A 144,179-nucleotide genomic window follows, 5' to 3' on the forward strand; every position below is an offset into this window, starting at 1 on the left:
CAGGAGTTGCAGGCCTGGGCCTCTCCAGGATTGATACCCCCACCCTTCAGCCTGTACCACCTATGTGGCTTTGCTAATATGTCTAAGGTCGGGCCACGTCCTGCTCTTGGGACGTGACATCACTCATGAGTGTTTCTCCGTCTGGTTGCTGACATTTGGGATTTGGGACAGCACGAGGTGTCCGAGACCTCATCATGCTTGTCATGCAGCCACTGAGCTAACTCCTTCTCTCTCCCCCGGTCCTTAGACCTAGTCCCAGCCAGCAGATGATGCCTCCTCCTTTTGCACAGTTCTGGGTGGGTAACAGACCAGCCATAGAAGGTGGTGGAGGTGACAGCGGCTACACCACCTGACCCACGCCCAGAGCTCGAGGCTTCAGTGACCCCAATGACTATTTCTGGGGGGTTTTAAGTATGGGAAGAGGCTGGCATATGGAGGTCGGAGTTGAGGGTGTCAGAAGGAGCACGCCTGACCCCAACCCCAAAGAGCCCGAGAAGCGTTCATTCATTCGCTAATTATTAAATGTGAGACCTTGGGAAATTGGCTTCAGTTTCTTCATCTGTACAATAGGAAATAATGTTACCTAACTTCTAAACCACTGTGAGAATGAATTGCATGGTAAAATGTTAAATGAGAAAGTGGGTGGCATATTATATTCCTTCCTTCCTTTATTAATTACAGTATTTACTACCTTATTAGTATTTGCACAGTTGGAAAAAAAAAAAAAAAGGCAAGGAATCAGATCCTTAGATGGAGGCTCATGAATTCAGGGCAGTCACTGTGTCCCCGGGGAGGAACCTTTGAAAGAGTAGAGCAGAGTGTTTGGATACAGTGTGTCCACAGAGGTTGTGCTCAGACCCCTCGTCTCTATGGGAAGACCAGTGGCATTTCTTCTTGGTCCTTCAGGCACTGCGCCTGGCATTCTGTGCATACAGCAGGTGCTCAAGACAGTGCTTTTAGGTGTGGTTGGGAGTTTTCCTTGGGAGCTGGAAGGGGAAGGAGCTAGAGTTTTCTGACACTTCAGGTTTGAGGGAAACTTAAGTATCTGGGGTCCAAGGAGGGAAAACTATGTGCCTACTGTTGAGGCCATGTCAGGACAAATGGAATTTGGGGAGTTCTATTAAGTTCTTAACTAATCGCGTAGAGGGAAGTCTTCAAAACGGAAACAGGATATCAACTGTCCCTTTAGCTGGGAAAAGGCACCCTTTGCTTCTTGAGGGCAAGGCTGGGCTCTGCCTTAGGGTCGGAGCAATTCTAGCACCTCGCACAGCGCTAGGTACGGGGAAGGCGCCTCAAGAAGTGTTTACTGAATAAATGAGTAACACATTGTTGTGTTCCTTGTGGTTACTGATAGTCCCAGTGGATCCTCAGGAACAACGTGATCGGTGGTTAGCACTTGGACACAGGAAGAAGTGAGCTAGAAGGCGCGGGAACTACTGAGTGGTGATTCGGGGAGGAGGAGCGGACTTGGAAGTCCCAAGTCATCTGGATGAGGACACACAAGGGTCCCGGACACTAAATCCGTTGCAGAAGAAGAAAATAAGTTCCCAAGCAGCGCTCCATATAGATGAGAAAGCGCTCGTTCGCGCACGTTCATCTGGAGAACGTCGTGCGCAGGTGGGCATCGTTGGCCCCATTTTGTAGGTTGAATGACTCGCCCACAGTCACCTCGCCAGCAGTCAACGCGAGGACCAGGACGGAAGCCGGAGACTGTGTGCTTCCCGGGGTGGCCCGCTCCGGGCGTTAAGATCCGCGCCGGCGTCTCTCGGCACAGTGAGCGAGCGGGCTGCTGTCAATGTGCACCTTGCTTTCTCCTTCTGCTGCGCAAAAGCGTCGGTTAGTTTCGCCGAGTTCCAGAGCTCCCCCCACCCCCAACTGCTCACGCCCCACCCGCCTCTGGCGACTTCAGGGTCAGCAAATTTCAGCCGCGCTTTGATTTGTCAGGGCTGTTTATTTTTGTGTGTGCGAATGGGGTGAAGAGTGCACCCCGCACTTTCCTGCACGTGGTGCGAGCTCAAGAAATGAGCCAGTGAATGAATGAAAGAACGAATGAACTAATGACCGCATAAGATTCCTTATCTCGCAGGCCCCACAGGCGTCTGGTTGAGGATCTGGCCATTTTCTGGATCCTTCTATGGAGACAATCGGAGGCCGCGCACGCCCTCCAAAGGAGTCGCTGCGCGGCCCGGCTCTCTCCGCTCCCGGCGCAGACTGTGCTTGAAGCCTCAAGCCTGTAGGAGGGCGCCCGCCCCCCGCCCCGTTCGCCACTCATTTGGGTCCGATGGAGGGTCCCAGGTCCTCTGTCTCCTTGGATCCCCAGCGCCCAGTCGGAGGTCAGCGACCTCGCTCGGGTGGGTCCCGACATCAGCCCCGCAGCGGGTGGGCTGCGCCGGGCAAATCTCAAAATCTTCCCGGTAAGGCTGCCTTGGATCCCCCGCAGCGATCTAAGCCGCATCCCTTTGTTCTCATCTCCCGCAAGGTTCCTGCCTCCTCCGCGGACTTGTCTCCCTCGGCGAGGGCGCAGTGGGTGAAAAACTAGAAAGGAAAGGAATGAAACTTTTCTATGACACACAACTTAAAAATGAATGTCGACCCACCGTAATGCAAATGTTCCCCTTTCCTTCGGTCTCCACTCTCCCAGTCCTCCTTCTCGCTTTGGGCATCCCCATCCCTTCCCACTTTTTGTTTCCCCCTCTCCACTCCTTGTGCCTGGGTCTTCCTTCATCCAGCGATTGTCCACCTTTCCACTAGGACTTTCAGAGGAGCTGGGCCGCGATGGCGGGGCTCGAGGGCAACCAGGGCAGGCGATGTGGTGCAGGGGCTGCTCCAGAAGTCGTGGCTCCAGTCTCGGCTATGACCCCAAATGAAACGAAAGGCAGTTATGTTGTTTGAAACTATTATTAAAAAACGAACGGCCCGTAAGATTAAAACAACACCGACCCGCGATGATGTCATCCTCGTCAGAAGCATGGTTCAAGAGCCAAGAGAGATTGATGTGTCGGTGCACGTGAACCAGCCATAGCCTCGGTGTCATCCGTTAACACATGCATACACCATCTGCGCCCCTACTACGCGCTGGCGGGTTCGGTTCGGGACCATCAGCGGCTCCAGAGGAGCAACAGGAAAGCGCCCTGAGGTGCGCCGGCTGAACCAACAGTTTTAGCTCTCGGAATCTTTCTTTCTCCCCTCTTTTCCCCTCTTTTGGTTTTCCCATCGCAGAGGAGTGGTCATGAGGACACCCATCCTGCCTTCTGAGTCCTCTCCAGCCGTCCCACTATGCTTCCCCATCTTCTCCCCATCAGTTTGCTCAGCGACCCTGGAGGCAGTTCAGTATCCCTTCTACATAGGTTAGGGGAGCATATCTAATACAGGGGACAGTCACGGCCGCGCGCACGGTCGCGCGCGCCGTTATGCTGGCAAACAGAAGTGGCGCTCAGGAAGCGAGAATTGGCATTAAACTCTCACCACCCTCACCGCCATTACATCGCTAATTTCTTCCGTTTGGAACGCGTCTTTACTTGGAAATCACCCAGGGTGGGGGCGCGCAAGTGAAAACGGAGGAAACAGACGCAATCGTTTCCCACTTTTAAGGCACAAATTCAAAGTCTTGTATCTCATTTAACCTTCCCAGCAACCCTGGGCGAGAAGATGTTTTCTTCCAATCCTACAGATAATCCAGTTTGAGGAGCAGAGAGCCTGGGTAATTTGATCCAGGTACTGGCTGGCAAGGGGCGTGGCCAAGCCTCCGACCCCGAAGCCCACCGGTTCCTAGTTCCAATCCGGAAAGGGTGGGCTTCCCCGACTCCCTCTTCGAAGAAAAAGAAAAGTTCAAAGTTCAAAGAAAAGCTCTGCTCTCCTTTTTAGCGAATTACTCCATTCATTGTTTCAAATATCCACTTTACATTGTGAGAGTAGACCCCGCCACAGAGAAATCCATTAAGCATCGTTCTGTCGCACCCCCAGAGAAAGCGCATGCCCGGTGTACCCTGTCTGGTGTACAAGGTTGATGACTGAAGGAGGGGAGAGTTCAGTACAAAAACATCTGTAAGCGAGTGGTCGCCATGAGCACTTAACTGTTCCTTTCCACCTCAGGCTGGGAAGCTAAAGTTAGTCTACAAGCCACATCTTCCCCTTTCTGTGCTCCTAGTTACTCCTTTTTCTTTCCGTCCTCACCTGGCCTCCCGCTCTGCTGCCTCCCTCCACCTCCTCCTCCCACACTGCGGCCCAGAGCCTCGGCCGGGCTGTGACCCGAGTCCTAACGCTGCAGTGGTTGTCCGTGCAGCGGCGGGACGGGATGCGACCGGCCTGGAGCTGCGGCGGGTCCCAGCAGCGCTTTGCCGCGGGCCGCAGCTCCTAGGACCGGAGCGAGGGGCCCGGCGCCGGGCGGGGCAGGAAATTTATGGTCTGTGTATACTTTCTGGCTCCAGAGCCCCGCGCACCAGAAGGATGGGGCCCCGCGAGCCCCTGAGGCCGCGATCTGGGGCCGCAGGCGCCCCGGCCAAGTATGGTGCCCTCGAGTCTCTCCTTTCTGCTGCGCTAAGGTCATAAACCTCCCCGGGAGGGCGCGGCTGAAAACGAAAGCCCTGCAGGGAGGTGGGTACCAGCCTCGCCGAAGTTAACCCAGCCCGGCCAGCCTAGGAAACCGGCTCCCAGGCCTGCGTTCAGTCGCCCTGCGTGTCTGCACCGCCGGTGCGGCCGTGGCGCAGGGTGGGATTCCGGGCCCAGTGTAGGACTGCGTGGCCCCAAGTGCGGCTAGGTGACGGGCCCCGGGGTTCCCACGGCGCCAAGTCCTCCCGGCGTCCCGTCGAGGCCTGGCCTCGGTCCTCCGCCCGTGGGGCCAGACTTCATTCTATTTCTCGAGTGGGTCCGTGACAGAGAAAAGAGCCCATCCAAAAGTTGGGGGCAAATGCGAGACTTCCTTGGGCCTGGGGGGCTGGAGGAGGCGCGAAAATGGTCCGGGGCAGGCGGCCAACGCCCAGCAACACTAGAAGTTCCAGGGCTCCGGCTTCAATCCTGCCGGGTTAGCACGAAGCGCGTCCACGCTGTCTCTCCCAGGCCGAGCCACACCGGCGCACAGGAGGTGTGAGTTAAGCCAGGCAGCCAGAGAAGGACAGGTCCTTTCATTCACGTTGTCACCAGGAGTGGTGTTCACGGAGTGGCGCCGCCTAACGCACCTCGAAAGATGGTTAGGCCTGAGCGTAACTAATAATATCGGGCACAACTTTTAATTTAAATAACGTAGCAGAGTTTTGCGTGCCTATGTGTCAGGCACTGTCCTGAGAACTTTATATACATAAAGTATATACTTTATACTTTACTTATACTGTATATACTTTGTATACAAAAGCTTATTTGCTTTTTATAAAATTCCAATTGTTGTGATTACTTGGATTATCCCCATTTTACAGATAAAGAAACAGTGGCTAAGAAAGGTTAATTAACTCACTGAAGGGCAGCCAGTTCGCAAGTGGAGTTGGAAACAATTTCCATCTCCTTCTCCAGGGCCTACATTATCTAAATCGTCTACGGTACTAATGAAACCACTACTTATTTCGAATATATTAAGAGTCACGCAGGCGAGAGCGGGCTGAATTCCCACAGAGAGCCCGGGGGGGGGGGGCGGGTGTGTGTGTGCAATTTATGCAACTCTTAGTCCTTCTCCGAAGGGGCTGGACACTCGCCCCCTCGCTGGGAGCTGCAAACCTCGGGGTCAGGCAAGCAGGGTGGCCCAGTCCATAAATACGGACCATTTAGCAATTACCCCGGGGCGTGTTAATTGCGCTGGGAGGTAGTAATTGTGAGTCTCAGACAACGGCTTCTCTCCCTCTGCTTTCTTTTGATTTACTGTTGGGCCGGGTCTCTCGGGCAGGAAGATCTAGGCGAACCCAGGCTTGGCGAAAACGCGCGCTCTGGGATGCGCAAGGCCGCTCGGGCAAGTGGTGCGGGGCCTGCGCAGTTCCACCTTCTCTGCAGGGACAGCTAATGACTGCTGCCGGTGTCTTCACTCAGCAAGGGGGAGGTGGGGAGTCGCGTCTCCGAAGCTTTGGCACCTTTCATCGGGCGCGCCCACTGACGGAGGTAGCGATTTATTTGAAAATAGGAGAAGAGGTAGGAGTAAAAAATTGAGGAGTAAAAAATTGGATTATGAAACAACGGAGTGAAAAGAAGAAGAAGAAGAAGAAGAAGAAGAAGAAGAAGGAGAGAGAAGATGGAGATGATGAAAATAAGTGGAATTTTGCAGCATTTCTCACATTTTTCTAAAGGAGGTGGGCGGGGCTGATACAACCGGTTTGGGGCCGGGCCATAAATTAATAGATTTATTCCTCAATCAGGAAAAAGCCATTAAGATATTCTTGGCTTCGTCTGTGGGAAAATAATTTCTTTGATTGAGTTGCCCCAGAAGACCCTCCGAAGCCCTCTCCTCTCCCCCTCCAACGGCCTCCTCTTTCCTGCCTGCCGGAAGGAGGGGAGAAGCGGGAGACCCCTGGGAGAAGAGGCCTTTCCATCTTTTCCAGCATCTTGAATTTCACTTTGCAAGCTTCTTTCTACTTCTTGATTTGATCCCTGCTGCCTTGGAGACTCGGAACCTCTGAGAGAGAATTCTCCCGCAGCCAGCCTCGCCACCACCTCTGTCCCCCACCTCCCAGTCCTCTGCCCCAGCGGTGACTGGGCGCTTAACCTCCGGCCCGGCCCCAGCGCGCCTGGTGAGCCTGAGAAATCCAGTTATGGGGAGGGGGCGGGGCAAAAGTGCCCTCAAATGAGAAGAAGCAGCCCAGAGCCGGGTGGACGGAGAGTTGTTCCTTTGGAAGGAAGGAGTTGAGCTCCTATCAGGCCCTTAAGAGCAGATGTGTGGTTCCGGGACCCCTCTGGGTCTCTGCGACCCTTTCAGAGGATCCCCGAAGTCAAAGCTATTCTCCCAAAAAAAGATTATTGGCTTCTCCGCCGGGGTGCGATGGAGTTTCCCAGAGGCCACATTAGGTGTGGTGACGTCTTGGCTCTGATGGTTTATGGAATGTGTGCATCTTCTAGTACATTCCAAAAATATGTTTTGGTTTTCCGTGTGTATCTTTGCAGTGTGGCTGTTTATATTTAAATTATTTAAAAAGAAATGAAATATTTATGTCTTCAGTCACACCTGCCACGTTTCATTGTTCAATAGCCACACGTGGCCAGTGACTGTCCCCAGTGGGACAGTGCAAATGTACAGATGTTCCTTCATCATGGAAATTCTACAGGGCAGTGCTCATCTATGAGGTAAATGGGCATGGGCACAAACACACAAACAAATGCCCTTTAGCCACCTCAGGACGTTTTAAGGTTGTAAAGGAGTTCTGAGGCCAATAATGTTTGAGATTCTCTCCTGAGAGCATCTTCAAGGTTACATCTTTGACATAGACGTTGAAACTAGAGAGGGTGAATTTGTCTGGACTTTGCACTTGCTATCTTCACGATGATAGACGATTTTCTGAACTCCGAGGGTCAATTCCTGCTTCTGCAAAACAAAGGTAATGGTTTCTGATAACAAAACATGGAAAGGCAGTGTGGCTGGTGGTGGGGAGCTTACACTCAGGGCAAACTGAATGGACTTGACTTGTATCTCAGCTCAGCTCAGCTCAGATGACTCAGGGTTAGTGCTGGAACTTCTCCAGGGCTCAGTTTCCTTATCAGTAAATTGGAATAATAGTAGTAATGATAACATTGTCTTCTTTATAGGGTTATTGTGAGAATTAAATTAGATAATAAATAAAAAGTACTTAAGAACCTGTAACTGGCAGACTGAAACCTTAGTGGGTGACGATAAAATTTAACTCCCCTCCCCTTTCAGATCTGTATCTCTATCTATCTGTCTATAAAATTCTGGGTAAATACACAAAACATAAAACGTACTATCTGAACCACTTTAAGCATATAGTGCAATAGTGTTACGATATCCAATCTCCAGAGCTTTTTCATCCTATAGCACTGAAATTCTATATCCATTAAATAATAACTCCCCTTCAATAATATTTCTATGTGGATGTGAACTGGACTCCAGGCTTTAGAATTTTAGTCAATACTTTGCACTTACGTTAACCATTCCAGTTAAGAAATCGATTAGTCCTTCAAAATAGCTGAACTGGTTGGAAAAGGACAGCCAGAGTCCCCAAAATGTAATCAGGCTCCATTGAATATGCCACCTCCACTGATTCCTTGGTCTCAGCCCATCGGTGACTAAGCAGTGGAAATACCCTGGGGCTGAAAATGATGTGATGTCCCCTATATCAGTGCTCATCGTGTGTTTGGGGAGTTAATGATGGATCTTTGAAATGTTTTCCAGAAAGTGCTTGAATCATTGTTACAACAGCAGATAAAGAAAGATAAGCTCCAGATTAATCTCTGGTTGCACCTAAAACCCTGGTGATGGTTAGTTATCATGAGGACAAAAAAGTCAAAATAATTAGCAATATTCTTGGTACAGTGTGTCAGGAGAGAAAAAAACTTCTTTTTTTTAAAAAAAAATTTTTTTTAACGTTTATTTATTTTTGAGACAGAGAGAGACAGAGCATGAACGGGGGAGGGTCAGAGAGAGGGAGACACAGAATCTGAAACAGGCTCCAGGCTCTGAGCTGTCAGCACAGAGCCCGACATGGGGCTCGAACTCACGGACCGTGAGATCATGACCTGAGCCGAAGTCTCGGCCACTTAACCGACTTCTTTAAAAACAATAGTAGTCACTAAAAATAATGAAACACTTCTTTTGGGTAAAGTTTATCTTTCTCCAACGATTTAGTTTTCTGTCATTTTTATTTTTATTTTTATTTTTAATTTTTTTAATTTTAATTTTTTTTTCATTTTCTGTCATTTTTAATTAAAAAAATAAGATCTTCACTAGAAAATATTAGATAAATACAATAGACTTACTACATAGGATGCTTTGAGATGTAAGAAAAGAGAACTCAGTGTAAGGTGGTATATCTAATAAAGGAAATTAATTGCTTCACATGATTGAAAAGTGTAGTGATGGAGTGAGTTTCACGCATGGTTTGATCAGGGCTCTGGCTCTGTTTTCTGTGGGTTTCTCACCTTCTCTCTATATCCCTTCATGCTCAACCTGGCCTCCCTCCTGGTACCATGGCGTCCTTCTCTTCTGTGCATGCTAGTATAGAAGATAGTGCTTGACCATAGCTGGAAGGATAATCAATTGGAGATTTTCTGAAGTCTTGAGATGATGGCTTTCTTCCTACATCTTTAACACTTTTGCCTTTGTCTACAATTCCCATATTGTGTTCCTAATTTCCAGATGCTGTGACCTATTTCATCTTGGAAATTTATTAGAATCCAAGTTCTTACGGATTTTCTACTAGGTTTTACTTCAGTAGGTTTTGGATGAGGGGATGATTGGATATCTGGATGTTTAATACGGTATCCAGGAGACTCCTATTATCAGGCTAGTTTAAGAACTAAGAACCTAAAATTGGTTATCTTTGCATTGGATGTGGGGGAGCTCCGCAGGCCAGTTCCTGAAAAGTGGTCAGGATGCTGTATGCATGCATAGATTTTGGATGCAAATTCAGTAAAACCTTGGGTTGTGAGTGACATGTCCTGTGAGTATTCCTTCCACGAGATGAGCAAACACCTCTCATAAATCTTAGCTTGATAAATGAGCGATGTCTTGTAATACAAGTAGTATGTGATGCCAAATCTCACGTGATCCCAACTGAGCCAACGGTTCTTGAAATTCACTTTGATATACGAGTGCTTTGGATTATAAGCATGTTTCTGGAACGAATTATGCTCTCAAACTAAGGTTTTATTATATTAGTCCTGGCACCAAATTCTTTTATCCTTACTTTTTTTTTCTCCTAAATTTTCTCCTTAAATGAAATCTTACTGTACTCTGTGTGTGTGTGTATATATGTATATATACTATATATAGTATACTATATATAGTATATATACTAGTGTGTATTTATATATATATATATACTAGTGTGTATATATATATATATAGTATATATACTATATATAGTATATAGTATATATACATATATACACACACACACAGTACAGTAAGATTTCATTTAAGGAGAAAATATAGTATATTTTCAATGATATAGTAATATTTCATTTAAGGAGAATATATAGTATACTATATATATATATATATATATATATATACTCACCCTGTATATATATAGTATATATATATATATTTGGGCTCAAACTCCCGAACCTTGAGATCACGACCTGAGTTGAAGTCGGACACTTTACCAACTGAGCCACCCAGGCTCCCCCTCTTACGGTTCTAGAGGCCCGAAGTCCAGAATGAGTCTCCTTGGGCTAAAGTCAGAGGGTTTAGCTGGTTCCTTCAGGAGGCTAGGGTGGAAAATCTGCTTTTTGTCTCTTTCAGCTTCTGGTTAATTACGGCATTCCTTGGCTTATGTTTGTGTCACTCCAATCTCTGCTTTTCTGGTCACATAGCCTTTCCTTCTAGGTCAGATATCTTTCTGCCTGCTTCTCACAAGCACATTGTGGTTGCATTGAGCGCCCACTCAGATAATTCAGATAAACTTCCATCTCGAGATCCTTAATCACGTCTGCAAAGCCCCTATCGCCACATAAAGTCACATTCGCAGGCTCTAGGGATCAGGGACTGGTTAGGCTGGGGGCCATTATTCATTCTCCCACACAAGGACCAGTGTTGCTGGAGGGTTGCTGGAGGAGCCTGGAGCCTGGAGCCTGCAGCTGGGGAAGAGCAGAGACCCAGTTGTGGGCAGAGGGTGTAGCTGTTGACACAATGGTGTCACCTGTCCCTGGGGGGAGGGGGCAGGAGGACTTCCTCGTCTCACCCCATGCTCCCTGCCCTGATTTCCTGCCAGTGTGTCCCATCAGCTAAGTGGCCCTCCTGGAGACAAAGCAGAGCACAGGACGGACATGGAGACACCCAGCATCTGGGTGCCAGGAACTACCAGAGCACTGCCAAGCGGTGGGCCCTGGGGCAGTCCTGGGCTCTGAGCTGCGTTTCTCAGAGGAGGGCCTTCTGCCACCTAGGGCTGCTCATACTCTGGTCACACACATTCTCCAACGTTTTCACGGAGTCCTCGGTCTGGGTCCTGCCAGTTAAGAGGAGATAGTCTAAGAGATTTGAGCCTGAGTTTCAGCCCAGGTTTTGGGTTTCTCTTTGTATCCCCGGGACCCTTGTCTAAGGTGAAAAAGGGCTATTTGGTTGACATTAAAGGGACTGAGCAGTAATGGGATCCAGGGCACTCCAGCAGTCCCCTCTCCGTCGGAAGGTTCCAGTCCTTAGGAACTTAGGCTGCATATCTTGTCTTCAGGAACCCCATGCTGTTCTGGAGACCAGCAGTGGAGCTCTGATACTTTGTATACCAGCTGCCATCTCCATATGGAAATTTAAAACCCAGCTTGGATCAGCAAGAGACCGGAGCCAGGCCTGGGATACTGGGTTACGGAGAGCCGCCCCCTGGGGCTGCAGCCCCAGCCGTCTGCCCTGATCCGAAGCCCCAGCCCACACACCTCACCGCTTCTTTCCCCATTGCCACTTCCTAACGGTACCCCCCTTCCCGTCCTCTGCCGGACCCACAAGGGGCCATGCCCACCGCCCTCCTCCTGCACCTCTCCCCTGTCTCCCCTGTTGAGCCTTGAACCGCCCATCCTGGCCGACCTGCTGGGACTGACATCAGGTGTGATGGGAAGCTCCCATGTACAAATTCCTGCTTTCTAATGGTTGCCTGGATTTTTTTTTTTTTTTTTATTATTGATATTTGAAACTAAAGACAAAACCAGCTGGTTCTTGAGGGGAAAAAAACAAAACATGAAAAGAATCTCCCATATAACACACTGCCCACCACCCCCTGCCAAAGCCCAAACCAATAAAATGAGTCTAACTAATAATTCAATCTCCCTGCCTGGTTCACTGTGACCAAAGCCAGGAGAGGCAGCACAGCAGGGAACCCTCATTGACGAGAAAGTTATCATTGGTAATTTTATTAGGTTTAATGTAGCCAACAGGGGTTAGTGATAGTTTCAGTATTCTTTTTCCAGAGGGATTTCTTTCCCTCCAGAGAGACAACTGTTATATAGTACTCATATTTGATTGTCTTTATAATTTAGTGTAGTTTGGTTGAACTTTTCAAAATGCTATCACTGAGAAAGGATTCCGTAGTTTGTAATCTATACCAATTTGCCATTTGTATCTTTCTTTTAAAAATTTCTCAGGGTGAGGCAGCGGGGCGGCTCAGTTGGCTGAGTGCCCGACTCTTGATTTGGGCTCAGGTCGTGATCCCAGGGTCATGGCATCGAGCCTCATGGCAGCCTACTTGGGATTCTCTGTCTCTCTCTCTCTCTCTCTCTCTGCCCTTCTCCTGGACACACGCACTCTCTATCTCTCTCTCTCAAAATCGATTTCTCTGGGCTCACAAGCGTATCTACCATAATTATGATAATAATCCTCTAAAGAAGACATTCCTCTGTCATGGTTGAAAGTCATTTCTTTTTAGTGGCAATGCTTTAAAACGTCTTGTTTGGACAGAAATGGCCATCCGTTCGTTGGTAATTTAAGCAAGTTACTTAAAGTCAGGCAATTAGGTTAATGAGACAGTTGGCCTTTTGAAGTTGAATGGGATCAGGGATGAGCTCACCGCTCCTCCAGAAGACGTTCAATCTACTTGGTGTCAAAGGTGGAGGGACACAGCTCCCCGCTGCAGTTTCGAGGAGAGATCATGCACACCCAGATTTAGTTCCAGGCATGGAAATTGGATGGTGGGCCCCTTCGACTTTCTGGCAACCACCATGCTGCGGAGGAAGAAACAGCAGCTGCTTCTGCTATCACTGGGGAGGATGACAGGCCTGGATTAGGCCTTCCGTGGAGCCTGGAAACTCTTGAGGGAGCGGCCTCGGGCCCTGACACGACAGAACCACGGACACATGGAATGCCCCAAACCGAAGCAGATGGAATTGCTGATAAATGAGTTGAAATGGTAGAGGTCCCTCCAGCGGGAGCCGGTTGGATTTACTGGGAGCTGCTCCACGGAGGGGGCAATTTCAGGGCGGCCAGGCTGCCTTTAGATGTTAATCAGAGGCATTCATATATTCTGTCGTTCACCCTTCAAAGGCAGGTGTCAAATGTCTTGATGAAATACCTCTCCCGCTTACTCGGACACGGGCAATCAGCTACCGTGCTGATAAATGACTCAGGGCGAATCGACAGCGTGAGGGTCAGGCTTGGCTAGACCCATGGTCACAGGGCAAGAGTAATAATGTCATAATCGATCTGTGGGGCAGAGCCCAGGCAAGGCCATGCTCTATGTTTGAAGGCAACATGTGGAACTGGGGGGGGGTTGGGGATTATAAGGGATGGGAGCCGGGAGCTTAAGACAACAGCACTCTGTGATGGCCCCAGTTGTGCCAAATCATCTTTCTGCGACCGTCCCGCGGCCCCCACACGCGGCCGTCCAGATCCGGATGTAGGAAGCAGCAGGATTGCGTAAGGATATTGGTGCTTGCAAAGGGGGCGTGCTCTAATAGTTTGGGAGGTCCCCTGGCAGAAACGGGCCACCAAAGTCACACTTAGCTGAAGGGAAGGGTATGACCTATAGAGAGAAAAATGTGGGTGCTGTTCCGTGGAAACAAGTCCGCTGTGGGAGAAGCCACTATTCTGAGATGGACTTCTCTGTTGCACCACTCCTGCCTCTGCCTCTGCCTGGGACCTTTTTTTTCCTCTTTTTTAAATGTTTATTTATTATTTTTGAGAGAGAGAGAGAGAGCACGCACAAGGGCGGGGGAGGGGCAGAAAGAGAGGGAGACAGCCGAGAGCCCGATGTGGGGCTCGAACTCACAAGTCGTGAACTCATGACCTGAGCCAAAGTTGGACGCTTAACTGACTGAGCCACCCAGGTGCCCCTGCCGGGGACCTTTCATGCATCGTAGACTAGTAGAATAGGGGCACCATCATGCACCCTCAAGATTTGGGGAGATAGAACTCTATTCTTCATGATGGTGATAGGAGGGAACAATGGGTGGAGACAGAAAGACCCTGCATTCTGGATGCTTCTGGGGCACCACCACACAGCACACCGGGCCCTCATGCTGCTGCTAAGGATCAGTGATTATGAGGGCAGCCGCTGTGAGAGAGGAGGAAGTCACTTTGGCAACTGGTGCTAGAGAAAGGCCTGGGGTCATGTGCGTGTGGTTGGCTGACATTGTCTGCCCTCCTCTCTCCCTGCTTTCAGTGCTTCTTCCAAAGCTGCCCACATGTGTCTTCTTCCCCACTCGAGGACTGTCCAGATGTTCAGATGTTTCTTTTGACCCCATGTCACCTGGAGCATCTAGAAGTATCCGTTGTGATCGTCTAAGTCTCTGGGCTCTGGCTTGTGCTAGGGTTAGTCCTGATCCCTTCATAATTGTGTCTTCTTTTCGCTAGAGTTAGAGAATCAGGGTGAGCTCTCCGAATTAAAAAAAAAAAAATTGAGTCACTGAGACAATCGTGCATGGCTTTGGTCTGTCTTGACCCGCCTGTGATTGAACCACACCCAATGCAGTTGCCAAGGCTGTTCGACACATGGCACCAGACTCAGAATACGGTGTAGGATGTGGGGCCGGGTAACGTGGATTCCCCAAAGCCTGAGTGAGATGTCCGTGTAGGGCAGGTGGGATGATACCGGCCAAAGTCAGCCTGCTAAGGTGGTGTTATCCTGATCAGCAACACTGGCCAGGATCAAAGCAGTATCAGAGGCAAGCTCCAGGGCAGCAAGATGGATACTTCTAGGCCTTTCCTGCCCTAGGTTCCTCCATTTCTGGGCTACTCAGAACTACCTGAGTGGGGTTTTTTTTTGGACATTCTTAAATCTTTATCAAGAACCTTAATGTGCCAGGCACCGTTCTAGGTCCTGGGGGGAAATAGCAAGGAATAAGAAAAATATTCCTCCGTGGAATTCAGAGTCAAATGTAGATGCAGACAAGAGGACAAGACATTATGATAAGATGTAACAATACATGCTAAGATAAGGGGATTCTTGGGGGCTGGAGTCGGGTCAGAGAAGGCTTTTGGGAAAACACCATCTCTCAGCTGGGCCCCTCCAAGTTTTTTTTCAGGCAGAAGGAGGATTGTCTTCAAAGATCTAGAAGGAAGAGAAGGCACAGCACATTCTATCATGGGTGTGGCCAGAATGTAGAGTCAGGGGTGCAGGGTGGAGATCTAGTTAGGAACCTGCTGCCCAAGACCATCTCGGCTCCCTACTCGAGGGCAGCTGACTTAGCAGTGATGTATGGAGCTCCTTCAAGGCACTGGGCTCTGAGCTAGGAATTGTGATGGCAACAAGAAGGACAAGGCAGGACTGTTGTCTTCAAGATGCTCCTCTCGCCCATGACCTCTGTGTCTAGAGCAGAGAAGCACATCTCCACCTTCTTCTGAGTCTCCCTGTCACAAGGGCCAAGGCCTTAGATGGCTCCTTCCAACACCTCCTGCCCCTGGAGGCAGGTCCTGACCAAAGGGAGGACATCCACGGGTTAGAGATGCTGTGCTTGGATTCTGTCAGCTGGCTGTCCCAGGAAGGTGCCTTGAGGTGGGGTGATTTACATCCAACCATTCAAATTCTCTCTTATTTTCTTCTGTGATCAAAGGGTGTAAAGGCTTAACAGGCTGGGTTGGACGAAAGGCTCCATTTGACAATTTGCCAACACGAGGCCTTCAAGACCTTTCTCTTTGACTTCCAAGATCCCCCCTCCCCCAACTTTGCATAAGAAATTATTCTTCCTTCTTATCAGTCAGTCCACATCCTTTCTCCTTTATCTCTTACATTTCAAAATAAGGTGTACCTCTTCCAGGAAGTTGGCCTCGATTAATTCTACCCACCGCCCTAGCATCTCCAGTGGCCTCTATCCCGCGTATATAATTGGCGTGTCTTACGTACAGGGCTTTCACTCATTTCTGAACCCTGGTTTTGCTCTTTCCTGAGTGGAGGTTGTATTTTCACCTTTGCTGCTGCTTATGCAGTTTTGAGACCCGTACAGCAGGTGGTGTTAGTATCCTCGTGCTCAGATTACACATTCTGAATAATTTGCAGACGAGGAAAATGGAAGGGGAGAACTAGTTTTTAATCGAGTACCTACTATGGGCCAGGCCCCTGTGCCGCAGCTAATTTGATCATCAGAAATATTCTGTAGGAGGCAGATATCACTGTTCTCATTTTCCAGTTAAGGAAACTGAATTCGGGGAGAGGTAAAGACACCTCCCCAGACTCACGCCATCCTTTGCGGCAAGGCTGGGATTGGTCCCTGGGTCTGAGCTCTCCAGCTTTGTGTTTGAGATGAAACAGGCAGATTTTCTCTACCTGATTATGAACACAATAATGAAATCGACCACTGTTTCAAAGTAACTGTTCTAACAACACCTCCGGGATAAGTTGGTATCTCTCTCACTAAATCTTATATTGTAATAATCCAGAATATTTGTAGATGGGCAACAAGCTGCCTCGCAGAATTTTTTCTCAACACTGGCCATGTTTTCCTCCCTGCATAGTTGCCCGCTTAGGTGTTTGGATGATTCACCAGGATGTCTAGGAAGGCCCTTGTGTGCTATTGAGACTTGGCGAGGTTGGGAGGGGATCTAGTCTGGATCTTAACTTAGGAATCAAGGTTCTGTGATTCATGGGGTCATAGATAGTGAGAGGCTTGGGGGCCAGGACATGGGTGGGGTGGGGATTCCAAGTCTTATGGGCAAACGTAGTGTGTCTGGATTAGCATTCCAAGCAGAGGAAAGAAATCACTTAGTCTCCAAGGTCAAAGAGGAGACTCTAGGAGGCTGGGCAGAGCAAAGGGCTTCCACCTTGGGGTCCAGGGGACTGTGAACGGTCATTGTAACCTATTTCAGCTTCCAGTGTGCTCAGACCTTTTGGGGCAGAGAAAGGAAGGCTGGGCCCGTGCATGGCAGGGAGAAGGAAAGCAGAAGCAAGACGGCATGCTATTTTTCCTCTCCAGTTGTTTGCTCCTTTCCCCCTTCACTATACAGACCAGATAAAAAGCTACAGTAGCAGGGGGGAAAAAGAGCTTTAAAGCATCTAATGTCCCAAAGTGTCCATTCCCCACAACCAAGTTCTCCGAAACTTCTAAATCATTTTTGCTAATTTGTCATATTGCCTCTACTTTGAGGGAAGACTTCCCTGTCCAGTGACTTGAGAGCTCAGAGTCTTGGCTTCTAGCCCCAGCTCTCCAGGTAACGAGAAATATTTCTTGAAGTCTGTCTCTTCTCCGGTCTGGGCTTCAATTCTGCCACATGCGCAATAAGGGGGTTAGAATAGGGCCACTCCACTCCTCTTCCGCGGTCGGGCTGTCTACTAGGCTGTGCGAATGGCCTCCTTTCAACTCATCCGACAAATCGGGAAATGTGCCACCATGAGGCACGACATTTTCTGGGTTGGTTCATGTAGTAATCAGTAATTACGCATAGTTATTCAATAGTTACGATAATTCAATAATCAGAATAAGCCAGCCTCTTGTGGCGGAACTTGCTTCACAGTTAAGGGTAAGTTTGGGGACCATCCTATGCAGGATGTCCCCACGTTTCCGTGAACACACTGTGTCGTTTCTCTGGTGCACACCTTCCTCACGCCTTTGGTCCCCTCTAGACTAGGGGGATGATGCACGCATGTATGTGTGCGTGCGCGTGCACACGGGTGCATATACGCAGACCCGCACGCACGCAAGTAAATGTGTGCGCGTACGTATGTGTGTGCGTATGCATTCGTTCATTTTTCACAGTTGTGTTCGTCTCACAGAGGAGGGTCTGTAATTCTCACTTCTTGTCATTTGATTGCGAGCTGCAGTTTGTTGGCTGTTTCTTGGGGATTCCTGAGAGTACCAACGAGGACCACCTCTCTCCCTGGAGCACGGTGCTGACCACGTATGGGCCTCTGTGCCAGACCCCGAGGGAGCGAGGCGGATTAGGCGCGGTGCTCCGAGCACCGTGGGGGAGACGGTTGGGCAGACCGCGGGCACAGCACCATCAGTGAGTGCCTTGGAGGTGTGGGCCGTGGATACGTGCCCCGGGAGCGCAGATGAAGGCCTGTGCAATCGCTTGGGCTGTGGGGAAGCAGGCAGGGCGGCCACGTTGGCTCTGGGCCTCGTGGGAGGCCGGGCAGTACCGGGCAGATACCATGGGAAGTGTGCACCCATGGAAGGTTTGGACCAAGGAGGTGGAAGGGTTACCTGGGAAGTGTGGCAGAGGCTTGGGACTTAGAGTTCAGTTGTGTCTGTCGTGACAGGAGATGGGAGAAAAAGAGATCTGTATTGTGGACCTGTTTTAATTTTCTGTCAAAAGGGGTTCCTGAGATTGTCCTGACGAACCTATTATTAGGAAGATCCTTATTACTGAGGTACTAAGATACCAGTGGAGAAGAAATAGTTATCAAATGTGGGCTAGCTGTATTTTCAGGTCTCCTTGCTGATCCCTGGCGGAAGGTTGAAGAGGACTCCCAGGCGGTGAAACACCAGAGACCAGTTTGGCCGTTCTGGCTGAGCTCCCATCTCCCGCTCGACTCTTCTGTAAGCCTTCTTGTCTCACCGGATGCGGCCCTGCCCCATTCCGGGCTCTCCATGGATGCTGCTCAGAGCGTCCACCCTCCCATAAGATGGGGAAGGGGTGGATGAGAGTTTCACTCTTCCCTAGCTGCAGCTCAGAGGCGGACAGAGCTCAGGAGAACGGGGCACGGGCGATGGCAGGAGGTAGGGGCCAGGCAGTGACTGCTACAGCTTCGCAGGCCTCTGGTTCCCGGGGCTCATGGTGCTGGGGAGCCCTGCAGTCAACGGAAGTCATAGGTACACAAGGCCCAGTCTTGTGTGAACGGCCATAAGTGTCCAGTGAAGCCAGGGGCCCAGCAGCTGTCATTTCCTCCCTGGGACAAATCACTTTAACACTCAGCCCTTCCTCAGAGGGTTCTTGTAGGGTCACGCGAGACTGCCTGTGTAAGAGTGGTAGATATCAAAATTTTTGCCATTTTTTGTTGACAGTATTTGCTCAAAAGGGTTTAATAATGGAACGCCCGGGTGGTTCAGTCGGTTGAGCCTCCGACTCTTGATTTTGGCTCAGGTCACAATCCCAGGGGTGTGGGATCGAGTCCCACATCATACTCTGCACCGATCGTGGAGCCTGCTTGGGATTCTCCCTCTCTCACCTCTGCTTTCTCCCTGACTCGTGCTTTCTCTCTCTCTCTAAAAAAAAAAAAAAAAAGAGAGGAAAAATAAAAAAGGATTTATTAATGATGCATATTGTTTTTTCACCCCCCTTGGTGCTGTATCTTTGTTAGGTGTGTATGTACTAATATTGTAAAAAGTCTAAGAACTGGTGTTTTACCGCTTGAAATACTGCTGGGAACGGCATGTTGCTGGGATCGTGATACTGGGACAGGAGAGGCTCTGATGATTATTCCTAGGTAAAAATAACAATACATGTGATTCACAGGAACATTTGGAAACTTCAGAAGAGACAACAAAATTTTCTATGATGCCATTATCTTGCTACCAACTTCCGTTGTATAACCAGATGCCCGGTCTATGTCATGACTCCCTTACTTAGCTTATTTCACTAACACTATGTGGAGAGCATTTCCCAGTAACAATATTTGCTGTGCAAAAACAGGCTATCATTTCATACACATTTAGGTTCGTTCCAATTTTCATTCTTTTTTAAAAATGTTGTTTTAGAGAGAGAGTGAGAGAGAGAGTGTGTGAGCAAGGAAGAGGGGCGGAGAGAGGGAGAGAAGGAATTTGGAGCAGGCTCCATGGTCAGTGCAGAGCCTGTCTCGGGGCTCAATTTCACGACACTGAGAACATGACCTGAACCAAAATCAAGAGTCAGATGCTTAACTGACTGAGCCACTCAAGTGTCTCCCATTTAAAAAAAAATTTTTTTTTTAACGTTTATTTATTATTGAGAGAGAGAGAAAGAGAGAGAGAGAGACAGAGAGACAGAGCATGAGCAGGGGAGGGGCAGAGAGAGGGGGAGACACAGAATCCGAAGCAGGCTCCAGGCTCAGAGCTGTCAGCACAGAGCCCGGCACAGGGTTCGAACTCACAAACTGTGAGATCATGACCTGAGCTGAAGTCAGACGCTCAACCGACTGAGCCACGCAGGCACCCGCACCCACCCCCCCATTTTTAATTCTTATGCATAATGCTGTAGTAAGCATATTTATGGGTAAATCTTTGTATTTCTTTAGGATAAATTTCCTTAGGATAAATATTTCCTTAAGATAACTTTGTAAGATAATATTACATGTCAAAGGTTCCATTTCTTTTTCTTTTCCTGTGAATTTTTGTTTTCTGTTTTCTGGTACCAATAGACACATACGGGCGACACAATTTTCTAACTTCTACCAAACATTTGATATTATAATGAAAGACAACGTTGCCTAGAAGATAGGCAGAAAATGACAAAGGGGGTCTCATTTTAATCTGAATATCTTTTGAAACTGGTAAGGTTCTATATTTTCATATGTTAAAAAGATTATTTTAATGCTTTTTAAACAATTATTTATTTATTTATTTATTTATTTATTTATTGAGAGAGAGAGAGAGAGAGAGAGAGACAGCGCAAGCGGGGGAGGGACAGAGAGAGAGAGGGAGACACAGAATCCGAAGCAGGCTCCAGGCTCGAGCTGTCAGTGCAGAGCCTGACATGGGGCTTGAACCCACGAACCGAACTGTGAGATCACGACCTGAGCCAAAGTCACACTTAACCAACTGAACCACCCAGGCGCCCCTATGTTTTCATATGTTAATTGCTTGTTGGTATTTATTCTTCAGTAGATTTTGAGTTAATGTCTTTGCAAATTTGTTATCAGGGTGTTCTTTTGTTTCTCATGATTACATACATGTAAGATTCCTATGTAGCTTAAGGCATTAACTCTTTGCATGCAAATATTTTTTCCAGTGTTATTTCTCAATTTTGTTTACGGTGGTTTTCTTAGGCTCAGAAAATGTTAATTTTTATATAGTCCAGCATTTAATTGTTTTTCTTTCATGGTTTCTGTCTTACGATGTTCGCCCAAAGGTGACATTATATAAATGTTTATCAGTATGCCTTTAAGTATTGTTTTTTTTTTTAATGTTTATTTATTTTTGAGACAATGCAAGAGACACAGTGCAAGCGGCAAGCGGCGAAGGGGCAGACAGAGGGAGACACAGCATCTGAAGCAGGGTCCAGACTCTCAGCTGTCAGCACAGAGCCTAACCCAGGGCTTGAACCCACGAGCCATGAGATCATGACCTGAGCAGAAGTCGGAGGTTCAACCGACTGAGCCACCCAGTCACCCTTTTCAGTATGCCTTTAGATATTTTTATGGATTCAATTATTATTTACCTTGTAATATAGTGGGTTGTCATTCATCTGAAATTTATTTTGGTGTGTACCAAAATTCTGGTGTACCAGAAATATTTTTATTTTGTTTTTTTCAAATAATTATTAGATTTGCTTCATCATTTGTTTTCCTCATTGACTTGAAATGTCACCTTTAAGTGATTCCATTTTTATTCTTTTTACATTTTAAAAAAATGTAAAAAAAATTTTAAAAATGTTTTTATTTATTTTTGAGAGAGAGAGAGAGAGAGAGAGAGAGAGAGGGAAAGAGATCGTGAGCGGAGGAGGGGCAGAGAGAGGGAGACACAGAATTCAAAGCATGGTCGAGGCTCTGAGCGGTCAGCACAGAGCCCAATGTGGGGCTCGAACCTGTGAACTGTGACATCATGACCTGAGCCGAAGTCAGATGCTTAACTGACTGAGCCACCCGGGAGCCCCATGGGTGATTCTATTTTTAAATAAGAAAAATACCTTCACTGCAGAAATGTATTATTGACTTGTTCAGTCTTATGAAGAAACATGTTTTTAGTTGTCGAAGTGTATGGAGATGGTGAGAAGGATTCTGGGAAAGGAGGCAGAATAATGGCGGTGGCAAGAGCAATTGGAATGTAGGACCACGTGGTTGCCAACAAGTAAAGATTTAAGTTTAACTTCATTGGTTTTGTTATGTTCATCACACCAAGATATATCTGTTAGGAGAACACTCTTTTCTTTCTTCTAGCAAACATTTGTTAAGTGGCTATTTTTGGACTAGACTCCAAAGGGGGCTCAAACATAAATATGGCCTCTGTCCTTGACTTTCTCATCATCTGGTCCGGGAGCATATTAGCAGGGAATGCTTTTAGCTCTGGTAAACAAAATACTCAACTAAAAATGGCTTAAACTAGGAGTGCGATGCTCTGCATTTACCAAGGGTAGTTTAGTAGCTTAATGATATCAAAGCTCTGCGTTGTCATGTCTTTGATGTCCTTGGCCTTCTTCCTCATTGTTGCAAAAAAGCTGCAGCTGCTCTTAAGCATTTTGCCCCCCTCACCCGTCCATGTTCCATAGCAGGGGGAATGGGCAAAGTGGGACAAGAGCGCTTCCCCTCATGGTGCCTCCCTCTTAACCAGGAAGGAAAAGCTTTCCAGAAGCCTCATGGGTCAGAAACCAGAAGCTGAGTCGAATCCATTTCTGGGGACCAATGTTTAGAGAAGAAGCTGGTCCCATGCTTAAATCAGAAGCCGGGTCCGTTCCTGGGGTCTAATGCATCTGTGGCCCGCACTGAACAAAATTCTGGTTCTATAAATAAGAAAAGAGGCAACAGTGACATTTGGGGACGTGAGCGATAGTGTCTGCCATAGAAGGATATTAATTTATACAAATATATATATATATACACAAATATACATTAATTTATACAAATATATACATACACAAAAATATATGTATTATTAAAATACATGCTTATATGTATGCATATAATATATACTAAAGTAAGTGCCAAGAGAAGCTTTCTAACGTGTGTCCTGCTTTTTATGGCTTTGGTAAACCTGACCTGTCTGAATCTCAGTTTTCTCATCTGTAAAGTGGGGAATGAATACTCGCTCTGCCCACATCCAGGGCTGCGTGCCCATCATTTTCGATGAATGCTTTGCAAACCGTAAGGCATTGAATACCTATTGGCTTCTCAGTGCAAACACTGCCCTTGTTTGGGACAACCTGTGTGATTCCGCAGATCTGTACTTTGGCCTGGTCAATCTGGACCTGGAGGTGGGGCGAGGGGCCGGGGCCTCGAGAGCGCTGGGATCCAGGCACAAAGCTGGGACACTGAGAAGCACCCGGAAGCTTGCTGTCACATTTCTGCACACCAAGTCCTGAGCCAGACCAGGAGCTGGGAAAGTGAAGGCTCTCCTCTCTGAAAGGGGTCTGCACTTGGGGACAATGCTTTTACTTGATGTTGATGTGGGGGAGACAGATACCCTAGGAAGTATCCCACGGAGGGAATCCATGGTGGACGCCACAAAGTCGACTTCCTATCTCTCTCCTGGCTGCTATCTCTCCTGGGCGTGGGCTGGTGAGTAGAAAGCTCCCAGGGAGAGCCTGAGGCAGGTGCTCCTTCCAGAGACTCAGGACGCCGGTGGCCGAAAGACTTGCTCCCTGATGGCAAAGAGCTGTCGCTCAGCCTCTAAAAACAACTTGGACAGGAGGAAAAATTGAGTTAGCTGGAATGAGAGGTTGGTCAGGGGAGGGCTTGAAGGGGGACCCTGGTGATTAAGTTCAACCGTTTCCTTTTTGCGGGTGTGGGAGAGAAATATTTCTGAGTGTGCCCTGACCTTTTAAACTTTAGCCTGCTTGCTAATCTGGTTGGAGCCCAAGTTCCTCTTCTAACCACAAAAGTCCTTTGCGTTCTCCCTGGAAATGTGGAGCCTTGCCATTACCCACATCTGCCAGAACCTCCCCTCTGTAAACCTTGCTTGAACCTTGGTCCACGTTAACCAACCCTCTTCCACGTACGGAGGCAGCTTGCTAAACAGACAGCGTTGGGCGCAGTTAATAATCTTGTCATTTTTACCTTGTGGTCTTGTATATCTACCTCACCCATCCAGTTAAATTAAATTACCATCAGTTTCTTCCCTGCCAGGGTGAAGATTAATGGCTCTTCAGCTCTCCCCTTAGAACACATGCAGTCGTCACGTCCTGAAGAGAAATGCAGCGGCTCATAAATTATGGGCTGTCGTCAGAGAAGATGGTGGGTACCTCCAGAGTCCTCCTGGGTTCGTGGGGGTTTGAGCCGAGCATGTGCAGGGTCAGGGATGGGCACCGGGTCGCCGCGTCTGTCAATGCTCAGGTTTCTGACAGGTGCAGAGGAGGGCGGGGTGTTGGGAACAGGGGACGCGCACGGTCACGGAGCAGTTACTGCTATTGAGGCCCTGGAAGTGTGGGAACAGGTGGGTCTTCTCCCAGAGCAGACGGCCTTCTAGCTGGTTTCTAGGGGCAGGCACATTTGTTGTTACCAATGTCACCTCCAGGGCCCGTTTCTGCTGTCCCAAGGACTTGTCTCCTGACTCCTCAGAAAGCTTGTGCCCTCTGCCCATTGAATGGGGCTTTCTAGGTTGTGTCCCGAGCCCTCACTTAGCACCTGTGGGGCTCCCGGGAGCTTTAAAAAAATCACTGTACCCCCAACTTGAACTGGCCTTGCAAAATGTGTAGCAATGTAAATGTCCCCCCCTGCACTCAAGGATCCCCGTCCTCTCCTGCTGGCCACTTGTGGGGAAAGCTTGCAAAGTCATCAGTGGGAATGAACTCAATTTTATTTTAACAGAATGGATTCGTGTTGCAGTGCTCACTCTTCTATTGACGGATTGGGTTCTAAAGAGACATAAAACGTTTTATTTATTTATTTATTTAAAAATTTTTTTTAATGTTTACTTATTTTTGAGACAGAGAGAGACCGAGCATGAATGGGGGAAGGTCAGAGAGAGAGGGAGACACAGAATCCGAAGCAGGCTCCAGGCTCTGAGCTGTCAGCACAGAGCCCGACGCGGGGCTCAAACTCACGGACTGCGAGATCATGACCCGAGCCGAAGTCGGACGCCCAACCGACTGAGCCACCCAGGAGCCCCGACATAAAAAACGTTTTAAAATAGAAATCTTACTGATACCAAACGTCCTTTCTAATGTTCCTTAGAAGTAAAACCAAGAGTCCAGTTGGTAAAGCAGTTCCCCCGATCCGGTCTGTGCCATTGGACGATTTCCCTCATTTCCTCTCTTGATTGTTAAATCTCAGAGAAAGACTGACCTTGCTAATGACGTTCACTCTGTTCTACGCACCGTTTCCACTGCTGGTTGGGTCCCTCTGAAGGCGAAACTGGTCGCTTTGGGGAAGTGGACCCCCCAAACCCGAAGAACCAGTAGCTATTGTTTCATCCCTTACTGGTCAGCGAATACCCCACATTGTAATACTATAGAATTTTAATCAGAATGCACATAGATTGCATGTGCGTTCTATGCACATGCTGTGCGAAGAGCTGTGTGAAGAGCTGTGCGACCTTGAGTAAGTCATTCATTGTTTACCCCTTCTGTCTCTTCGCATGTAAAACGAAGCTACAAAGAGCCTGCCATATTGCTTTGTCGTTTGAGTAAAAGAAAGTTAGGAAAATGTCTGTAGTTGCAGCGCCGCTTCGAGGGACTTACACGATCTTCATGAGTTGTTTTCCGTCCGAGGGGTGAGTGGCATTTGTAGAGCATGTCGCCTTGTACGAGGGGCTTGATATGCACTGTCTATTGTCCGCTCCTAATTGCTGCATGTATTGTTGTAGGGATAATTATTTACCCCCCTTTCCAGAGAGTCATAGTAACTAACACGTATTGTTTTCCATATGCCAGGCGTTAATTGTAAGCAATCTACATGCTTCAATTTATTCTAATTTTCACAGCAACCTTGTGAGGTATAGACACTGTAATTGTTCCATTTTACAGATAACGGCGTCAAGGCGCGGAGAAGTCACGTGTCTTCGCCAACATTATATACTAAGTGATAGAGCTGGGCGTCCCATGCCGGTGGTTCGGCTCCAAAGTTGTCGCTTGCAAGGTGCTAAATTATACGACTAGGGTAACGACCAGCCAGTGAAAGCTCAGGTCCTATCTGGAATCCCAAGGCTTTTCTTTACGCGTGCTACCTCTTGTTTCCCTGATGCCCGGGGCGTTTCTAGCTAGTGTTAAAAATCGTTATGAGAACTGTACGTACGTATGGTACATAAACGCACACTTATCTCCATGTATTTAGACAGCGTTCCTCAAATATGCTTGTACCGAGACCCCAGCAGACGCTTCCCATTCAGATTAGAATGAGAAAAATAGTGATAAAGGACCTCAAACTGGAGACCTTACCATCTTGACTGTCACCGTTTATGCTGAAATGTGCACTGTTTTCAGCAAGAAGTATGATCCCAGTTTTCAAAGGTCAAATAAATCACCTTTAAAGTCGTGAAAAGGTAAACAGACTGATGCCTGGACAGCTTTCCTGAGTTTATGAGGTCTTCTGGCAACAGGGATATACAAAAAGCCCCATCAATCACCCCCTCCCCATCCCCACCTCCCGGAGCATTTATTCCTGGGGGGAATCACTCTACCATGAACGGTAATTTCCCCTGAAACTATTATTAGGAATATTAAATCAAAGGAAAATAGAACCCCCCAGAGTAAACACACTGCTTCAGAAAAGCATTTCTCCTCTAGCCAAATTCTAAAACGTGGCTGTGATTCAGGGAGGCTGGGGTAGGAGAATGGGGGTGGGGAGGAGGAGGTGCGTGAAGGGAGAATGGCAGAGGACGGTCGGGAGACCTCTGGGGCAAGCGGGCGCGATGCGATGTAAACAAAATTGTTGTCACAGAAGAAAACTAATTGTGCAGCGCCCACAGTGCATTTGACTGCCAATCCGTTTCCACTTGGCTGGTGTCATCTTCTAAGTCCTTTAAAAGGGCCCTACACACCTGCTTCCAGCACATTCTCAGGTTATACGTCTATATATAGAGCTCACTGTAAACCTACAAGCCATCCTGGAAATGACTATTCCGTACAAGAAAATAAATGTCTTTTAAAGACCTTTTCATCAGAGCACTTAAATTGTGTGCTATTATTTCGAAGGCATGTAATGAGAGCCTGCCTGGTGTAACAAAAACCCTTTAAAGGAGTGATTATAGTCGCGCCTTGCGAGCCGCCCCAAGGATGGATGGATGGAGCCTTGACCGTAGAGCGATATTGAAGTTCATGCCAAGACCCTTTGGGGATTTATTCTCTTCGCCAGTTTTTCTTCTGGGTGCAGTAACTGCCCCAGATGGGCTCTTTCTTCTGGAGAAGCTTCCCCAAGTTTAGAGGCATAGTGGTGTTTTCTTCCAGTCTAGATATCCTTGGGGCATTTGGGGAGGAGGCATGCAGAGTGCTTTAGAACTTCAGAAGAACCTGATTCCAGAATTTTCCTTCTTTCTTTCTTTCTTCCTCTCTTTCTTTCTCTCTCTCTTCCTTCCTTCCTTCCTTCCTTCCTTCCTTCCTTCCTTCTTTCTTCTTTCTTTCTTTCTTTCTTTCTTTCTTTCTTTCTTTCTTTCTCCCCCCTCCTTCCTCCTTCCTTCTTCCTTCTTTCCTCTCTTTCTTTCTTTCTTTCTTTCTCCCCCCCTCCTTCCTCCCTCCTTCTTCCTTCCTTCCCTTCCTCCCTCCCTCCTTCTTTCTTTCTTTCTTTCTTTCTTTCTTTCTTTCTTTCTTTCTTTCTCCCTCCTTCCTCCCTCCTTCCTCCTTCCTTCCCTTCCTCCCTCCCTCCTTCCTTCTTTCCTCTTTCTTTCTTTCTTTCTTTCTTTCTTTCTTTCTCCCTCCTTCCTCCCTCCTTCCTCCTTCCTTCCCTTCCTCCCTCCCTCCTTCCTTCTTTCCTCTTTCTTTCTTTCTTTCTTTCTTTCTTTCTTTCTTCCCTCCCCCTCCCTCCTTCTTCCCTCCTTCTTCCTTCCTTCCTTCCTTCCTTCCTTCCTTCCTTCTTCTTTCTTTCTTTCTTTCTTTCTTTCTTTCTTCCCTCCTTCCTCCCTCCTCCTCCTTCTTTCTTTCTTTCTTTCTTTCTTTCTTTCTTTCTTTCTTCGCAATAGACAAAGGGGAAGGGAAGGAGGGTCAGGAGGGAGGGAGCAAAGATGAAAACTGGATTTCTTCTAACTCTTGCTCCTTTTGAAATCAAATGGTGTTCCATTAAATCAATCTCATTTACCTTGGATTTTTGATCCCCTTCCCCCACTTTTTTTTTTTTTTTTTTTTTTTGTGGCCTGGGATTTGTCTAAGTCAAGCTGGAGAGACCACCAAGTGTTCTCATCAACCAGAGACCTAATTGTAGTCATTTATTATAGTCACTTATCTGATAGTAGCTTCATTATCTCTGATAGTTTTACAGGGACAAAATCCACCAGGCATCCAATGGAGTGTATAAACATGTTACCTTGTGACAGGGTGTCTGTTACGTACTGTCAACACTAACTGGCCCCAGCCACATATCTGCAGCTTATATGAAGTAACGATGAGTTTAATAAGCTCCAGTGAAAGCTGCAATGTAAACATCGCATCAGGAGTGTTTGCCTTGTCAGGCCTCTTAAACAAATAAAGGTGATGGAGAAGTACAAACAGAACTGGACTGGAGCCTAATGAGATGGCCATCGGGTGGCTGCAGCAAATTCCTCTGCTGCTTCACCGCGGACTCCGTGATCATCACAGGCCACGCGTTTGAAATCAGAATACATTAGAAGGGACGCCTCCTGGAAAATCTCTTCAACGGAAGCGCACCCCAAATTCTGATTTGAGGACTTGGGGGGAGTTTGCCGGCCATTGGGAGCAAATACGTGCTGAAACGGGTACTGATTTCTCAGGATTATCGTCTTCAGAAAATATCTAGCGAACCACTTGGTTTTGAAAGGCACCACGTTCAGCATCATACAGCCAGCATTTCATGGACCCGTCCCTTTTGTCGGCAAAAACTCACGTGTGATGGGCAGTCGATTTGAGTTTGGCCCCCTCAGAATAAGACCACGACCCAAGCTATTAACAGATGGAAGAGTCAGTGGGCTGCACAAATCAGAGTACTCCAAGTTATTCTTAAAAGATTTTTTAATGTTTATTTTTGAGAGGCAGAGCGTGAGCCGGGGAGGGGCAGAGAGAGAGGGAGACACAGAATCCGAAGCAGGTTCCAGACTCTGAGCTGTCAGCACAGAGCCCGACGCGGGGCCCGAACCCAGGAACTGCGAGATCATGACGTGAGCCGAAGTTGGACGCTTAACGGACTGAGCCGTCCAGGCGCTCCCCCGCCCCCCAACTTATTCTTAGCTAGCCCCACTCCTTCGCTGTGCCTCCACGCAAATACATGGCTATTTGCAGAACCTTACAACCTTAGTTTGGAGGAGGGTGGAAGGGTTCCTTGCCCAAGCAGGCAAAACTTTCCTTGCACCCACGGGGAGAGAGGGCTGTGGTCTGAAGGAAGACCAGCCTCCTTGGCTTCCTCAAAGTCTTCCGTGATCCCTGTCAGTCGGGATTCACTTCATTCTTCTGGGATTAAAGTATTTCTTCTCTTTGACTTTAAAATGTAAACAGCTCTGGAAAGTGAGCCTATTAACCCCTGATTGACAAGAGTGGCCAGTTTAAAAGGAATCATCACAGAGGCTTGGATTTAGCTCTCAGCTTGCTACCTCCTGTTTGGGCAAGACTTGAGAAAGTTCCTTCCCTTCTTTAGGGCTCAGTTTCTTCATCTGTAAAATGATTTTTTTTTTTTCCAGAGTATTTTGCGGAGTAGCAACCAGTACCCAATAGTGTGCCTGCTGTTCTTAACTCAATGAGCCATTATTAGCTCACCTATTCGAACCATTCTGACAGAATGAGACAGCAAACAGGGGGGATTTGATGGCACAGGAGGGGTTCAGAGGAGAAAACTCGTCTCCAGCAGAGTTTCTCAAAGGGTATTCTGTGGACTGGTGATTCTTTCTTTGTTAGGTGTTATTAAAAAGGGGCAGTGCGGCCAAATGCATTTGGGAAAGGGAGGTTAGATAAGTTTCTCTAATACAAGACTTCTCAGAGCCTTCGGTAATGTGTCTTACAAATATCAAAGGGGGAATTTAATATGTAAACATATTTAATCGTGAGTTTTCTCTCTTTAATATTTTCTTGACGATAAGTGTTCCTTAGAGTTCCCAGTTGGAAATTCCAGCCTAGAGCATCAGGTTTTGTTTGGAAAGTATAGGTTTTGTTTGGTGTTGCAGGTTTGTTTGGCAGGTACAGGTTTTGTTTGGTGGTCCTCTGTGTCTGAGGGTCGTGAAGAAGATCTGAATCTAAGGTCCCAAGGTGCAGAGAAGGGGTAAAAGGATAGTACCTGCCGAAAGTGAGGGGACGTGCCTAGGAGGTGGGAGAGAACCGAAAGCAAACACTATCATCTTAAGGGTTATAATGAAGGCAGCTCAGTGCGTATTTGAAAACTGGTCGGCAACACTTAGAAGCCACTCATGGGGCTGCGCGCTGCCATGGGAAAGAAATGCATTTGGGAAATACTGGGTTAAATAAGTTTTCTTTTAATTGCAAGACTTCTCACCGATGTGCGTTGTCGATCTCCAAGAAGCGCACGCAAGCCCTTTTGGGCACAGTCAAGTGACAGGCAAATCAGGACAGGGAGAGAAGGAAGCCAGGAGAGGAGGGGAAGGAAATGAGGCGAATGACCTGGGCATGGGGGAACACCTTGGGGCTCTTCTGAGACGTCGCCGCCATCATTTCCTCGGTCTGACTTCTCTGTGGGTGTGGGAGCTGTGCCCTATTCTCACTCCAGACCAAGATGGGTGGAGGGTCCTTTGCATGCACTGGTCCGGTTCCGTGCTTCTGCCCAGGCATGGCCCCAGGACCTACAGACTAGGGGGGAGAGAGGGAAAGACCTTGGGTGTGGCAGGATCACCCTTCCTGACCCTCAGCTTTGTCAGTGTCGAGGATAATCTTTTGCTTCCTAAATTTTGGCTGAATTAAATAGAATGTAGGTGGAATCTGAGAGGAAGACAGAGCCTTAGCCTTTTCCTCTCCATGCCTTGGAGCAGGATCATCTTTAGAGGTGTAAAATTGTGTATGTAATATACCGTATGTTTCTCTTTAAATGAGAAAAATGGAGATTTATGAGACAACACTAAGAATAATATTAATGATGACCAGCATGTCGCCTTGTTTTAGTAACAGAGGCAAGTGTGGTACAACTTAAAGTCCATCTACCGTCGTCCTGTGCCATGAGTTTAGTTCCTCCTTACCTTCATTTCTAACAGCTTTCCAGTGGGCAGAAATCCCAAGCCCTTCCTACCCAGATACTCCTGCCTCTCTTAACAGTTCATGTAGCATATGTCATCTGAGGAATCCTTTGACAAAGCAGCAATGCTTTTCAAATATAAACTTGAGTATTTAAAAAAATTAAAAAAATTTCTTCATGTTTATTCATTTTTGAGAGAGAGAGAGAGAGACAGAGCACGAGCGGGGGAAGAGTAGAGAGAGAGGGAGGGAGACACAGAATCCGAAGCAGGCTCCAGGCTCTGAGCTGTCAGCACAGAGCCCGACGTGGGGCTCGAGCCCACGAACTGTGAGATCATGACCTGAGCTGAAGTTGGCCGCTTAACTGACAGAGCCACCCAGGCGCCCCTAAGTTTTAATACTGATAAAGGACTTTTTACATGCCTATGACCACAAGGGAGGGTAGAACTTGAGTTGGGTTGAGTTGAGAATTTGTAGTGAGTTGGAGGCCCCTGGGTCACTGTGTCTTTTTATTTTTTTTATTTTTTTAACGTTTATTTATTTTTTGAGACAGAGAGAGACAGTATGAATGGGGGAGGGTCAGAGAGAGGGAGACACAGAATCTGAAACAGGCTCCAGGCTCTGAGCTGTCAGCACAGAGCCCGACGCGGGGCTCGAACTCATGGATCGCGAGATCATGACCTGAGCCGAAGTCGGCCGCTTTCACAGACTGAGCCACCCAGGCACCCCCCTGGGTCACTGTGTCTTGAAGCACACGGTACATGCTCAGGATGGCTGCACCCAGGGTACAGCGAGGGGCCTTCAGAAAGGGCAAGGTTTTTAACAGGGCTGTGGACAGAATTGTGTCCTAAAATTCATGTGTCGAAGCCCTCGCTCCATAAATGACTGTATTTGGAGATGGGGTTTATCGGGAGGTGATTAAGGCTCAATAAGGTCATCAGGGCGGGGTCCTGACCCAATAGAATCAGGATCCTCTCTCTCTCTTTCCGGGCCAGGTGAGGACCCAGCTAGAAGGCAGACATCTGTGTGCACAGGAAGAGAGCCCAAATCAGGAACCAAATTGTCTGGCATCTTGATCTTGGACTTTCAGCCTCCTTCTGTTGTTTAAGCCCCCCAGTCTGTGGTATTTCGTTTTGGCAGCCTGAGCTGACCAACTCGAGCAGAAAAGCTGCAGTTGGCTTCTGAATTTTGCCTTGAATTTGGCATTATCACTTCCAAGGGAGCTTTGTCTTATCCATGCTGGTCCTGAATGACAATAGGAAGAACGGGGGGGGGGGGGGGGGGTGTCCTTTTTGCTTGGCCTCTTCTCAAATTCTTTCTCCTGCTTTTCTTATTTAAGAAGACACAGCTCCAGGGGCACCTGGGTGGCTCAGTCCTTTAAGCGTCTGACTTCAGCTCAGGTCATGATCTCATGGTTCCTGAGTTCGAGCCCCGTGTTGGGCTCTGTGCTGACAGCTCAGAGCCTGGAGCTTGCTTCAGATTCTGTCTGTCTGTCTGTCTCTCTGTCTCTCTCTCTCCTGCCCCTCCCCTGCTCGTGCTCTGTCTCTCTCTCTTTCAAAATTAAATAAACATAAAAAAAAAAATTAAAAAAAAAAAGACACAGCTCCATAGACATATGTCCTTTTGGGGTGTAAGAGGGGAGCTCTCTCTCTCCATCTGTTTCCTCTCTGTCCCTGCTCCACTTCTCCACTATTTTCCATTACATTCAGCCACCATATCTCGGGCCTATTGTAGAGGTTCCAGGGACACACCGATGCTTTGATGTTTGGGTAACATGTCATGTTTTTAGAATGGCAACGAGAAAATATGTGCAGGGGCCTTTCCCCCACAAATGTCAAACTACCCATACTTCCTAGCAGGAAGCCCTGGCCCATGCCGTGGTTTAAGACTCAGGAAGGACATCTGTGATGAGACAGCTCAAAAAAAAGCAGATGGTTGTTTGAGTTGCTAGGAAACGGAGTTGATTATGTATTTGGAAAAAAATACAGCGTATATTTATATATGGAGATACACTCAGCTAATTTTGATTCTTCTTAAAAAAAATTCTTTTTAAATGTTTGTTTATTTCTGCGAGAAAGAGAGAGACAGAGCACAAGCCGGGGAGGGGTAGAGCAAGAGAGGGAGACACAGAATCCGAAGCAGGCTCTAGGCTCCGAGCCGTCAGCGCAGAGCCCTAGGTGGGGCTCGAACCCACAGACCATGAGATCATGACCTGAGCCAAAGTCAGACGTTTAAACCTACTGAGCCACCCAGGTGCCCCTGCTCAGCTAATTTTTTAGAAAATTCGTTAACTCATGGTAGTGAGCATACACCCTGCTGTGCCACTTGAATAAATAACTGAGTTTGCTGGTTTCTCGCGGTTGCTTGTCTCTTCTCAGGTCCCTTGTTCACCTCGTGCTTAGTCAAGGAATAGCCCGAGTGACAGCTGAAGAGCTGAGCCATGAGAGAATTGTCAAAATTCCCGTAGATTAAGAACCATTTTTGTGTGGGGGTGGGCGTAAAGAAATCAAAGATGGCACTAAGTGCCTCCTTGGTCCTCATACGTGGCCAGTCAGGGTCCAAACGACTTATTTTTAACAGCACAAACTGCTGACTGTCTCCAGAGAATTAGAGTTTTCGCTGGAATGCTCAGGAGCAGGGCTGAGGGCAGGGGCGGGAGAGAGGAAAACTTGATGTCCCTGGCAGCTGGGCCACCACACCGATTTAGATTTTGGAAGCCTCGCAGCAATTAGCAGATCACCGTGCCATCTGTAGGCACTAATTGACTGGCCTGGCCACCTGCTGCAGAGGGCTGGCTTCATTTGACAAGTGGCAAATGAGATTAGAAGGTCAGATGGCAGCAAAGACTGCTTCGAGCCCCTCCCGGACACGGAGTGCCTGCGACGCGCCAGCCGTTGTACGCCGATTTTGTCTAAGCTTTGTACCGAGGATCCGCGTCATGAAAGCGTTATGTAGCAATACAGGCTATTACCGTTCCCACTTTCAGATGAGAAAACCCGATCCCCAAGTGACTTGCCCACGGCTGTATGGCTTCCGGGTAGCAAAGCTGGGGTAAATGCATCGGTCTGCCCTTTGGGACTCTGCCAATTTGCCAATGTAAGAAAGGTGAAGAACCTTTCCTTTCACGGGGCGCAGAATTAATGGAAGCCCTGTGTTTCTTATTTTGTGAGGTGGGAGGTCCGGAGGGAAGCAAGACACACTTTGACAAGTGCAAAAACATTTACAGACAAAAACCAACAACAACAGCAAACTCCTATAAACCTAGGATGATAATAGAATCTTTGGGTCTTGGGGACTAAAGGCCACGGGGTCACACCCAATAGACTTAAATTCCATGAAGTCAGGGACTTCGACTTATTCGCCGCTATAAAACGGTGCCAGACACACAGCAGATGTTCAAAAATTAATTAAAAAATGAATGAGTATGTGAATATGTATGCATCTCCTGGCTGATTTTCCAGTCTCTTCTCTAGCATTTCATTTCCTTGACTATCATTTACTGCCACGTACTGAACTAGGGCTCAGCCTGTCCGTGTTTGCGGTACCTTTTGAAATACTAGAGTATTTGGCTATGCGCTTGAGAGGATTACGTGTTTTAAAGCCACACTCAACAAGTTAGTAATAATTAGTACACAGTTACTACTATAGCACAAGCACAACAAAAACTCACAACGTCTGAATAAACATCCACGGTTTCTGGATGATTCGCTTACTCGCTCTGCAGGCATTCATGGTGACGCACTTTTCTGGTATAGCTCATCTTCCATTACGGAGGCCAAAGAAGCCAGGCACTTGCGTTCCCAGACTCTTTGGCTGCTAGGGTAGGGCCATGTGATTCAACGTTGGCAATGGGCCTTGAGGAACATGCAACTCTAAGAAAGGAGACCCACTGGAAATTCTTTGCTGAACATCATCATGTCTACCTGTGACGACTGGAACTCTGGTAATCGTTTTGCATCCTAGGGGATAGATACTTAAGGACTAAGTTGATGGGCTTTGGTCTGATGATTGGAGAGATGGATGAGTCTGGGATTTAATGATGTAATTGAGTTGCTGGACCAACTTTGTACCACCTTCCTCGAGGCTTCTTGTCTTGCAACATAATACATGTTCTTCCATGTTACCCACTTTAGTTGGGTATCGTTTATTAGCAGATAAAAGTATGCCCGAGTACTCTCACTGCTCAACTAGAAATACCTGTGACCCAGTGGCACATTCTTACATTTTTTACATTTTCTCGTAAGGTGTGATTTTTCTTTGGTGGAAGATTGGCATTATCCCCTGTTCCAGACAATATTTAGTGATTTAGCTCAACTCAGTGATTTAGCTGAGGAACCCAGCTGTATACTCGGGGTGGCAAACATTCCTTTCAAGCATTGTTTACCGTTTGGCAGTATAGTTGGGAAATGCTTTGGGTATATCCGTGTGCCATGGCTGACTGGTTGGGAAACACCACTGTGTTGAAATGTTCTGCCCCCGTTGGTTCCATTTCCTTTGGTGGCTGGAGAATAATTTACTGATCTTTCCATCCCCAGGGCGTCGCCACTGTGTAAACATAATAACGGTTAATATATATCGAGTGCTTATTTTTGTGTTGGGCATGGTTTTAATCATTTTGAATGTATTAACTCATTTAATTTAAAAATATCCAAAGGGATGCTGACTCAGGATATGAACCGGGCAGGATGGCTCAGAGCTCATTCTTGAATCCATTACGCTCCACTCTTTTTTTTTTTTTTAAGTTTATTTATTTCTTTCGAGAGAGACAGAGACGGCGTGAGCGGGAGAGGAGCAGAGAGAGAGGGAGACAGAGACTCCCAAGCAGGCTTCACATTGTCAGCACGGAGCCCGATGCGGGGCTCAAACTCACAGAACCACGAGATCATGACCTGCGCCGAAACCAAGAGTCGGACGCTTAACGGATTGAGCCACCCAGGCACCCCTGCCCTCCACTCTTCACCAACAAAAGCTTCCAAATAAACGTATGCTGAATTAACAGTACTGCAGTGGCCCCTTGACATCGTGCCCTCCGGTAAATATTTGTTGTGTGCGGTCCAGCCCCTGCTTAATTACTCAGGGTAAACCAGGGAAGAGTCTCTGGAGGGGCTGGGCTTTGAGCAGGGCTCTGAAGGAGACAGCTGCTCCCGGGCACACTACGGCCATTTCCTTTGGGGTCACCTGCTCAGGTTCAGCCCAGGGCCCTGACTCAGCAGGCGACAATATCCGTGTGGCAGACCGTGGGGAATAAGTGGTGACTTTAGCCTAATGCCTGGAAAAGAGTCTCTTTGGCAAATCTAAATTCTCCGCTGGCAGCCTGAGTGGAAGGCAGGAAGAGTTGGATGCTGCTCCCTGTTGCTTAGCATTGGGATTTCCCTGAAGTTGACTCGAGTCTGCTCTCGCCTTTTCTGCACACACCCGAAGGCTGGGAGAGAGCTGTGGGAGAGCTTCTCTCCCAGCGTACCCCACTCATAGCATCACGGGGGACAGTGGCAGGGATTGTGTGTTCAGGGTCCAGCAACACGAGGGTACGGTTCGGGATGGGGAAGCAGTTAGCTCATCACACTATATTTTGTGGCATTTATCAAATGCCATCTAGATTACATATAGAGGTAATATATTATAGATATGAGATATAATATTATATATTATAGATATATAGATATATATCTCATAGATATGAGATATAGATATGAGATATAGATAACGTATCTATATAATTATAATCTATATCTGTAATACATACATATTTATAATCTACAATGCGTATCTGTAATCTAATCTATATCTGTATCGAGAGAATGTAAAAAATGTATTATATATTATATGTTGTTGTATATATATTTAGTCGAGGAGGCTTTGTTAGAAATGGAGATGGGAGGTCTCACAAAGGTAAGTGGCTGACTGAGAAACCCCGGGGCTGCTATAGTAATGAGGTTTGTTCCTGCCTACCCCTCTTGCCCCTGCCGGAGAAGTAGAAGTTGGCTTGCAACCTCTCATTTTTGTCCTTGGAGGGTGGGGGCAGACCAGCTGTCTTTTTTTTTTTTTTTTTTTTTTTAAACTTTTTTTATGGGTCCCAGTGGCCATTCCTTCCCCATCTCTTAGGCTTATGGAGTTTTTTATTTTATTTTATTTTATGGACAGAGAGAGACACAGCATGAACGGGGGAGGGGCAGAGAGAGAGGGAGACACAGAATCGGAAGCAGGCTCCAGGCTCCGAGCCGTCAGCCCAGAGCCAGACGCGGGGCTCGAACCCACGGACCGCGAGATCGCGACCTGGCTGAAGTCGGACGCTTCACCGACTGCGCCACCCAGGCGCCCCCTCTTCTATGGCTTGAACATGGGCCTGCGTCAGCCCCCAAGGGTCCTCTCACTCACCGTCCGTTTATCATGACCTCCTCAGTCCTGAGCAGCTGTGATAGGCTTTCTATTTTATACGTTGCTGGAATGATTTAGCACCTCTGAAATATGTGACAGTGGATTTAGCCATAGGCAATAACCACCCGAGCCGGTAAGTGACTGCACTCAGAGCGCTCGCGTGGAGGGAGCTGTCTTCCCAGCACCCACGGGACATTTCTGTTTCCAACCCCCAGCCCAGTCCACCTGCCCCCGGGGACCGTGTGGGTACAGGTGATGCCAGGTGCTGACCAGCAGCCCTCCTCGTGGCCCTCCCCGCCCGGCTATTGTTTCCCCACCGTGTGACCACAGCCTCTTGCTGTCTAGCCCTGATAACAGGACCATAAATCTCCCTTCTGGCTGCAGCCTGACACGTGAAACCTCAGCCCGGGCCTGATGTGAGAAAACAAGATAAGACATTAGGACGGGGTATTTTCAAGTTCTCCAAGGAGGCAGGGGAATCGTGGTAGGTTATGGGTAGAGATAGCATTCCTCGAGGCGCTGTCTGCCCGGCCAAGTAAATCTCCTCGAGTGAGATGGATGGTGTTACCTGTTGATAGCATCTACCTGCCGGCCCCGCATCAGATTTCTAAACTTGTCGACAGTTCTGTGGGTGCCCCTCCCTGCAATAACATAACGGGCTTTGGCAGAATCAGAGGGGAACAAACGTGGGGTTGTTCTGGCCCGGCGGAGAGCTGGGGATTGATGGTTTGCCACGCAGTCCCCATGTCCTCATGTAGCTTTCGAGGCTCCCTAGCATCTGGTCCCTTCCTACCTCGTCCAGAGGAAAAGCTTCTAGCAGTGAGCACTCTTCTTCCTGGAGTTCGCTGCCTCTGATGGCTGAGCTGTTCGGGCAGAGACTAACTGACTACCTTTCAGGGTATCACTGAGAATTCACGTACGAAAAAGGGGACATTGTTTGGGGCACTTGGGTGGCTCAGTCGGTTAAGTGTCCCGTTCTTGCTTTCTGCTCAGGTCACCGTCTCACAGTTTGTGATTTCGAGCCCGCCGTCAGGCTGTGCGCTGACAGCGTGGAGCCTGCTTGGGATTCTGTCTCCCTGTCTCTCTGCACCTCTCCTTCTCGCTCTCTATCTCTGTCTCTCAAAGATAAATATGCAAATATATATATATATATATATATATATATACACACACATATATATATGTGTGTGTGTGTGTGTGTGTGTATATATATATATACATATATATATAAAAGGGGTTGTTGAACTGGAACCCTTGTATGAAGCCCTTTCCTCATGAGATTCTATGACTTAATCTTATGCTGTATGACTCCGGAGGCCTTCCTAAGCCCTTCTCAACGGGGCTTCAGTAAGAGAATTCTGCCATGATGTGGAAGGCATCCATTTTATGTAACGATCCAACTTCTTTCCAGTGTGGCTGAAATAGAACTAATTATGTACTATCCTTGTGAGAGAGAAAATAGTCATCCCAAACACTTTTTTGTGTCCTATGGTTCATAGGGGAAAGCCTGATTGAGGATATCATGGTCTTTAAGGGAAAAGGCAAAGCCTTACTTAGAAGAAGGGATTTTTACCAAGGACAGAACTGCTTGTAAGGCGTTATGGGGTGAGTGGACAGAGTCAAACTATTTTTAGGCTGTAGATTATCTCATTCCCTGAAACACAAGCGTGTAGTTGTATAGCATGATTTGGTGATCTTGCTCAGTGACAAAGTGTGGCCAATAGGGCCACAGGTCTCACAGTAGTCTTGGTAACTGATGATGTCTGTCAGATAGGGGTATAACCCACAAAGGTTTCCTAAACTCCAGGTCCCGTCGTCTTCTCAGGTTAATGCTTAATACTTCTTGTTCTCGCTGCTGGTCATGACAAATGGTATGATGAGCTTTAGAGAGGGAAGCCCATGGAGTGCCTCCCAGCAGGACGGCACCTTGAAGTAATTTTGATGTCTTCATCTCAGTTAGGTTCAGCCCACGAAAATAGTGTCAAAGGGGAGCACACCCAGAATGCACTGGGAGATCACGATAAACCCTCCTGATGCTTTGCAGCTGGGCCCATCATCTGCGCATTTCACAATAAAATTTTATGGTGCGTCCAGACACCCAGCTGCTTGTGTTCATGGGGACAGCATTTCCTCTGCTACACCATTCAGATCTGTCCCATCTGGGACTCCTTTCCCTTTTCCATCGACCTCTTTCAAATGACAATGAAACTTCATTATCACACAGCTCCTGGGACAGAATTTGAGGAATGCCGTATCCAGAAAAATGTTCTATAGAGGCAACTTCATTTTATTGGACACAGAGAAACTATTCCATGGTCCCCAAGAAGCTATAGGGCTATTCCAAACTTTTGGGAAACATTTTAGAAAGGGCCCCTCCAAAAACCTCTAACCCTCTTCCAGGGGGCAGAGCCCCCGAATTCTCGTGCACTCTGCGGCATCGGGGTTAAAAGAATGGGCTTTGAAATAAAGCACATCTGGCTCCATACCTCAGCTCACTGCTTATTACGAACTTGGTTTCCTCACTTGTAGGGTGGAAATAACTCTACAAACCTCCGGGATTAGAACTGGCTGAGAAACGGCATGTGAGGTGCCCAGGCTGTGCTGGGCAAACGTCGATGTTCAGTACATTGTACCTGTTGTCATCACACACTGGATGATGACACTGCGTTCCAGGCATCTGACACTAAAGGGGATCTAGTCCAACTTTCTGCCTAATACAGAAGAGCCCTTCCTGGTGAAGAATTCTCAAGGCGAAGGGTTTATATTTTTGCATTGGGAGCATTGTCAGTGCATTAATTCAGCCGTGCGAGTCCTGCCCACATTCAGGACATTGCACTAATTCTAAGAGCTGCTACTTCCTGGGATTTCCGTTTAATAGCCTTCCTTCCCCTGCAGAGATGGAGACGTGTAGTCCCCCCAGCCCATTTTTGGATTTGTTACATTTTCAAGGTGCACATGAATATTATCTTCTTGTAAAAGCTAAAATATTACACATCAGACTGTACTCTGTCCTGCTCAGCACCCTCGGCCTCTCTGCTCCTCTCTCTCCTTCTCTGACTTCACCCGTAGGGTAACCATGGTCAGTAGATGGATGTGGACCTTTCTACACATTTCCCGATCGATTTACATTCTAGGGTTGTTGTATTTATAGAAAAGATTTAGGTTGTGTAGTGTGTTTTTGTGTGCGCGCGCACACACACACACACACACACGGATGTACGCTTTAAGCAAATGGGCTCCTACTGTGTTATTTATATTCATTTTTTAAAGACCTAACATGTCTTAGAGACCTCCTCGTGCTAGTACAAACAAGTTAACTGCACTTCAACTGCTGCGTGCAACAAATATTATTTAGTATGGCTCTATCAGCTTATTTTGCCCTTCACCTGTTGTTGGGCATTTTGTTCATTTCCAGGTTTTCAGTTAACATCCTTGTGCACGCTTTATTACTCATTAGCTTATTCACACATGTGTTTTCCAAGGGAGAACTAGAATACTAGGTTATAGGGTAAGATCATTTAAAATTCTAAGGGATGCTGCCCAATTGTTTGCCAAAGTTGCTTCACCAATTTGACTCCCATTTCTGTTTTTCCGTATTTAAAGGGAGCATAGCTTGCAAAAGAGGTCTTGAATCAGGCCACGCAGAAGTTACAGTCAGTGTGTCCTCAGTCACAGGCCACGCCCCTTGACAATTACTCTCCCTCTGCTGACTGGTTGTCAGGGGATTGGCTGACAGTCAAAGGTGTGATTCGCTTACTGCGACAGGAATGGAGAAGATACGAGAAATAAAATCCTTCCTCAGCTCCAGACTGCCTGAACCCACAGCGCCCCCCAGTTTGGCAATTGGGTTTTGGTGACTCGGTGCATGAGCAGGGTGGGTGAGTACATGGCTTGGAAAACCGTGGGACGTTGGGGTCTCCCCCCAGCCTCCCCGGCTCTAGCTCTGCCTTGGAACTCCCAGAAGCTGTGAGGACGGTGTGGAGAGAAGCCAGTCATCGCGACTTTCATTGATCTGTGGTTAAACAAACACAGGCCCAGAAACCAAATGTCAGAGTACCAGAAAGATCTGTCAGTTTTGTCCAGGATGGGAAACGAGTTAGGGTAAACCTCTTTCTTAGAGCACGAATTCTTTTACCAAATGTGCAAACTCATTCTTACCTCCCTTTGCCCGGTTCTTCTGGCAGCAGCTTGGGAATTGTAAAATCCTGACATGCTTGAAACTGCGCTTCTCTTCCTTTCTACTCATGAAGTGCTTATCAAGCGTCTGCTGTGTTCCAGGTACTGTGATCAGTGCTGGGAGATCAGCGGTGATCGATCTGTATTCCAGCTCTCACGGAGCTTGCAGTCTGATGGGGAAGAGGCAGGTACTGGGGTCTGGGTGATGCAGTGCCATGTGACATGGACGGTGGATAAGAGAGGTGCTTCTCCAAGGATGTGGGAGGTCACTGTTTCCTGTCCCTGAGGGCCTGGCTGATTTGGGCATTTCTTTCTTTCTTTCTTTCTTTCTTTCTTTCTTTCTTTTTTTTAATGTTTATTTATTTTTGAGAGAGAGACAGAGTGCGAGGGGCGGGAGGGACAGAGAGAGAGGGAGACACAGAATCCGAAGCAGCAGGCTCTGAGCTGTTGGCCCAGAACCCCACGCGGGGCTCGAACTCACGAACTGCGAGATCATGACCTGAGAAGTCAGACGCTCAACCGACTGAGCCACCCAGGCGCCCCTAATTTGGCTGTTTCTATCCCGTGTTTCTAAGAAGTCAATGGAGCTGAATCTTGTCAGTCCAGACCCAGCAGGGCATTGAGACTTAGTGAGGGAGACGGAAGGGTTAGGAAAAGATTCGCTCCTCCTACCAGCAAACAGTCAGTGACACCATCTCACTTGGAGTCTGGGCAGAAGATACCGCACAGGGGGTCTGGAAGCCATCATGGCACTTCGACACCGAGGAGACCCAAAGGGCATTTCTGGGTAGGGCAACATCGAGGGACCCCAAAGTTGCCATTTAAGGGAAATTTCCTGCACGGTCACATCCTTGTTGGAGATGCAGTCTCCCCTGAAAAAGTTATAACCCCTCCTACGTCAGAGCAGGAGTCCTAGGATTCTCCTGCCAATACTGGGAGTGACCATGCACTGCACAGGGTGGCAAAGGAGAACCCAGGAAGGTCCCTGTGCCCCCACACGGGCAGCATGAGTAGTCACGCCAACTTTGGTAGCTATAAACCTTAGATCGAATGCAGAATGTTGGGTCACCTTCCTCTTAGCGTCGATTTCTTTCCCCAAAGTTCTCATATGTCTAGGTTTGCTTTTGCACATCTTGCTGAAATGATGAAAACCCAGAATTGTGAGTCACTCAAGCTGGGGATAATTAGAAAAAGTTAGGAGACTTGTTTTAGGGACTAGAAAAGAGACATCATGCCAGAGGCAGAGCAGGAGAGAGAGGCTCAGGAAGGGGACTTTGGCATGATGTAGTCTGCAAGGGAGTCTTTACATCCCTGTGTGTGTGTGTGTGTGTGTGTGTGTGTGTGTGTAGGGGGGAGAAGGAGGTGGGGAGTTAAAGGCATCAGAACAGAGAGCTGAGCACATTATTTAGATGAAGTTTAGTGAAAGCTTTTTCTGTCTCAAGCTGCAAGGTTCCCATGTTTCTTCTGGAGCGGGCAGAACAATCTGGAACCATAAAACCAGACAGCACTGGACAGTCAGGGGAAGGACTCGATGTGGGGTATGTGCCTGTTGGTATGGGACTCACTCAGAACAAAGCAAACGCATCTGCAGGCATCTCATTGAAATGCTGAGAAAAGCAGCCCAGGACAAGGATGTGGTGCCCGGGAGCTCAGCCAGGGGCGGTTTCTCCCCTGGGGATGTTTGGGAGACATGTTTGGTTGTCACCACTGAGGTGAGAAGTCCCGGTATTTGGCCAGGTGTGCACAGGACAGCCCCCACCCCCGTAAGAATGATGTGACCTGAAATGCTAATAGGGCGGAGCTGGGGACACCATGGCCTTGAGAAAGGGATGGCAAATATTTAATTTTGTGGTGCTAATGATTACTGCGAAACATTTAAAAATTTAAATTGTGTAGTTACTTTGCTGTGAAAAATATTTAGGAACTTTTTTTTTTTTTTAATTTTTGGGTTCTTTTGGAACCTCTATCTTCCGGCACTATATTCCTAATAGAATCTTCAGTTCTTCAATTCACATCCCATGGGGCTTTCAAGAATTTAATTCTTGCGCTTGATGAAGGACTACTGTGTAACAGCTATCGATTAATGTATGCAAACTGTTCTGTCTGAAACACTGTGGTCAGAGTTCGGGAGAGAGTGTCTACCCATCCACCCAGTGAAAGGTTTTTCCTGGAAATTCAGGGTGCCATTATTGGGGCACTATATAATTACAAAATAATCAGATTTGTCTTGTGCCAGGGCTGTGACTATGTGAACCCAAGGATGTGTAGGTATTAAGGCTCTGAGAAAAGATTTTCTTGTAGGTCGTTTCCCACCTCCTCCCATGTTTTAGATGAAAAATTTCTTTTTTTTTTTTTTTTTTTTTTTAATTTATTTTTGGGACAGAGAGAGACAGAGCATGAATGGGGGAGGGGCAGAGAGAGAGGGAGACACAGAATCGGAAACAGGCTCCAGGCTCCGAGCCATCAGCCCAGAGCCTGACGCGGGGCTCGAACTCACGGACCGCAAGATCGTGACCTGGCTGAAGTCGGACGCTTAACCGACTGCGCCACCCAGGCGCCCCTAGATGAAAAATTTCTAAACATAGGTTGAGAGAATCTTACAGTGAATTGGTGCCACCAAGATTATACAATTCACTTGTGGTGTATTTGTTTACACATAAGGACCCACCACTCCACGTCTCCACCCATCCATAAATCTACCTCCTATTTTGGTACATTTCAAAGTAGTACATTTCATTAGTTCACTCTACTCCTAAATGCTTTACTATATGTTCATTAACTAGAATGCAGTGTTTGTTTAGGGTCTTTTTTTTAAGTGGAGGGTGAATTCTGCACAGAAAGGCACAAATCTCTGGGTGTACCATTCAATCAGTTTTGACACATTTATACACCTGTGTAACCGAACCCCCTATCAAGGTATAGAGTATTACTATCACTCCAGAAAGTTCCCTCATGCTCCTTCTCCACCAGTCTTACTGGTCTGATTTTTTTTTCCACCCTGGGTTAGTTTTTTTTTTCGTCTACTCTTGCAAACCGTTCTTGGCAATATAAAGATGAATTCTGGCTCTCACTCCAAATCAAGTTGGCCAAGCATGTCAGCACCCCCTAAATGGGAGTCCCTCCCCACCTGGCTCCTTCCCTCATCACTGCCCTAGGGGTTCATCAGATGCAATCTCAGAAACCACTGGCTTCACGTCTCCTGTCCAACAGGGTATCTGCCTTGTATCCACTCTTGTTTTCCACCCTGTCCACATGGCAACAGAGCTAATACATGATGAAATAGATGTTCTTATTGAGTCATCCTTGGATGATCCTTCTGTTACTGGTAATCAACTATAGGCTCTCTACTGCCTATAGGAAAAAATGAAAATTATTTGGAATTAAATACAAGATGCATCAAGATCAGAAGCCTGCCTCCTTTTCCAATCTCATCTCTTATCAACTCTTTCTATGCACCTTATATTCAGGCTATACTGAATTACTGGTGGTACTCTGAAATGTTGACCTCTTTACTGGAATACCACCTTTTCCTTATTTGCTTTGGTAATTCCTACATTTCTTACATATTCTTCAAAATTAATCTCATCTAATCCTGAAAGCCTTTGCATATCTCCTCAGACACTTCCCTTAGAGCTTATGCATTTACAAGTAGCCACTGTTATGAGACTGGTATATCCTTATAGAATTTTACCAGTGCCTTTATATGCAAAACAGAAATCACATATTTTTTTTTGAAATGATAACTGATGTAATATTCTACCTATTATTCTGCAATCAAGCATTTGCATACAGCCTCCAACTCACTGACCACATAATCCATCCCAGAGTTGCGTCCCCTACATCGTTGGGATGTGGTTTGGGTATGGCTTGCATGGAAGAACTATAGGGAATAGAGGTTCCTGTAGTTTGCTATTTTCATAGGAAATTCAATTCTTGTTCTTGGCCCCAGGTGCCTTTCTATCCCCGTATTGTCTGACTTCTTGAAGCTGTAGAATGTGCTAACAAATATACCCCAAGGAAATCGGATTCGGTGACGGAATCACCAGGCCCCAGTCAATGACCCCGAGTGGGTCTGCCTTGGGTGGAGATATCCCAGGACCCACGAAGTGGATTGTAAAAGGCTTGCAACAGGGTCCTGCCACATGCTGCTCAGGCTGGCAAAACAGCCTTCTGAGTTACTGTCCCTCCTTTTGGTCTGACCCTTGGACCTTGAGCCCCAGAGCTGTCCCCTCATACCTGCTCTGCCTGACTCATGTTCACACGGTTCCAAAAGCAATCTCACCCTCTTGTCTCCGATAGTTCCTCTCGAGATAAAAACAGATGCTCAGAAATGAACTTTCCCCCCTATTTTATTGTATTCTTATATTTAAAGACAAACTGCTTTGGGCATTAAGATGCTGCTATCTACATCTGTTTGCATCATTTAATTTCCTGCCAAAAATTTATACGCTAACCTGATTTTAATGGGTAAAACTAAAGCTATAGTTTCCTTTCACACAAGGCAAGTCAGGGATGCTCATTTTCCACTGCCCCGACCCCATGCCTCTGTCACATGAACCATGTTTAAGAGTTCTCTCTTATAATCTGGAGGGAAAACTTTATTTAAAAATATTTTTTATAGACAACTGGGTTTTAAGGGCAACTAACTTGCCTAAGAGCTCTGATTTTCTTCTTGAGCTTGCTTTCTTGGAAGATTCCTTGGAAACAGCTTTTAGAAATATGGTGCCATCTCTGGGAACCATAAAGTGCCAAGTCCAACAAGACCCCCATGGTTTGCTTGTGTCTATGGTGAAATGGAATGTATTCATCTAAAGCTCAACCACCCTTGCTAAATATTTCTTTAAACACAAGCCCTTACACTGTTGCTTGCTTTCTGCCATGCTATGAGTGTTAGATGATGAGGACCTCTTCCAGGGAGCTGTCCATAGGAGAACCTCAACCTCAGTTGATTCCAGACATCATGGCTCCAGTGGATACAGACTCAAAGCCTGCTGGGTTCTCAACCCCTGGATTTGAAAAGCCACCAGAGGATGTTGGAACTAGGAAGGAGGTCTTGAGCAGGGATTCCAGCAAGGGCAAGAGAAGGCCAGACTTCCGCACATATCTGGGACACCAGGTGTAGGAATGATTCAAATCAATGTCGGCGTGGTTCTCAGGGCAACTGGCCCAATGGTTCTGTCTGACATCAGATGCTGGAACATTGGGGTGCCGGAATTCAGGACTAAAATACTGGCTTTTAGAGTGAGAATTCTCTTTGTGGCAGGAGCTCAGTAGACCAGAGAGCATGTATATTGCAGGAGGAACAGGAAGTGGGATGTAGCCTCCAGGGGAGGGGATCAGAATGGGATGGTAGTTTGGTGGGTGGGGGGGGGGGGGGATGGTCCAGTCACTTCATGGACCAGAAAATTGATTTCAAAGAAGCACTCAGTGGAGGTGTAGCTCAAGAACAAGATGAAGAAGTGTTTACTAAAACATTTGGTTTGTTTTAAGTAATGTTTGTCCCAATTAAAATAGTAAAGTACAAACACAATCAGTGTATACAACTTGGAAAAAAACTCAGAAAATCACAAAGAGAGCTTCCGGGGTTAGCCTGGGCTGGCGGCGGCAGAATGGAGAACGGGCGTGAGGACAAGGGACTGACCTGCCGCCCCTGCTGGCCTCTTCCTGGGATGCTGCAGGTGGAACTCTGGCCCAGAGCCTTCCTCGCACCCAGGCTCGTCTGCGTGCCACCTTTCCTGGGGCCGAGATCTGGTGAGTTTGAAGAGAAGCCTGAACAGCCAAGATGAACACCCCTGCTCCTTTTACCTGAGATTTGGCCCTAACGGGGTGAGCACAAAATGATTTTCTACAAAAAATATAGAAAATTGGAGTCCCCCAGCCACGCTTGTAAAATAAAGTTGCTCTCCGTTGGTGAAAAGCAATATGTGTTCATCACTAAAGTTATGGTACACGTGAGGCCGGTTTCAGCAAATTCCTCAACCAGCTCTCCTTCAAAAGTTCAAAGCAAGTAAGGGAGGATCATCTTACATACATCAAGTGACCTCAGTGTTCATTGAAAGTGTACCAGTCACTGCAAATCTGGAACTGTAAGGTGATAGGGTCGTAGATTATTTTTGTTTGCAGTATTTTTTGTTTTTTAGGATCGAGGCTAGACCTCCAGAGGGTCCAAACTCTCGTGGAGTTTCCCGGGTCAAGGTTGTCACCTGGAGCTCAGCAATTGATGAATACGATTAGGTTTCAACGGCAGAATTGGATTCCTGTTGGAAAGCGGCATCGGCCGGTTTTGGGAAATAAGGGATCCAAACGTACGATTGACCTACAATCGTCATCGACCTCAGGAGCCTTGCACGAGTCACCCTCCACACCTTTTCCTTTTCCTTTTCCTTTCAGAACTGGATTGACATCTGGAACCGTGACTGGAGACTTAAATGCTTCCATTGAGAAGAGTCCGCAGCAACCTGGCGGAGGAAATATTACAAACCCCAGAGTGTAAAATTGTGCCACAAAACCATCCTCTCCTTGAGGATGACCTTAAAAATGCAATTTCTTCTTTCCTAGCAAAGAAAGCAAGTGACAACTCTGATATTCGCAACTCCGAGTTGCTGTCTTTTCTTCAGAATCTATGTAGTCTGGTCAACCATCTCCGCGTGGGACATTCACGCCAAGTGGCAGGAAAACATCACTGACGTTTGGTCATTGTTGGTGTTGCAATGGAAGAGCAACCTGTGTGCTCCTATTTGGAAAAGATTCTTACTAAAAATATGGAACTGATGGAAGAAAAACTCTTGTGGAATATATTGATCTGCGAATATATAAACTTCAGGAGCACACAGATACAAAGATTGTTTTGTTAATAAACACGCTGCAGAATCCCTACTCCCCACCCACTTATCATGTACAAGGCACTACAGATATTTACTACACATTTATTGCAAAGCCAAAACCCCAAAAGTTCAAAGCAACTAGGGGAGGACCATCTTACATCAAGTGACCTCAGTGCTCATTTTAGCTGTACTTGTTACTGTAAATCTAGAACTGTAATGTGATAGGGTCATAGATTATTTTTGTTTGTAGTATTTTTTGCTTTGATTTTTTACTTTTATTTACTTTTATTTTTGTTTAAGCATTTAAACTTTTTAAGGACTTTAAAAAATTTTTTTAAACATTTATTTACTTTCGAGAGACAGAGAGACAGAGCATGAGTGGGGGAGGGGTAGAGAGAAAGGGAGACCCAGAATCTGGAGCAGGCTCTGTGCTCTGAGCTGTCAGCACAGAGCCCGACGCGGGGCCTGAGAACCGTGAGATCGTGACCTGAGCCAAAGGTGGACGCTCAACTGACTGAGCCACGTAGGTGCCCCTAAACTTTTTAAGGATTTCTAGTGCGATTCATGAGTGTGTTGTATATGTGTTTGACTTAAGTACTGTTTTAATTTATACAAAGACCTTATGTTTTAGAAGAATGAAAAAAATACAGTATTTGATATATTTTTCTTCTAGTTGATCGTTCTCAGAAAGGGTTCTCTGAGCCCTTAAGACTTGCAACCTTTAATTTCAGATCACCAAAATACATTTTATGTTGTTTATTTCAGGTGAAAAATTAGACGTGATGTTTCTGCAACATTAGTTTACATCGGGCCATTAACCTTATGTTCTGTCACATCAGAGCGATACTATGGATAAGAAAGGAAAACCAGAACTGGACTATTTGTTAAGATTATTATTTTAGATTTAGCGTCTGATGCAAAACAAGAGAAGTCATCTTGTTTCATCCCAATAAACCCAGAATGAATAAGGAACTCTTCTTTTCTGAGCTGAGAGTGGTTCCTCTTTCGAGACACCTTTTCTGCCACGTTTAAGCATAAAGCACTGAATCTCTGCGCTGAAGGATTGAGGCATATGAATCAACAAGATTGTGGTTCTCGCTGGCAGATACAACTTTCAGAAATTATAACTATCTTATATGCCTTGAAGGGTGGTATATTTGCATCGAAAAAATAAATTCATCTTCTCTGGGAAAAGAAAAAAAGAAAAAGCAACAAAGAGGAAAACCCTTTTTACGATCCAATTGGTAGTGTCCTTCAAATCTCTCTTTCTCGGGGCGCCTGGGTGGCTTAGTCGGTTGAGCGACCAACTTCGGCTCAGGTCATGATCTCGCGGTCCATGGGTTCGAGCCCCGCTTCGGGCTCTGTGCTGACAGCTCAGAGCCTGGAGCCTGTTTCAGATTCTGTGTCTCCCTCTCTCTGACCCTCCCCCATTCATGCTCTGTCTCCCTCTGTCTCAAAAATAAATAAACATTAAAAAATTAAAAAAAAAAATCTCTCTTTCTCTATAATCGAAAGATTGGTATCATATATATAATTTTGAGATCTTGTCTATAATATGAATTCTATATTATTAATTGCTGAGCTATTTTTGCATACGACTTTATGAACATCTCTATTCTTTAGAACATATATTTTGAAGTGAATTTTTTTCTGGAATCACAGGGGATATTCCTGTCATCTGGAAAGATTATATGGATTTACACCTGTAGAGTGCCCTCTCTGTCACTGACAGGGCTTTCCTGAGTCTGAGCTCCATGGGGGACTCAATACAAGGTAGGGATGCACAGAACTCAGGGGGCACGTTGCCCGGGAATATTCTCCGGACTGGGGAGTGAAGAGATTTTGAGACTTCTGGTCTTGACTATGCCACATACCTGATACACGGCCTGAGGCAAACAATTATCCATCTGGCCTTTGTTTCCTCATCTGTAAAATATCGTGGTTGGACGTGATAATATCTCAGCTCCCTTCAAACTTCGACATTTTCTTATCCTCAATGACAGTGAGCACACTGAGTCAATCACCCAGCCCGAGACTCCCATGGAACACTTGATGAACTTGGTCTTTCAAGAAGACCGTCACTGCACAGATCAAGAAGAGAGACAAACTCTGGGTCCTGGAAAATAAGACGCGATGCCCCACCCCCCGACCTGAGACAACCATCAGCTGTCTCGTTTTCAGGAGTGAATTACAGAATGACCTCTCCCCTTCTTTTGTGCTCCCCTAGGAGGCAGAGACAGTAAATTCTTACTTCATGGAATTAATTTCTAGGGTGTCTTATTTTTTCCTCTCATGTGGTTGCCTCATATAAACAGATGGGGGAAAGGGCAAGAATGAATGGCGGGGAGCAGCTATGCGGACTTACAAATATGAAAATATGAAGTGGAATTTCGTGAAGGAATCCAGGCGACCAGACAGAGGGGAGCGGCTGCCGTATGATCTCAGGGAGACGGACGGCCCAAGTGGACCACAACAAACCACGGGACGGCCTTGGGCTCTGCCCTTCTCGGGGCTGCCTCTTTTGCTCTGACTCAAATGCTAGAATTGTCTCTCATGCTGCAAACAAGGCCCATGGCACAGTCTGGTAATTTAATCGATTCCTCCTGGTTGTTGGGGCCAGCAGATGAACGATTCGTTCTTTTCTCTTGGCGCAACTGAGTTGCTGTTAGAAAGTGCTTCTAAGCACTTAGAATCACGCAGTACATGGAACCCAGTGGGCACCTGGTGGGAAGGTGGCCGTCACGTGGCTAATTTATTTCAAATCTCACCCAGGAAATCCAGTTTATTTCAACAAATCCTGGGCCAGGAGCGAGGGCTGAGGGAGAGCCACCAGGAGCAGCCACAAATATTAAGTATTGCAGAGCTGGATTAAGGCAGGGTCAGAGCTCCGATGACTGTTTCAATTATTATAGAATGTAAACTCATCGGATGACATCTAATCTGGCCATATTTCCCTCAATTATTTGACCCCAGCAGGGTTTACTTTCCCATCAGTACGGGATCACAGAGCTGTCAGCTGGCGGGTTTGAAGGATGATTTGTTGCCCTAATGATGATACTGAAATCTGTTTATGGTTGTTTATCTAGGGGTCATCTTTCTTCCAGGCAGCTTTCTTCCCCTGGGATTCTGTTGGGGCAGCTCTCTTTAATTCCCCAAAGAGAACAACTGTCAGGGCTTCGCACAGGGTAAATATTCCTTCCATGTTCAGTTTATGACCTATGACTGTAGCATAGTTATTGAGCCAACTATGTTAATAATGATGCCTTAGAGGGGTGCCTGGTGGCTCAGTCACTTAAGTATCCGTCTCTTGATTTTGGCTCAGGTCATGATCTCAGGGTTTGTGCGATGGAACCCGAAGTCAGGCTCTGCGCTGACAGCACGGAGCCCGCCTAAGCCTGCTTGGGATTCTCTCTCTCGGTGTCTTTCTGCTCCTCTCTGACTCAAAGGCACGCACGAGCTAGTGTGTGCACACGCTCTGTCTCTCACAATAAACAAATAAACGTTAAAAAAAATAACGATGCCTTGTACATGGAAGATGCTTTGACGTTTACCCAGCACACTCAATATGTATCATTTCACAGGCTAATTATATTCAGCACAGTAATTCTACAAATCAGTTGTACTAATGGCGAAAACAGTGGTAATACATATCGTGCAGTTTGCAGTGTTGCAGGCAACAGTCTGGGGCTGTGAATACCACTATCGTCTCCATTTTGCCGATGAGGAAATCGAGGCACAGGACGGTTGAGCGCCTTGCGAAAAGTCGCACAGCTGGTGATCTGGGCTACTTCTTGGAGGCAGTGGCATGGGAACAGCCCTGTGTGGAGGCGTGTGGGGCAGGCGGAATGAAAATGCACCTCTGGGGGATTTGGCTCTAAAATTAATAGTGACTCTCAGAAAGTTCACCATATTTTTTAAAAATCGTGGGATTTTCGTATAGTTTTGTGCAAAATTTTCACTCTCTAATACACTGGCTCCACTTGAGCAGTGATAGTCCATTTGCTCCCAGTATTTAATAAGAAATTGCCAGATAGATTAATGATATGTGTGTGTGTGTGTGTGTGTGTGTGTGTGTGAGAGAGAGAGAGAGAGAGAGAGAGAGAGAGAATCAGTTAATAGAGAGACTGGGGTATCTAGGTTGGAATGATCATATACAGACATGTAATAGAATTGGGATTAGTATGTTCAAGAAAAAAGAATACATGAGTAAAAGTTTAGAAGTTAAGTGTAATCTATAGAAAAGTAACAAATATCAATCTGAGAATATAACTACAATATCTGAAATTAAGGAACAAACTAATAATGGATTAAATACAGATGAAGAGAGAATTAATGAACTAGAATATAGGTCAGCAGAACACATACAGATTTAAGAATAGAGCAGAGAAAATAATACAGACAATAATGTTGTGAGTAACTTTTGAAAAATTTTTGAAAAAATCCACTGTAATTCAAACCTTAGAAAAAGAAGGGATAGCAAATGATGCAGAACAAATGTTTGAAGAGCTTAAAAGCCACCGATTTTTCCAGACGGTCAAAAGACATCAAGCCACAGATTCAAGAATCACTACAAATCCCAAACTGGCTTAAAGGAATCCACTCCTAGGCATATCATAGCCAGACTTAAAAAAACCTAAGACGACAACGACAACAACAACAACAACAAAACCAACAAAACAAAAGAAAAAGCCCCAAACCCAAACGAACTTGAAAGCAACTACAGAAATCTTGAAAGGAATCTTCAAAAGGAGAAAATAAGACCTAGCTCATTTCTCAAGAGAAACAATCAAAGCCAGAAGACAATGGTGTAGTGTATTTAATTTTGAAAGAAAATAACTGTCAACCTAGAATTCTACGCCCAGAGGAAATGTTTAAAATGAAGGCAAAATAAAGTCACGTTTTATAAAAACAGAAACAACTTAGCTGTATATCTATACTAAAAAAATACCACAGAGAGTTCTTCAGGCAGAAGGAAAAGTATCCCGGATTGGAAAAAAAAAAAAATTGTAGAAAGAAACACAAAACAATATAATGGATAAATACATGGTGAAAATATAAACTACTATTTTCATAAAAGGTAACAATAATGTCTTGTGGGTATGAACTATATGTAGATACAATACTTGACAACGAAGCTCAAAAAGAGAGGAAGATAAATGGAATTTAAAATGTTTTTACGTCATGCTTTATTGTGGGAAAGAAAAGTTCTAATTTATGTCAGACTTTACAAAGTCAGGGATGGATGTTCTGATCTTCAGGGTGACCACTAAAAAGAAATGGTAAAAGAATGTATAATTCACAAGCCAGTAGTGGGGAACAGAAATGTTCAAAAAAGCCTTGAAGCTTTGTCCCAGAGAAGGCGAGAAAGGAGAGTAAAAGGAAAATATAATAAGGGAGACATTATAAAACAGATAGTACAATAATGATAGTTTAAGTACAAACACATTGGTAGGTGTATTAAATGCAAATACATTAAATGACATTATTAAAAGACAGAGATACGAGGCTGGATTAAAGATCACAACCAGCCATATGGTGCTTATAGGAAACAGACCTTAAATGTAAAGATGCAGACATTTTGCAAATAAGATGGTGGGAAGAGATGTGATGTCATCATAATCTAAAGTAAGCTGGAACAGCTGTGCTGATGGACCAAGAAGACGAAGTCCAGAAGTATTACTGTAGCAGAAGAGGGGTGGTTGATAATGATCAGATGTCAATCCAAGGGTCTTGTTCCAGTGTTTCTGCTGAGTACCTTTGGGACCGTGCACAGATCACGTGCCTGTCAGAGTTTCGTGTTTTTCGTGTGTGAAGCGAGGGGTTGGATCAGAGCGGTTGTTCTTACGCTGGATTCTTGAAACTCCTCGGGGCTCTAGACATATGGGGACTCTCCCATGCTTAGAGGATTCAGTTCTCAGTTGCCAGGGGACTTTGCCTCCTGGCTATGGATCTGTGTCCTCGGCTCTCAAGGGGTTTCATAAATTCAAGGAAATTGTTTACGAATTTGACGTGTGTGTAGGAATCTGTATTTTTCTGGGGATAGGCTCCATCATTTCCAGTAGATTTTCAAATGACCCACAACACAAAAAAGCTCACTGAGATTAGTGACTAATTTACATTCTCAGTTAATAATCAAGGGAGGGGGAGCCTGGGCGACTCAGCTGGTTAAGCATATGACTCTTGGTTTCAGCTCAGGTCATGATCTCATGGTTCATGAGATCAAGCCCCACGTTGGACTCTGTGCTGACAGCATGGAGCCTGCTTGGGATTTTCTCTCTCCCTCTCTCTTTGCCCCTCCCCTGCTCACACACTCTCTCTGTAAATAAATAAATAAACATTTAAAAAAATAACCAAGGGTGGGGCACTTGGGTGACTCAGTCCATTAAAAAAGCAGCTGACTTTGACTCACGTCATGATCTCGCGGTTTGTGGGTTTGAGCCCCACATCGGGCTCTGTGCTGACAGCTCAGAGCCTGAAGCCTGCTTCAGAGTGTGTGTGTCTCTCTCTCTGCTCCACCCCCACTCGTGCTCTGTCTCTCTAAAAAATGAATAAACGTTAAAAAATTTTTTTTAAAAAGTAATCAAGGGTCACCTGGGTGGGTCAGTTGGTTAAGCATCTGACTCTTGATTTTGGCTCAGGTCATGATCTCGCAGTTTGTGAGTCTGAGCCCCACATCTGGCTCCACACTGACGGTGCAGAGCCTGCATGGGATTCTCTCTCTCTCCCTCTCTCTCTGTTCCTCCCACTCTCTCTCTCTCTCAAAATAAATAAAGAAGCTTAAAAAAACAGTAAAAAATAAAATGCAGTGGTAGGAGCTTGGGAGTCTTTGAAAGCAACAGTTGATTCTGATACTCATCTGCTGTTTGCTTTTGCTATTCCAAAGATAATCTCAGAAGAAGGTTAAGATTTTTACTGGTGTTAAGAAAATGAAAAGCCAACGTTTACAAAATTTGGCTGTTTTTGTCTTCCTATAAAAGTGCTCTACTTTGTAAAGATGGAATTGACATTAAAGAAAATGGTTTTAAAAATTTCCTATTGAGTCTTCACTATAACATAACCGTTCATCATTTTGGTTTATTTTCTTCTGAAACTTTCCACTTAGTACTTATTTATACAGTAATTGTAATATATATGTATTTAATGTTTTACTTATTTTTGAGAGAGAGAGAGACAGAGTACAAGCTGGCGGCGGGGGGGGGGGGGGGGGGGGTGGTGGTGCAGAGAGAGAGGGAGACACAGAATCCGAAGCAGGCTCCAGGCTCCGAGCTGTCAGCACAAGCCTGACACTGGGCTCAAACTCATGAACTGTGAGATCATGATCTGAGCCAAAGTCGGCCGCTTAACCAACTGAGCCACCTATACAATAATTGTAGTTGTAATGCAGATGCAATTTGTATCTTCTTTTTTATGTACGAGTATGTTATAAACATTTTCCACAGTTTGAAATAAATGTAACTTTTAATAATTAAAATTAGTCCACTGAGTTGATGTTTCATATCTTATATTTAATAGGATTTTGGGATTGTGCACTCAGAAAAGTACAACAATCATAATTGTAAAACTTGATGATATTCACAAAGTCAACACACCCATATAACAAATGTCCAGGTCAAGAAGTAGAACATTACCAGCCCCTTTCCACTTACTATCATCCTTTCATTCTCAAAAGGGGTCACGATCATGAATTTTATTGATTTTTTATCATTTTTAATGTTCTATTTATTTTTGAGAGAGAGTGCAAGCGGGGGAGGGGCAGAGGGAGGGGGAAAGAGGATCTGAAGTGGGCTATGCGCTGACAGGAGGGAGCCCGATGTGGGGTTCGAACTCACGAACTGAGGGATTGTGACCTGAGCTGAAGTCGGGCACTCAGCTGACTGAGCCACCCAGGTGCCCCCACGATCATGACTTTTAACACCATGGGTTAATTGTGCTTCTTTTGAAATATATATATATATATATATATATATATATATATATATATAAATACACACACACACACACACACACACACACACACACACACACACAGTCATCTGGTATGTACTCTTTCTTCTGGCTTTTTTCATTATGTTTGTGTGATTTACCCACGTTGCCACGTGTAACAGTTCATTTTCACAACTGCATAGTATTCTCTTGTAAGATTTACTCCAGTTTGTCTAAATCTTGATAGGCATTTGGGTTACTTCCAGTTTTGAGTTATTGCAGGTAGTGTTGTTATGACCATTTTTGTACCTATCTCTTGGTGTACATCTGTAATAAGTTTCTGTTGGGTATGTATCTAGGAGTGGAATTGCTGAGGCATATTGCATATGCTATGCTTATCTCTCAAAAGAGAGCTGTGGACACTTCTTCAAAAGAAAGGTAGAGGGGCGCCTGGGTGGCTCAGTTGGTTAAGCATCTGACTCTTGATTTCTGCTCAGGTCATGATCTCTGGGTTTGTGGGATCGAGCCCTGTTATTGGGCTCTGAGCTGACAACACTGAGCATGCTTGTGATTCTCTCTTCCTCTCCCTCTCTCTACCCCTCCCCCACTCACATGCGTGCGGTCTCTCTCTGTCAAAATAAATAAATAAACTTAAAAAGAAAGCCAATCCACAAAGGATACAGAACAATTATTAAGTTGCATAAAATTTATAACATAGCCTCAAAATACATAAAACAAAGAAGGGCCAAATTAAATTTTGTTTATTTATTTTGAGAGAGAGAGAGAGAGAGAGAGAGCGAAAAGGAGAAGGACAGAGAGAGAGGGAGAGAGAATCCCAAGCAGACTCCGAGCTGTCAGTGTGGAGCCTGATAGAGGGCTCAAACTCATAAATCGTGAGATCACAACCTGAGCTGAAATCGCCAGGCGGACGCTCAACCGACTGAGCCACCCAGGCGCCCTCCAAAATGACCAAATTAAAGGGAAAAGTAAACAAATCTGCAAATGTGGAATACTCAAAATTCTCAGGATAAGCTTTTGAGAATGTCAACTGTTTTTTTTCATATGTAATACTAAAAAGGATTTTAATGTGCACAATATGTTCTTTTTCTTTTGAGTAATTTCTTCTGAGTAAGGAAGAAGTAAGAAGATACAATTTTTTTACTTTGATGTGAATATACACGTGAAATTCCCAGAGAGCTCCATCTACATGTGGCGAACGAGCTTCCTTATTCCTTTTTCCTCATTTCTCACCCCCACTGGACCTCAGGTGCAGAGTATTCCTTAATTCAGAGCACATTGCCATCATCTGTACAAGACCTCTTTCTTGTTTAAATTTATTTTATTTTATTTTTCGCCTTCTTTTTCAATTTCTACTCCCACTCAGTCTCAAAATCCCACCCTTCTTGTATGTTCTCCCCGAGTATCTTGGGGAACGACAATTCTCGGAATCTCTTGACAGTAAAGTTCTACTTCCTATTTCGCCAATGCAAAATTCTCGTAAAGGATTTGGGAGGCGGAATAGATGTAGAAGTCATTAATTTTCCTCCGTCTGCGGCGTGCAGACATCAGGATTTGGACAGATGAGATTTTACAACATTTTACCGCATCAGCCGCAACAGTGAGTTCCTGCGGGTTTCGACCTGGTTGACAGAAACCTCCTCGTTCTCTGAGAGGCAGAAACATCCTTCCCTGACCTTTACTCCTCCATCAATGGAAGCAATTTTTACGTACTTGATTGCCTGTATTAAATCCTTGCTTGAAATACATTGCGTGCTGGTGTTTCCGGGACTGAACCTCGGCTGATAAAATATTTGGTGCTGGTAGTGACTGCACGTATGTTTATATGTGGGAAGCTGGGGTTTGTTATTTGACCTCGTTATGTTTGAAAGCGGTGGTGACATAATTGCCAGTGACATGGATATTAATAATCCGTGGCATGCAATAACAAAAGCATTATGGAAATTATCACCTGTTTGTGCCTACAAATTTTCTTCTGAAGACGAGACATTGAGTGACCAAGTGCCTGTTGCAGTCAACTCTAAGTACGGAAATAAAGGCTACAGGGACTGTGGGGTGCGACAATGTCTTATGACTGTGAAAGAGAGTTTAAATTATCTGATTAAATCACAGTCGAAGAACCAGAGGGCTTGGATGACTGAACCAAAAGAACCCCTTAGATGTGGTGGCTGCTGGGCCAACGTATAAAAAAGTCAGATCCACAGTGTTGATCCCGCATCTTATAGAATTACATCGCAGGTTGAATTCACAGCTTTGCTGTGTCACATGTGAAAATTATGACATTGCTTTGCAAAGGGAGACACCATAAAAAGTGAATTGGGAACATGTGGGAAAGGGTGGGCGGGTCTGATTACCTTAAAGCTCACATCTAACTGGCACCCTCTTCCCAGCAGCTCTTCCCTTATCTGAGGAGGCTAGGCTTGCTGGAAAAGTCTGCAAGCTTGCTGGAACTGCCTGGAACAATTCTCTTATAAGTGGATCTTAGTGTTCCTCAAAACCTGCTCCCGCCCCTCCTGATTACCTATAGACCTGTAACTCAGGTCAGAGCCCCAGCCTGTCCCAGAGGGATAAGTCCAAGTATAAGTACAAGGGGAAGAGATGGCTGATGCTCCTTGACCCTCCTCCCTTGCCCCCATTACAAGACAGATCGAAACAAACATGAAATCTGCTAAAGTTATTGGTTTGGGGGGATTATCAAAAGATTATGGGTTCAGTGTGTCCATTTCAGCAGCTGGGAACGGCTCTTGAGTTTTCTCTGTTGGTTGATTCTGTAATGATTTGTTTGCAAAATTTACTCAATAGTTCTTCCCACTCCTGTATACCCCTCCCTTTGTAATGGGACTTCACCATCAAAAGAACTTCACTGTTTGTCCGCTTCTTGAATCTGGACTTGAAAAGTAACTTGCTCTGGTTATGGGACATTAGCAAACATCAAAGCAGAGGTTTAAAAAGTGCATGTATGTTGGGATTTGCATTCTCCCGCTGGTGGGAACCATTTTGCCACCGTTTGAACAAGCTTAGGCTAGGCTAGGTTAGTAGCTTCTACTACTGGTGGGTGAGTGATAACTTGGAGACCTGGAGAAAAGTCTCAACCATCTCAGGCAAATCTTTGGATATATGAATGAGGTTATCCTAAATCATTCATCCTTAAACCCAAAGAACTGCCCAATAATCCCAGGGAATCACAGAAATAGTATTTGCAGCTTTTAAAAAGTTTATTTATTGATTTATTTTGAGAGACAGAGAGAGAGAGAGAGAGAGAGAGAGAGAATCCCAAGCCCAGGGTGGAGCCGGACACAGGGCTCAATCTCACGACCCTAAGATCACGACCTGAGCCGAAACTAAGAGTCAGATGCTTAACCCACTAAGCCACCCAGGAGCCCTAGTGTTTGCAGTTTTAATGTGTGGTTTGTGAAATATTGTTTATGCAGCAGAGCTTAATTGATACAGGTTGAAGCCTGGATTTAACTCTGTCCCAAAGAAAATAAATTGAGATGCCAAAATTCACTTACCTCTTTCTTTACTGGGTCATTGGAAAGACTCCAAAGGACACTTCCTTCAGAAAGGCATAACAAAATATATTGGTGAGGGGAGCACTTGCCTTCTTTGAAAGCTCTGTAGTGACTTTGAAAGTTGGGAATGAAGACAGGAAGTGCTGCCATTGAAATGCACTTCTTGGGGCGCCTGGGTGGTGCAGTCGGTTAAGCGTCCGACTTCAGCCAGGTCGCGATCTCGCGGTCCGTGAGTTCGAGCCCCGCGTCGGGCTCTGGGCTGATGGCTCGGAGCCTGTTTCCGATTCTGTGTCTCCCTCTCTCTCTGACCCTCCCCCGTTCATGCTCTGTCTCTCTCTGTCCCAAAAATAAATAAAAAACGTTGAAAAAAAAATTAAAAAAAAAAAAAGAAATGCACTTCTTCCCCAACAGCAGAGACCAAAACCCAACATTCAACCACCAGAAACCAAGTGAGCAGATTATCAGTATGGGATGCAGGGTTAAAGTTAGTAATATTGGTTTGACCCTCAGTAATCTTTCATTGATTGTTTCCCCAAGAACCAATAGGAGGGAAGCTGTACAAATCTTACTTGCTATACATAAATGAAAATATTTTAGGTCTTCATTTTAGTCACCATAGTAGGGAGTTATGGCCCTATCCAATTTCTTTCTTTCTTTTTTGAAGCTTATTTATTTAATGAGAGAGAGAGAGAGAGAGAGAGAGAGAGAGAAAATGCAGGGGAGGGGCAGAGAGCAAGGGAGAGAGAGAATCAAGAATCTCAAGCAGGTTTCTGTGCTGTCAGCAGAGAACCCAACAGAGGGCTCGATCCCATGAACTGTGACACCATGACCTGAGCTTAAATCAAAAGTCAGATGGAACGCTCAGCTGACTGAGCCTCCCAGGTGCCCCCCTTTATCCACTTTCCATTCTTAACCACGTTTATGGACCTAGAATCCTTAGAATGAAGTGTGGGGCAGGTCCCCTGACACCAAGTATGGATTATAAATATTTTTCTCAATATTCCAAAGAGACATTACGATCTACTGGTGTCATCATTCCACCAGTTTGAGTGAAGTATTTTATGTGTCTTTAGATATCCCTTATTCTCACCCATCCAAGAAAGACATTTCTTCAGTAATTTTCCTCCACATATATTTACATACATAGAAACATGTATATTTACAACCACACCAGACAGTGTTATAATCTTTACTTCAATCATCAGACATAATTCAGAAAATACAGGATGAGGAGGAAGAGGAGGAGGAAAGCCTATAGTAATTTACCAATATTTTTCTTATTTATTTATTTTAATTTTTTTTAAATGTGTATTTATTCTTAAGAAAGCGAGGGAGAGAGAGACAGAGAGACAGAGCACAAGTGGGGGAGGGGCAGAGAGAGAGGGAGACACAGAATCCGAAGCAGGAGCTCTCAGCACAGAGCCTGACATAGGGCTCTAACTCATGAACAGTGAGATCATGACCTGAGTTGTTAAGCATTGGATGTTTAACAAACTGAGCCACTCAGCTGCCCCTCTTCTGTTTTAAATATTTATTTATTTATTGAGAGAGGGGAGACAGAGAGAGAGATAGAGAGAGAGAGAGAGAGAGAGTGACCACGAGCAGGGAAGGGGCAGAGAGAGAGAGAATCCCAAGCAGACTCTACACTGTCAGCACAGAGTCCAATGCAGGGCTGGATCCCACGACCCTGAGATCATGACCTGAGCCGAAGTCAAGCGTCAGATGCTTAACTGCCTGAGCCACCAAGTCTCCCCTACCCATATTTTTTCTTACATTGTTCTTCCTTCTTGATCTTCCAAAAGTTCCTTATTTTATCATGTTCCTTATGTTTAGAGAATGTCCTTTAGATATTCTTTTAAGATAGGTCTATTGGGGACACCTTTTAGTTTTTCTTTACCTGCGAATGTCTTGATTTCCCCTAATTCCTGAAGGATATTGTCACTAGTTATAAGATTCTGTGTTGAGAGTTTTTTTTTTTTCCAGCTCTTGAAAAATACTGAGCCACTCATTGCTGACTTACATGGTTTCTGTTATGAAGTTAACTGTCGTTCAAATTATTTTTTCCCAACAGGAAAGCTGTGGCTGCTTTCAATATTTTTTTCTTGTCTTTAGTTTTTATGACAATGAAATGGAAGGTTCTCCACTTTGCTCTCCTCATGTCACCGAACCAAGGGACACAGAAGGGGGGGGGTTCCTGTGTTGTCTAAAGCTACCAATCCTCCAATATAATAGGGTTACTACTTTAAAACAGAGTCAGAAAGCATATATGTGGATTGGGGGAATTAGGGGTGCCTGCTGGTACTTTCTTACCAGTGAAAAATGTAATGGAAGACGATAGTAACCCAACACAGACAGGGCCACCAAGGGTTCCGGCCCTTCAGGAATAGAGTGTTGGCTCACTATACTAGATCGAGAGCTACGGCCAGCGGAAGTGGTTATTGAAGGACAAAGAGATCATGGAATAGGTACTGGAATATGAGTTAAAATACCAACTATAGTCCTGGGATCGGTTTTAGACATGATGACTGTAGCAGCTATTTGTATTTTCTTAGGTGTATGTCTTTGTCTATGTTAAGCAGTATGGAATTTCCACCTTCCCTCTTCCTTTCCCCTACTATTTTATGTAAGGTATGCTGTTGGTGATTAAGTACATGTCTTTAGATTGACTCAACGATAGAAGGATTGTGGTTGAACTAGACAATGGTTGCAATGATGATGGCAGACTTGGAAACCTCTTTGTGGAAAGGGTGAAGGCCTCTTTATTTGTATGAGGGGTAATAGCATCACATGAGGCAGAGAGTGTGAATCTCATACTATTGTTGTTTGGAAGTTAAATACAGAAGGGTGCGAATGGGTCCCGGGCAGCCAGAAGAATGTCTGTTGTTCAGCAACTTTCCTCTGCCCTTCTAAGTGCTCCCTGCATCGCTAAGCTAGAAGCTCACGTGTTCCAGATTCCACGGTCAGAAGGTTCTAGTTTACATTTCACTGGTGAGAGATGCCCTCGTTCGAATTAGGAACACATTATTTTTCCTTCCTTGTTGTAGCAGATGTGTGGGCTTTGGCAGATCTGAGATCTTGCAGCAACCTCAGGGCTTCTCCCATAAATCACCTGCCTCAGTGCTAACGCAGTCGTGACCCTTGGTGGCACTTCTTTAGTCCTTAAGGGTGACTGTATCAACTTTTTGTTTTTTGAAGTCTGGTAGTGGACTAGGGAACCAGTGGTGGTCGTCCCTGCCCCTCACGCCTCCAGCCCTTCCAACGATTTTGAGTGCACCTCAGTCCCTGCTTTAAATCCCTTCTTGCCTGGAGGTTTGTATTTTCTTGCCTGTCTTCTCACCAGGGTACTCTTGGTAGAAGACCATTCTAATGCGTCCCTGAATTTGTGCTCTTGCAAACTATGTAGTGTGGTTCTGTGTACGCATGTGATGTATTCTTCTTTTTATCCATACGTCGATGGAATTGCATTATAACTTTCATTTTGTTTCTTGCTTGCCGTGTATCTTTTGAGATTTATTCTTGCCTTTTCGCTTATTACTGCACATTATGCTGTAGCGTGTATTTCTTGCACGTAACTTATTCATTACCCTGGTGATCAAAAACTAGCTTGTCTCCGACTGCTTGCAACGATAAACAATGTCATGGGAGACATTATTGTCCAGGCACACTTATGGACTTCTTTGGGATTTATACATAAGATTGAATTCATTGGGTCAGAAAAATAAACGTTGAGTTTTGCTAAATGTTGGCAGGTTCTTTCTAGAATGGCAGTTCCAGTTTATACTCTCACCAGCTGTTTTTGCTTTCTGAGAACTACAAAAGTTACCCCTTAGCATCTCATTGTTTCATGTTTTTATTTTTATTAAATATAAAAGAGACAGTGTGCGAGTGGGGGAGGGGCAGAGAGAGAGAGAGGGAGACAGAATCTGAAGCAGGCTCCAGGCTCTGAGCCGTCAGCACAGAGCCTGACGTGGGGCCTGCGAGATCATGACCTGAGCCGAAGTCTGACGCTCAACCGACTGAGCCACCCAGGCGCCCCAGTATCTCATTCTTTTAATCTAACTTCTCTGGTTATTGGCAAGTTCAAGCATTCCTTCAAAGGCTTTTTATTTTTTTATTAAAAAAATTTTTTTTAATGTTTTATTTATTTTTGAGACAGAGAGAGAGCATGAGCGGGGAGGGCGGTGGGGGAGAGCAGAGAGAGAGGGAGACCCAGAATCCCAAGCAGGCTCCAGACTCTGAGCTGTCAGTACAGAGCCTGATGTGGGGCTCGAACTCACGAACCACGAGATCATGACCTGAGCTGAAGTCGGTGTTTAACCGACTGAGCCACCAGGTGCTACCCCTTCAAATGCTTTTTAGACATCTGTGATACTTCTTTTGTGAATTGATTCTTTATAGCTTTCCACATGGGAATTGATTTCTCCCGAACCATCGGCTAAATAATTTGTCTTCCCTTATTGTTTTGTGTTGTTGTCTTTATCACATGCTAAGTATGCGCCCAATCACCTACATACTCACACACCCACAATGTGTGCTAATTCCGAGTTCTCTATTCTGTCCCATTGATCTATTTGTTCCCGATGCAGAAGTGTCTGCTTTGATTAATAGGAGTTTATAATATGTCTTAATATATCAATATTATTTTGACCTGTATTTATTACCTTATTACTTTCTATTATATTTATGTTATATATTGTATTTATTAATTTGTAGATATTAATTTCCAATGTTTTTTTGCTATTTATACCTTCTTTTGTGTGAATTACCTATTCATCTTGTCTTCACGTTTTTATTTATTTTAAACATTTTTATTTTAGAGAAAGAGAGATAGAACACGAGTTGGGTAGAGGGGCAGCGGGAGAGAGAGAGAGAGAGAGAGAGAGAGAGAGAGAGAGAATCCCAAGCAGTTTCCTTGCTGAGCACAAAGCCCGACTCGGGGCTTGATCCCTGGAATCATGACCTGGGATCAAGAGTCAGATGCTCAACTGACTAAGCCACCCCAGCGCCCCCACGTTTTTATGTTTATAGCTTCCCTTTTTTTCTTATATTTTTGAATCAGACTTTGTATCTTACAGAAAGTGACCTTTGTCCACAGTATTAATATAGACATTCTTTTGCTCTTAACATCCAACGGACAGCTGGGTAACTGTTATGAGAGCTAAGAATCATAGAATTCACTGATGAGTGATTGTGTGTGTGCACGTGCACATGCGTGTGTGTGTGTGTGTGTGTGTGTGTGTGTGTGTGCATCTATCAAATATGTGCTGAGGAACAAGGACAGCGGTACAATCACCGAGGGTTAGGGCTGCAGTGTTAGTCTAGTCATTTATAAATGAAGGCTCAGAAAAATTCAATCCTTTGCCAAAGTTCCCACAGCTCATCGTTGGCAGAATCGAACCTGGACCCCAGGGTCCTGACTCCCAGCCAAGGCCCTTTTTTTTGGCACACTTTCTGGCTTCTCCTTCAGGGAATAGTTGACAACTTGTTGGAGGGTAGGAGGAGGCTGAGGGAGCCTAGGGCGGGGGCTGGGAGGGGGAGTGGTATATGGAGGCCCGCTGGGGGGGCTGGAGGACTCTAAATAGAAACACTGCCTCCTTCACAGATTTCAGCCACAGTACATCATTTTTGGCTTCGCGTTTTTTTTCTTTCTGTGTCTGTTTCATGGCAGCTGGGTCCCCTACAGCTTTGACTGCTAATAACGCAGCCCAGAGTTATGCAGTAAGTAATAGCAGACCGAGAGAGAACCTCCGGGGGAGAGCAGACCAGTCCTACGGGTACCCCTGACTCCTATCTGCTGGCGGGGGGTGGGGGGCTGCTGCGGATTGTAGCAGGCACTGTCCGGGTCCTTGAGAAGAAGGACTTTCTGGAGGGATGTAAATTCCACAGAAAGTTCTAGAAAACAGGGAAATCCCGAGAGAAAAGTGATTTTGTGGACGTGTTGTTCTGCAAGAGTCAGGCACAGGAGACTGAAGACAGTAGGGGAGATGAGTAGAGAGCCCCATATTTTCATAAGACGCCTGTAGATTAGCACCGGGGTGAGTGGCCGGGAGCGGTGTTGGGGTGGCCTGAGAGACCCTCTTGGGGGTGTCTGAGAGTACCAGGGTGGAAGGTGATGGTGTTAACCGTGATGTCACCACCACCACCATCTCCAGCATTTATTCAGAATTGGTGAATTCCAGGTACTGCGATAAATGCTTCATGGGGTGATCTCACTGAATGCTTACATGGTTGGACGGGTTGAATGAATTCCTCAAAGTTACCACATAGAGACGGGACTGGGATGTAAACGCGCCTTTGATTGACCCCACAGCCCATGCTTCCAACCACTTGCACAAGCAATTAATGGTTTTCCTTTTTTCCCCACTTAATTGACTTCTGCATCCAAGCAGCAAGCTCTATTGGCCCATCCTTCTCGCGACACCACGTTAGCCCATGATGTGGTGATGTCTCCCTCCCTGGACTCCTGTTCCAATGGCTGCTTGTTTTACTGATTTGTGCACTCAGGTCTGAAAAACAAATACGTTTTCTCTTCGTGTATGATTCTGTGTTTCTTCCTCTCCTCGACTATACGATTCTGAAAGTTTACTCATCTCTGTAACCACCGCCCCTCTCCCCTCACACCAAACGTAAACCACAGTGCCTGACCCCAGAGATGCTCCACAGTATTAATTTATTTCCTGAAATAAAAGCCAGGCCATGTCCGGGAGAGAAGAGAGCCAGAGTCCTAAAGCCCTGAGGTCCAAATTTGACTTCGAAGTCAGTCACCTACTATTTTTGAAAACTCGGGCCTCCATTTCTTAATGTACAAGCCAAGAATAATAATAAGACCTGCCTCACATGACTGTTGGGAAAATCAATGAGGAGGTTGTCTGGACATTCTTTGAAAGAAGTCAGAGAAAGACAGATATCATATGATTTCACTCATATGTGGAGTTTGAGAAACTCAGTAGGTGAACATAGGGGAAGGGAAGGAAAAATAAGATAAAAACAGAGAGGGAGGCAAACCATAAGAGACTTAAATACAGAGAACAAACTGAGGGTGGCTGGAGGGGAGGGGAGATAGGTGGGGGGATGGGTTAAATAGGTGATGGGCATTAAGGAGGGCACTTGTTGGGATGAGCACTGGCATCATCGTAAGAGATGAATCACTGGGTTCTACTCCTGAAGCCAAGACTGCACTGTACATTAACTAACTTGAATTTCAATAAATAAAAAAAACCCCTAAAGAATGACACACAAATGTTGTAACGGTTAGATATTCCTACCGTGTAAGCTGAAATGATGCCAGTCCTGCCACGACTTCATCCTCAATCTGGTTTAGTTTCTCTCTCACCAGTCCCTCTCACCCTCCACGCTCTTAAGGTGTTTTCTGGATATTCTGCGACAGCATCCCGCCCTCTACGCTGACACCGTCATACAAATGACACTCAGGAATCATGTTTGCATCTCCACTGTCCCGCAGAGCATCTCTAGTATGAATAACGAATTAGTAATTAGTAAATGAATAAAAGCAACGAATGAGTACTTGTACGGATGAGCATTTGTACAGAAGAACACCTTTTAGACCCTCCTGATGGTACGACGAGGCCAGCATGGCAGACAGGGGGACTTTCTAGACTAAGTATAAAAGGAAAATGGCTTTTTTGAGGCTGGGTGCTCATTCTTCAACCGAAAAACCAGGAACTGGAGTGAGTCACCTCTGGAGTTCTAGTCCTGCACCAGAATTTTACGATTTCATCAAGTGCGTTGAGTAGCCAAACAACTTACAATGGAAGAGGCGCCACCCAAACAATAAAACACCCCCTTTTTTGACTTTACCAAAAGCTGGAACTATTTCTCTCTAGTTATTCATGTTTTATGTATTTTTAAAAGATAAAACGGGGACAAAACCAAATAGCGGCATCTGTTGTCCACATTTCTCTTCCTCTGACGTCCTCAGGATATTTTCTTCTCTGTTATTTTTTTTTCAGATCACATACATCTGAGAATTCAAGGCGGAATGTTTCACTTACTGTTAAACAGCTTTCTGGGCTGCCGGTGAATCAAGAGACGTGGGGGGCGGGGGGAAAGGCGGGAACAGGGCCCCCAGTCCCAGGTGGGGAAGCAGGGAGTCCCCAGACGGGGATCCCCAAGCTGCCGCCAAGCTGGAGACTTGAGTTACTGTCACGGCCACTGTCCCTGCGTTGCCATTTGGTTTTTGCTGTGGATGGAAGCCTCGTTATTGAAACAATTTGAGGAGAAGACTCAGGACAACAAAGCGCTGGGACAGGCAGGGCCACTGGTCCAAAAGAAACTAGGAATGGAGGGTAAGAAAGCCTAACAGATTTGTAACAGAAACTCCTCTTGACGAAGCGTCTATCCCACTGCCTCGCTCTGGGCGCTGCTGAGGAAATGCTCTTCCAGGCCCTCGAGCACACACGTCCAGGCTATTATCTGTGGTTTTCTGGAATAAAGACTTAGATCACTTCTTCCACCCCTGCCAGGAAGGGGTTATTACTGAGGGTCTACCAGCCTGAGTGAGAGAGCTGACAGCATCCTGCTCCGGGCTTCTGATGGCTGGGACAGCATGGCAGGCTGGCCCTTGAGTGTGTTTTTGTCTGTTATCTCCCCAACCAGCCTCATGCTTTCCACGCTTAAAATCTTTGCATTTGCTGTTCCCTCCTGGGATGCTCTTCAAAATATCTCTGTCTATTAAAATCCTACTCGTTTGTTGCTATGAAGCTCAAATATCATCCCTTCCGGAAGCTTTGCTGGAGTCCCCAAGCAAGAAACACTCTGTCTTCTGAACTTGCCCAGCAACGACTCTAGCTACCGTCCCCTTGGCCTCACGCATCCACAGCTGGGTGCGACGGGCATTTGTTTGCTAGCTTTTCCAGTCCTCTTTGGTTCTAAGCCTTAGAGGGCAGAGCCTTCTTGACTGAGGCCGACCCTCTTTCTCCTCCTTTTCTCAGTTGGGTAACTGGAGTGATGGCCTCCTAGCTGGCTGCTCTGACCTCCCGTCTCCCTGCTCTGTGAATCCATGCTCCACGCTGCCCCAAATCTTCTAAGATGAGATGAGATAAGATAAAGCCTCCCCCTTGTTAAAGCACGTTATGCGTTCCTGTTGCATTTTGACAAAATGCTGCATGTAAATCTCCCCACAATTTGACTTTTTCCGGTGTGTCTGGTCCCACCTCTACCCCTTCCCACAAGGACCCTAGCATCTAATGTTGGTGAACCGCTTGCTTTTTCTGGAACGTCCCATGATTGTTCCTGTCTCTTTGATGCCAATCCCACTGCCTGGAATGTTTTTCCCAGACTTGATTACCGGGAGAACTCCTACACCGTATTTGAAAATTCAGTTTAAATATTACTTCTTTGTCGGGGCGGGGGGGTGGGGTGGGGAACGTCTTCCTTCTCTTGGCAATGATTTGCTTTGTAAAGTCTCCTTTTACAATACATATTATATAATGGTGATTACACAAGATGAGACACATACGGAACTTAAGGTTGTCTATAAATATGTTAGTTTTATAATTCGCTATTATTATTCTTAGGAATGGTATCAGCAGGCCAAGCCCTGGGAAGGGAGAAAAGTTATCACCAGAACGAAGAAAGCCTACTTCAGAGTGCGGATGAGTCTAGAAAAATACTTTCAGCTTTATTAGGTACATATATCAATATCTAGCAGTAGAGAAAGTCACTCCTTCACAGAATCAAAGTGGTCACTTTCCCTTTGCTCTTTTATTCCCTTTAAAAAAGAAATAGTGAGTCCCAGCTGCTGTACTTAAGGGAGTTGTATACTTACGGAGAAACTCATTTTGGGACTCCTGTCATTGCTCAACCAGTTTTGTCTTCCTGGAATGTCTCCAGCTTCTTGGATATCTGGGGTCACCACATCTTCAAGGCTCAGTTTCTTCCCCACCTCTTTTATAAACTGTCCCCCAAGTTTTCTAGTCCATTGGGCTGTTTTTCTGACTCTTGTTTTTGAAGCGTGAGGATGTGGGTAGGGGGAGTGGGAAAGAGGGGAAAAAGGTCATTTTCTAAAGAGGACTATTATGGCAGCCTCTTGTGGGGCAAACCAAACTCATCCACGGTCCTTGTTGGGGAAAGCAGACTTTCCCTTAAACAGGGGCACTCCATGCCGAATGAACGGGAGGGTTCTGCTTGACTGAAACATGAGTGGGCATTGTCTTCTTTAAGGACCAGAGCCTCCAAGCTCTGGTAGTGAGGAACGTGTGGTAATCCTGTCCTGGAGCTCCTGAGGTAATGACTGACCTTCCAGTCTGCTTTTGGTGAGGCCTGCTTCCTCATTTCCAGGTAGATTCCTGCCTTCTATTATTAATAGCCTTATGATAACTTCTCTTCCCCATTTTTAAGGGTAGGAAAGCCATGAAATGATTCAGAGGTCAAATTCCTACAGAGCAGAAATGTCTCTCCTGCTGCGCCTTGGTGGAACTGGGCTTGTAGAATGTTCCAGTAAGTGCTGGTTGATTCATTGATTGAGTTAATTGGATTGAATTTAACGAGATACAAAACTCTTGGTATCTGTAGCTGCTGCTTCTACCAGTGTCTCCCGCAGAGAATCTAGCCTAGACGTGCGCATATAATAGGTGTTGCACATTTATACGATGCTTGTGGCCTGAAAGACTGGCTCTAAATATCTGGGTTCATTTGTTCGCAGGTGCTGCTACAGATTGGCTGAAAGAACGTAAGGAATTTTATGAGCCATATGGTCTTCATTTGTGTCTCTAAACTAATGCTGAAAATGACAATTCCTTGCCAACCTTGACAGGTGACATTAGAATCAAACTTTTAAAGGCTCTCCTCACCCCTACAAGCGCTATTGGTTTAACATTGTACAAAGAAGCTTCATGTCAATTCACTTATTTGAGGTTCACACAAACTCTGAGAAGTAGTTATTATAATTACCTCGATTTTAGAGATGAGGAAATTGAGCCACGAAGAAGTTAAGAAGCATCAGCCAAGGTCTCACTCATACAGTAAATGGCAAAGCTGAGATTTGAATCCAGCCTTAATCCCACGGTCTCTCAACGGACCCAGATTCTGCCTACTCACCAGTCATCAGCGTTCTTTTAGCTTCCAGGGGATCTGAAAAGTTGGAAGGAATGAAATCATGGTTCTTGTCACTGGGGAAGAAAGATGACTGTCTGAGCTCCCGTTGTTCCGTTGAATCAAACACCTGCAGGGCTAAGGAAATACCTGTAGAACAGTATGGTACCTCATCACGTGGGTAGTCTTCATCAGTGTTCATAAATTACTTGAAGGCTGGATGTGGAGGCCCTGATCAAAGGCAAATCATCATAACTTGCGTCTGTTTACCTTATAGCAGATCCATTAGGAATTAGAACTGTTAGAAATGGAGTGGCTGACATCCCCGTTCCAAACTTCTCAGAGTCTTCAACGAATAACAAATGGAAAAACAACAACTAAACAATCCAACTGCTAAACAATCCATCTAGCACTGAGACTCTGAAAGAGCTCTGGGGGCATTGCTGTCTTGGAACATTACAACATGTTTTTCAGGATTACAAGGTAATTCGAAGCAGATCATAGAGGAGCAATGACAAGATCTGCTCCAATTTGGGAGAGGAGGAAACTGTGAGGGAGGCCTCACGTGGTGTATTAGCATCACGAGTCCTTGAAACCAGGTTCCTCGTTGAAGGCGTTGGGGGAAGGGAAGGGAGGGGACCACAAAAGAGCTTCACTTGTCTCCACCCTGCCTGTGTTACTGAAAAGCCAGCAAAGAGTGGGATGCTGTGGGGGCACCCCAAGGGAGGCAGCAGAATTCGTGAGATCTAGAAACGAAATGACCCGTCTGCCTCAGGCTTGGTTTTACTCTTGATAAGCTCCTTCACAGAGACGGGGTCGGGGGGTGGGGGGGGGGCGGGTGGTTGATTGTTTCCCCTTTTGTCCAAAGTTGGGTGAACTTTGACTCAGTTAGCAGTGGTTGACAGGCATGAGCAATGCCTTCACGAAGACGTCTGACTTAGCTAAAATTAGTGCCATATAATCATGACTTCATGTTGCCCAATATAATCCATCTTGTGAACAGAGGGGATGATGTTTTTCAAACGGTTTTTAGCAGCATCATCAAAAAGAACTTGTAATCAACTCTCAATCATTCCTCCTGAGAGAGAGAAACAGAGTGGATGATACAGATGACACACAACCCTGGAATCTTTTACATTTGGTTTTGATTAATGTTTGCATTTCATTGGCATGCAGGTGTTCCTAATGTTCCCAGAATTGAGATCAATTTCAGACTCAGCACTGAAGCCCCAAAGAAGACTAGAAGTATCTCTACAGGCCTGGAAAGGTGGAGCCCATGGATGGACCAGAGAGGGTGGGATAAAATCCTTCCCAGCGATGGCAAGGACAGTGTTTTACTTATCATGACCGTACAAAACACTACGCCATAAATGGCGTGCCCTGTACTCTTCTGTTGACACGGAAGGCTAAATGTCCTGTTTTAGACGCCCCTACACCAGATTACTGGGAAATACAGTATAATGAGGAAAGAGATTGTCTTCTTGGTGATGTTGAGGAAACCAAACAACTTTTGAGCCAGATAACTTTGGTTTTGAATAGCACCACAGGTACTTTCTGGATACACGGATCTTGAGCCAGTTTACATAAAAGCAACAAGGGTATACTACTGTTTACCTTGGTTATTGTGCACAATAAATGAGATTTTGTGGTAAGTATGCCATAAACGTTATTATGCTGTTATTAAGACCTTGACTCAGGTGAGTGATGCTGGTAAGGAAGGAGGCTGTGCACCTGTAGAGACAAGAGGTATATGAGAGATCTCTGTACCTTTCTCTCGATTTTGCTCTGGGCCTAAAATTGCTCTACAAAATTAAACTCCTAGAAAAAATAAAAGGAGTACTTGAACCTAGCTTGATTCATTTTCTGAAGAGGAAGTTGGAGGTGAGTTGGAAGTATGTAAACTAGTCCATAAATAATTGGGCACAAACTTGCATCAACTGGGCAAACAGATAAACTTCCACTAAGGAGGTCTAGAAAGAACAGCATACGTCACACTTTTGAGTTAAGTGGACATTTATATCTGAAATTCTTTAAAACTTTTTTTTTTAGTGTTTAGTTGTTTTTGAGACAGAGAGAGACAGAGTGTGAGCGGGGAAGGGGAGAGAGAGAGAGAAGGAGACACAGAATCCGAAGCAGGCTCCAGGCTCTGAGCTGTCAGCACAGAGCCTGACAGGGGGGCTTGAACGCACAGACCACGAGCTCATGACCTGAGCTGAAGGTGGAAGCTTAACTGACTGAGCCGCCCAGGCGCCCCATATATATGAAATTATTATTCACCAAAGTGCGAGGCACCAAGTGGGAGTTCAATGCACTTAATTATACTTTAACTCATTGAAGATGAATGGATGGGAGACTCATGTGCAGTGAGCAGTCACTCTTACTGTGCAGAGAGTTTTGGGTAGAGAACTCAGGGGGTGAGCTTGGTGGATCTTTGACACTCTTTGGCTTTTTTTTTTTTTTAAATGTTTATTCATTTTTGAGAGACAGAGAGAGACAGAGCATGAGCAGGGAAGGGGCAGAGAGCGAGGGAGACACAGAATGAGAAGCAGGCTCCAGGCTCTGAACCGTCAGCATGGAGCCCGACGTGGGGCTTGAACTCACGAACCGTGAGATCGTGACCTGAGCCGAAGTCAGACGCTTAACCGACTGAGCCACCCAGGTGCCCCTTGGTAACCACCATTCGACTTTCTGTTTCTGCAGGTTTGACTTTTTTAGATTCCACATACGAGTGATACTATACAATATTTGTCTTTCTGTATTTGACTTACTTCACTTAGCATGATGCCCTCAAGGTCTATCCCTTTTGTGACATAACAGGATTTCCTTCTTTCTCTTGGCTGAATACTGTTCCATTGTATACACCACCACATCTTCTTTATCCATTTTTAGTGAATCTTTAAATACTGAACTAGATGTATCATATTTTCTGTTGCCTGTTGGTCACTTGGTGAGGTCTTTTGGAAAGAAGTGAAGATAGCAGCTTGATCTTTGAAACCCAGGGACAACCTAGCATTCCAGGAATTCAACCAGCATGCTTTTAATGAGCTGGCACACATTGATTCCACATCACCTTCCATATTAGGCCAAAATAAAGCCTGGCTTAGGTTTTTAAAAAATGTTTATTTATTTTTGAGGGAGGGAGAGAGAGAGAGAGACAGAGACAGAGACAGAGACAGAGAGAGAATGAGTGGAGGAGGGGCAGAGAGAGGGAGACACAAAATCCAAAGTGGGCTCTAGGCTCTGAGCTGTCAGCACAGAGCCCAACACAGGGCTCGAGCCCACCAACTGTGAGATCATGACCTGAGCCAAAGTCAGATGCTTCACCGACGGAGCCACCCAGGCGCCCTAAGCCCTACTTAGGTTTTATCTGAGGCTTGGATTGAAAGTTATACTCTATCCCATCCCATAACAAAAGTATATATATATTTATACTATATACTATACTGTATACTGTATATTTATACTGTATAGTATATAAATATATATATATACACACACACATATAGACATGTACAAAAGTATATATATATATATACACACAAAAGTATATATATATATATATATATATATATATATATATATATGGTTTGGCTCTTTCCCTGCTCTGGTACTTTTCTAATCAAATCAGCAGTCTTATTATTTACGCTCTACTTTCCTCAGTCTCTTCACTGTCACACTAACAAGGAGACAGGAGACAGCTGTGGAGATGAGCACTGGGGATAAAGATATAAATGGCCTTGCGCTGGCCCTCAAATGGCGGCCTCATGGTTTTTGGTAGGGTCAGCGTGTTGTAATTGTGTGAAAAATGTAACTGCAGAAGTGTGGACATAATACAGAAATAGAAGCGCAAAGAAAGGAAGTTACTTTCCGGTAAGTTCGAGTCAAGAATAACAGACATGAGCAAAGCCTTCAGAGTAGCGATGGCACCTGAGTTGCATGTACTCATTCGACTTTCGATTGTTTATCGAGCAAGAATTTTTATGAATCTGGCCTGTCCTTCATGCTGGAGATACAGCAGTGAATAAAGAAGCAAACGATAAATAATAATAACAGTGGTGAACAAACACTAAATAACAATTAATAAATCTTTATTATATTATATAGTATTAAGGGAAATGGAGAAAAATAAAGCAGAAAAGGGAGCTAGAGAGTCCAGGTGTGGAATAGGTGGAATATTAGAGGGTGAGTTTTGATCTTTGTGAAGATGCTGCTTTTCGAGAAAGCCATTTTGATGGTGGCACCAAATGTCCTGATTAAAATGCATAAACTTTGTATTAGTTACTCAGTAATATGTGTAACAGACACTCTTGATTCTTACTCCGAATCTAACTCCAATCTCTTTTCGGACAACTATCACTTTGTACTTAGTTCATTTTTGTATTGTTTGAGTTTCTTACAATCATATATTATTATATCCAGAAAAACAAAAAAAAAAAAAATATATATATATATATATATTTTTTTTTTATTTGAGAGAGAGAGAGCAAGAGCAGGGGAGAGTGGCAGAGGGAAAGAGAGAGAGAATCCATGCTCAGTATGGAGCCTGATGTGGGGTTCGATCCCACGACCCTGAGATCATGACCCCAGCTGAAACCAAGAGCTGGGTGCTCAACTGACTGAGCCACCCAGGGGCCCCAGAAAAACAAGAAGTGTTTTTAAACTCTGGGACTGGGTTGGATTTTTAGGGACACACTAGTTGTTATTCCCTAAACCATGACTATAAAGGAAGTTAATTATATGAAATATAATATTTCATATTAGAGCAGTACTTACAGAACAGTACTCAACTGAGAATTTCCCGGGCTGTCTGGACTTAAGAATAAGAATAATATTTTGGCTTGGATATCCTCCCACCAATGTTTAATGTGTTACTCTAAATCAGGGCACCTGTGAGAAAGAGGTGTGCACCAAGTGGAAAAGTAAATACCGTATAAAGCAAAGCAAATATATTTGGTAAATGCGAGTACTGACTATGATCATTGTAAATTTGAGGAGAAAATTCGAGGAAACAAATGAGTTCCTCAAGAATTAACAGATACGATGGCGCGCCTGGGTGGCTCAGTCGGTTAAGCGTCCAACTTCCGCTCAGGTCATGACCTCTCGGTCCGTGAGTTCGAGCCCCGCATCGGGCTCTGTGCTGACCGCTCAGAGCCTGCAGCCTGCTTCAGATTCTGTGTCTCCTCTCTCTCTGCCCCCCCCCCCGTTCATGCTCTGTCTCTCTCTGTCTCAAAAATAAATAAACGTTAAAAAAAATTAAAAAAAAAAAAAAGAATTACCAAATACGAGATGGTAGCTACCCTTGTGGGAAGCATAGAAAAGTTAAGTCACTATGTTGTACACCTGAAACTAATGTAACATTGTGCACCGACTCTACTCAAATAAGAAAAATTAAAAAGAAAAAAAAAAAGAATCAGCAGACACCTTACATAGAAGAGTTGGGAAACTTTTGAAAACATAGGACTTTTTGATGACATTTAGTTTGCCAGAACATCCAACTCATTCCTGATAAAAATCCCTGATTCCTTAAAACAATCACATTGAAATGGATCGGACCCCCTTTCCTAGACTGGGGCACTGTCTGGGGGCAGTGCTCGGGCTGAGACGCTACAGACCCGGGCAGAGAGTGGACTCTTGCTGGAGTCTTTGTGGTTCTAAGACTGGGGAAAAGAGCCGTCCACACTTCTTCCCTCTGCGTCTCCAAACTAGTTTGGTTCAGGAGTTTTAAAAAAAAAGGCATGTCCCTGCAGGAGAATTACTTGGGGGTTTCATCAAAAGTGCAGATGCCAGGGGCTTAGCTCATACCTCTAATCAGAATCCCGGTGTCGATGCTTTCTTCTAATAATTACAAGTACGGATGCCGCTGTTACCGGTTCGAACTCAGACTTGCCGTGTTAGACGCTAACAGGAGTGATTCAATTATACATTCGTTGATGTACATATCATATGACAATTTCTCAGCCAGAGAGGAGCGCTGCCCCTAAAAGGAAAAGACTTTTGCTCGGGAATCCCAGGAGAGTGTTGTCCGCAGGCTGAGTGAGATCTGTGGATTCTCAGCGAAGACGTCCGTAGCTATCCAAATTGCCCTATCTCTGGAAGTCCTTCTCCCGCACCTCAGGGAAGGGCCGCGACTCCCAGAGACACTTCGCCCGCCGGGTAAACTTTGGTTTTGGTCAGTTGCTCTCCCCTCAGTCGCCTCTGAGGGTGTCAGATGGCTTATCTCCCTCTGGAGCGGCAGTCCCAACGGCAGGCTGCAGGCCACCCCCGCTTATCACCACTTTACACGGCTTCTCCAAGCAAATGGTGAGCCCTTCTTGACTCTGGGGCGAGAGCCCTATTGATGATTAACTTCAGACAAACATCTGGTTGTCATTACCAGTGGCAGCAGACCAGAGCGGGGCGCTGGACGGGCTGGTGTGGTCACCTCGCGACCATCAGAACTAGCTATAAAGAAAATTTAACATATCCTGTAATTACAGTCTGCCCGGCACAGAGGGACGGAGGCCTCTGCAGATCTGATTTCAGGCCCAGAGAAAATGTTGATTGTATCTGTTCCGCACATTTATTTACTCAGAGGTCGGGAGGCCTGCTGAAATACAGCCACCCCGGCCCTGCTTTTCCTGCGGGCCCAGAGCGCCTTCTTGTTTAGGTCAGGAAGCTCCTGCGTGGCTCCAGGCGGATGGTCCCTTAATGCTTTTACAGGCTTTGGAATTTGGGCGGGTGGACGTGGAAGGGAAGATCTTGTCTGGAATCAACAATCCTCACCCTCACGGCGCAGGGTGCCCTCTTCAGGTGCTCCCCTCAACCTTCCGGCGATGCCTCCAGTGGCTTCCCCAAAGGCGTCTTCTTCCTCCCTGGCCGCAGGGAGAGAGTCTGTGAATTCACACCTACGGCTCGTCAAATACGTGTGAGACACGCGCTTGGCATTTTGATCACATTTTCTCATTTGCTCCTCACAACTCCCTGTGAGTCACGCGTTAGCATACCCATTTAAAAAGGAGGGAAACCGAGGCCAAGCGTTGTTAATTTGAAGGCAGTAATGGTGTCTCCCCTGACATAATGTAGGAGAGAGACCTCCTCACTGCCACCCACAGTGCAAGGACAGTAATGAGCTTACCCTTAGGGTCTTTGTGGATTTTTTGGCAGAGTGACCTCAGTGCTATGGGCTGGAGAATCGGACTGATAAATGCCACGACTGTCCTGGGATAGGAGCCATGGAAAGTCAGTAAACTGGACACGCCAACCTTCCAGGTATGAAACTCTTAACACTGAGACACGTGTGGAGAAATAAGAGTAACCCCCAAGCTCAGAGGTGATATCATCAGAAGGGCGACCACAGGATTCAGGCAGTTTAGTGGGGGTCAATCACCGAAGATGGGCAGTTTGTGAAGCGGGTGGGAAGGGCTGGTTTTAAAGTTACAAAGAGGCGACGGGTTGAGTCTTTGGGTTCCGTTTGTCCCTCTTTCAAACCCTACGTCCCTGAACTGTCTCCTTTCCCCCCTCAAATGCAACCCTCATGAACAGACTGCATGAATTTGTTCAACCAAGGGTTTAAATGGCTCACGTCAAGGAGTAGAGAACAGTTCATGCATTAGCAAGTTAATTAGGGAAGTTTGGGAGTAGACGGTGTCCTAACTCATGGACAGGTTAACCGCTGCAGGGAGGCTGCCCAGGAGGAAGTAAGATCTGGAAGCCCTCCAGTGGACGAGTGGGCAGGCACAGGAGAGATACCATACTGCGGCTTCTGCGGAAACCTAGCCCCGATCCAATTTTCCGTAAATTGGGACATGATGCAGGTTACCAGGTGGGGACTTGGACTCAGTTACCAGCACGACATGTAAAAAAGGGCTGGGGCAGAATTGCTTTTCTTCCACCTGGGGACAGGGGCAGGGCAAGGCAAGTTATAGGAGGACTGGCTTGATGCTCACTTGGGGTATCTTCGATCATTCTTGTCAGAGACCAGACTTGGGGGCAGGGTAAGCCCAACAGCCATAAGTGAAGGAGGAGGAGGGCTGTGTAGGAGCTAGGCTTCCCTGTCACACCTGCCACACCCCAGATCACTCCTGCCTGGCCATTTCAAAGAGGGTAACAGTGAGGAATTGGAAGGTTGGCGTGCATATACCCGGACATACCAAATGGTGTATATGCATGAGAGAGCAGGTGTTCGGGGAAGTATTCTCCCAGCTTGGTGTCTTTCACATTAGTTATCATGAAAATTCCAGAATCCTTGGCAAATTTATACAAGTACACAGAAAATCTAAACAAAAAAAATCCACTGTAAGTGCTAAAATAAAGTAATAATGATATTCTTATGTTTTAAAATCCTTCACATTTAGGAGCTGATGTAATGACAAATAGAGGGAGATTTCTAGTCAATTGATATCTAAGAGATTCTGGTTAAACATGATGCTTTTTTCCCACTGAAATCCCACTAAGGTGATGATAAAGAAAAAAAGGAGTAAACTTATAAGAGATAAGAAAAGAACAAAATCTGGAAACTGGAAAGTGACTAGACCAGTGGTAAAAAGCTGCAGTGTGGAAAGAGTTGAAAATTAAACACCTGTTGGCAGGAAGAACCGGTAAAAAAAGTGAGCTCCGAATCCTGGGGAGAATCCCAAATGGGAGGTACCAGTCTGAATAAAGAGCCCCGGATCTTCTTCACCAACCTTGGAAGCCAGGCTCCTGCCGTCCCCCAATTTCTAGACCACTGACAGTTTATTCTCAGGGTAGGCAGGAAGAGAGAGGCCCTGTTCAAGCATACCAGGCATAGCACTGGAAGGGGGCATCGCACAGAAATCAGGAGGATTAAGTAAAGGTTTACATACCAACCATTGATATCCCCAGCTTCCTTTTCTGAAGCAGCTTTTGGAATGTGTATAATCAGGGTTATACCCTCCTGGCAGGGAACAGAATGCTCTGTCCTTGGGGAAACTTGCTGAAGAGAGAAGAGCTAAAGACACACAACTCTGAGAGGTTCCCCAAGGGACGACCAAGTCTCCACCTATAATGAAACTCAGAAATGAGAAGAAGACTTCAAAACAAAAATGCTTCTAAATAAAATTAATGTTTCACTCATACATAGGAAAGAATAATCAAGGGACACCAGGCATTTGAGAAAAGCCTCTAAGATGAAAATAGAGACTATAATTAGAACAACAACAACAACAACATCAATAACAACATCAGAAAATGGGAACTCAGAGGAAGGAAAGACAATGTAAGCAAGCAACGCACACTTAAAAATAAATCTCTCTAAAATAATACCCGCAGAAATATATAAAAACATATTATCATGGCAGAATAGCATTCTACTTAAAAAGGAACATTCAGAGAACAGGAAGAGCGTTTGCAAATTAAGAAGCAAAATATTAGTGGTCAATATGAGGGTTGGAAAACAAAGTTGAAGAAATCTACAAAATAGAACAAAAAGTAAAGGATAGAAAATATGAAAGAAAAGATCAAATTAAATGACCAGGCCAGGAAGTAATAGTTGTGAAAAGAAAGATCAGAGAAAACAGAAGGGAGGAAATTATCTCCTAACTGGAGTTCCAAAAAGAAAGAACAGAGAAAACAGAAGAGAGGAAATTGTCTAAGAAACAATACAAATGAAGGATATGAGGTTCCAAATTAAAAGGACCCAATGAGTGCACATTAGAAAGGCACACTAAACATCGCTGTTAAATGTCAGAACACTGGGGACACAGAGAAGTTCTTAAAAACTTTGACAGAAAAGAATAAAAAAAGGTGGGGGAAGGGGAGAAGTTGAAGAAAATCAGGTTGTACTCAGAGGATGGCCATCATGGCATCAGTTTTCTTCTCGAAAGCAAATTGGATGCCAAAGCATAGTGAAGAAGCTCGTACACGGAATTCTGTGCCCAGCCAAACTATCAGCCCAGTATGAATGCAATATAAAGACATGAGAAGTCATGGAGCGCCTGGGTGGCTCAGTCGGTTAAGCTTGCGGCTTTGGCTCAGGTCGAATTGTGATCTCACAGTTCGTGGGTTTGAGCCCCGCATGGGGCTCTGTGCTGACAGCTCAGAGCCTGAAGCCTGCTTCGGATTCTGTGTCTCCCTCTCTCTCTGACCCCCTCCTGCCCGTGCTCTGTCTCTCTCTCTCTCTCAAAAATAAATAAACATTAAAGACATGAAGCCTCTCAAAAACTCATCTCCACATTTTCTTTATCTGTCATCCATTGATGGACATTTAGATGGATTCCGCCTCCTGCTTATTATGCATGATGCTCCAATAAACATAGACGTGCAAATAATTCTTCCAAATCCCAATTTCAGTTCTTTTGGATAAGCATCCACAAGTGGGATTGCTGAATCATAAAGTATTTCTATCTGTAATTTTTTGAAGGATCTCTGTACTCTTTTTCAAGGTGACTGCCTCATTCTACTTTCCTACCAACATTTCTCCACAACCTCGCCAACATTTGTTTTTGTTTTTGATAATGGCCACCCTGACAGGTATGAGCTGCTAGCTCATAGAATTGACACTTCTCCAAAGAAGACACACAGATGGCCAACAGGTACGTGAAAAGATGCTCAGTCATAATGGAGGTGCAGATCAAAACCACAATGAGATATCTCATGCCTGTTAGGATGGCCAGTATCACAAAACAAAACAAAATAAAACAAAATGGGCAATAACAAATGTTGGCAAGGATGTGGAGAAGTTGGAACCCTTCTACACTATTGGTAGCAATGTATTTTTTTTTTTAAATAATAACCATCTACTCTGCACGGAATGTTTGTGTCTCCCTCAAATTTGTGTGTTGAAGCCTACACCCCAGTGTGATGGTATTTGGAGGTGGAGTCTTTGGGATATAATTGGATTAAGAGGGTGGGCCTCTTCTGAGTGGCATTAATGACCCTCTAAAAAGAGGAGGACATGTGATATCTGTGTTCTCTGCCACGTGAAGATATAATGAGATAGCCATCTGCAAGGCAGGAAGTGGACTCTCATCAGATACCAGCCTCTAGATCTGTGAGAAATAAAGTTTTATTGTTTAAACTTTGCCCAATCTATGGTACTTTGTTATAGCAGTCCAACTAAGGCATCCTTCTAACAGGTGTGAAATGATATCACATTTTGATGCGGTTTTGGTTTGTATTTTCCTGTGGAATATACATACAAGGGAGTGTTATTTAGCCTTAAAAAATAAAAAAAAAGGAAGGGTTGGAAAGCCCTTGTTGCCAGGTGCAACAATATGGATGGGCTTTCAGAATATTACGTTCAATGAAGTAAGCCAGTCAGGGAAGGACAAATGCTGCATGATTCCACTTGTATGATGTGTCTAAAAGAGTCAAACATGGAAGCAGAGAGTGGTAAGGTAGTTGCCAGGGGTTGGCGGGGGGGGGGGGGGGGTGGAGAAGGGGGAGTTGCCATTCAATGGGCGTAGGGTTTCAGTTGTGCAAGTTTTACAGATCTGCTCTACAACATTGTGCCTATAGCTACCAATAGTGTATCGCACACCTAGAAAATTAAGAGGTAAGATCTCATGTTAACTCATGTTAACTGTTCTCACCACAATTTAAAAAAAAAAGGAAAAAGGAAAAAAATGATCTCCAAGGTTCTTTTCGCAGGAAGGTATTAAAAATGGTGTTTCTCTAAAACAAAAGAGTAATCCAAGAAAGCAAAACAAGGAATCCAAGAAATGTGGGAGAGAGGGCATTCCAGTATAACAGCGAAGGGAGATGAAATTTGTTTAGGTAGAAAGCAATCAGCCCAGATTGAGCAGAAGGTTAGAAGGCTCCAGAAGGGTGATGTTTGACAAAAATATGAAATTAATAGATAGCCTAGTATGCTTCTCTGAACAGTGAACATTTTGAAGGAGAATTGGTGACAAATACAAAGCATAGTAACTAAAGAAAATCTGGGTGATTATTGACTCCAGGGAAACAAACTTGTTCGAGAATGAAATGTAATTGTAGTGTATTCCATGGCTTACCTGTGAATAATATTCATAGATCCATAATAACATAAATGCTAAATATTGATATAATGAGAAAATGTGATACAGCTGCGTAATTAATTTGTTCCTTATTTAAATTTCTCTACATCCTCACCAACACTGCCCCAAGTCAGAGTATCAGCTGGCCTGTGTTCCTTTTTGGAGGGTCTGGGGAAAGAATCCAATGAAGTTTATTCAGATTGCTAGTAGAATTAATTTTCTAGTGGCTGCACGTTTGAAGTCCTTGTTTTTCTGCTAGTCTTTGGCCGAGGACTGTTCTCAGCTCCTAGAGGCCACACCTTCCCACCAACAGTTCACAGCATGGGTGTTTGCTTCCTTCTAGGATAGCTGGAGTATATCTGTCTGTCCCCCTCTTCTGTTCTTGGCTAGAGAAAACTCTACACTTCTAAAAGGCTCACGTGATTAAGTCAGACCCACCTGGATAATCTCTTTATCCTGCAACATGTCCTGCAACATAACCTAATTATGGAAGTAAAATACATCATTTTTCACAGTCCTGGGAATTATGTAAGGTATGCATACCATGGGCAAAAAAGCCTTGGAGCATGTCTTAGAATCTTGCCTACCACAATTATATTGGGAAAGGAAGAGCATATTGGCAAGAGAAGGGGGTGGTGGTGATGGTTAAGAGAGATGAAATGCCTTCTTCCCTTGCAGAGCAAAAACAGATAAAACCTAACGTAGAGAATAAAACAATAGCTATGTTAAGTACGTCATTTACAATATACAGGTAATTATCTATAGGAACTTTTAAAAAGTAAGAAGTGGTTGCCTGTGGGGAATAGACTTCAGGGATAGGGTGGTGTGAAACAGAAGGCTGGCATTTTTCATGATGTGCCTTGAGTGTTACTGTATTTCAATTAATCTAAGATCCTTTGATTGTCTAGTGCATTCTGATTTCACAGTTGTTGCAACGTGAAAAATGCGATTTGCCTTACATTACTGTGTATAAGTTGACATATCTAAACACACACACATACACACATACATACAACACCCACTCTGTTGAAAAGAAAAATCAGAAGCAAACCACAATTAAAGCCAAAGAATAATTTCTGTTTTGGGTAAGTTAGTATGTTCTGGCCTCGCGCAGCATGTGTGGCATGCTTGAAGACAGTCTAAGACCCTCTGCGGACGTCAAATAAGTCCCTTAGAGCATAAATAAGCAACGGGAATGTTGAAGAGTGACGGTAACTGGAAGTATAAATACATAATCATTCCCCATGATTAAAAACTTTTTTTTTTGCCTTACCTCATAAGTCCAAATTTAAGAAAAAGTGTGAATTTTATTTTATTCAGAGATTTTATTTTTAAGTAATCTCTACACCCAGTGTATGGCTCGAACTCATGACCCTACGATCGAGAGTTGCATGCTCTATCGACTGAGCCAACCAGGTGCCATGAAAAAGTGTGAATTTTAAACCATAAGAGAATAAATTTGGCATTAGCTTTGCCTCTCTCTCTCTCCATCATCTTTTTTTTTTTTTTTTTTTTTTTTGCATTTGTAAGCTAAGTTCCAACAAGGAACTAAGAGTCTAGCAGGCTATGAGACACTCTGCCAGAGTAGGGAAAGCATGATATAGCTGGAACAGGGTAAGTGAAGGACAGTTATCGTAGAAAATTGAGTTGGCAAAGTCATGTTTTTCAATCATGTTTTATATAATGATTGATGTCTGCATATTTTCTTTAATTAGCCTGACTTTACCCAATTCAATCATTAAAATATTCACTGCTAAGATACTCAAGTTTTTCTGATCTCATGGCATATTTATGTCATCAGTGTTTAGAAGTTTGGGGCTCAATTTCTAATAGTTACTCTCATCATTTCCTACTATCTTGTAACGGTAGATTTCACATGGTCAATATACTTCAAAGCCTTCTGGGCAGGCACTGATTTTCATTGTATAATGGTGAATGAGGATAAAAATAAAAAGAATAAAAGGCTTGCATATTTTCCATGCAATGCTCATTTCTGGAGCTCTTCCTTTCTTTGTGCAGATCCAGATTTCCATCTGGTTTCATTTGCTTTCTGTGTGAAAAAACAGAAGGAAAATTGGGGTATGAGGCGTTCATTCAGCTTCTGTGTGCCTAAACAAGTTTTTATTTTGCCTTCATTTTTAAAACAATATTTTTGCTGGATATAGAATTCTAGGTTGACAACTTTTTTCTTTGAGTAATTTAAATATGTAGCTCCAGTGTCATCTGGCATGAATGATTTCTAATGAGAAGTCTGATGTCTCTTTTTTGTGTGTATATAATTTCTCTCCCCCCTCCCCTTTCCGGCTGTGTTTAATGTTCTCCTTATCTCCCCTTTTAAGCAATTTTGTTGTAACGTGCTTTGGTGTAGTTTTCATGTCCCTTGTGCCAAAAAGCTCATTGAGCTTTTCAGATTTGTTAGTTTATAGTTTTCATAAGACTTGGACGTTTTGGCCATTATTTTTTCAAATATTAATTTGGTCTCACATCTGTCCTCCATTTTTTTGGGATTCAAACTACACGTCTTTTAGGCTTCTTGAAGTTGATCCACAGCTCACTGATGCTGAGTTCGTTTCTCTTTATTTTTTCCCCTGTGATTCATCTTGAATACTTTCTATTGCTATGTATTCAAGCTCGTTAACTTTTTCTTCTGAAAAGCTAGACTATCATTAATTTCACCAGTGTAATTTTTAAATCTCAGACCTTTTGGTTCTCATCTTTGGAAATTCAAATTTTACTTTCTTCGTATTGCCCGTATTTCTATTTAACATGCTCAATTTTTTATTTAGCTCCAGATTTTTTAACCTCAGCAAAATAAAGATGCCTTGGCCGACTCCGAGCTCCATTTCCTTGACCCAGGGAGACGGCATGACGCTGTGTGTCCATGGGTTTCCCTTCCCCAGGCTGCAGCCTGGAAACTCCGTCCAGGAAGTAAGCCGAGCAGTTGTTGAGCCTGCTTCCTTTCTTGTCTCTCAGGGATCGTCTCCCTTTATCACATGATGCCCAATGTTTTGAAAGTTACCGTTTCACGTCTTTTGTTTCCTTTATTAGTTGTTTCAAGTGGGATGGCAATTCGAGCCCTTGCTACTCCATCTTAGCTGGAAGTGAAAGTCAGTTCGTTGTATGTAAGTCACTGTTGGCTGCATTTTAGTAAAAGAAAGCTCCTACCATTTCCCATAAAGTCAAATATCACTTATAGGTTGCTCAGTTCTCCCTTAAACTTTTGAATTGATTAGCTCCATGAGCTGATATAAATTGAAAAAAAAAATGATTAGAATTCATTTGAGGAAACTTTGGCTTAATTGAAAACAATGATTAGAATTCATTGGCGGAAACTTGGGCTTATGTTCCAATTAGGTGGACTTGTTCTTCCCCTGTGCCCTGTGCTGACTGGTGGGAATTAAGATACTTCTCAGTGTGTACACGGGATTGGTGAATTGATTTTTTTGAATTGATCCAAGTCTGTTAAAAATATTAAATAAATTGATCTGAAATACTGTGCTTTATTTAATTTGAGTTTCCATGTTATGAATCAACCCTACAAAATGCTGTTAGTGGTTTTCTACCAGCCACCTGGTTAACTCAGTTAAAAACTTGACATATATGTATGTATTTTCTTTTTCTTTTTCTTTTCTTTCTTTTCCATGATTGTCTGCTCAAGTCAAGGGACCAACCTGTTTTCTGTGTCTCAGGTAGAGAAGGTAAAGCTCTATTGTACAGCTGTAACTGAAGAAAGAAAATTGAAAGTCCTAAATGAAATATTCATTCTGTAAGTGATGTGATTCAGTAACCCTTAGCAAATATGCCCATCACTACTGTAATAGGTCTGCTAGGAAATATTAGATCTCCTGAGAGTCACCTCATTCTGGTGTCCTTCCTGCTCCTTTTGTCCTTAGACTTTGGTCTTTTTCTCCATTTCCTACATTAATATCATAGGGTTTTCACTCTTCATTACCAGGTTTTGCTGATGAAACCACGGAAGGCTGTTAATTATGTCTTGCTTCTAAGCCTGACAGTGTGGAGGGGTGCTCAACTTTGATCACGCTCTAATGAGTTGAGTGGTAAGTGTCAGACTTGTCTGCGAGTGGACTTGATTTGCCCCAGGCATATTGCCTTCATGAGAGACTGAGGATTGCAGTCACGGATAACCCTGATGGGTTGGCCCTCTCTCTTTCTCCTCATCTTGGAAAAACTTGGTTTTATAATGTCACCCTTTCTTGGTTAAGTTGTAATTTCTGGTAGTTCTTTTCAGTCTCCCTTAATGATTTAACTGTACCTCCTAGCCCTAGGGTTCCTATCATCAGGATACTTCTCTTTCCACTGCTCTTCCTCCTTCCTGTGAAGGCTATCCAGGGCTGCGGCTCCCACAACTCCCTGTGCATGAAGGACTCCCCGGAGTCTATTTCTAGATTAAAACTCTTTCTTGATAGGTTTCCATTGGCCTAAGAAAAATAAATCCACTCGGGGGTCCCACAGACTTCTCTAACTCAACACCACCGAATCCAAACACCTCACCTCGTCCCCCAAACCGGCTTCCCTTCTTGGCCTCTAGCACTTGGAGAATGATGCTACCTTTCCTCAATTGCTCCCAATGGAAACCCGAGAGCTACACTAAATTCCTCCTTCTCCCTGCTCCTACCCAGTCTCCAAGTCCAGTAAACTCTCTTAAAATCTGTCTCCTACCTCTCGTCATCGCCCTCATTATACAGAGACAGGAAGATTGCAATAGACTCCTTCTGACCGGTCATAAAACTTTAATTCACCTTCCTGGAAATTATCTCTCAAAGCCAGAGTCTTCTTCTTAACAAACAAACCTTATCTTGACTTTCCGGCTCAAATTCCTCGATGATTCCTTCTACCGACAAAACAAAATCTAACCTTTTCTTCGTGATCTAGCCTCTTCCTGCCCGTTCAACTTCTGCCATTATCTCCCTTAAATTTATTTTGAGGCATGGTGACTTACACACGATTTGTAAAGAAAGGATGAATGGATGAACAGCAGTCCTCCGAATGAATACACCATACACTCTTATGTGTTTCTACACACATAGGGTTTCTGCTGTCTGAAATGCTTTTCTCCACTCCACTCCTTCCTGGCACCTTCCATGATGCCCCCTCCCCACCCAGGTGGATGCTGGCGCTCTTCCCTTGCTTCCACAGCACTTAGCGCTCATCTCCAGGATGGTAGAGGTACACATATACTTTTTTTTCGTCTTTTTTAAAATGCTTTTATTTATTTTTGAGATAGAGAGAGAGAGAAGCGGAGTGTGAGCAGGGGAGGCGCAGAGAGAGGGAGACACAGAATCTGAAGCAGGCTCCAGGCTCTGAGCTGTCAGCCCAGAGCCCCACACCGGGCTTGAACTCACGAACCGTGAGATCATGACCCGAGCCGAAGTCGGACGGTTGACGGACTGAGCCACCCAGGCGCCCCCGTAGTAGTATATTTGTACTATCTTACCCTGAGTGGCGTTGGTTCTGGGTCGCAGTATTCAAATCGTTTGTTTGCTGTTTTCTCAATCGACTTAAACATTTTCCATCGGGGGGGGGACCCCCGACTTTGCAGCTTTGTGTCCTCTAGGGCCTGACACAGGGCCTGCACATAACCGGGGCTCAGTCCCCCTTTGGTGAGCGAAAGCATGCTTTGTCAATAATCGGACGGGAGAGGTCTTTTGTCCCAACGTGGGAAATTAAGCGCGAACCAAAATTTAAAAAGGGTGTCTGCTGGGGAGGAACAGCGGTAAGTGGAAGCCACTTCCCTCGTTTGCGCCGAGTGGGGAGCAGAAGCAGGTCTGGAACCACTTCCTCTCGCCAGTCCTGAGAGCTGCTGCCTCGCCCTGACCAGCCTTTCCCTCCTCTGCGTCTCGTGTGTCTTTGGTTTTTGAGGAGAGGGTGAGGGGAAGATGAGAGAGGGAAGGTCTGGAGGATGTTTCCACCTAGACAAACTGGAGGAGATTTACCACTTCCAAAGGGAGGGTGGCCGGAAGTTTAAAAAAAATCAAAACTTTAAAAGATATTTTATTTTTGTTTATTTGAGAGCGAGAGCCAGCAAGAGTGAGCAGAGGAGAAGAAGGAGAGGGGGAGAGAGAATCTTTAAGCAGGCTCCATGGTCAGCGTGGAGCCCGACGCAGGACTCGATCCCCTGACCCTGGGATCATGACCTGAGCTGAAATCAGGAGTCGGACACTCAACCGACTGAGCCACCCAGGCGCCCCTGGAAATGTTCTTGTCTTGACCCAGTAAGTGCCACCTGGGACTGGCTATGTGATTTGCGGGGCTCAGTGGAAAATGAAAATGTGGCCCCCTTGTTAAACATTTATGACGAAATTTAAGTGGGTGACAGCAAAGTGTCAGACCCCGCGTGGGGCCCTTCTGAGCTGTGTGCCCTGAAAGGTTCACATTGCCCCGTGAAACGAGTCCTGGTGTTCCTTGAGGGAGGTTTCAAGTACTGGGTTTGGCTGATGTTTCTTTTACTTATTTGTTTATCTAGAAGTTTCTTTGAAATCTTCTGGACACTCAAAAAAGGGATAAACAAGAGTATCGATGTACCTATCACCAGCTTAAGAGACACGTGGTGACAAATACATTCGAAATGATTTGTGTGTCCCTGGCTCCCAAAAGTAACCCTTATTCTGATGAACCACAGGAACGTATCATTCTGGTCCATGTCGGTATTTTTTACTACAGATCCCCAAGAGAGATGAACTTTAAAGTGATGCAGGGGGGATATTTCCTGAAGTAACTGAGCGAGGGATTAAATCCTGTGAGACCCAGGATCAACCAACTCCAAATCCGTGTGAAAAGGGAGTCCTGGTTTGCTCCTTGGCATTTTTATTCATTGTTTATGTTTTCTTTAGCCCACCTCTACCTCCCTTCCTGCCCTTTGTAGAGTCTGTAAACCACACTTCCTCTTCTGCAGAATGTGTCTTCGTCCATTTTGCTTTACTTACGACCTGCTTCTTCTGTAACGCGAAACACCAGTCCAGGCCCCAGGCCCGATCTCCTTTCTCCTTCATGGTTATCCCGGGTCATGGCGCCGGGCATTCAGCGGGTGAGTCGGGTTGTGGCTTTGTGATGTTTTAAGTACGGCTGCATCTGGGAAGTTGGAAAAGCAGGGCTCTAGGAAGGCAGAATCTGTTGGAATTAAAAAAAGATATATATATATATATATGTACATATTTAAAAACTGGAGTGAATTGGATTCAGAGATGAATATTCAGCCAAGGCCACATTTGAGAATTATGAAGTGGGACTGGGGGGTGGGGGCGGGGGGGGCGGAGGGGGGAGAGTCGTGCTCAGCCCCGCAGCTCCGTGCAGGGATCCAGGCAGCAAGAAATGTGGGGAATGTTTTGCCAAAAACGAGGGTGTGGCCTGGGCACTTGGACTCTGGGCTTGTCCCACACGGTCATAATCATTAAAAAATTAATAGTTTGCACACCCTCCGTGCCTGCAAAAGATGAAAGCCTGGCACATCCTCCAGACGAATATTGGAAACCGTGTGGAATTTCACAGTAGTGAGAAAGACCATTGCAAATGGCTGGTTTTTCTGTCTTCAAGGATTTATCTACATGGTAGCAGCCGCAGTTGGGTTAGAGCAAGGGGTTTTGGGATGGATTTTGGCAGGCCTTTGATCTGAACTGACTGAAATAAAAGAAACAATGCATCCCTAATCGCCTGACCAGATACCTTACACAGCACCACTCCAAGCTCATGTGAATAATATGGTCACAAAATGCCAATAATAACCACCAGGATTTCCAGCGCAGGGAGTGATTGGAAATTTGACTCATGTGCTGCCCCCAAAAGTCGCTCTGGCCTAATTACTGTTAAAAACAGATGAAGATAAAAGTTAACATGGCCCCAGTGAGTCATCTCGTCGGGACTCACGTTACAGAAACAGCCATTCTGGGAGGAGAATTCCGAGGACAAAGGCTCTGAGAGTGGCCACAGACGACTGCAGAGAACAAGTCTGTTAGAAAAGCCCATGTCTGGATCCCAGGAACTTAGCGCAAGATAACTGTTCTGTGGTAACAGCGGCTTTTCAATAGTCTTTTCCATGAGGCACATGCAACTGCCATATGGGAATACGATCTACAGCCCCATTTCCTCCTAGAATAGAACATTCCTAATTGGGGCTCTTTCTCTTCCCCCCCAAATACTCTCTTACGCCTCTTTCAGAAATACTCTTCTTAATGAGTAGGGTTTGTCCGGCATGGGGAAGAGAGAGGAGGGGAGCAGGCCACAGGAAGCCTTGTCTGAAACTGGTCCCTTAGTCTCCCCCGGTAACATGTATTGGCCCCCTTATAAATGAGGAAACCTGGGAGCCAGAGAAATCCTACAAATCAAAAGTTCCTCTGCACGCGGAGCTCCGTGATCAATCGTATATGCAACATGGTGGAGTCGTGTTGGGGGGAAAGCACAGGAAGTTTGGGGTTGAACCTTGACCCTGCCACTGTTAGCCGTGTAAGGGACATGTTATTCAACCTCTCCGGGCCTCAGTTTTCTCACTGATGACTTGGGAGTGATGATACGGACCCTAAATTAATGTTGTAAGTTACTTTACAAGGGGAGCAAGGCCTGAGTAAATAATTCTCTTCTGTAGGAAAGGCCTTGAGGATGTGCTCTGGGTGCCGATGGTCTGAAGTCTGATCCTGGGCACATGAAGGACGGTGGGAGTTCTGCAAACAAATGCCAGTTACGATCTCACGGATGTTCTCTGGGGAAGGGACAGTTTGTGAGAACCCAGTTCTGATGATCCTTATGCCAAAACCATCGCTGTTTTCAAACTGGGAGTTTTACTTCTGTGAAAGATTGATTTGACCTCCCTCAATTTTCCTCCTTCTCCTGTAATTGCAACACATGTCCTCTCAGAATCAAAGAGGTTTCCCAACAAACACATCTTAAATACCACACCCATACTGTCTCAACTGCTAAAGAAAATAAAGACATAATGGAAGGAATACAATATGAAATTTAAAAGTCATGTAAAAATGGGGTTTAGGGATGCCTGGGTGGCTCAGTCAGTTAAGTGACTGACTCTTGGTTTCTGCTTAGGTTATGATCTCACGGTTCGTGAGATCGAGCCCCGTGCAGGCTGTTAGTGCAGAGCCTGCTTGGGATTCTCCCTCTTTCCCCCCGTCTCTCTCTCTGCCCCTTCCCTGCTCGTGTACTTTCTCTTTCTCAGAATAAATAAATAAATGTAAAAAATGGAGTTTACCATGGTTTATTTGTAGTAGCAACAAACCGGAAGTAACCTAAATGTCCAATAATAAGGGATCGCTAAGACAATGGGATACTATGCACCACTGAGGCATGGCTGTAGAATATGCAAGGTCCTGAGAAAATGCTAACAATATGCGATGCAGTGGAAAAGACAGATTTAACTGCAACATCAGAATTTGAACGTGATTTATACGTGTATGATGAATTATGGATGCTTTGTTTCTTTTTGTTTAAATCACACAGAGCATAAAATTTACCACCTGAACTGTTTTGAAGTCGGTAGTGTTAAGGAGATTCACATGGTCATGCAACGAATCTCCAGAACGCATTCATCTTGCAAAACTGAAACTCTGTCCCCACTAAACAGCAGCTGCTCCATGTTTGCTCATCTGCAGCCTCTAGCAACCACCGTCCTATTTTCTGTCTCTATAAATCTGTTTGCTTTAGGTGCTTCATCTAGGTGGGATCTGACGGTGTTTGTTCTATCGTGACTGGCTTATGTCACGTGGTATAGTCTCCTTAAACTTCACCCACGATGTGGCAAGTGAGCGATTTCCTTCTCTTCAAAGGCTGCCCAATATTGCATTTTACGGATATACCACATTCTGTTATGCCTCCACCCATCGATCGACACTTGGGTTCCTTCCGCATCTTCGCCTTTGTGAATAATGATGCTCTGAACTCAGGGGTGCAGATAGCTCTTTGGGATCCTGCTTTGTTCTGGTCTACAAAAATCCAGAACCTGTGTTTATGACCCGGACGTTTTTCTGTCTCATACGTGACAGTCCCCTATAAAAAGAGCTCATGCTGTTCCAAGTCAGCAGGTGGGATGAACAGAGGGCCTTAGATGTAAGGATTTCTGTCCCAACTGGACTCATCTGGGCTTTAACTCGGTATTTGTCCAGGAGTTTCTGTGGCTTCACACACTGTGCTCCTGGCCGGGCACCAGCAAGTCTTCTGTTCTTTCTGTCCCCAGCAGGAAGAGGAATGGGGGCAGAGGGGGTGGGGGGGGGGGGGGCTCTAGGTTGTCAGGTGAACAAGCTGGCGCAGTCCCCCGGCAGAGGAAGCAGTCTAAGGGAAAGCAGGTTAGAGCAGTGATACTTTATGGTTACTAATGAATTCCGTTTTATAGCCCAACTCCCTTAAATTGTCTTCCTGTGATTAATTCTCGTTCTCCTGCTCCCCTTTAGGCAGACGCTTGTTGATAGGGAGTGCTCAGTGTTGAATGAGTAAAACGTACTAATGCATGTTCTCTTTAGCCAGAGATAACCTTGCTTTAAACATGATGAATGCAACTTTTACGAGAGAAGATATCATCGAGAAGGGGGCTTGTGGCTTATCCATCAGACACTTGGGTATAAGCTCATCGCCTAGCAGCATTTCTATCTCCATCTCTCTCTCTCTCTCCTGACCATTTTGAATAGTCCATCTGTCTGTCACTGTCCCTAAAATGAAATGATGTAAATCACCCAGATGACTGTTCTGGATTTAATCAACCCTCCCCCCCACCTCCCAAGGACTCCACACCTTTTTCTTCCTCAGTGAACAAAGAAACAAAGAAGCAGCATTTCTGGGAAAGTCATAGAGCTTAAAAGTCATTAATCTACAACCATTAGAAATGATTCCTTTTGGGGACCAGAGAACAGTGTGTGTGTGTGTGTGTGTTTGTGTGTGTGTGTAGACTTTCACGGACGTGAAGACAGAGCAGAGAGGTTTTTCTGGTTAGCATTGCACTCTTTGTATTTTGACACAAGTTGCCTTGATCCCAGACTTCTTAATTTTGGCCCAGGCCCCCAAAATGTAGAGAATACAGCCACCAGTCACCCGTGGTTGTTACTTAGAGAGATGTGTCTATATCAAGAAAGCTCTAGCTAAAGGGGGAAGGCAGGGGAGGCAGGGGAGGTTGAGCTGGCACATTGATTGGGACTCAGCAGAGATGCCCACAGGATGCACGTGGCCACTCGATAAGAGCAAGAACGAGCAAAGCAAAGCAAATTATTTTGTGTGAACAAATTATTTACACGGCTCGTTTCTTCCAGCGCTTACAAAGGCTCTCTTCCACTCTGGCAGGAGAAGACTGTTAGTTTAAAGAGGAAAAGAAAAAAATCTCTCTCCCAGAACTGATAACCAAATAAAATCCTGTTATATTTTCTGTCTAATAAGCACCAGAAATTCCATAACTCCCTTGATTAAGCATATTATCCTTCTTCAGAAAGTCAGCTTGATTTATGCAAAAAGTGATTTGGGCATACTTTCGCCGGCCATGGAGATTTCATAATTCCTAGTGTATGTCTGGAAAATCTCCTCTCGTCGAGTCCAAACCAAATTAATGTCTTCCAGAGTGACCTGAGGAATTAATGAGGTTTCTGCTGTCAGTTCTACCCATCCAAAGGTCAAGTAAATCATTTGCTGGCTCTCGGGCCGCTGTATTTTTGCTGCCTCTCTGACTCCACGTTCAATGATAACAACGTTGCAGATGCCTTTGAAATACGGCATCACAGACACTCTCCGTCCATCTGCTGGGACATATTTTAGGCTCTGCTTCTCTTTCTGCTGTAAACTCGGCCTTTAATGGAGTCCGTAATTGCTGATAAATGGGGTATCAATGAAGTCAGTGTGCTAAGGCTCCCTCATTCTTTTCTGCTGATGTGTGCTATTTAAGTCTCCTCCGACGTGACTTAAAATTATTGTGTGCCCAGCTCTTTAACTCCCCAACTGGTGTTCTTGGCTGAAGACTGGGGTTATTTATTTTTTTTCCTCCTTCTTCTTTTTTTGGACAAGCTAAAGCTGGATGGCAAGACGCTTTCCTTGAGAAGCCGTGTTCTTCTTACCAGGAGAGGCTCCACAAGCTGGAGCGTGATGATGTGCGCAGAATTGGCTGGAGGTTTTCGGATCTTTCTACCTCTTTCCGCCTCTGCCGCCCGAGTGTGGGGACCAGCTTCTCTGTGGACCCAAACTGTGAAATAATCGGAGGGGTGAAAATGCTTCGCAAGTGACTTGTCTGGTATCTCTGTACTGGAAGCCTGGAGTTTCAGTGTCTGTCCCTAAACTTCATCACTGTTGTTCCCTTGGGTTCTTTACTGATTGTAAATGAGGATGAAAAGTAAAAGCCACGATTGTCTTCCCCCCGAGTCTCCTCATTCTCTTTGAGTTTGCGTTTCTCATGAGCATCTGGTTGAACGGCCGCTGCTAATGAGCCAACAATCCAGAAAGGGCTGGTAAATTCTTTTGTGGCTCCTTAGCCACGAGTCTGGAGGAACCAGAAGCCTGTTGCTTCCCACTTGTGCTTTCAAAGCAGAAACACCTAAAATTACCTGCTAACCAGCCAGCCATGTGGATGTACACATTTTCCAATGAGGTTTGAAACAGTAAAGCCGACAATGTTGCCCGAGTCTCCCTGACCTTTCCAACCTCAGTTTCCTGAGCTATGAAATGGGGATGGTCATACCTGCTGGACTTAGCACCGAAGTTTGACCTGTGGCTGCTGCTGCGGGCTGGCTTTTCTGAGCACTCATTTTTTTTTTTAAATATTTTTTTAACGCTTATTTATTTTTGAGAGAGAGAGAGAGAGAGAGAGAGTTGCAGCGTGAGTGGGGGAAGGGGAGAGAGAGGGAGACACAGAATCTGGAGCAGGCTCCAGCCTGTCAGCACCGAGCCCGACGCGGGGCTTGAACTCACGAACCTGGAGATCATGACCTGAGCCGAAGTCGGACGTTCGACCGACTGAGCCCCCCGCAAGCGCCCATCTGAGCACGTCTTCCGTGCTGACTACGGAGCTTAGCACCTTCCCCGTATTATTTCATTAGGTCCTTACAATAGCTGTATGAAGCACGTGCTGTTTTCAATACCACCATTTGACTAACAAGGAAGTAGAGGCCTCAATGAAATAGTGAGGTTTCTAAGGCATGTTTTGTAGCTCTTACTGGTTTCAAAATACATTTTCATCTGTTAATTTGTCTTCCGCCCTCAAGAATTCTGCGAGGAATTTACTATTATGTTTCTTTCATTGGAGTTTAGAGAGAGGACGAGAGGCTTTCTCAAGGTCATACAAACCAGGAAGGGTTGTGACTTGAAAGAGACAAAGCAGTTGTAAACATGCGGGGGGGGGGGGGGGAGGGAAGCCATGTTGATAATACAATTTGATGCCCGATTGTCGTTGCTATGATATGATCCATTAACCCCCGGGGGGGGGGGGGAGCAGCCTTGTCACACTCATATTTCAGATTAGGCCGTAAAACAAATAAACAATACGCCAAACTACTTCAGGCAAGCAGACGATGACCAGCGTGGGACAAGGTGGGGCTGGAGAGACGATGGGGAAGAAGTTTAGTGACCTACGATGGCACTTCAGGGAATCTGGTGAATTTTGGGTCAGAGGTGGAGAGGAAGCCCTGATGAATAATTCTGATAAAACTTTGAAAATGGCAGGCAGGCTAAACCTCTCTGGTGCCTCTTACCCGAGTTTGATTTCGTTCAGCAGGGAGACACCTCAGAAATTTTTCTTCGGCTGTTTGTTTCTCATTTGTTGGAAAAACGGTGCACGGTACAGCTGGCTAGTGCCATTTAAAGTTAAGCAAAAAGGGGGGGCCTGCGCGGCTCCGTCGGGTAAGGGTCCAGCTTCGGCTCAGGTCATGATCTCACGGTCCGTGGGTTCGAACCCCGCGTCAGGCTCTGTGCTGACAGCTGGGAGCCTGGCGCCTGCTTCCGATTCTGTGTCTCCCCCTCTCTCTACCCCTATTCCAAGGGAGGCTCCCTTGGAATTGTAGAGATTTGCTTTTTCCATCCCACTTATGGCTTCAGCGCTTCACCTAGACTGAAGTCTAAGGTGCTTCCTCATTGCCAAGGTCCGACTGGAAATAGGTGTGGGTCTGCGGGTGCGGTGGGGTGGGGGGCGGGCAGGTTTTATTTCTCTAAGAGACCGTGGAATTGGCGAGGTTAGAGCACGCCGTTTGAGTAGGAGCCCCAGGAATAATGCCCACGGGGCCACTGCATTTAGCGGAGTCTAGAATAAGCGATCAAGCGGACTTCTTGCTGGGGAAGAAAAACTCTTCTCACGGCCTACTGGTGCGAAACCCTTTGCAAGTCAGTGGATACTTGGGCCTCATTTTTCTCACCCGGCAAGTGGGGCCGCTGGGGCTAGTAGGTCACAGGAGTATGGTGGATATTAAATGAGATAAAGGATGGGAAAGAATTTGCAAACTTGAAAGCATTAGCCCTCCCTGCCAGTGGTACTTGTTAGCGGGGGTCCTCGCCCCAACATTTTGGTATGTGGAATCAAGGAAAAATTTAAATCAAGCCCCCCTTAAAAACACTGGTGGGTCAGCGGAAGCGCAGAAGACACGGTGGTAGAGGGCGGAGACTCTAGGGTGCAGCTGGGCTCCGGCCTGGCTGCCGGAACGCGTTTGGAGTTTGGTGGAACCTTCGCACGGGCGTTTCAACCTTGTCTGCCACTGGCCGTCTCGCTGCCCCAACAGCCAAACCCTAGCGCGCAGGCCCTGAAACTGCGGGGAAATGAGTGATCTGTTTTCCCGGAATTCAGAACCAAAATGCTTTACCTTCAGGATCGGAGAGCCGGCCAGAAAAAAGCGAAATACAGTGCAGCGTTATCTACTATCTACTAGGCACTGCAGAAATCTCAAAACAGAAATAAAGTGAAATGAAATGCTCAAAATTTTCCGACGTGCTATCCACAGGCCGCTGCAGGGACCTGTCCTCCTCGCAGCCTGTCTCTGGAGAGTTCTCTTGCAGAGGCTGCTGTGACACCCGCCCCTCCCCTCCCCTGCCCGGGTTTGGGTAGCGTCTGAGTCCTCCAACCGCCCGGTCCCGACTGCTTTGGGCAGGCGGGCGACCTCGTCCCACCTCCCGACCCGGGAGGTCCTGACAAAGTTACCAGCATCTCCGAGGAGGGGGGACTCCTCGCCTGTCTTCTCGTTTGGTTCGTGAGGCGGGAGGGCGCAAAGGCATCCTGCACAGGATCGAGGGGGAAGAAGCCGTGAGTTCTGAGAGCCAACTCCAAGAGGTGACTTCCACACCCACGCCCAGTGATCTCATCTGTGGGGGCCGTGAAGTGTCTAAGAGGCCCTGTGTTTCCGTGTCGCCGTCATCCCTGACTCGCGGGGACCATGGCTGTTGCCCTGTGATACCGTGACATGTTTATGTGGTTGCCGTTTTTTAAAGAGCAAAATACATCTGACTGTGAGCATAAGAGAGTCACCTGCTTTCGCGCCGGGCCTGACTCAAGCTCCAGTGGTGCCCAGCTAAGGCACGTTGAATGAGTGAATAAATAAACCAGGGGAGAAATCTGTTTCTAGGTGGGAAAATAGGACCTGTGTGTGGTGCTGGCTGCGAAGAGTGGTAATATTTTGACCTGGAGGATGGTTCTGGGGGTGGATTGGAGGTCCGGTGGGCTCAACACAGGGATTTGGGGCAGGAGCCAGCAAGGAAAAATAGGCTGCAGAGGGCCTTGGATGCGAGGCTCGGTAGGGCGGGCTCTGTCCTGAAGGCAAGGAGAAGATGGCAAACGTTTTGTTTTGTTTTTTCAATCAGAATGTGATGTGAATGGAAACCTATCATCTATCTATTATCTATCTATCTATCTATCTATCTATCTATCTATCTATCAGACACAGAGAAAGAGAGGGAGAGAGACAGAGAGAGAAAGAGACAGGGAGAAAGAGAGAGAGGCAGAGAAAGGGAGCAGCCAGTTCAGCTGCCCCACCAGGGTCTGGCAAGGGGAGTATCTAGGAGTTGTTTGGGGGGGAAATCCGGTGGGGGCTGGGGGCACTGGCTCATCCCCCTGACACAGGCAGAGAGAGACCAGCTCCTTAGACAAAGAGCAGGTGTTTCCAGCTCTAAGTCTTGGCCCTCAGTGCGATCCTGGGCTCTCTGCATCCCCAAGAAGACCAATGAGAGGAGAGTCGTGCCGTGGGGTACAGTTTCTGGGTGTCGGCCAGGAGGGGCCCTCCTCAGCTGGGGGCGCCAGGACCTGGGGCTGCACAGGGGCAGCTGCACCCACAACAGGGCGAACAGGGTGTGATCAACCAACGTGGGCCTCGGTGCAGAGGCAGGGCGGGGGACTCACCGCATGGAGGGATGCCCGGTGCACAAGAGCAATGCATCTGTGTTGTCTTTGATTCTGTCGAACCCCGGTACCTTGTGGAATAGCAAAGACAGAAGAGGTTTCCAAGCACTGTCGGGGACATTGGGCAAGAACAGCGATCTGTTGTGCCATTGCTTGTACATGTGCAGTGTTTCCTCCTGGCTCTCTAAGTAATCTGCTTTTACAGCCATCTAGGTGGTTAGGGATTAGAAAGGTAGACTTGAAACGTTACCGCGCAGCTCACAAAATAAGCGGTGACCGGGAGGCCTTAACCGATGTTAAGTTCAGGCTGTTAAAAGCATAATGACTCACTGATGGGTGTTTGAAATACCCTTCCCCCCATTTCTGTCTACACTGGAGCCTCTTCCCCGCCCCCACCTTCTTCCCTCTGTCTTTGAGAATGACATAATCTTCCTTGCTGGTTGTCAGTCCTACGTGGATGCCTGTGATTGGGTGACTTGTAATAATGCTTAATGATACCAGGTCCCTTCCAGGAAAGTTTCAAAATAAGAGAATTGGATGAGAAAAGCAATTGCCACATATTTATGGCCTTGAATGTGCTTGTCAAGATGCCGTGCCCTCTTACGCACGCCCCTCCCCTGCTCTCCCTGTTTGCCATTGCAGTCTTATTCCACTTATCGAGAGAATCATTTTGAGGAACCAACTGCCTCTTTAAAACCCAGGCGGGCCCAGCCTGGTTAGGTCCAGCAGGAGGGGGCCGACCTTGGCCCACCGGGCCGGGAAGGAGATGATTGGAGGAAATCGAGTCCATTAGGCAGAACAGGTGGTAATCTGTCAGGGACTAGGCTTGGGAAGGCCTAACACAAGGCTACAGAGTCTCACCAGGCCAGTGGAGCAAGGCTGTGGGAAACCAAGCCCGGATGGCACCGACAGAAGCACTGTTGAGGCCCCCGTGCCCTGGGCACTTCTGGGTGATTTCCTTACGCCGTCTCTGACTCTGGCCTAACGCTGACGTTCTAGCTTATTTCATATCATCGCAGGCTCATACCTGACTTTCAAGGTAGAGATTATTATTCACCTGATTTTACAGATGAAGGACCTCATGCTCTAGGAGGTGGAGTAAGTCCCAGGCCACACGGCTAAGAGCCATAGCTCAAATCCAGGGCTGACGCTAAAGGCTGTGTTCTTCCTCACTGCACGTGACTGTCACCACAGGAGGAGGCTTCCGGCCCACTTCAAACCAGTATTATCCACCCATATTACCAGGCTGCAGGCTGTGTGACAAACCGTCCATACCTGGGGCATGTGAAATGATGGAGATCCGAGCAGATATAAATTCGTTTGCAATTCACAGGCGAGAGCCTCAGCTCCTCAGACTCCTATCCTAGGAGGTCAGTAGGGTCATGTGAGTTTCATGTGTCTTTCGTGTAGAAAGTATGAAGCAAGTTCCCGGACCCGAAAGGTACACAGAGATGCGGGGGTATGTGCTTAAGCAAAAGGAGGAGCTGAGTTCTGTGCCGCTGTTGGGCAGCTCATGTTTCCATCTGGGTTTTCATCACCCGAATGGCCTCTCAACTGTTATTTTTGTTGTCCTTAAAAGTTCTCTCTCTCAAGCCTCGTCTTGCTTGAGGACCACTTCCTTCATCTTGAAAGGTTTCCTCTGATCCCCGTGGTGCACCCTCCCTGCTCTCCTCACAGCTCTCTGACTAGTTTCTCCAGTTTTTCCATCCCTTTTTTTTTTTTTGAGAAAAAAATTTTTTACTTATTTTGAGAGAGAGCGAGAGAGAGCGAGCATGTGCGCATATGTGGGAGGGGCACAAAGAGACAGAGAGAGAGAGGCCCAAGCAGGCTCCACACTGTTAGTGCAGAGCCCAAAGTGGGGCTTGAACTCATGAACTCAGTGAGATCATGACCTGAACCAAAATCCAGAGCTGGGGGTTTAACCAACGGAGCCACCCAGGCACCCCAAGTTTTGCCATCTCTTTAACTCCTTTTCGTCAGCTTCTTCACCGAGAACTGAGCCCCACTGATGTCATCAGGGGCTACTGCTGCATAACAAGCCACCCCCTAACTTAGTGGCTTTAAACCGCGACCATTTATTTAGCCTCGGGCCTTGGATCTGCCGAGCAGTTCTGCTGGTCCAGGTCAGGCTCGGCTGCTCTTGGCTGCGTTCCGCTACCTTCGGCACTTCAGGCTCATCACATCAGTGGGAGGCTGGCTGGGGTCGGATGGCCTCAGCTGGCAAGACCTTGTTGACTCCACATGGCCCCTGCCCTTCAGCAGGCCAGCCTGGGCTTGTTCGCATGGTGGCTGTATTCCAAGAGACAGAGCGTGAAGGTGCAAGGCTTCCCGGGGCCCAGGCTTGGACCTCACACAGTGTCACTTCTGCTGCTTATTTATTTATTTATTTACGAGAGAGGGATGGAGAGCAAGTAGGGGAGGGGCAGAGAGAGAGGGAGACAGAATCCCAAACAGGGTGTGCGCTGTTTCAGCCCGGAGCCCGATGCAGGGCTCGAACCCACGAACCGTGAGATCATGACCTGAGCCGAAGTCAAGAGGCATTTAACCAACCGAGCCACCCAGGCGCCCCACTTCTGCTGCGTTCTAGTGAACAAAGCGAGTCACAAGGGTAGTCTAGGTTCAAAGGCAAGGAAATAGATTCTCCTGGTGGGAGTAGATGTTAAATCACACTGCAAACAGGTGAAGGTATGGGAAGGAGTGGAGAATTGAGCGCATTTTCTCAAACATCCTGTCACACTAGGATCCTGCCTTTGGTTCTCCTCAGATGAACTCAATCTGTGTCGTGGTTTTGCCCTTATCCCACGTGCCACAGTGTCATATCGTTGCCTCCTCTACAACTTAATTTTATGCTGTCAGATCGAAACTCTGCTTTTGCCATTACCTTGAATAGAATGAAAATGCCTGCAGCACAAGGCTGGATTAGAGGAGTAGTGACAGAGACTGCTACTTGTCCCCCCGGACTGATTCTCTTCCAGGGCACCTGGGTGGCTCAGTCGGTTAGGCGTCCGACTTTAGCTCAGGTCATGATCTTGCAGTTCGTGGGTTCGAGCCCTGCATTGGGGTCTGTGCTGATGGCTCAGAGCCTGGAGCCTGCTTCAGATTCTGTGTCTCCCTCCCTCTCTGCCCCTTCCCTGCTCGTACCCTCTCTCTCTCTCTCTCTCTCTCAAAAATAAAAATAAATTAAAAAAAAAAAGACTGATTCTCTTCTGGAGTAGTACATCTGCTGAGCCATAGCTGAGCACATGGCTGTGCAGTTAGAGATGAGATTAGTCCAGCCATGTGCCCTATTTCTGGGCAGTGGGATATGAGTAGAAGATATGTGCCAAGGAAAGTGCCTGATGGACCCTGCCTCCCCCCACCCCCCCAACCCCTCCTTTCCCGGGGGTTGGACGAAGGTGAGACCTCATGCAGTTAACTTGAACCTGAAACCACAGACAGGACGGCACAATCACGCTGTAAGCACTGGACCTACTTCTGAACTGCAAAATGAGAGAAACATCAACTCCAGTCTTATTTAATCTTTGTGTCAGTGCTTTTGTTAGAACGGTTTAGCCTGTGCCCTAACAGATCTGGCTCTGGCAGCAGGGAGTGAAATGATGGGTAACCGTGGCAATGTCGGGCTGGGGTCTGGTGGGTTCTAGGTCGGAGGGAGCACCAATCTTTCCAGTTTTTCTTTTCTCATCCTTGTTTAGCATTTCGTTTTCTAGTCTCCTTTTCTTCCAAGGCACTTTCTACCAATCTTCTCTTTTTTTGTTCCACAACATTTCCATAATGATATAGTGGGAAATCTTTTATAACCTTGGCCTGAGGAGAGAAGATTAGCAACTATATTGGTAGTCGATATTATATTGGATGTAAGAGGACTTTTTTTTTTTTTATTTTGAAAGAATACAAAAAGCATGAAAAGGTAGTATTGAGAGTGTATGCCCCTCACATGGCTTCCCCTAATGTTAACATCTGCCATAACCATGGTACATTTATCAAAACTAAGACATTCATATTGATTGGTACAGCACTATTAGGTAAACTACAGACTTCATGCAATTTCTTCAATGCCTCTAATAATGTTCATTTTCTCTCTAGGGTCCAGTCCAGGCTACCATGTTGCATTTTGTGGTCACGTCCCCTAGTCTCTTCCAATCTGTGATAGCTTCTTGGTCTTTTCTTGTCTTTAATGACCTTGACACCTTTGGTCAAGTATTTTTTAGGTTGTCCCCAAATTTGCATTTGTCTGATGTCAAAGTCATGTAAGATTGACCGCGATAGACAGTGTAGGTGGTGATCCCACTTACCACCACCGATTTCACTTTTGGTCATAAAAGAGCAAAGAAAAGAGACCGTTCAATACAAGGCTCTTCTTGGGTTGTTCAACTTTTCCCTGTTACTTAGAATTATAAAAATCGTGGAGTGTTATTTCTGGAAGAGACTTTGGAGACACATGACTATATTTTTTGATTCCTGATTTAGAAATAGGGGCAGGAATATGATCTCCCTGAGGGTGGTGGTATTTTGTATTTCCTACAAAATAATTAGAGGCATTTTCTACCAGATAACTCATTCCTTCCTGTGCTTTCTTACCCCATATCTTTGACCCGGGCAGAGTCCTCTACCTGGGGTGCCCTCTCCCTCATTTTTTTCCTTCTTCTGCTGAACTTCTCCTGTAAGGGACAACTTAAATGTCTCTTTGCCTGAGTAGTTTCCAGTCTCCCATTCTCCTTCCATCCTTCTCTACAGAAATGAATCACTCTTTCCTTTGAGTTGACTTAACACCTTAATGTAGCTGTTGAGACTGTGTTAAAGGAATACTTGTATGTAAATGTCCCTTACTATAGCATCAGTGCCTGGAAGACAAAAAGAGTGCTATCTCCATCCCGGGGCCAGGTGCAGTGCAGAGACGGCTTTCATGAACGCTTGTGGCTTTGAATCTGACTTCCCTCCTTTACTTTAAAGGCAAAGAAACTGATGGTAAGTGACGGCTATCATCCCTTTTTCAAAAATTCCCTTTTCCTGAAGATTGGTTGATCTTTGTTCAGTACTCCTGGAAATTGATGGTCTTTGCTATATTATTTCTTAAAATTCTTTTTAGCACAAAGAGCCCACGATGCCTCTTTGTGTAAGGTTACAGGAGCAAGGGTTTGGGACGTAAGTAAGCAGACTGGGGATCAAACAGTGCCCTCTTCAGAGATGGACAAACAGTTCTGTGCCTGGTGAACCCAGTTGAAAAAAACTACATGAGGCTTTTGTATAGATTGTCTGGGATTTTCCCGTGTGGCGTGGCCACAGTTAGATCTGCAGAACATCTGATTCTGTGAAACAAAGGCTCACATACGATGAATAGATTGCTGCTACATTTTGATCCGTGTTCCTACAAAAAGACACATTCTCTCATTCATTGTATCCAGAAATCCAAAATTTATAGATCTCTTCCTTTGCAGAAACTCCTAAACCAGGTTTATTTCCATGGACTTGACCTTTGGCGTGTAGACTTTCTCCCCACTGGCAAACCCAGGGTCCATATTTTCCTGCAGACGGCCATTTTGGCAGTCTCCTTAACAGCCTAAGGAAAGAACCAGAAGTCTACATATGGAGACTTCATCCCCGGTTGCCTAATGGATTCAAAAGACATCCTGAATATTCATCATTTCTTCTTTTATGAGCACCTTGGCAATTCCCTCCAAAGGTGAAGGCTGCAGTAAATTCAGAAGTGCCATTTAGTGAATACCAATTTATTCTCAATTCGGCTCTACTTTTTTTCTGCTCTTCAGCACAGCATTGGAGCTCCCGAGATCCCCGTGAATGCAGGGCATTGTCTGGGCTCTGAGGAGGCAGGGTCTTTTTGTGCAAATCCAAAGCCTAAAGACATTGTCTGCTCCCCAGCCTGCCTGCCGAAGGAAGCACCGGGCGCTCACTTCACATTCTCTGCAGCAACCTCCCTGGAGAAGTTGGACCTTTTAAAACCACACTGGAGCTCCTGGCTTGGTGACAGGGCTTTTAATTTAATAGCTGTAAATTAGCAAATATTGTTTTTCGGTTCCGCGCACATGGCTTTTCCCTTTGGTGTAATAGGAATCCGTCGCAGGGCTCCCTAAAGGTGTAGGTCCCAGGATACTGATGTGGGCAGCTGTTAGATGCAGACAGACCCAGAGAGAGACAGAGGCCCTCGTGACATTCATCCATTTAAACAGTTCAGGCTGGTCGGCCCTGTGCAGCGCTTAGAGAAGGGCACTGGGGGAGGTGGGTTGGGATAGTGTCCACGTGGGGTCCACTCTGTCTCACCCCAGGGTCTACACCGGGCATTGTGCCCTTTCTCTCACCCCACTTCTCTGTCACCAAACACCTGCACATCAACTCATTGGCTCCCCACGGTTCTTCTCTCCGTCCTGGAAAAACTGGGACCTGAATCTCACTCCCGTTTGCTTTTGTACCTCGAATGGAAACACATGTATTTCTTATTTATCTATTCATACTGGTATGCTCTTTAAATTAGACTCCCAAATCCATCCCTTAGCTTATTCTGCGGAGATTATTTCTTGGACAAAGGGAAACAATTGTCAACCCAAAGGCTTGGGCCAGCCAGCGCTGGCTCCTGGCCTAGTGCTTCCCCCGCGGCGTACCTTTCTTCCACACAGGTTGTTAAACTTCCATCCGAAGCCAGGAGGCTATGCCATTTCTCTTTCCTCCCTTATGCACCCCAACTGTCTTACTGCGTTTAAATAGCTCGTCAGCCTATCACAGAGGTTGCAAACCACGGCTCACAGGCCACATCTGGCCCGTGGACATGTTTGCCTTGGCCTTCACACTGTTTTGAAACGTTTTTAATTAGTTGCCAACATTTACAAATTGGGAAGTTTCTTTGGGAGCCTCATGAAAAATCCAAGGATCGGCCTCCCCTAGACCTGTACTTCTAGTCCACAACGGGCTGGAGCTGAACGATGGGGAGTCTGTAGGCACTGGGCAATGTGTTTACTAGTTTGCTACGATCCCCACCACTGTGAATATTTCATGCCTGCTCACTCACTCACTGACCTGTCTGGCCTCTGTGGCATTTGAGTTTGTGAGGTCTGGTCTAATGGATGATAGAAAGTCTGCCTAGGAATATTATATTTCCTGATTTGTTGCCCTCTCCCCCAGTTATTCTTCTCATAGGAAGGAACGGACCCAAGCAAGATTTGTGACTTTGACCAATTTTGGAAGTCTTTTGGCTGTTCAGCGGGGCAGGGAGGAAAGGTGGAAGTCTCGCACTGTTAATAATTATTCTTTTTTTCACATGCAGAGGCAGTAAATGGAATTAGCCTTAGATATTAGGATTCTGCAATTCTCCAGCAAGAATTTGAGCAGGTTACATAAAGTAAAGACAGACTCCAAATATAATATTGGGGGAGTGCAACTGACAAGTAATCAACCTAGAAGAACAGTACAGGCCTCATCGAAGGCACGATGTGAATGAATTCTATCTGATCGATGCAGAATGCCAATCACAGGGGGAGAGAAAATAGATAATGGTCATTTACCCTGGAAGAAAAGATTAAGGATGTTAAACTGCTTTCTAAACTCAGGGTGCTTTATAAAAGCAAAGGATCATTAATCTTACTCTTTGTATTGATTAAGAAGAAAGAGAGAGGTGCTTGGTAAAAAGAGTTTGTCCCTTTTTTAAAAAAATGTAATTTATTGTCAAGTTAGCTAACATACATTGTATACCGTGTGCTCTTTGTTTCGGGGGTAGATTCCCATGATTCATTGCTTACATACAACACCCAGTGCTCATCCCAACAAGTGCCCTCTTCAATGCCCATCACCCATTTTCCCATCTCTTCTGCCCCTACCCCCATCAACCCTCCATTTGTTCTCTGTATTTAAGAGTCTCTTATGGTTTGCCTCCCTCGCTCTCTGTTTGGAACTACTTTTTCCCCTTCCCTTCCCCATGGTCTTCTGTTAAGTTTCTCAAGTTCCACATGTGAGTGAAAACATATATCTGTCTTTCTCTGACTGACTGCTTTCACTTAGCATAATACCCTCCAGTTCTATCATCTGACGAATGGATTAAGAAGATGTGGTTTATATAAACAATGGAAGACTACTTGGCAATGAGAAAGAATGAAATCCTGCCATTTGCAACAACGTGGAGAGTTTGTCCCTTTGATTGAACAGCGAGTGGTAGAAAAAGTTGGGTCTTCTTCTATTCTGCAGGTGACAGGGTTGTTCAGTGATTGAGTATGACTTGGAGAATGACTGATAGGAGGGTAAGTCGTTCTGGAACTTACCAGTAACTTTCTTCAAAATGTTAGCTTATTCTTCGATTGTAATTCTGTTGAAGAAAAAAGCATTGGGGGTCTTCTAAAGTACATCAGTAGACAAGTGCTGAGGGTGTGGCTTTGGAATGATCCTTCTAGATCTGGGATTCTAGTACCCTGAGAAGTGAAAAAACTTTGCATTGCCTATGGTGTGAGTTCTACGTGGTCTGTTAGTGAGTTGTGAGCCTTGGGAGGGAGAAATACTGTCTATCTCTCTTGGTGGCAGATAAGAGAACAATTGAGCAGTCCTTCCAAACTTCTCTGTCTTATTTTTTTGTCTTGTGTCATGCTCGATCAAAACCCATATGTTGCAAAGTCATGTTTTAAACCTAGGCCAGCTTTCCTGCTTTTTGTATTTGGGAACATTCTGATGATCAAACTCACATTGTCTCCAGGGCACTTAGAGTTTTGAATCTGAGACTCCCAATTTTTGGAAGTGGTTCATGGCTTCTGCTTCTACTTCTCATTCAAAAGTCATGGTTTGGTCCCTCTTGGCCTTTGATTTTAAGTGCCCTACTTGTAATCTGCTCAGGCTGAGAGAGAGCTGAGAAGTCGGAAGTATTTTATGTTCCAGGCTGCAGGCCTTATGAGGTGATGACAGTGTCCTATAGGGATATCTGCTCTGCTTTTCCTATTGAATTTGGAGGAAGAACTGGAGAAGAGTGCTTGACAGGGGCAGAGAGCAAACGGAACTGGCTTTGAGATAAAGCTGAGAATGTGGTGACGGCGTGTATCAGCACTGCTCATGCAGGTGGGGGGCTGAAGAGCAGGTCGGGGAGACAGGGAGGAAGAGAAGGTGTCCACACACTCTAGGCTGAAGAAAAAGCCAAAGGGATCAAGACATTGGGGAAATAATAATTAGTTTGAATAACTTTATTGTCAACATCCAAAGATGCCCATTTCTGAATAGAAGCAAGTGACCGAAGGCATCGTGGTTGGGTCCGTTGTGAAGGGGCTCGGGCTGTGTCCCTAGCTGGGGGCTCAGTCATTGGGCTCCATGAATTCCTTACTTAGGCTGTTCCCAGTGTGCCTGCAGGCAAGTCAGGGACCTCTTTGGAGTCTATTTGCAAAACAAACCAGAATCTGCATTTTTCTTGCTTTGAAAGACAATAACAGAAAGAATCTTGGAATACCTTTTAAACCAGTCCTATTTTAACCACCCCCCCCCCCACCCTTCTTCTTTTTTCTGAAAAGCATCTTCAAGTTTTCCTACAGAAAACCTTTCTCAATGAATCTCATGAATATTTGGGTCTTTTATTTCTCTCCTTTTATAATTATTTTGTTTCTGTAGCCAGAGTTATATTAGTAACATGTCGGTCTGTTCTGAATTGTCCATTATATTATTAGAGTAAAAGCCCATCCTGGATTATTAATATATTATCATTTATGTAAAGTTCTAGATGTACCAATACATGATGGACATAGTTTTGCACCTGGAGATAGTCAATCACTGCATTATGTTCTGGCTGAAAACCGATATGTCTTCATGATCATTCAGCATCAATTGTTATTGACTTTGGCAATAAATAAAGTTATTTTGAGATTACTTGAAACAGGCCTTAAATTCCTTGGGGGATGATATTATATCTAGTGCATCTCTACAAATATTTGTCCATTGGAATATTTGTCCATTGGAATGCTCACTCACAAGTGAATAAATCTACTTTATGTCCGGATTTGGGATAGGCTCTGGGGATACATTAGGGAATCCCTTGTCCTCCTGGGGCTTAAAATTGTAATTTTGGGATTATAAATTAGTATGTTTATTTGGGATACAAAATAAGGTCTTACATGTCAGGACTCAGCACAGAGTGGGTGCCTGAGAGGCATTTCTTTTCACGTGTAATTGACTGAGTAGCTCACCAGAACTTGGATAGGTCACAAGAGCTGAGTTTTTGTTCATTGGTTTCTTTTCTTTTCTTTTCTTTTTTCCAGATGTATCTTCTCAAGAGTAGTCTTCAATTCATTTTTTTAAATATTTATTTTTGAGAGACAGAGAGAGACAGGTCATGAGCTGGGGAAGGGCAGAGAGAGAGAATCTGAAGCAGGCTCCAGGCTCTGAGCTATCAGCACAGAGCCCAATGTGGGGCTCAAATCCACGAACCATGAGATCATAGCCTGTGCCAAAGTTGGATGCTTAACCGACAGAGCCACCCAGGTGGCCCCTCGCTCATTGATTTCTATTCAGTTGCCTGATCAGCTACTCATGTTATACTTCCGAACGGGAGTTTTAGATTAAGACCAGTCTATACTCATCTTACAGTCCTGGGGTAGGGATACAAACTGTAAGTTTGGGCTTCAAGACTTTTCTATGCATCTCTGCTCAGAGCCTCATAGAAACTTAAATTTGGTATTGAGAAGAACACCTGTTGGGATGAGCACTGGGTGTGGTATGGAAACCAATTTGACAATAAATTTCATATTAAAAAAAAAGAAACTTAAATTTGGAAATATCTAGTCCTATGTGTTTCACAAAGGGTACACTTTATGTTAAAAAATGTTTCATAGGGGAAAAAAAAGCATTCCGAGATCAAGTCGGTTTAGGAAACAGTAAAATTTCTTACCAGATTTCTTTACTGTGAGACTTCACAGAGTCTTAATGTACTAATATGCATTGTGCATTTTTGCTTGGGTTAAAGTGTGTGGAATTTTCCAAATATATTTGGTCTCACAAGGCTTATTTAAAAAGATTCTTAGGGGCACCTGGGTGGCTCAGTCGGTTAAGCGTCCGACTTCGGCTCAGGTCATGATCTCACAGTTTGTGAGTTCGAGCCCCTGATCGGGCTCTGTGCTGACAGCTCAGAGCCTGGAGCCTGCTTTGGATTCTATGTCTCATTGTCTCTCTGCCCCTCCCTCACTTGTGCTCTGTCTCTCTCTCTCTCAAAAATAAATAAAAATGTAAAAAAAAAAATTTAAAAATATTCTTAAAGCATTTTCTATGGGTCCAAGGTTTTGTGAAATTCACATCAGAAAGTTGCGTGATGAGCTCACTTTCCTGTTGCATAGACCAGGAAGCTCGGGCAAAGCACTCAGTGACTCAGTGAAAGGCCCAGAGACAGCCGATGGCTGCCGGAGCCAGACCTGAGTGTTCAGCATCCAGGCCAGTGTTCTTTCTGCTATGGTGGAAAATTAAAAAAAAAAAAAAAAATTCTTTTATTCTCTTTCTTCCTTTCCTTCTTTTAGTTCCCTTTCCCCACCTCAGTGGCTCCAGCCTACCAGTAGCCCTGCATTCTTTCCATGGCCTTTGAGACCCTTTTGGAAGAGTCAGAGTGACCTGGGGTTCTGACTGGAGCTTCTCCCCCCAGACCCTCCCAAGTTCAGCATCTCAGCCAGCTCAAGGTAGCACCTTGGCTTCTACATCCTTGACCTCATTGTGAGCACAAATCCCTTGTTAACCTTTCATCCTGTGTCCTGTCTTCCCAGTGAATTCCATCAGGAATGCCATACTAATTTGAAGTCACTCTGAAGAGATTCATTTGTACTTCTGGGCTACATTTGTATTTATTTCAAGCTCTATTTTCCTTAGCCGATATTATCTGGCTGAAAGTAGCAGTCTCCTCTTCTTCCTTTTTTTTTTTTTTTTAACGTTTATTTATTATTGAAAGACAGAGAGAGTCAGAGAGTGAGCAGGGGAGGGGCAGAGGAAGAGGGAGACACAGAATCCCAAGCAGGCTCCAGACTCCGAACTACCAGCATGGAGCCTGGTGCCGGGCTCGAACTCATGAACCGTGAGATCATGACCTGAGCCGAAGTCGGACGCTTAACTGACTGAGCCACCCAGGTGCCCCGGGGGCCTCTTCTTATGTTACCCTTACCTTCTGCCCCAGTTCCATTAGGACCTATGCCTGCATCTGGAAGTTTCTGTTGCCGCAATGTTATTAACTTCTGTGGTGCTCAGCTGTAACGAATACCTGTCTGTGACCACACAAACATAAGCAAAGAAAGTTGGTCATAAAAAATTTTCATGTCAAGAGAAGCTTTGGATCCTTTATTTTACCCAGTGTCTATCCACTTAATTAAAAATATTGTGGGACACCTGTGTGGCTCAGTCTGCCGAGCGTCTGTTTCTTGATTTTGGCTCAGGTCATGATCTCAGGGTTGTGGGATCGAGGCCTGCGTCCGGGTCCATGCTGAATGTGAAGCCTGGTTGGGATTCTCTCTCTCCCTCTTTTTCTGCCTCTCTCTCAAAATAAATAAACTAAAAAAAAAAAAAAAAAAAGAATAAAATTAGGCCTTAAATCCCCACAAATGGATAAAGAAATTAAAAAAAACCAATTCCTATATAGCCTGGCTTTTTACATAATCCTTTACTTCCCTTTGGAGGAAGGCCCTGTTCATTGGCTAGTCCCAAAAAGAGACACACTTAATTGCTAATTCTTTGTTTTTGCTTTTTTTAGTGTTATATTTATGATTACAAAAGCTTGTTTAAGGCATTGTGGCTAAAAAAAATGTAGTCAAATGTACTGGAGCTCTTAAGGAACTTTAATAGGCTATCAAAAAACAGCAAAGATTTATTTAATGTCTCCTTTCCAGGAGGATATATTGTTGGTTCAGCTGCAAATTCTTAACTTCATCATATTTTATATACTTTGGCCATCATGGATTGCCACAAGGCCTGTTGCACGGTGTGATTTAAAATGTGTTCTGATTAAGTATACAGAAGTGATTCTGTTCCCCAATGGAGGAAGGAGAGGAACATCATAAATATACATTGTTTAAGTGTAAATTCTACTTCGCACTCATAGGTTATATTGTACTTGCATGTTTTATGCTCTGTTGGTACTTAAAAAAAATAATTTCATTTGGGGGCATTTCCACGGACCCGAATCAAGAGCCAAGCAGCAGAGACCTACTTAGAATTCCCTCCTTAGGGTCTGTAATGGGGCAGAATGAGGCAAGGAGAGGAAGTAAGTGTATAGAACAAAAACTCTCCCAGAGAATTATGTAGAATGGGTACAAATCTTGGTCTACCAGCTCAAATGGGAAAGGATGTTTACTTTCTTATTTCTTTGCGTCATGAGTCCCCATTTGCCCGACTGGCAGAAATTCCATCGTGGCCACTTGTTGGGCTCTGTTTACTTTTGTCAGGGATGTCCTAGGATCTGGGAGGCTAGTGAGCCCGAGTAAATGGGTACAAGGCCCCTCATCTCTGGGCCCCTATATATACACTGATATCCTTATGATTAAACCATGGAGTCTTTGGTATCTGGTTGCTCTTTGCCTCCATGCTGTGTATGGGGCACAGGCATTTCTGTTGAGCCTGGATCCTGAGGGCCTGGGATCCCTCCCCTTGAAGTCCTTCTCGGCTCTGGCAAGACCATGTGTCGCTTCCTCAAGCATCATCCCAGAGAGTAAAGAGGTCTATACATCTCCCAGGTCTTGCCCGCCCCCCCCCCCCCCCCACCACCTTCCCTTCCCAAGACCCGGCAGGATGGCTCTAGGATTCGAAAGGGTTTCCATCCCTTGACCTGCTTGGTACTCGTAGTGCTATCTCAGTAGTGCTATCTCAGCCTCAGGATGCTTCTGTTCTTCGTTCTGCTGTTAATTCCACTAAACCCACAGAAACCAGGAAGCCCAAAGGGTGTGTTCACCCGACAAAAATATAGGGAGAACAATAAACATTTATAGTTCGGTAAATTATCCTTTTATAAAATTCTTGCGCTACGTGGGTAAAGATGTTAGGACCACAAGGAAATGACAATAAAAGTAGCCAGATTTGGGAAACTGAGGTAGGTACTACTGGACTCCATGCTGTCTGGAGAATTGTGCCTGCCGGTAGCATGGTTCATGTGATGTAAGCAGTAGGATAAACAAAGACTGGAGACTAAATTAAAAACAGGCCCCCGAATCCGTCTAATGAAGAAAAATGGAGAGGACAGTGAAATGAAGAAGACCCTCCCCCACTTTTTAAAAAAATAGTTGCTTGGTAAGTGCTGTTGTCTCACTGGTCCTCTCACTAGAGAATCCAAAGCTCCTTGCGCTGATGCATGATATTTAATTTGCATTCATAGCCCCAATCCTAAAATACTAAGGACAAGATGCTTCTGGATCTTTTCAGTTGTTACCAGGATAACAAGGTGCATATACCTCCTATTATATAACACCCTTTTCTAAATGGTTATTTATTTATTTTGAGAGAGACAGAGCGAGGATGAGCGGGGTAGAGGGGAGGGAGAGAGAGACAGAAAGAGAATCCCAAGCAGGCCCTGCATTGTCAGTGCAGAGCGAGACGCGGGGCTCCCTCCCACAAACCATGAGGTCATGACCTGAGTCAAAATCATGAGTTAGATGCTTAATCGACTGAGCCACCCAGGCGCCCCTAAATAAGACCCTTCATGCGGCCCAGGGCAGCACTTTTTAACAAACACCGTATTTCCTAAAGCAACATGCACAAATGCTTTTTACGAAGTGAAATAAATGAAGACTGTAAGTAGTGTTACATCTGTTCGGGTCAAGTTTTGTTGTTACATAGAAGGAAATCAGGTCAGATTGTGTGGCCAAATAGTTACAAAAAAACCTGTAGTGTTGAGGGCCTTTCGTATTTTGGAATCTCACCTAAAGGACTGTGGATCATACAGGAGTCTGTACCTGAGCAGGAAGAAAGGACACACTCTCCTGTGTAACCTGCTCACAACTGTGGTCAGGTGGTACCAATGCCATTTTTCTCCTTCAGGCTGCGGTGTTAGTTGTAATGGAAAAAAAAATTTGTTTCCATTCTGTCAGTTCAACGACGTGTAGAAACTTTAAGACAAATAGAGGCCTTGGTATTTCTCATTCCAGTCATTCAACAATGAATGAGACCCTACTCTGTTTCAAGAACTGGCCTGAGTGTCAAGGGTGTGAAGTTTGGGAAGATAGTCTGCATCTTCACAGTGTTTCCTACGTGGTGGGAGACAGCAGGGAGCAACTGCTCATCAGAGACGGCGTGGAAAGTACTAAATCAGGAGAAGGCGAAGGATGCTATGGGGATGGAAAAAGAGAGGCCATCTCGGATAGAGGGCAGATGTGAGAGTCTATCTGTGTGAATGAAGGAGGAGAAGGCCCTGAGCTGAGCCTGGAATGTTACTAGACATTACAGGTAAATGGAAGCAAAGAGTTGTAGAGGGGAGGCAGTCGGGGAACGTTCCAGAGAGATGAAGCCGTATATGCAAAGACAGGGTGAAGGAAGGTCAGCCTGGGACAGAGGGGGCCAGTGACCGTGGAAGAGAGGGGCCAAGTGTCAGTGAGGGAAGGGTGACTTTGTCTGATAATCTGGACCGTCTACATTAGTGGGTCACCCAAGAAAAGCTTGCCCCAGTGCAAACAAGATGCTGGGATCATTGGCTCATGAACCACCACCGAGAGCTCATCTGGTTTGATTAGAAATCTGTGATTCATGCCAGGAATGTGAGATTAGGCACTGTTCTCTTGTAAGCACTGAAAAGGATAAAGAACCCTGAAATATACATGGGAAGAAGCGGTTTGAAGACTATACTTCGAGAACTTGCCGCTCCCGGCAACCCCAAGCTGCTACCCATCCTTATCCAGGAAAGAAGAGAAGACATTGGAGACACAACTTCAGTGAGATCAGTGTTGTACCTGCCAATTCTACCTCTTGTTGAGTCAAAAGCAAAAATAGACAAATGGGTCTACATCAAACTTAAAAATGTTGGCACATCAAGGGAAACAATCACCAGAGTGGAAAGACAGCTATGGAATGGGAAAGAATATTTGCAAATCATACATCTGACAAGGGGTTCATATCCAGAATATAGAAAGAACTCCTCCAACACAATCAGCAACAAGAAACAAAACCAAAAACTCCATTAAAAATGGTCAAAAGATTCGAATAGACAGTTCTCTACACTGATGGCCATCTATACAGATGGCCAACAAGCATAAGGAAATATAGTCCACATCATGAAACATAGGAAAAAGGCAAACCAAATTTCCCCTGAGATATCACGTCACACCCAGGTGTTAGGATGGACCCTAGGAGAAGAACAGAAAATACAAGTGTTGCAAGGATGCGGAGAAATTGGAGCCCTGTGCACTGTTGGTGGGTGTGTGAAAGTGGGACAGCCACCATGGAAATCAGCATAGAACACTGCTTAAGAAATGAAACAATAGAACTGTCACCCCAGCCAGCAATCCCACTTCTGGATATATGCCGCAAAGAATTCAAAGCGCATCTCTGTTTTCAAATTAATTTTTTGAAATGTTTACTTTTGAGAGAGAGAGAGACAGAGCGCAAGCGGGGGGAGGGGCAGAGAGAGAGAGGGAGGCACAGAATCCGAAGCGGGCTCCGGGCTCCGAACTGCCAGCGCACAGACCAACGCGGGGCCGGAACCCACGAACCCGTGAGATGGTGACCCGAGGTCGACGCTTAACCGACAGAGCCACCCAGGCGCCCCTCAAAGTGCGTCTTGCAGCGACATTTGCCCACGCCTGTTCGTTGCCGCGTGATTCATAATAGCCAAGAATGCAGGCAGCCCACATATCCACGGATGGATAAATAAAGAAAATATGGCATGCACACTCAATAGAATATTACATAGACTTAAAGAAGGAAATCCTGCCACGCGCTACAACACGGACAAACCTCAAGAACGTTATACTAACTGACGCAAGCCAGGCACAAGAGGACAAATACTGTGTGATTCCATTCACGTGAAGTATTGCAGACACAGAAAGTAGCAAAGTGGTTGCCAAGGGCCGGGGGAGGAGGGAGAGGAAATTCGCGCTCGATGGGTGGAGAGTTTCTGTTCTGCAGGATGCAAGAGTTCTAGAGACCCCGTTGCACCACAATACGAATTTACTTCACGCTACCGAACCGCATATTTGCAAGTGGTTAAGATGGTGATTGTAACGACACGCATTTTTTTTTTTTTTTTTTTTTTACCATAATTAAAAAAATCTGAAGACCACATCAGATCGCAAGGTTCCGATGGTTATGGAGAGTTCTCGGGACCGGGAAAGAGAGCGTGCTGGGAAGGGGTTGGCAGTCAAGGCCGAGGCAAGTTTAAGGACGCAGATGCGTGGATGGCGCGTAGAGCAGGCAAAGAGAGCTGGAGGCCGAACAGGCTCTGGGCAGTTTTAGCCTTTGCAGTCCCCTCTGTTCCCCCCCGTTCTCCACTCTTCCCCTTTCTTTGAGTTGCTGCCGTGTCACTTCCAGCTCTTAGAGCTGATGAGTTATGGGTGGTGGTTGTTCCCTAAGTGCAGTGCATTTTTCCTTAATTAGATTGGTTCTTAATAGTACAGTGCAGACCTGCTCGTGGGGCGTTTGGAACCCGGGCAGGGATAAATCCCCCGGGGCAAACTCCCTCCCTACACACCATTCCTAGGATGTAACACATACTTTGCCACCGCAGATCGGTGTCTGGCTATACCCACCGCCTCCTCCCCTCTCCACGCACACACCCTGAGGACTCGGCCCTCTGTGGTGCACTTTTGGCCAAGCTCAAGGGCGGTTTTATGTTCCAGAAGCAAGTGAAAAATAATCCGGCCTCCGCTTTACCGTAGGGAGCCAGGTTGCTGAGAAGGAACATCATGTCTTTTCTGTGCATTCAAAAATGTATTCAGGGGTTTCCTGAGACTAATAATGTAGTTAACACCTCTGGCTGGTATTGTGGTCAGGAAAACCAGCAGAAAAAAAACCACGTGAAGCTTGGGAAAATGGCGGCTAAGGCAGGGGAAGTCTTCCTGGTGGATACCTGGGACTCTCTTATAGCGGATCCTGGGAGCACTGTGCACGGATTGAAGTTGTTTCTCTTCAACCTCCTTTTGCAACACCTGACTCTGGATGGCTGTGCTGAGGGACGGCTTTCCAGGGCTCATCTTGTTCTTTGCCCCTATCCTCACTCATCACCTTCCTCCCCTGTGGAAACAGGCCTATGGCGGGAGGAAAGGCTATTGAGGATTCTCGAACAAAATCTAGGTTTGAAGTTAGATTTGGAACAAGTAAATATTAACAAGAGGCTCTCCAGGGGCAGTGGCAGGTGATAAGGGAAAGGACTAGAAGGTAACCCTCGTAAGTTCCCACCACAGAGTGTCTGCCTCACCCACATTCTGTCTTCCTGCCTCTCGTCGGAAGCGAGCTATCTGTGCTCCTCTCTAGAGCCAGCCTGTCCGCTTAGGCACTGGTGCCCCCATGCAAAATCAAGGTGCTGCTCCCACAAAAAATATCATTTTTTCTCTCATCTGGGTCACTTCCATCAGCTTATTAACATGTCATTACTCTTATTTAAAAAATCTTTCTTTTGACCCCCTATCCCACTCCCCACCCCATAGCATCCCATTTCTTTGCTATCTTCAGCAGAGAGTCTCCTAGAAAGTCTTGTATCTCCTTGCTGCCTTGTATTCTTTTCTGTCATGCTCTCTCTCTGTGTCTCATTTTTATCTGAGGGTAGTTGACACACAATGTTGCTTTAGTTTCAGATGTCCAACATAATAACTGGACAAGTTTATATATTATGCTGTGCTCATCACAAATATAAATACCATCTGTCCCCATATATAGCTATTATAATACCCTGACTATATTACCATGCTCTTTTTTTCTTTTTCTTTATTTCCCTTCCTCTCTCTCTTCTTTCTCTCTCTCCCTTTCTTTCTTTCTTTCTTTCTTTCTTTCTTTCTTTCTTTCAGATAGAGAGAGAGAGAGAGAGCGAGCAGGGGAGAGGAACAGTGGGAGAGAAAGAGAGAATCTTAAGCACACCCCACGCTCAGTGCAGAGCTCAATGTGGGGCTTGATCCCACGACCCTGGGATCATGGCCTGAGCTGAAATCAAGAGTCGGTCACTCAACTGACTGAGACACCCAAGTGCCCCACTCATGCTCTCTTAAATCCATTCTGTTAGACATTTTCCCTTCATTCCACAAAAGCCTGCTTTTGTTGAGGTCACTAATGACTTCCATTTTGCTAAATCTGGTGACCTATCAGCACTATTTGACACTGGAAGGTCTTCTCTCTGGATAGAACTCTATTTTGTTCCAAACTCATTGACTACCCCTTTGCAACCACCTTTGAATATTTCTCCTCTCCTCTTTGCCTTTGAACATTGGTATGTCCAAGGCTCAGTTCTTGGATCCCTTCTCTTCTCTATCTACAGCCATTACTTGGCGAGCTCATCCAGTCTTACGAGCCAAGTCTCCTTGCTTTAGCTACCACCTATGCTTGTAACTACACATTTATATTTCCATCTCAGTCCTCTTCCTGGATCCAGACTCCTATCTCTAAAACAGCCTACTCTACATCTGTACTTGGATGTCAACAGTGTATTTTAAACTTAACATGCCCAAAGTTCAACTTCCAGTTTTCCTCTCAAACCCTCACACAGTCTTCCCCATCTCAGTTGCTGGCATCCCCATTTTTCTCAGTTGCTGAGGCCCGAAGCATTGACATCTAATCTATGCTTCTCTTTCTCACTTCCCATATCCAGTATCCATCAGGAAATCCTAGAGGTTTGTTTTATCTTGAAAATAATTTCAAGATCCAATCACTTTTCGCCATCTCCACTGCTGCTCTTTGGTTCAAGCATTGACGTCTCTTGTCTTGACTGTCCCAAGTATTCCTAACTAGTGTCTGCTTCCTCCCTGTCTCCTTCATAGTCTTCTCAACAGAGTGGGCAGAGTCATTATTGTAAAATAAATAGTTAGTTTACATCGATGCTCTGTGTAGAAGTCTCCAGTGTTCTCCACCTTACTCAGAATGAAAGCCAAAGTCCTTACAATGGTAAGGGGCCCTCAGGGTCTGTACTCTTCCCCACTAGTTACCTCCATGCTTTTCTCTCCTACTGTGCCCCCAACTGTTCTCACTTTGCTCCAGCCTCTCTGGCCTCCTTCTTGAGTCTCTGGGTGTCAGACATGCTCCCCTTTAGGAAATCTCCATTTCTGTCTTTTGATCCTTGTTTTTGAGGGCCTGCTGGACTATGTACCAAGAAGTGTCTTTAGAACCTACAGAGCCTATGTGCCTAAGAGCCTCCTTGTTGAACTATCCACCCAACTAACTTCCTCAGTTTTCTCAACCTTTGCTCAAATGTCACCTTTTGATGAGATTTGCCTTGACCATCTTATTTCACACTGTAACCCACCTCATGGCACTCCCAAACCTCCTTATTTTACTGTGGGTTTTGTTTCCCTATAGCATCTATCATCTTGTGACCTATAAATTACTTGTCTATTGTGTTCAATTTAATTTTTTTTAATGTTTATTTATTTTTGAGAGAGAGAGAGAGAGAGAGAGAACACAAGCAGGGCAGAGAGAGTGGGAGACACAGATCTGAAGTAGGTTCCAGGCTCTGAGCTGTCAGCACAGAGCCCAACGCGGGGCTCAAACCCATGAACCATGAGATCATGACCTGAGCTGAAGTCAGACACTTAACCGACTGAGACACTCAGGTGTCCCTATATTCAATTAAAATAACTGTATGTACACCCCAACCTCCTTCAAGAATATAAGCTCTAACAAGGCAGTTTTTTTGTTCTTTTAGTATTTTGTTCACTAGTGTATTACAAGGACCCATGTTACTTGGTGCTAGAAGGTTCCTAATTAATATTAGTTAAATGAATGAAAGGAAAACAACACATAAGCATTTTATTTTACCAAATATGATCACATGTTATCTCCTTTAATCTCACAATAGCACTGTGATGAAGGTATTATTATTATTATTAATTATTAATGGAGAGCTTAAATACATCAAAGATCAAGCAACTGGTAGATGGCTGATGTACTGGTATGTGGAATTGAATTTTTATTTATTTATTTTATATATATATATATACATATATGTATACACATATGTATATGTATACATACATGTATATTTATATGTATACATATAAATATATATATATTTATATACATATATATATATAAAAAAATATATATATATAGAGAGAGAGAGAGCGAGAGAGAGAGAGTATCCCAAGCAAGCTTTGCACTGTTAACGTGGAGCCTGACTTGGGGCATGAACTCATGAACCATGAGATCATGACCTGAGTGGAAACCAAGAGTTGGACGCTTAACTGACTAAGCCACCCAAGCACCCTCGAAATTGGATTTTTAAAAATCAATCTACCTCAACTTGTTGGCAGATGTGCTGTGGATGACCTTTCTATGAAATAAATATACCTGCTTTCTTGTGACCTGATGAATATCTGAGGAATACCCTGATTTGTGCCCTTGGAAGTTTCTGCTTTGGTGACAGGCATCGAGGCTCAGAGCCTCATTAAGGGTTGGCCTGGATGATCAAACATGCAACTGGAAAATGACCGTGGCTCCATTTATTTCTAATGGAAAGTGTTCCTTGAAAATTATTAGTAAACTTCCCCATGGTGAAATTCCCAAGAATGTTCTTACAGACTTTTCATTTCCTTGAGCACTACACATGCTTCCCTGAGAATAAGGGGAGTTTCCCTGGGGGATCTTGAAGGATGACTTACTTTCTCTCTATATTGGTTCTTGGTACTCTGTAGACGTGTCCCATGGGCATGCATAAGCTTCCTTTTGAAGCAGGAAATGCTCATTTCTTAAAGTAATAAATCCATATATGATATTAAAATTAGTTCTTTTGGGACTGGCTGGGAAGTGGTGACTCAAGGCACTTTTTAGCTAAGTACTTGGGTTACCCTGAGCAGCCTCAGGGACGAGGTGGTTGCAATAGCATCGAAGGACTCTTTGCTGATGGAAAACTGGAGTTGCAGGGGAGCTTACTGAGTAGTGAGTCACTGTTCAGGACCAGGCCTAGGGAAAGCTCTCCATTTCTGCCTTTTGATCCTTGCTCTTGAGGGTCTGCTGGACTAAGTACCAAGAAGTGTCTTCCGGAACCTACAGAGCCTGACTGTGTGTCGAGTACAAAACTCAGGGACCAGATACTTTCTTTGACATCGTGGAGAAAAAAGAAATGTATTTTGCTCTAAACAATGATTAATCGGGGGCGCCGGGCTGGCTCAGTAGGTGTTTGACTTCAGCTCAGGTCATGATCTCACGGTTCGTGAGTTCAAGCCCCATGTCGGGCTCTGTGCTGATGGTTCAGAGCCTGGAGCCTGCCTCGGATTCTGTGTCTCCCTCTCTTTTCCCCCCTCCTGCTCACACTCTGTGTCTCTCTCTCCCTCTCAAAAATAAATAAACATTAAAAAAAATAAACGATGACTAATTGGGGAAAGTTTGGGATGCCCAATGAAGAAAAAAAAATCATAGAGATAAACTCCCATGAAATGAACAGCTTTAGTAGACTCAGTTTTAGAGATATTACATTCTGACCTCTCCAGACTCTGATTATGAAGCAGGAGTAAATGGAGAATGGAGACACTAAGGGCCACTGTGTCTTGAATGGCTGCTCCCAGTGAAGACTTGTGGGTGTAGAAACTTCATCTGTGGGAGCACTTGGCATTTGGGGCTGCAGAAGTGCAGCCTGGACAAAAATCTTCTGCCTTTTTTATTTTCAGGGTGTGCTTTCTCATACTCCGTTAGTCACGCCTACAGATTTAAGAGTTTTGTTATTTCAATGGATGTCGAATCATTTTGGAGACAGAATTGTCTTCGGGACCATCGGATCCTCTCATTTTTCTTTTTTTAAAAATTTTTTTTTTTCAACGTTTTTTATTTATTTTTGGGACAGAGAGAGACAGAGCATGAACGGGGGAGGGTCAGAGAGAGAGGGAGACACAGAATCGGAAACAGGCTCCAGGCTCCGAGCCATCAGCCCAGAGCCTGACGCGGGGCTCGAACTCACGGACCGCGAGATCGTCGCGGGGCTCGAACTCACGGACCGCGAGATCGTGACCTGGCTGAAGTCGGACGCTTAACCGACTGCGCCACCCAGGCGCCCCAGGATCCTCTCATTTTTCAAAGGGGAGAATGGAGACCCATTCATGGCTTGCTCATCCAATATCCATGACTACAGAGGCAGCAGCTTCTACAACAGCAACAACTGCTGTTACAACCTCCAACACCATCTACTGAGCCCCTACTAACAGGTAGAACCCATGTGGTCTTGTAATAGATACTCTGCAGCAGTCATTGTTCATTATCTTCACAAAACAAGCTATGGAGTCGTGTGATCCTGTTTCAGTGATGAGGAAATTCGGGCTTGTGACTGATTTGCCCAAGGTAAACACCGTTGGTGTCTGGGTCACAATTCAATTCTGTTTCTTGGCTTCAAGGTCTATGCTCACGAGAGACCAGTCCTCATCCTATTATCTCCCATTTATTTTCTCTTTTATGGAACATAAAGGAACCATCCTGTTCAAAAGAAATTCTCTTGGTCTGGGCATTTCCTCAGAGCATGGGGGCTCTTCAAGCATGTCATTCGAATGAATCTCTGGTCATGATGGTGATCCTTAGTGGAGTAGGGACTATGTAGTAATCAGGCAATCAGCATCAGGGTTGAGGGGGTCAAGGCTGGCTTAGGGGCATGCGCAGTAGGATTCCTGTGTGGTTGCACATGACAGCAGCAGAAGGCTTTGACTGGCATGTCACTGTGTTGGACAGTTATCCCTGAATATAACACGGGTACCCCCAGGAGGGGGGACACATTAAGGAATTATCAACTACTCCCACATAGGAAGTGGTTTACCCGCTACTTTCCAATCTTTATAGCCATCAGAGTGAAGAAATGCCCCGACAATAAAATATAGAACCTGGGACATTTTGTTTTGGGAGAAGTAAGTGGAGGAAGAAAGACATGGGACCCCAAAGAGCAGGTGGTATGGCAGAGAGGAGACTTTAAAAAAGAAATCAGATCACAATACTCCCTTGATTAAAAAGTTTCCCAGAGCTCCTTACTGCTCTTAGAACAAATTCCAGACTTCCTACTCCGGCTTACCACACCCTATGGGACTTGCACCCTCTCCAGTTCCCTCGCTCACCAATTTTCTTTTGGTTAAAGCTCATTTCCTTCTTAGGGACTTTGTGCAGCCCTTCCCATGGCTTCGAATGCTTTCCCGTGAACCACACACAGCTGCCCCCTTGCAGCAGCATTAATCCAGACTCATCAATGTGCAATTGCCACCAGCCTTTGACAACTTATTTTACTTATCCACATGGTAATTACAACCAGCTGATACTTTTGGCCAGAAGGCTTGTTTATTTATTCTCTGCCTCTGTCTCCCAAGATGTGGTGTAGGGACCCATGGTATCCCCAGTGCCTAAGAGTGCCTGGCAAATGGAACATGCTCAAAAATTGCTTGTTGAATGGATGAATGAGAGGGATAGTGGGGCAGGTAGAGGCTTTGGGCTTATTCCTCTGGGTATTAGCTCATTAGTTTATCCAGTGTTCGACCCAACCTCAGCTCCGTGTTAGCTTTCGTACTTTGGGTAATTTACCCAAGCAACATGGACCCCAGCTTTCTCATACTTTAAATGAGCATAGGAAGTCCTACTTCTCAGAGGTGGTATAAAGACCTCATGAGTTGGCTCATGTAAATTTCTGATGAGTGACTGGATGCAGTGTCTGACACTGTGGCTTATTACTCCACACCCAGCTCTCAATATTAACGTGTGAATGAACCACTGCTGGTTTTCATATCTTCTTCTACCAACACCAATTAATCCAGGTTAGTTCACTGGCTCAGCCCTGTCTAGCTGCTTCTTTGAGGTTAGAGAGAGAACACAAATTTCCCGTGGGTAAGGCAAGCAAGCTGTAGACAGGAATAGTGATCTGGGGTTGGTGGGGGAATGAAGGGTTGGGTGAGTGTGGGCGTTCTGCATTGGGAGAAAAGTTGAGGGAGAAAAGCTTGGGGTACTAGAATGCTTTTTAAAAATTATTTGTTATTATTATTATTTAAAATATTTATTCTTGAGAGAGAGAGAGAGAGAGAGAGAGAGAGAGCATGCACGGTGGAGGGGCAGAGAGAGAGAGAGAGGGAGAGGCGGAATCTGAAGCAGGCTCTAGGCTCTAAGCTGTCAGCACAGAGCCCGATGCGGGGCTCGAACTCATGAATTGTGAGATCATGACCTGAGCTGAAGTCAGACACTTAACCGACTGGGCCATGCAGGTGCCCCAGAATGTTTTCAAGGAGAGTGTTGTTGAAGCCCCATTTTGCTTGGTTGGGGAATACATCCTTGGAACTTTATACTGTAGTGGAAAGAGTTCTGTCCCCGGACAGCTCCTGGCTTTGTCACCGAGAGCTGGAGTAGAGGGGCTGTTGAGAACAGGCACTGTGGGGCTAGTCTGCTTGGGTTTGAATCTGGCTCGTCATGTATTAGCTGTACAACCTAGGACAAGGTACATAACATCTTTGTGTCTCCTCTGCCTCACCTATAAAATGGAGAAATTGATAACGACAGTCTCTACACAGGTTTAAGATGAAGAGTGTATCCATCAGGTGGAAAAGTTTAGAGCAGGGCCTGGAGCACATTTAAGTGTGCTGTGGCTAGTAGCCATTGCATTAGCTGTGTTAGCTTTCTAGCTCCCTTTGTTAAAGTTTATTTATTTATTTTGAGAGACAGAGAGAGAGAGCATGAGCAGAGAGATGGGCGGAGAGAGAGAATCCCAAGCAGGTTCCACATTCAGCGTCGAGCCTGATGCAGGGCTCGATCTCACAACCGCGAGATCATGACCTGAGCCAAAATCAAGAGCCAGATGCTTCACCGACTGAGCCACCCAGGTGCCCCACAGTTTTAGTTTCTTGAGCAGCCTCTTTGCGGCTTGATAGTTTCATCTGCAAAGTGGGGGCAGTGAGGCTGGTGTTACATGCTTCCCAGGATTGTCAATAAATGAAGTCTCAGATATGCATGTGTTTGAACTAAGCTTGAAGGGCTAGGAAATATAAAAGTGGCCCCAGGATATGCAGTCAGTTGGCCATAGATGGCCAATGGCCCAGCAATGAGTAGTGTGTGTGTTCTCTTCTTATGCCCGAGAATACCGTAAGTTTTCTCTTGTGTTGCCTTTCCCCACCCACAGGCACTGATTTCTCCTTTTCCAAAATTACTGTTGTTACCAGTGATTATTGCAGGCAAATGAACAAATGTATTTGCACTTGAAGAAGATGTACGTTTACCTCAGACTTCCCTTCCCTAGCACTAATTGCTTCCAGTTACTCATCTGTCCACGGAGGCTGGAGTAAGGGCAGAGACCCCCTTCCTGGGTGTGAGGTGTGATGCTGTGACATAATGAGCCAGGTAGTCATGCTCCGAGTATAAACATTGGCTCATCATCTCATCATGAAACATTTTTAAAGCTCATTTCTGGATGCACGGAGCAGCTTTCTTTTTCTTTTTCTTTCTTTCTTTTTTTTTTTTTTTTGTTAAAATTCGAATGAAAGAGAGGCTTACACATTAAAATTTTTTTTAATGTTTATTTAATTTTTGAGAGAGAAAGAGGCAGAATGGGAGCCGGGGTAGGGGCAGAGAGAGAGGGAGACATAGAAACGGAAGGCTCCAGGCTCTGAGCTGTCAGCACAGGGCCTGACGCCTAGGACTCGAACTCACGAACTGCAAGATCATGGCCTGAGCCGAAGTCAGACACTGAACCGACTGAGCCACCCAGGCGCCCCTGACACATCTTGCTTCTGTTCTTCGTCTCTCTCTTGAGACTTCAGAAACAACTGGAATTTCCCTGGCCACCTTACAGGACAAAGCTTGTCCCATTATGAGCAGCCCATTCCATCATCATCAGTGGGATCTGGAGAGCGATCTTGAGGAGGTGATGTTATTTTTGCTAAAGTTAGAAAAGGAAAAGAAGCTGATAGATTTCAGGACCACGAAAGAAGGAGTATTGAGCAGGGACATGTATCGTGAGCCATCAAGCTAGAAGGAAGGACGTGCTCCTGGTTTGGTTGTTCACGACGTGCCATCAATGAAATACGAAGCCCTCCAAACCCCTAAAACCCAGGCACAGTATGTTAACGGGCCGTAGCAGCGCGTATGGGTGGAGGCGGTGTGTGGACCTCATCGGCTCTCTCTGTTTTAAACACTGTGTATGTGTTCATTGGCCCCAGACCAGTTCTACCACTTAACCTGTCCTTGCCCCACAGCCATGGTAGTTTTTGCTTGGGACCATGTACCCTCTGCTTGTCTGCAGAATCTTGTATCCTCTCAGGGAAAGTCGTGTGGTGGGCTGGTGGCGAAATGAGAGGGAAATATGTACACACAGGGCCCAGCTGAAAATGACTTTAGCACAGAGTTTATTTAATACATCCTCCAAATTGTAGTTTGAAGCCTCTGTTAACAAGAAAGCACTCTCTTTCTGAGCAGCGGGAGTGTTTTATAAATGGAATTTGCAGACCGGCAATGCTCCCCATTAATTTTCCCTGTCTACAATTACTATCATTACATTCTTAAAGCACTTTTAAAATAAACTACGCCATGATGTAATGTGCACACTCTGAGCTCCAGTGATGGGACAATGGGGCAGCAGCATCTGGAGTTTGGACTGCTATCTTCTAGGGAACATCTTGATGGCTATAATTACTGTCATGTTATGGGAACTGAAAAAAAAAAAGGCGCCAGAGTTCCAAATAAAACATAAAATGGCTTTGATATAATAAATGTTACTATCATTGTTTAAAAATGTTGTGACCCGTCTGCTGTAGTTTCTGAGAAAGATATTTTCCAGCACTTGATATTCCGCCCCCCCCCCTCCTCTCTTTCATATTCTATTACTGCAGATAAGGATGAAGAAAATCCTTAGGACAGACTTGTTTTAAATCAATGTAACACAATGCCAGCATTGTCTCTCTTCAAGATGAACTTTTAAGTTAAATTTGGCATGAGCTTTACCAGAACTACAAACAACTTTGCTCCAGAGACACTTTATCCACCCTATTAGGGAGCATTAATAATTCAAATGTTATGGTTGTGGTTAATTGTGCTCATTGGGATAAACCAGGGGCGGGAGCATTTTTGTATAGGACATGTTGCGTCCACTGCGTCCCCAGCCAAGGCATCCAGAAGAGTTTAAACTCACTCCAGAGGAGTCGCAAAACGCACATGTGGTGTACATGTTATCATCCCATGGGAACCAGGTTTGGAAGAACCCGTGATGAACTTGGACCCAGGTATTGGACCAATTTCTGTATCAAGTGATGAGGATCACTTGTATATGGAAGAAGTCATTATTGTGGGTACTGATCCCTGGTGACATTCATTCATTTTCTCAAGGAAATTTTATTATATGAAATTGATTTAACTTTGTGGAATCTAAGTCATGGTTTCATAGTGAGTATCAGCAACTTTAAGGAAGCCAGTGCATCTGACTTAGGCAACCGATTAGCTTTAACAATAGTGTGTACACAAAACCTTAATGAAGTAATCTGTTCTGCTGATCATTTTTCTTTACGGGTTTGCTGATAACATCTTCAGTTTGAGGATGGACCTTCTGATGTAAGAGTTGGGACTCAACCAGGAAAAATTTATTTGACCTGATCTGGATTTCATCATGTTCTGTGAGTTTGTAGAGTAATCTTTCTACATGTGTCACATCAATTGACTGGCTGTCTCTACGTGTTCTCTTGGGTAGTGACTTTATTTCATTTGGTATCATGTTTCCCCTTTTCTCAAAGATTTGTCCATATGTCCTTGCTGGTTAGCAGTAAGTGAGACCATAGACAATGGTTTGGCTTCCAGGTGTAAGTTTTTTCATCCTCACGCTACTTACTGGGGTGAGTTTCTTCAGCAGTCAGCACTGGCCAGCTCCCTAGACAAAGCATGGGAGACCATCTTAGGCCAAACCAGGTGAAGAGTGGCATTGACCTTGATAGTCCATCTCAGTTCTGGAAAAACCAATCCAAGCAGAGACTCTATTGCTAATAGATAATAGAGCCTTCTTTGGGTACAGACCAGAGGGCATTGTTAATGTCTGTGTTTCCAAGTCTGCTGACCAGATCTTCTATTCACTAGATACTTTCCAAGGTCTGTTCTTTCTCAGAAGTGGGACTCACTTATCAACACTCCACAATGCCGTGAGGCTAGAGAACAATTCTAGACTTGTTTGCAAGGGACGCGAAGCCAATTGTTGGAGGGCTATTTGCATACTACCCTGAAATCCAAGTCAGGTTTTCGTTTTGCCTTTGTGATACAGCTTTGAAAATGCTCGATTCTTCACTTTGTCTCGTAAGTATGCTTCTGCCCTTTGAAAAATAACTCCATCTTCGTCCTGCTCATTCTACCCCTTTATTGTTTTCAGTATGGCTCCCAAGTACTGGATACTCAATAAGGACTAATTGCTGGTTGCAATATTCCAAAGAATATTTGTGTAAGTGGCTTTGTTATAAAACAAATTGAACTTTCCTATTGAAAGATTATTATGCTATTTCGGCATTAAGTAGTACATCATAAAAAGACGTTAGCAACACTAACTGAACGTTCAATCTACTTTCTGTTTGTTGAAGCGTTTATGGCTCTTACTCAAGACAAGAGAAATAACAAGGAAAGAAATGAGTCTGAATACAGAACATTTTATTACACAAATAAAAAAAATGAGAGCGTATCTGTTAGCTCTTGCCAACTTTTGAAATATGGATTCCATTTGTCTTTGTCATGGTCTATTCCCGTAGTGCCGTTTTCCTATTTATTAATTTTTGTATGTTACCATTAAACAGATATGTGTGCCTACTGGAAATAGTCAAAGCTATTTCAAGAAACATGAAAAATGAGAAAGATATATCAACTCATCTTTTTACTATTCTGTCAATAAATTAAGAGGCATGCAGTTCTTGTGGCTTATAATCCCTTTCCAAAAAAGTATGTGTGTTATCATGGTAAAACGTCCCAGCAAATCTGTAATAATCACGATGACTCATAGATATGTGATTCCCCTTATTAAGAAAAAAAAAGTACAGGAAATCCAATATAAATGAACTGTTTTCCCCAGTAGTGTAATAAAACTTGGATACCGGTATATGAGTTTTTGATTATATCATCCACTGATAATCTCTGGGTTCATTTCCTCCCAGTGAAGATTCAGTCTCCTTCTTCCCCCCCGCCCCCGCCCCCACCAGCCCCCTTTGGCCACTAACATTTTAGCAATCCTGCTTCCTCGGCTGGGGAGGAGGCCTCCCAGTCACAGCCACCACAGCGTAGTATATTTTAAGGGCCGTAAATTTTCACCGTCAGATTTGAGCCAGGGGTGTTAAGCTCCAGAAGATACACATCTGCTTCCTACTCAAATGGTCTTTTGTTGTGCTTCTCAGTAGAGGGAGAGTTGTAATGCCGCAAGAATAAATCCCGAGCGGGGAGGGGTAAATTATGGCGTTTCAAAAAGAAATGTTCATGACTGCAAATATAACCGGGCTTAATTCTGTTCTTAAATTCTGTATTTCTTTTCAGAGGGCCATGATAATTTTTTATTACTCTTTAATGAACAGAGTAAGTCACTATTCAGTTTCGAAAGTGAAAAATTATTTTGTAACCTGAGTCATAACCCCTGAATGTATCTGGTTTCTATGTTTGGATTTCCAAATGTCAGGTTTTCCTAAATAGGATCACATGAGTACAGGGCCAGAAAACAAAAGAAATGTCTAAGCAACTACTTGGGAAGTGTGCCTGTGGTCCATGCCGTTGCATCCAGCCTATGAGTTTTTATTTACTAAAAAAGAGGTAATCAAAGAATACTTAGTGTCAGAGGTTTATTTACATTCTTTCTATTCTAATACTTCACTATCCAAGAGCAGACAATGATGGACCAGTTTCATAGCTAGCAGAAATGCAAAGAGATAAATATAATCAATTTTCAGTTTCCTCATGGGTTTTGTTCCAAAGTCCACTTGTGAGTCTTTCTTTTGGAACTGTGGGCGTATTTTCCCACCGAAACAAATTTATCACTGGTAGGTCAGTTTCCTAGCCAGCCCACAGAATATGCTTAACCCATATGCCGCTAAAAACTAGTATGAAAAAACTTGATCATAAATTTTCTGGGGATACAAGTATTTATTTATTCATTCACAAATGTATTGAGTGCTTACTTGGTGGGAATTCAGAGACAACCTGGGTGTCCTATGGTAAGAACGTGTTGGTTGAATCAGGCAGTTAAATGCTTGTTTCTTAGTCCAACTGCCATCATGGAAGATAAAATAGTACGTTCTGCGAGTACACAGGACATAAGGTGAAGGTGCAGGGGGTTAGAACAGGATTCTCAGAGGATGTCTGAGTTTTTTTTTTTTTTTCTTTTTGCTAGAAGAGAAGGATGGAGTCAGGGAAGGGAGTGAAAGTGGGAATTTTCTCTTGGTGAGAAGGGGAATCATCATGAAGACTTAAAAGATCTTAGCCTGTTAAGAACAGGTGGGAAGGTTGACTGTCATGTAGCAAGGGCCTTGCCAATGGGGCTTGGCAAATAGGGGTTTGTTTGCTTCACTTGGAGGTGAGATTTCCAGTCGGGGATTGACATGTTCATATTTGCACTTTAAAAGTTCGCTTGGCCACTCTGTTATACTGATTGTGCTAGGCCATTGGCCCAGGGTAGGGAGAGGGAGCAGGGGGCTGTTGGAGTTAGGTCAGAAAAAAATACCGGGGCATGAGGGGAGGCTACGTGGGAAAGAAGGGATGGATTGGGGATACTAAGGAGGTAAATTTGCCAGGGCTTGAAGACAGATTTGATTTAGTAATAAGATAACATTAGAGATGAATAGAAAGAATGGGAATATACTATTCATACACACATGAAAAGAGGAAGAAAAGTGAAAGGAAAGGAAAGAAATAAAATGAAAAGGAAAGGAAAGAAAAAGAAAGAAGAAAGAAAGAAAGAAAGAAAGAAAGAAAGAAAGAAAAGAAGGAAGGAAGGAAGGAAAGATGGAAGGAAGGAAAGAAAGAAGGAATGAAGGAAGGGAGGAAGGAAAGATGGTAGGAAGGAAAGAAAGAAGGAAGGAAGGAAGGGAGGAAGGAAAGATGGTAGGAAGGAAAGAAAGAAGGAAGGAAGGGAGGAAGGAAAGATGGAAGGAAGGAAAGAAAAAAGGAAGGAAGGGAGGAAGGAAAGATGGTAGGAAGGAAAGAAAGAAGGAAGGAAGGAAGGGAGGAAGGAAAGATGGAAGGAAGGAAAGAAAAAAGGAAGGAAGGGAGGAAGGAAATATGGAAGGAAGGAAAGAAAGAAGGAAGGGAGGAAGGAAAGATGGAAGGAAGGAAAGAAAAAAGGAAGGAAGGAAGGGAAGAAGGAAAGGGAAGGCATAGACCTGGGGGCAGGAGCTCAGTTACAAGTCTGTGTGCTGGAATCATTACTTTGCTCAGAAGGTTGGAGATGAAGGACGTACTTGGGAACAATAGAGGCAGGAGATATGATCGGTGAGAAGGAGGAGGGTTTAAAGGGGGTCGTCAGAGGTGGTGGATCATAGCTAAAAGAGAGCCTTGCCCAGAAGTCAAGACAGTAGAGGATTTCAGGGAAGACAGAAAAAAAAAAAAAGTCACTGGTATAGATACCGAGATTAAGAAATACATTGGATTTAGCCGATAGGAGGATATTGGTGATCCAAATCCCAGTTTGGGAGACCAGGAACACATTTCTCTGTCCTGCGCTGGTGGCTCTGTCACAGAGCAAAGTAGCTGTGCTGCAGTGACGTGGGGTGAGGGTGGGGCCATAGGTCTCTGTCAGGAAAGTAGTGACCACTGGGTTGAAACGGTGAAACTGCAGAGCTGTAGTCCTGAGTGGAAAGGGTTTGAAGGGTGGGTGTGTGTTGGGTGTGTGTGGGAGAGGGTGTGAAGAGTACTATTCCAATGAGAGAGACCCAAGGAGAAGTGTCCTTAGGGTAAACAGCTGTGGGAGATGGATGGCCAGTGGCTATGAACATGGGTTATCAATAAGCTGATTCTTACCGGTCGCTGTGTTATTATTACCCAAAGGGCCCCATTTTTGGAAAGCGTGAGGGTGACATCTAAACTCCTTAGTGGAACGTGCAAAGCTTATCACAGGTGGGTCCTCACTAGCCTCAACTCTAGCCACCGTCCAACCGTGTTTCCCCATATTGGAATGCTGTCCTACCCCCTCCACACGCCCACCCCCATTCTCTCTCCTACCTCCATGTTCTTCGCATGTGGTTCCATTTGTCATGAATGTTCTATTCCCCTTTTCCCAGCAATCTTCCTAAACCACACAGACTGAATGTCATCTCTTTCGTAAAGCCCCTATGACAGAGTAGGTTCTCCAGTTCCTTGCTTATATATTTATTAAAGCAGCCAATGAAGCTTAAAAATAACATCTCACCTCTCTCCTGGACTGTGAGTTTCAAGGACACAGAGGTGCTTATTGATCTGGACTTTTCCAGTGCCTAATGAAGTGCTTACCCATAACGAGTGCTCAGGACTTGTTGAATGACAAACCGTGATTGAACTCAGAGGTTAGTCGTAAAAACTATTAGTCAGAAAAGATGGCACTCACTAAACTTTACTGACCGGAAGCAGTTATGGGAGTGGGAAAGCCCATCACCCCAGCCTCTTTTGGCAGGTATATTAAGGGACTGTGCCTAAATGCTATTAAGGCTTTTATGTTAAGAACTTACCCTGTGTCCTCAGTGATACTGGGCAGCCAGGATGAGTCATGACCCTCAATTTAAGCATCTGGAAGAGTCAATTTTATTTTGGGAGAAACTCTGTGTCACCTTTACTGAAAAAAGAAGGGTGCACAAGGTCTTGGCAAGAGGATATATTTCATAAATCTGTAAAATAAATGAAGTTCTTTGGGGACATTAATTCTTCTATAACCTCTCTTGATGAGTTCAGAAAGTATTTATTATCAGATGGAGCCAATTCCAAAGTGAAGCTCAGAGAATTTTCTTTCCTGAGGTCCTGGAACACAGCTTTGGTTAGTGATACTAATCTATGATGATGACTCAGAAGCAGGAAGTGACATGAGAAGAGCCTTGGTTCCAAATAACATTTGAGAGGCGGGAGGAGCCCAGAGGACCGAAATCCTGTGTGTTTTTCTCAGTGTCTTTACTCAGATGATTGTCCTTCGTCCTTCTGAGTCTAGTCCAGACACAGTGAAATGAAGGATCCGTATAAGTATCCTTTGGGTTTCTGACATGAGTTACCGCTTCGTATCTGATCCTGTTAAACTCAATCAAACTGCAATAATGGTATCATAAAAGTTTTGCTTTTATTTATTTATTTTATTTTTAACAAAATTTTTAATGTTTATTTGAGAGAGAGAGACAGACTATGAGCCATGAGCCAGGGAGGGGCAGAGAGAGAGGGAGACACAGAATCCAAGGCAGGCTCCGGGCTCTGAGCTCTCAGCACAGAGCCTGATGTGGGGCTCGAACTCACAAACTGTGAGATCATGACTTGAGCTGAAGTCAGACGGAGCCACCTAGGCACCCCAAAATGTTCGCTTTTAAACCGTGAATTAGAGAATCATAGAAGTAAGAGGACTGCATATGACATTAGAAGACTGGGTTCTGGGGTGCCTGGGTGGCTCAGTCAGTTAATTAAGCGTCTGACTCTTCAGCTCAGGTCATGATCTCATGGTTTGTGAGTTTGAGTCCCACGTCAGACTCTTTACTGACAGTGTGGAGTCTGCATGGGATTCTCTCTCTCCTCTCTCTCTCCCTCTCAAAATAAATAAATAAACTTAAAAAAAAAAAAAAGAAGAAGACTGGGTTCCAGTTTCAGATTTTCTACTTACATCCATGTGACTTTGAGCAAGGGCCATTTAACTTCTTCAAGTCTAATGACCTCATCAGTGAAATGGGGATGATGCTACCTGCTAATAATTCCTCACTGGCATCCACTGAGCCCGTGCTATGTGCTGCACACTACTTTACATGGATCGGTTCTCCTCAATCCCGTTGATGTACATATGGTTGTTATCCATTATGTAGGTGAGGAAATTGGGATTTACAGAGATGGTGGGGAGGGGAAGGAAGAAGCAGAACTGGAATTTCAATCCAAGTCTGAGTTTATTACTGAGGCTCTCTCTCTCTCTCTCTCTCTCTCTCTCTCTATATATATATATATATATATATAAAATGGTAATATAATATATATTTCCAATGAAAAAGCAACACATGCTTACTTAGAAATGAAAAATTTAGGGGTACCTGGATGGCTCAGTCAGTCAAGCATCTGAGTCTTGATTTCGGCTGAGGTCATGATCTCGTGGTTCATGGGATCAAGCCTGTTGTTGGGCTCAGCACTGACAGCATGGAGATGGCTTGGGGCTCTCTCTCTCTGACTGTCCCCAACTCATGCGTGTGTGTGCATGCACGCACCTCTTCCTCTCTCTCAAAAATAAACAAACAAACTTAAAAAAATTTAGAAAACATATGATGAGCAAGAAGTTAAAGTTATCCATATTAACTCAACTCAACTTGGAAATACCCAGTCAACATTTCTTTTTCTTTTTTCTTTTTTTGTTAACATTTCTTTTTTTAAGTTTATTTACTTAGTTTGAGAGGTGGGGGAGGGGCAGAGAGGGAGAGAGAGAGAATCCCCAGCAGGCTCTGTGCCCAGTGCAGAGCCCCAGGTGGGGCTTGACCTCACCATCGTGAGATCATGACCTGAGCCAACATTCTTTAACAAAATTCTTTAACAAACATTCATTCTTTAACAAAATCTTTACCATGCATATTATTTGAACTGACATAATTAGTCACATTATTCACTTGGGGGCAGACACGGAACACCCGAAGAGAACAGGGGAGGGCAGGTTGCCACAGCACGGTGTCTGTGGGCATGGTTGAACAAGCGTTGTTTTCTACTGAGGTTTGGTATTTAACCTATTTTTTCATCCCTTCTACCTACCATCTTTCCTACCTCATATCTATTCTTCTCCTTCCTTCAATTAATAATTTTATTAATTTTCTTTTGAAATCAAAGGAATATGGTGTATAAATAGGTAACAGCAAATCAACAAGGCCCACTGGACGAGGAAAAATAGACATTAATCACTTAGACAATTCGTATGGTCCAAGTGGCAGCCAGTTCACTTAGTCTGTTAAATCTCAGAGCCAGATCTTTCTCTTGAGTATCTGGAAGGTTTGCACAAAGAGAATTACTTTAGCTCCAGCTTCTGGTCCTAGAATTGTGTCACAGAAAGATCCAACAAGAGAGTGGGGGCGGACTCATTGCAATGCACTATGACTACTGGAAAATGTCTCTTTTTAAAATTGAAGCATAATTGACATCCAATATCCTATTAGCTTCAGGTGTTCATCATAGTGATTTGAATTTTTATACATTATGAAATAATCCCTTAGTTACCATCTGTTCCCATACAAAGTTATGACAATTTACTGACTATATTTCCTATGCTGTACATTATATCTGCATGATTTAATTCTTTTATAACTGGAAGTTCATACCTTTAAAAAATTTTTTTTAAATGTTTATTTTTGAGAGAGAAGAGAGCACAAGCAGAGGAGAGGCAGAGAGAGAGGGAGTCACAGAATCCAAAGCAGGCTCCAGGCTCTGAGCTGTCAGCACAGAGTCCGACTCGGGGCTCGAACTCATGGACCGCGAGATCATGACCTGAGCTGAAGTCGGACGCTCAACTGACTGAGCCACCCAGGCACCCCTTAACCCACATATTATGCCCACCCCTCAAATCCTGCCTGCTCTGGTAATCAACAGTTTCCTGTAACTATGAGTCTATTTCTATTTTATTTTGTTTATTTGTTTTGTTGTTTAGATTTTACATCTGAGTGCAATCACGTGGTGTTTGTCTTTCTGTCTGACTTATTTCACTTAGCATGATATCCTCTAGGTCCATCCATGTAGTCACAAATGGCAAGGTTTCATTCTTTTTTTTATGACTGAGTAGCATTCCATTGTATGTGTGTGTGTATACACACACACACACACACACACACACACACACACACTACATATACCACATCATCTGTATCCATTCATCTGTTGATGAGCACACGTTGCTTCTATAACACAGCTATGGTAAATATTGCTGCAATGAACATAGGGGTGCATATATCTCTACAAATTGGTGTTTTCATTCCCTTTGAATAAACACCCAGAAGTGGAATTGCGGGGCCGCATGGTAGCCTGTTTTTAATTTTTTGAGAAATTTCCATGCTGTTTTCCATGTATGGAAATTGGCTACACCAATTTACATTCCCACCAAACATGTATGGGGGTTCTCTTCTCTCCACATCCTCAACATTTGTGTGTTTTTTTTTTTTTGTCTCTGTGATAATTGCCAATCTAATAGGTGTGAGGTGATATTGCAGTTTTGAATTTCATTTCTCTGATGGTTAGTCATATTGAGCAGCTTTTCATGTGCTTGTGTGTCGTCTGTCTTCTTTGGAAAAATGTCTATTGAAGCCTTTTTCCTCTTTTTAAATCAGGTTTTGTTTTTTTTTTATGTTAAGTTGTATAGGTTCTTTAAAAAATTTTTTTTTAAATGTTTGTTCATTTTTTTGAGAGACAGAGACAGAGAGTGAGTGGGGGAGGGGCAGAGAGAGAGGGAGACACAGAATCTGAAGCAGACCCCAGGCTCTGAGCTGTCAGCACACACCCCAAAGCAGGGCTCGAACCCACGAACTGTGAGATCATGACCTGAGCCAAAGTTGGATGCATAACCAACTGAGCCACCCAGGAGCCCCTCTAAGTTTTTTATACAGTTGGGGTATTAACCATTTATTGAATGTATGATTTGCAAATATTTCTCCCATTTAGTAGTTTGCCTCTTTGTTTTGTTAATGGTTGTTTCTCTTGCAAAAGCTTTAGTTTTATATTATCCCATTTGTTTCCTTTAGATTTTGTTACTCTTCCCTTTGGAGACTGGCCCCCAAATATTGCTAAGACTGATCTAAAAGCACTTACCGCCTATGTTTTCTTCTAGCAGTCTTATGGTTTCAGGTCTTACAGTCAAGTCTTTAATTCATTTTGATTTTATTTTTGTGTAGAGTGTAGAAAAGTGGCACGGTTTTATTCTTTTGTGTGCAGCTGTCCAGTTTTCCCAGCACCATTTGGTGGAGAGCCTGTCTTTCCCACATTATATATTCTTTGCTCCTTCGGCATAGATTAATTGACCATATATGCATGGGTTTATTTCTGAGGTTTTCATTATGTTCCATTGATCTAGGTCTGTTTTTATGCCAGTATCACACTATTTTGATTACTATAGCTTTGTAGTATAGTTTGAAGTCAGAAGCGAAATATCTCCAGCTTCGTTCTTCTTTGCAAGATCGCTTTGTCTGTTATTCAGGATCTTTTGTGGTCCCATACACATTCTAGGATTCATTGTTCTAGTTCTGTGAAAAATGCCACTGATATTTTGATGGGGATTGCATTGAATCTGTAGAGTACATTGGGCAATATGGACATTTTAACAATGTCAATGCTTCCAACCTGTGAGCATGGAGCATCTTTCCAGTTATTTGTATTGTCTTCCGTTTTTTGGGTCTAATAGTTTTCTTGGTGGGGTCTTTAGGACTTTCTTTATATAGTATCATGTCATCTGCAAATAAATAATATTTACCTCACTTCTTCCTTTCCGAGCGGAGGCATGTTCTTTCTTTTTCTTGCATAATTGTTGTTGCCAGAACGTCCAAAATTATATTGAATAAAAGTGGTAAGAGGGCTGGGGTGCCTGGGTAGCTCAGTCAGTTAATGTCTGACCTTTGATTTCAGCTCAGGTCACGATGACATGGCTGTAAGATCGAGCCCCACATCAGAGTCAGCACTGGCAATGCAAAGCCTGTTTGGGATTCTCTCTCCCTTCCTCTTTCTCTGCATCCCCCCCCCCACTTGTGCTCCCTCTCTGTCTCTCTCTCTCAAAATATATAAACATTGAAAAAAAAAAGTGGTGAGAGTGGGTATCTTTGTCTTGTTCCTGATCTTAGAGGAAAGGCTTTTCACTTTTTACCGTTGAGTATGATGTCAGCTGTGGATTTGTCATATACAACCTGTCTTATATTGAGGTATGTTCCTTCTATACCTATTTTGCTGAGAGTTTTTAATCATAAATGGATATTGAATTTTGTCAAATGCTTTTTCTGCATCTGTTGAGATGATTATGTGATTTTTATCCTTAAAAAAATTTTTTTAACGTTTATTTATTATTGAGAGACAGAGAGAGACAGAGCATGAGCAGGGGAGCAGAGAGAGGAGGAGACACAGAATGGGAAGCAGGCTCCAGGCTCTGAGCTGTCAGCACAGAGCCCAATGCAGGCTCGAACTCACAAATTGCGAGATCATGACCTGAACCGAAGTCGGAGGCTTAACTGATTGAGCCCGCAGGCGCCCCTGATTTTTCCCTTTGTTTTGTTAACCTGGTGCATCACACTGACTCATTTGCAGATGCGAAATCATCCTTGCATCTCTGGAACAAATGCCACTTGATCCTTTTAATGTATCCTTGAATTTGGTTTGCTAACTTTTGTTGAAGATTTTTGCATTTATGTTCATCAGGGATATTGGCCTGTAATTTTCTTTTCTTTTTTTGGTGTGTGTTGTTGTTTTTTGTCTGGTTTTGTTATCAGGTTATAGCAGGTGCTCCTGACAGTGGACTGGGATCATGATCATAGTATGTGAGATGACGAAGCACATCAGAGTTCGCTTCTGGCCACTGTAGGTCTTATGCACTTCTTTGCAATCTGAACGAACTAACTAAATTCTTTACAGTGTTTAGAAAAAAAACCCCACAATTGCCAAGTACAAGTTCTATCAGGATTCCGCAGGATTTGGAAGAGGTTTATGTTTTCTGTTGCTTTTGCTTGTTTTTACAACACGATATCTAAATAAATCCTTGCCCATTTTGCTGAGAAATGGTCCTTAAGTTAGCGGGTTGCATTGCCATCAGTAACTTGATGCAATATGTCAGTCGGTAACTTGAGCAAGACAAGCTTCTGGTACTTCTGATGGAACATTGCATAGAAAGGAAACTAGACTGGAATTTCCTATTACTAAGTGAGGATTTCTAAGCTTCTGAGAAATAAAAGGGAATGAAGTTGTTGTGAATGCTTGAGGGGAGCGAAGGCATTTGTAAATGAAGAATATTGATACAGAGAATAAAGATACCCCTGAGAATAAGGGTGAGAAGATAAACAGCTCCCTTCTGGGGAGAGTGGCCAGAGTCAGCAAATCAAAATACGGGACTCATGTAATATGCAGGATGTGCTTCTACTAAAACAATCCTTCATCGTCTATCTGAAATTTAAATATAACAGTGTCCTTTATTTTATCTGGTAACTCTCCTGGGTGATAAATCAGATAAAAAAATCTAGTAGAGATATACAATACTTTGCAATTCTCTAGAGTATTCAAATCTAGTTAAGCCATACCCCTCCCTGGCTTATCTCTACTTCGTAAATCATCATTTCTTCTCGAAGGTGTGTTTTATCTTTCTTTCTGGATTTGTCTGACTCGTGTGTGTGTGTGTGTGGGGGGGGGGGTGGTTAAGGAGCTACATTCTGGAGAGGTTTCCAGGGAGAAAAAGAAACGAGGACTTAAATTTTCTAATGGGGATGATTTTGGAGAGACTGAGTAAGGAGAAGAAAGTGAGGGGAGACTGAGACCTTTCAGGACTGGCTAGATGCAACTCTGGATCGGAGTCCTGGATCAAGTCAAATCTTTGGCCTTGGAACTTCATAGTCAGAAGTCATAGCGTTCCCAGGAGCAGTTTCCTGCAAGGTTGGAGTCTCATGGAGGGTATGCACCCAACCTGAACCAGGAAACAGGGGTCGCCCAAGAAGGCTAGTAATTATACTTCTTTCCCCTTCTGGGCTTGTCGTGGGCCTTGCTGCTGCCTCAAGGAGAGTGTTGGGTGATTGGGTTGATCAGGGCCTGGCCCCTTGTAGTGTGACAGCAGGAGTCCAACAACGTTCCAATTACTCAGGATGAACAAGGCTAGGTAAATTCTGGTCAGTAGATGTCTTTCTTCCTAAGGAACAAACAGACCCATAATAGGGCTGGCTTTTCTTTGTAGAGAAAATTAAGGCATGGAGGTAGACTTAAGGACTGTGCGGTGAATGGGAAAGCCATCGGCTTTCTTTGCATCTAATTATGCTGCTTTTACTCATTTTAATAGGTTAAATCAAAGAGATAAACAAGTTAATATTTTTTTTCCTTTACTTAACACCAGGATCTCTTCAATGTCCCAGCGTTAGCAATGCCTTATATATCATTTCCTGTTTTTCTCCACACTCATGCAAACGTAAAAACATATGCCTGTGTGTGTATACATATGTGTGCATGTTTGTATGTATGTATATGTACAGAACACTGTGTTTAGAGTCTTGAAGGGAATAGTGTGTGTGTGTGTGTGTGTGTGTGTGTGTGTGTGTTTAAATGGGATTATTAATTACATTAGTTACATTGCCCTGTAACTTCCTATTCACATATTATAAACAGTTCTCTAGCCAATAAAGACTATACTTATTTTTAATATCTTTAAAAGTTTTGTTATGTGGGTATATAAACTTTGTTTAATTAGTCCTCTATTGATGCGATTTTAGGGTTGTTTTGGCATTAAAAACTGGGCTGCATCAATATTAAAACATATTCTTATCTATATGTTTATTTCTACCGGGAAGAGTTCAAACCATAAAATTGATCACCAAAGGACATGTATATTTTAAATTTTGATAGATATTGCATAATTACTTTCCAAAACATTGTAGCAATTTACACTCCTTTTCTCCACCCCTGTATCCATAAATATGTGGGGGAGCTGATTTCCTCACAGCCTCATTCATGCTGATTGTTTTTAATTATTGTTAATCTGATGCATGGAAATATGGTATTTCATCTTAACATTTCTCTAACCATCGATGAGGTTGAATATATTTTTATTGATTTACTTGCTTCTTGGAAATTCATTCCTCTGAATTGCCTATTCATGTTTTTTACCCCTTTTTCTATTGACTTTTTTTTTTCAATTAACTTTTATGCTCCCTTGTATATTAGGAATTATATTACTTTGTATCTGTGATGAAACTTTTTTTCTCCTAATATATTGTTTATGTTTTAACTTTGTGGTATTTTTTTTGTCATATCAAATTTCAAATTTTTATATAGCCATATATTTAAATTTATTATTTTTTATGTTTTTATTATGAAAGAAATATATCTTCATAGTAAAAATGCACATGGTACAAAAGGGTACAGATTGAGAGGCAACAGCCTTTTTTCCCAATATTTGGAATTCTTAGGACAATTTTGCCATGCTAATTGAAAGAGCAGACCTAGGCTGGCTGACTCCCATCTTGTTCTGTATCTTCCCCTTGAGTAACTTCCCGCTCACCCATTCAAACTTCCCTATCGAACCACACCCGGCAACCTGTGTGATGGGACTCTGATCCTTCCCCAGCCAAATGGCTGAGGCCACAACCTTTCCCCAGCCAATCGGCTGAGGCCATGACCCTTCCCCAGGCAATCGGCTAAAGCCATGATCCCTATAAAACATTTGTGGTCTTGAAACCCTCTCTCTCTCTCAGGTATCTCACCACTGCGTCGGTGCAGGTAGGGGATTGAGCTCGAGCTAGCTCGAATAAAGGCTCTTTGCTTTTGTATTGGACTCGGCTCCCTGGTGGTCTTTGGGGATCACAAATTCTGGGCATAACATTTGGGGGCTCGTCCAGGATCCCCAAGACCCCCGAGGGACTCTCAACCCAGAGAGACTGATTGGCCACGGTTGGTGTCTGTTCGTTCCCTGTCTCTTCTGTGTGAGCTCATTTCTGAAATTCTGGTAGTGCCCGGTGCAGTCTAAGTGGACACACTGGAGGACCACGGGCTGGGAGTTTTGGAAGACGTCCCAATCCTCCCTTCTGGAGGGATGTGGAATCCCCTCAAAGGTCTGAGACGAGGTGGATCGCTCCCGCTGGTCGGCGGGAGGCCGTCGTCTAGCTTTCGGTTTTGCTTCCACGGAGGTGGAAGACTGTTTCTAAGGGCCCTCTGTTTGTCTGTTTCTGTGTTTCTCTGTTTTGTTTTGTGGACTTACTGGACGGACGTTATGGGACAGACTCAGACTACCCCTCTAACCATTATGATTGATTACTTTAAGGATGTCAGCCAAAGAGCTAACAACCTCAGTGTGGAAGCCCTAAAGGGTCGGTGGCAGGTTTTTTGTTCTAGCGAGTGGCCAGCTTTCAATGTCGGATGGCCGCCAGAGGGAACCTTCGACCTCCCTACCATCCACCAAGTCAGGGGTATCACCTCTCGGCCTAAGACGGGTCATCCTGATCAGCTCCCATACATTATCACTTGGCAGGACCTTGTAGAAGACCCACTCTCTTGGCTTAAGCCCTTCCTAGCCCCACGCCCTCTGGAGCCAAAACCCATTCTTGCTTTACAGGGGACAGAGAAGGAGAACAAGAAAAGTCTTACCCAGCCTTCAGCACCCCTCTACCCTGTCCTACAAGGGGGGACTGAAGAAGAATTAATTTTTCCTCCCCCATATATCCCCCCTAGGATGCTGGAAGAACACCATCCTCCCCCTCTGGGGGAGGCAGACGCTGTTCCGAGAGCGGGAGGCAGAAACGCTCCAGTGGGAAGCCCACCCTTTACCAGACAAAGGGCTCAGAGGGAGCAATCCGCTTCTGCCGCCGACTCCACTATTCTGCCCCTGCGAGCCACCGGACCCCCCAGATGCAGAGGGGAATCAGCCCCATCGCTATTGGCCTTTCGCCACTAGTGACCTCTACAGTTGGAAAGCTCAGAATCCTAAGTTTTCTGAGAAACCGGCAGGGCTTATTGATTTATTAGACTCTGTTCTTTTTACCCATCAGCCCACATGGGACGATTGCCAGCAGCTTTTGCAGGTCCTGTTCACGACTGAGGAAAGAGAAAGAATCCTCAATGAGGCCTGAAAACTAGTTCTGGGCACAGATGGGAATTCCACCACCAACCAGGCTCAGATAGATGCCTCCTTCCCCTTAACTCGGCCCCAGTGGGATTTCAACATGGCAGAAGGTAAGGAGAGGCTCCGGGTCTACCGCCAGACTCTAATGAGGGGTCTCCGAATGGCTGCTAGAAAGCCAACCAATTTGGCCAAGGTAGGAAATGTGCAACAGGGAAAAGATGAATCTCCGGCTGCCTTTTTAGAACGGATCATGGAGGCATTCCGTACCTATACCCCCATGGATCCAGAGGCTCCAGAAAGCAAAGCAGCTGTTATCGTGGCCTTTGTAAACCAAGCGGCCATAGACATTAGGAAAAAATTACGGAAAATAGATAGGCTAGGAGAAAAAAGTCTGCAGGACTTACTAGTGGTAGCTGAAAAGATATATAATAACTGGGAGCCTCCTGAGGATAAGCAGGCTCGTGCCATGGCGGCTGCCAGCAGTAAGCAGACTCGAGACCTGGCCAGAATACTACTAGCTACCACTGCTGACTCCCCTGAGGAATGAGACCACTGTCTCGGGCAGCTGGCAGGTGACTCAAGAGGAGGTAAAGGAACCACCAAGGGGAGGAAGTGGAGGCTGCAGAAAGATCAGTGCACATACTGCAAGGAGATAGGGCATTGGAACCGAGAGTGTCCAAAAAAGGCCGGTGGGAAGGGAAGCAAGACTGGTCGAGTAAAAGTCTTAGAGCTAGATGAACTGAGTGATTAGGGGAGTCAGGGTTCGGACCCTTTCCCCGAGCCCAGGGTAACTCTTAAAGTGGAGGGGACCCCTGTTGACTTCCTCGTTGACACCGGAGCACAACATTTGGTCCTCCGCACCCCACGAGGAAAACTAGCCAGCAAGAAGTCCTGGGTACAAGGGGCAACTGGTATGAGCCAGTATTCATGGACTACCTGAAGAACGGTAGATTTGGGGACAGGCCGGGTATCCC

At 45.0% G+C, this 144,179-nt stretch overlaps 1 long non-coding RNA gene and 1 pseudogene across 6 annotated transcripts; both read left to right on the forward strand.

Moving 5' to 3' along the window:
- The first annotated feature begins 23,095 nt into the window (after positions 1-23,095).
- On the forward strand, positions 23,096-95,283 carry LOC132686548 (uncharacterized). Of its 6 annotated transcripts, none has more exons than XR_013553014.2 (5): positions 23,096-23,405; positions 23,973-24,080; positions 25,436-25,557; positions 78,141-78,245; positions 94,949-95,283. It is a non-coding gene; the product is annotated as an uncharacterized LOC132686548 (long non-coding RNA). The 6 variants fall into 6 exon arrangements; XR_009613746.3 differs by lacking the exons at positions 78,141-78,245; positions 94,949-95,283 and adding exons at positions 71,275-71,480; positions 72,174-72,689; XR_013553011.2 differs by lacking the exon at positions 25,436-25,557.
- LOC144614816 (ATPase PAAT-like) lies at positions 47,070-48,943 on the forward strand (annotated as a pseudogene).
- Positions 95,284-144,179: the final 48,896 nt, after the last annotated feature.

The sequence above is a fragment of the Panthera onca genome, chromosome F1, assembly GCF_046562875.1.
Source record: "Panthera onca isolate mPanOnc1 chromosome F1, mPanOnc1 haplotype 2, whole genome shotgun sequence".
Taxonomy (NCBI): Eukaryota; Metazoa; Chordata; class Mammalia; order Carnivora; family Felidae; genus Panthera; species Panthera onca.